Genomic DNA, 144,179 nt, shown 5'->3' with positions numbered 1-144,179 from the left:
CTTCTTTTTTTTTTTTTGTGGGGCAATGGGGGTTAAGTGACTTGCCCAGGGTCACACAGCTAGTAAGTGTTAAGTGTCTGAGGCCGAATTTGAACTCAGATCCTCCTGAATCCAGGGCCAGCGCTTTAACCACTGTGCCATCTAGCTGCCCCTCAGTAACAGTACTTTATAATTTGGAAGACTAAAGCTTAGGTCAGGACACTGTACTGCTCAAGGGTACACATGAAATCAAGACTGGACCCTGGAGCTGGTTATTGAATTTCTGACAATTATTGCTTGTGTACAAGGCCTGATGGATCATTTCTGTATATGATACTGCCCTGAATCCTGTGAGAATGGGAAAAATTCCACTTTAGGTACCTAACATACATTGAGAGATAATATTATTAGGTTTTTCAGACTCTGAGGAGTAGCTGAGCAGCTGCTCTCCCCTGAAAACTGAGCAAAAGGAATTGGACACTCAGAGAAATTTAGCTTAAACCTAAGTCACCCAATGTTCCCAGCAGTGAAGCTTATCAGGTACCAGAAGTGGACAATGCAGGGAGTTCGAAAAGTCTCATTCCTAAACGGTTTTCAGAGTGGAGAAAAGGATAACTCCCCTCAAATTCCCCACTCCCAATCCTGAGTCCTATCCAGACACGATTAATGAAATGCTCAGATGATATCATAAGCCCTCATAACAGGAATGGTGGTACAAGGGAAAAAATGCTGAATTTCCAATAAAAAATTCTAGGTCCAGGGGCAGCTAGGTGGTGCAGTGGATAGAGCACCAGCCCTGGAGTGAGGAGGACCTAGTTCAAATCTGGCCTCAGACACTTAACACTTACTGGCTGTGTGACCCTGGGCAAGACACTTAACCCTAATTGCCTCACCAAAAAAAATAAATAAATAAAGAATTCTAGGTCCGAGTCATAAATTATTTATTCCAATAGCTTCATTTTACAGAGGAGGAAACCAAGACCAAGAGAAGTAAAGGATCATACACAAATGTGGTGTGATGGGATCACAGATTCAGAGGTGCCAAGGACCCTCAAAAACCATCTAGTCCAACCCCCTTGTTTTACAGATGAGAAAACACAGAGAGTTTGAGTGCTTTGTCAAGGCTATGCACATAAGTCCCAGAGGCGGGATATAGCAAGAGGTCCTTTGACTACAAAGACAGCCCCCAAGGTAGGCAATAGCAGAACAGGAATTCAAACACAGGTCATCCAACTCCAGGTCCAGTGCCTAACCCTAAGCCCCTAGAAGTTGGCATGGCTACTCAGCAAACCTGAACATCAACATACATTCGGGAAGCATCTCCTAAGGGCAGAACGCTAGGAAAGTCACCAGTGCGTCACTAGTACAGAGCCAACATCCCTCAGAAGTGGACCCTTCTCAGGTCAGCCCAATGACCTTGGGCAAGACACTGGAACTCCCTGAGCTTTTCTTTCAATTTGTGAAGTGTGAATTTCTTCCCTCAGTGAAGATCAGCAAATCCAGGTCTTTAAGAATTGCCCCCACTTGCCCATGGTCAATTTTTCAGAGGCAGGATTTCAACTCAGGTCTTCCAAACTCCAAGATCACTGTTTCTTTTCCTCATTTATATCAGGGTAAGCTTAAAGCCTTTTGGGACTTTGCTGGCAGCTTACAGCTGCAAAGGGAAGGCTAAGAATGGGGCTAGGCAGGTAGAAGAGACAATTAACAATTCCTATGCCCCACCCCCAGCTTTAACTTTCTCTATATGCCATTCATTTCTTTTTTTTTTTTTTAGTGAGGCAATTGGGGTTAAATGACTTGCCCAGGGTCACACAGCTAGTAAGTGTTAAGTGTCTGAGGCCGGATTTGAACTCAGGTCCTCCTGACTCCAGGGCCAGTGCTTTATCCACTGTGCCACCTAGCTGCCCCTTATGCCATTCATTTCTGTTGGAGATCAGAAGAGGCTGGCAATTGGAAAACTCGCTATCCTTGAACCCCAGCAGCACTTGGGCATTATTGGGTGTATAGTCTTACATGGGTAATGAATGACCTGTTATTGGCTAGCCTTCATCGATTAGAAGTCAGGGGGGCGGGGGCAGCTAGATGGCTCAGTGGATAGAGCACCGGCCCTGGAGTCAGGAGTACCTGAGTTCAAATCCAGCCTCAGACACTTAATACTTAACTAGCTGTGTGACCCTGGGCAAGTCACTTAACCCCAATTGCCTCACTAAAAAAAAAAAAAAAGAAGTCAGGGGGTGTACAGAAGGAGCAATATGAATGAGAGTGAGGTTCCCTGCAGACCTCAAGCCTAATGATCAGGAAGCTGAGTCCAAACATTGGAAAGTCTGGAGCTTTAGGACCCTAGAACCTTAGGAATGTCAAGAGCTTGACAGCAGGGGTCAAGAATTTCATGTTGGAGATAAGAAGTTTCACAGGCAAGACTTTAGGAAATAAGAAAAGTCACTCCAGACTGCTCCACCTCTTCAATAGCGGGCTTCTTCCTCCAACCCTCCCCACCCCAGATGCCTCAGCCCAGCAGCCCAACCTCTTGATTGCAAGTGCTGGCTGGGACTTCCCCTTGTCCCTCTTCCCCAGTTTCCTTGCTCTGTTCTTTCTCTTCTCCCCCACCCCCACCCCCAGCAGCTGTCAAGTTCTTTTTGAATTTTTGAATCACCTGATTAGAATGTAATCTCCTTAAGAGAAAGATAGAGGGTAAGTGACTTGCATAGGGTCACACAGCTAGTAAGTATCTGACTCCAGGTCCAAAGCGCCATCCATTATGTCACCCAGCTACCCATATTCAACTCAAACTCAATATATCAAAAACAGAATTCATAATCTTTTTTCTTACTCCCACTTCTCCTCCGAACTTCCCTATTTCTATCATTCTTCTAGTCACTCAGATTTGAAGCTTAGGAGTCATCCTCAATTCCTTACTCTCACATCTTCTCTTCCCATTTGCTAGGTCTTGTTGATTCTACCTCCTCAATACCTCTCATATCTGTCATCTCTCCACTCATACCACAACCACCCTAGTCTAGGCTCTCATCACTTGTCGTTCAGGATGTTGTCATAACTTCCTAACTGGTTTTCTTGTATCCAATCTCTTCTCTCTCCACTCTGTCCCCTATACCAGTCCCTAAACCTTTTTTGACTATCCACACAGAGCAGTAAAACAACACACACCAATATGTATAAGAGGATACACCATTTAGATGACAGTAAAGTTGAAGGTTGAAAGGGGAAATGACAGTGAACTATCAGGGAAGCCCTTTCAGGTGTGAATCAAGGCATTCCACACCTCAGAAGGGATTCTGAGGCTTCCAGAAAATCAGTTTCGTATGAAAAGGTCATTGGAGACAATGACCTTGCCCTCAGAATACAGACTGCCTAACTACTTTTGTCTCTAGTCATTCGTTTTTCATAAGAAATTTGGGAAAACGTTCTAGGAGATGGTCAACCATAAGTAAGCATAGGGTCCTTTACTGAGGGAAACCAGCTCTGAATCAAGAAGAATAATTAATCAGGAGAAACTATACCTCTCTCACCCTCTGTCAAGGGAAGCAACAAACCTTAAGACTGAGGTCCTGAGAGTACAAATGGAGAGGTTCCTGTCATTCCTAAGCCATTGGGTCTCTCATCTTTCTTGAGATGAGTGTTAGGAACACTAGAGCAATTCCAGATGAAAAGTAAACTGTAACAACCAGCATCTGGGAGATCCACCACCTTCCAGCCTTAGGCTCTGTGGGCTGTTACTATGTTCTTTCAGCTAGGTTGTTAATAGTGTTCTTTTCTAGAGGGAAAGCATTCTAGGAATGTGGAATGGCTTTTGCAAAGGAAGGGTTGTGACTATACCTGAGGGAAAGTAATAAAATTACCAAGGAAAATTAAGTAGATTGGGCTTTCAATAAATGTTGTTTGTCCTGCTCAAAGAGGACCAAAATGACATCAAGATGTTGGGGTAAGTGTACAGTGTGTCTGGCTGTGACTGGTCAGACCTATACAAGCTTAGAAGGCTCTACCGCAGGTCCGGCACAAATAGTCCATGTGAACATTTGGAGTGGAGATGGCTCTAAATCTGAGCATCGCATGTTTCTTTTGAGATACTGCAATTCTGCTTTGCTCATAGAGCACAGCACCTTCTTTGATACGGGCATGCCAAGCTGGATGATCCTGTGCCACTGTCTCCCATATGTCAAAGTTCTTCAGAAAGAACTTAAGAGTGTCCTTGTACCTCTTCTTCTGACTATCATGTGAGCACCTGCCTTGTTTGAGTTCTCTGGGAAATAGTCTTTTAGGCAAGCATACATTTGGCATTCAAACAACGTGGTCAGCCCATTGGAGTTGTGCTCTCTGAACTAGAGTTTGAATGCTTGGCAATTTAGCTCAAGAAAAGCCCTTAGTGTCTTGCCAGGTGATCTTCAGAATCTTCCTAAGACAATTCAAATGGAAGCAATGCAGTTTCCTAGCATGGGGCAGATATAATGTCCAGGTTTCACAGGCATACCACAATGAGGTCAGCACAAAGGCTGGTTTGGCAGCCTAATATCTCTTTGCTCCCACACTTTCCTTTGGAACTTCCCAAACACTGAGCTAGCTCTGGCAATGCATGCATCAGTCTCATCATCTATGTGTACATCCCTGGAAAGCATACTACCAAGGTAAGTGAGCTTATCCACAGCATTGAACATTCTTCCATTTTCTGTAACCAACAGTTCCACATATGGATGGTGCATTGCTGGCTAGTGGAGAACCTCTGTTTTCTTGGTATTCATTGTTAGACAAATATTAGCACCAGCGGCAGAGAATTGATCCATACTTTGTTGTATCTCAGCTTCAGAAGCTGCATTGAGTGTACAATCATCTACGAATAAAAAGTGCTTTGAATCCCAAACAAAAAAGGCCAGTGGAGATATTGGGTCCTGTGAGGAGTCAAACCATTGACCCAGCAACCTGCATGGTCCCACTCAGCAACCTGACCACCCAGCAAAGACTGCATGCTCTATGAGGAGCAAACCCCACCAATCCAGTCACCTGGCTAAGACACTTCTTGTAGCCAATCTAGCCTAGATTTCAAGCAACTTGTCTAGCACCAACAGCTATGTTCCACTCCACAGTGAACTTCATGAGATAGTGGAAATGGAAAGGCAAGCTGGAGATTGGATGACAGGATTGTACAATGTCTCTATCATGTTTTTGCAGTGGGTATAGAAAAAGGAAAGTCTAGTTCAGGCTTTCATGCAACAGCTTTGCTTTTTGGTAAAATAAATATTACCTTTGTACCATCTCCCCTAGCTCTTACCTCCATATGACCTCCACTCTCCATCTTAGATGAGCAGCAGCCTTGACTTCCAAGCAAACATGGTAAGAGCTTTAAAAAAATGAAAGAGGGGTCAGCTAGGTGGTGCAGTGGATAAAGCGCTGGCCCTGGATTCAGGAGGACCTCAGTTCAAATCCAGCCTCAGACACTTAACACTTACTAGCTGTGTGACCCTGGGCAAGTCAATTAACCCCAATTGCCTCACCAAAAAAAAAAAAAGAGAGAAAATAACTTAGATCACCCATAAGAAGATCTTTTGACTTTGAACAGTCCAGATCGGGGTTTTTATTGCCTGATGTTGCAGACAGTGCATATGTTTTTGTTAGGCATATTGTTTGTTGGAAAATGGAGTAGAGAACTCTTGAAAGTCATGGGCCATGAGCATGAAAAGCAGATTGTACTGCAGTCTGCAGAAGCTGAGTGTGAATCCCAGCTCTGCTATCTCCAGCAAGTGGCTTAGGCAAGTCACTGAACCTGTCTGAGCCTCAGTTTTCTCATCTATAAAATGAAGGGTTGGGGCAGCTAGGTGGCGCAGTGGATAGAGCACTGGCCCTGGATTCAGGAAGACCTGAGTTCAAATCCAGCCTCAGACACTTAACACTTACTAGCTGTGTGACCCTGGGCAAGTCACTTAACCCCAATTGCCTCACTAAAAAAAAAAAAAAATGAAGGGTCCCTTCTGGAGGCAGTTAGGTGGCTCGGTGATTTAGAGCACTGGGCCTGGAGTCAAGAAGACCTGAGATCAAATCTGGCTTCAGATATTTCCTAGCTGTGTGACCCTGGGCAAGTCACTTAACCCTGATTGCCTTAATCCACTGGAGAAGGAAATAGCAAACCACTCCAGTTTCTTTGCCAAGAAAAGCCCATGGACAGTATTGGTGTGCTCCATAGGGTCACAAAGAGTCAGATGTGACTGAATGCCTTAACAAGGTCCCTTCTAGCTCCAAACCCTATGATAATCATAGTTTTTGTGTTAGAAGAGTCAGCAGCAGGGCTAGAAGCAGAACTTGTCTCCCGATGCTCAGTCTGTGTTTCTACCACTAACCTGTACTGCCTTCACTCACCCTGGCCAGCCTCAGCCTGGTGGACTTGTCCCTGCAATTACAACCAGGCACAAGATGAGAATCAACTTCTGGATTGAGGTTAAAGATGCTCAGTATGGAGGGATTCAAAATTCCACTAGGATTCCCATCGGGGCCTGTTTAGAAGCAGATTACCCTTTCAGAGTTGCTCCCAAATCTAAGATTCCTATTATCTCCAACTAAGGAATTTACATTAGATTATTTTAGGAAAGACTGAAGTTGGATATCAGGAAGAATTTCCTCAAAATAAAGGTGTCTGGTCATTAAAATGCGTGACCAAGGAATATTTATATTATCAATCACTTTTCTTGAAAATCTTTGGAGACAGATACATAGGATAAGGTGAGAGGGATCCTTGCCAAGGAACAGGAAGATGGATAACATGGTACCTCCCAGGCTTAGGATATAAGAACTTGCTTTATTATCCCACAGTTGAAGGGCAGGAACCATACACTGTGGTGCCGCTGCCTCATTCCTCTAGCCCTTTCTTTGCTCCCATCTCCCCCTCACCTTACTCTCATAGCCTGACATTCACACTCACATTCATTCTCCCCTGGCCCCCCTCCCATCCTCACCCCATATGGCTTTCTTTCCTCTCACAATGCTTTGGAAATACAAAGGCATTTCCTGTCCCTGGGAGAATCTAGGGCTTGGTTCTACTAGCTTCCTCTCCACAGGAGGAAGAGACCCAGGTCTAACTTTGAGACCCAGTTTGGAAGCATTCAAAATGTCTTCTTTGAATATTTAATAAACAGTTAGCTCCTCCTGTGTGCAGAGCATAGTACTAGACATTGGAGGAGAGACAACATTTAAAAAAGAGACTGTAGATTACAGTCTAAAAGGTGGAAAGACACAAACACAGATCAGTATTAATACAATACAATCAAGCAGCACTGTGCAATATACAATATTGCACAATAAATGTATGAAGGAGTTGCAAATCAAGATGTTCTACAAGGTCTGAGTGGAACGAGCAGTACTGTCAGGAGATGGAGGAGGCTTCATCAAAGAATTGGTCTTCAAATTGTGCTTTAAAGGATGGGAAAGAATGCAAGAGGTGAAGAAGGGCAAGGAAGATGTTCTGGGAACAGAAGCAGTATGAGTAAAAGGATGAAGGCAGGAAAGTGTAGATAGGTAGTTCATTTAAGTTTGTAGGGTGTATTTGGTGATGGTGCTGGTGTGTGTAAGAGGAGTGGGGGGAGGGAATGTAATAATACAGTGTATCCCAAAAGTCTTAGTGAAGCTGAAAGCTTTAATAGCAACCCCCACCCTTAAACTTAAGTGATTTTAAGCTATTGAAGCTTTCTTTAAACTGTACTTGGGACAGCCTGAATAAGATACAATTGGAGATTCTGCATGGCACCAGATTCCAGAAGGATTTGAATATCAATATCTGGAATATGAACTTTACTCAGTAAACAAAAGGAATCTACTACTGAACAGTTTTGGACAGAGATATGACATGATGGGGTTTATGCAAAACGGAGATTATTGTGAGACTAGTTAGACAGCTGGATTGGAAGGGGAAGGAAACTGAAGGTGAGAAAACTTTCAGGGAGGCTGATAAGATAGTTTAGGTAGGTGTTAATGAGAGCCCACACCAGGTTGGGAGCAAAGGAAATAAATGAGAGAGGGGCAGATGTGAGAGACTGTTGTTGTTTGTCCTTTGTTCTTAAAGAGAACCAATGACATCAGAAGGGTGATGTCTTTTTTTTTTTTTTTGCTGGGCAATTGGGGTTAAGTGACTAGCCCAGGGTCACACAGCTAGTAAATGTTAAGAGGTCGGATTTGAACTCAGGTACTCCTGAATCCAGGGCTGGTGCTCTATCCACTGCGCCACCTAGCTGCCCCAGAAGGGTGATGTCTTGACTTGCAAGTGAATTGGATTTAAGTGAGGTAGTGCTGTGCAAAGTCATCAGCCTTACTATCTCCTCCAGAGTCATTGGAGTCCAGTGGCAAGGCATATTGTTGAGCTGGAATCATGAGGACTTGGTAACTCAATATGAGAGGCAAGATTAAGGAAAGAGTTAGAGATAATGCCAAAGTTTTGAACATGGGAAACTGTGTAAAATGGTGGTACCATGCCAGAAATAATGACATCTGAACAAGAAGATTAGGGGAAAGGTGAATAAGTTTGGTTTTGGCCATAGTGAATCGGAGGTGCTTGTGGAACAATCAGGTGAAAAGACCCAACTAGATAGACACTTGAAGAAGCAAGTCTGGAGTTCAAAAGAGAGGTCATGGGGGCAGCTAGGTGGCACAGTGGATAGAGCACCGACCCTGGAGTCAGGAGGACCTGAGTTCAAATCTGATCTCAGACACTTGACACTTACTAGTTGTGTGACCCTGGGCAAGTCACTTAACTCCAATTGCCTCACCAAATTTATATATATATATATATATATATATATATATATATATATATATAATACAAAAGAGAGGTCATGGCAGGAGATACATATCTGTGAGTCACCATATAGAGGTGAAAGTCACTGGAATAAATGCCATTGTCAAGGGTGAGTGTGTAAAGATAGGCAAATCTTAGAGCATTTAAGTTATGGGGACAGGAACCAAAAGAGAAACCAGGAAAGGAGACAGTAAGAGAGCTAGAAGAACCAGGAGATTGTTCTGTCTTTGAAACAAAAAGAGGAGAGATGCCAATGGTTGATAGGATCAAATGCCATGGAGGTCAAAGAAGGTGAAGACTGATAAAAGGAAGCTGGATTTAGCAATAAGGTGACCTTAGAAAGAATAGTTAGTTTCAGTACAGTAGTCAGGGTAAGGGGATTGAGGAAAGAATGAATATTGAGGAAGGGAAGGCCTAAGGTATAGACAAGGTTTTCCAAAAGTTTATTAGTGAAAGGGAGGAGAGACGGGATGGTAGTTGAATAATGTAGAAGGATCAAGTTAGAAAAGCTTTTTTTTTTTCCTCAGGGCAATGAGGGTTAAGTGACTTGCCCAGGGTCACACAGCTAGTAAGTGTCAAGCGTCTGAAGTCAGATTTGAACTCAAATCCTCCTGAATCCAGGGCTGGTGCTTTATCCCCTGAGCTACCTAGCTGCTCCAGAAAGGCTTTTTTATAATACTGGGGACACCTGAGAATATTAATAGATGAATGGGAAGGAGCCAGTGGAAAAGGAAGAAGGAGGTACAACAAAAGACAAGAAGTAATACCTCTTTTGTGGTGTGAAAGAGGAAGGAGAGGGCAATGATAATGAAAAGTCTTGAGTAATGGAGGAGAGAACTGAGAAAGCTTACACTTGGATGTATTAAGCTAATACTAAGACATTGACCATTTGTGTGGGGGTGGAGGTGCTAGTTTAATATAAGAGGAGAAAAGGAAATGTTTGGAACAGTCATTGCAGGGAATGAGTCAGGGAGAAGAGAGAGAAGAAAGATTGTCTTATTCAAGACAACAGTGAAGGACTAACTGCAGTCATGTCGTATAAGGTTGTAGAGAGTGAAGTCGAGATTCAATTTTGTGACTTTCTCCATTGAGGAGAGAAATTGGAGTGTGAACATCACTCAGGGTTACAGACCCCCCAGGTCTTGGAAGGCAAAAGGAGAGGTCGGATAGGGAACAAAAAATCAAAGGGTTGTAGCTAGTGAAACAAGAAAATGGCAGACCATGGGGTCAAGGTTAAATAACATGAGTATCTTTTTTCAATGCTTCGCTAAAATGTAGGTCAACAATTGAGAGACTGAGATGATAGTCCTGCTATACATATATACCATGCCTTAGTTTGATCACATCTAGAATACCATATTCAGTTCTGAACAAACCATTTTTGGAAACATATTGACAAGCTCATTCAGAGGAAGGGGATTACAATAGCGAAGGCACTGAAAACTATGCATGGCAGTGATTGGCACATGCAGTACCTGGCACGTGGTAGGTGTTTAATAAATGTTTATTGAATTGCATTGATTTGTTTGAAGGAACTGTGTTTGTTTAACCTGGAGAAGAGATTTAGAGACATCATGATAGTATTTGAAAGGTCGCCATATGGATTAGACTCATTATACTCAGTCCCTGCAAGAAAAACTAGAAGTAACAAGTTAGATTTATAGAGAGGCAGATTGAAACTCTATGTAAGAAAAAAACTTTATAGTGATTAAGGCTGTCTTGAGAGGTTCCCTTACATCTAGCAGGGGCTTGATAGCCACTTTATTTAGATGGTATCCGATGGGATTCCTGTTTGGGTAAGGGTTGAACTAGATGATCCATCTTTGAAAGTCTGTGATGAGGTGGAGAATAGGACCTTGAGACAGATAGGAAAGTTACAGAGCAACTTGGAAGAACACCTGAAGGACAGGAATGAAAGATGATATAAATAAATTGTAAACTTCAACATAAAAAAGGTCATTGAGGGATGGCTGTAAAGGAAAGTTCTGGAAGGAATTTTTGGTGAAAAGTCTGGTCATAACCACTTCCGGCTCTGTGAATCAGGGGAAGTGGGAGGAGTGGTCTTCAGGGAAAAGGCTTGAAAGCAATGTGGGGAAATTATGAGAGTCTGGTTTTAGCTGAAATAAGGTGCATTGATGTAGACTTTCTCTCTCTATGGAACTGGTCAGAGAAATGGATTGAGCCAAACTGAGAGTGTGACTAGAATGGTCTTAGCCATGAACTGAGTACAAAGGAGGATTCCTAGAGGAAAGGATCCAGCACTGAGGCTTTGTTCAAAGTAATGCTTCAGCCTTGGACCCTAAGATAGCTCACTAGGAATCTAGGAATCAGGAGACTGTAATTTGTTTGGATAAAACACTTAAGAGGTCGTAGTTAACCAATCATTTGGATAAGAACATGAAGCTGAAATGAGTATCAATTTAGACTTGCTGAACCCTGGGATCAAGGAATAGTCTCACAAAGGATAACTAGATGAGAAAGAATGAGAAAGTTCAGGGCAAACCTTTCTCCACTATGAGGTGGTACATCAAATATAATCTTGTTTTGTTTTGTGGGCCAATGAGGGTTACGTGACTTACCCAGGGTCACACAGCTATTAAGTGTCAAGTGTCTGAGGTCAGATTTGAACTCAGGTCCTCCTGAATTCAGGGCCAGTGCTTTATCCACTGTGCCACCTAGCTGCCCTCCAAATATGATCTTTATTTAAATATTTATTATGCACCTACTATGTGCCAGGCATGTTGCTGAGGGCTAGAAGATATATGGAAGACCCAATACCTTTGCTGTTTCTGAGATGGCTGCTCCAGCCCTCATACCCAACTCATGGTAAAATGCACCCTCTATCTCATCCTGTATTACTCAAGAGGGTAAATTTCTCCTGTGCCTTCAATTATTTGCATGGAAAGCCTTTTGAGGAAAGAGGAAATTAAAATTTATTAAAAATTAATAAACTTTTTTGTCCTTTCTCACCTTCCCTTTCTCCCACTGGAAGAAAAAAAAGAAAAATGAAACTTTTAACTAATAAGGATAATCAAGCAAAAAAAAATTCCATATTGGCCATGCTTTTAAAAGTGCTTCATTCTGCTTATTGGGTCTATTACCTCTCTGTCAGGAGGAAAGCAAGTTAGTGACTTGCTCCCCCCAACCCCTAAAAAGCACACATTAAATAGTATTCAAACAAAAGATCAAAGAAACAGTAGCTGATTGGTTAACGTATAATAACTTTTCCAAATAAGGCACATAGATAAATGAAAATGTACTTCTCAGGAGACCAGAAACTAACCAGGACTTTCAAATATCCGTGAAATTTTCTGGGGTCGGTATGACCTAGGGTCCCAAGTTAAACATTAAATTAGTTTGATCTCTAAGCAATACATATCCAGTTTCTTGTCATGCAAGGCTAGAATTCGAACAATGAAATAATTAATCATCTTTCTCACAATTCAGTTTACCTAAATTCAGTCATTGATCATTTTATGTACACATGCTTTATCATAGGATCCTCTGGTATGATGGTTGATCAACACACTGATTAGATTTCTTATATCTTTCAAAATTGTTCATTTTTACTATGTTGATGTTATATTATAAATTGTTTTGGTTTTTTCTGGTTCTACTCTCTTCATTCTATATTAGTACATATAGGTCTTCCCAGGTTTCTCTGAAATTCTCTTATAATGTTTTATAGAACAATAGAATTCTATTACATTTATAGAGACAGATAGTTGGCACAGGGGATTGAGCATTGAACCTAGAATCAAAAAGACCTGAGTTAAATTCTGGCCTCAGACACTACCACTGTGACCTTGGGCAAGTCACTTAACCTCTGTCTGCCTCAGTTTCCTTATCTGTAAAATGGGCAATCTAATAGCACCCACTTCTCAGGTTTGTTACTCAAATCAAAAGAGTTAATATTTATATAGCTCTTAGCACAGTACCTAGCACATAGTAGGCTTTCAATAAATGCTTGTTTTCCCTTCTCCCTTCATAGAGCATGATTTTTTCTGATGGGTAATATAAAAAACTATAAAAAGAGCTGCTATATGGGGCAGCTAGATGGTGCAGTGGATAGAGCACCGGCCCTGGATTCAGGAGTACCTGAGTTCAAATCCGGCCTCAGACACTTAACACTTACTAGCTGTGTGACCCTGGGCAAGTCACTTAACCCCAATTGCCTTACTAAAAAAACAAAACAAAACAAAACAAACAAAAAAAAGAGCTGCTATAAACATTTGTGTATATATGGGTCATTTTCCTTTCTTCAATCCCTAAGGCTAGTGGTGGTATCATTGAATAAAAGGACAAGAACAATTGAGTGACCTTGGCGGCATAGGTCCAAATTACTTTCCAGAATGGCTGGACCAGTTCACAACTCCCCAACCAGTACATTAACATGCCTGTTTTTCTCAAAGCCCCAAGTGAAACGTTTTTAATAGGTCCTCAGTCCCCTAGGCTGGGAGTAAATTTTGTAGATGAGGAAAACATCAGAGGGAGAGCTGAAGATTAAGTGGTCAGAGAACCCATGTTCCAGCTTTGTCCAAATCAGGCCTCTGGAATGTGGCTTCCACTCACATCTGCCTCCCATCTGTTTGTTCACATTTGCAACATCTCAGTTTGATGAAGAAGATACCCCAAGGAGGAAGACAGCCAGTGCTGATTGCCAGTGATTCAGTGCTGATTGCCAGCTTGCTGAAAATATTGGTTAGAGTTTCTCAAACTGGCAGTTGAGGGGCAGTCAGAATGGGTGGGAGGAAAAGGAGGGTCATACAAATCAGATCTGTAAAGCTCCAACTGCTGTTTGGGGGTTAAGTTTTAAAGACAATCTTTTTTTTTTTTTTTAAAGCGGGGCAATGAAGGTTAAGTGACTTGCCCAGGGTCACACAGCTAGTACTCATCAAGTGTCTGAAACTGGATTTGAACTCAGCTCCTCCTAAATCCAGGGCCAGTGCTTTATCCCCTGTACCACGTAGCTGCCTCTTAAAGACAGTCTTGGGGGAGTTGTGGGCAGTGATAAAAGGACATTGATAATGCTAGATGTTGTGATAATTGTAGATACTCTTGAGTGAAGGATGGGGATAAAGAAGGATGGAAACGTTTAAAGAAAAAAACAAAAAAACCCCAAAGCCCAACAAAAAATGCATAAATTCACACACTGAGCAAGTTAGCAAAAATATGTATTTTTTTTAAATGGGAAAAGTTAACCACTATTGAGATTTTTTTTCTTTTAATGTTAAGATTTGATAAAATTAAATGGTGAGGGGGCCGCTAGGTGGCACACTGGATAAAGCACAGGCCCTGGATTCAGGAGGACCTGAGTTCAAATCCAACTTCAGACACAACACTTACTAGCTGAGTGACCCTGGGCAAGTCACTTAACCCCCATTGCCCTGAAAAAAAAAGAAATTAAATGGTGAGCTCCTTGAGGGCAGGGACTATTTTTTTGCCTCTTTTTGCATCTTCAGTGCTTAGCATAGTGTCTGGCACATAGTAGGAACATAATAAATGTTTATTGACTGACTGAATAATAAACGACCTGAAACAGTGATTATGAATTTGTTTATTAAAAAAAATTTTTAATGAATTCGTTTATTTTGTTAGCACTTTGTAACACTATATCCAGCTTTCTCACACACAAGCAAGCTCAAATGCCAATCCTGTGCTGTTTGCAGCTCATTTGTATATTTCAAATTTAATGTCAAAATTACTCAAACCATAGAACTTGAGCACTTGGTGGGACCTTGGAGAACATGTGTTCCAATATTATTATCTTACTGTGAGAAGCTGAAGCCCAGAGAAGGGAAGAAGTTCCTTGAATATTGTGCAGAAAATGCATATGATTTCCTCCAGTATCTCCCTGCTCTTTTCTTCCATCTCCTTCCTCCTGGAAACCCATTCCGCTACCCCTGCAGTATTGGGTTGGGCAAGTCCAGTCTGGGAAAACAGTTGGTGCTGTTTTGCTGGGAAGAAGAGCAGCCATTGGGATCTTTGAATCCTGACAGAATCTGAGCACTGGTCATGAGCTCTTGGGGAAAGGGGGGGAAAAGGGGGAAAAGGGGGAGAAAAAGAGGAGAGGGCAGGAGGTCCCAGACCTCTTGGTCTATGATCTGGGCCAGGTCGAGGAAGGAAGTTGGTGAGACATTGTTCCTCCTAATGAATCCTTGTGAAGTTTCATTTCCTGCTCAGTTCTGGGTTTTGACATCAAAAGCTTTTTCTTTCCAGCTGCTCTGCCCCTCCCCACCCCATTACTACTCTTCCCTCCTCTCTCTCTCTCTTTACACTTTGGGGACATTCAGCAGGAGGGAGAAACTGAATGATGCTCCTCCTACTCTATGGGCTACTATAGTTTTTCACCAGGGGGAGGGAGTTGGGAGATCCCACCTACCTCAGTCACAATCCCCTTTGTTTTGAAGCTCCCCTAAGAGTTAGGTTGGTCCTCAGTTTTGCTAGAAAACAGATTTGAGGTGGCCAGAATCTACACCTAACCCTGGGCAGCCTGAGGGGACAGGCAACCCTAGAGGACAATGGAGGGGCAGAGCACCTCAGGGTGGGGACAGACTGGAGTCTGAACTCCTGAATAAGGGAACCTGAGTAAGTGTTTTCACTCTAGGCTAAAGAGTGAGATAAAGTGGATGGTGAGCTGGGTATGGAGTCAGGAAGACCCGAGTTCAAATTTGGCTTCTTAAGCTGTGTGACCCCCTGCAAGTCACTTAACCGTTCTCTGCCTCAGTTTCCCTCAACTGTAAAATGGAGATAATAATAGCATCTACCTTCCAGAATTGTTGTGATGGTCAATTAATAAATATTTTAAGTGCTTAGCACAGTGCCTAGCACATAGTAGGTGCTTTTAAAAATGCTTGTTTGTTTCCTTGTGACTGTCTCAGCCGAGCCAGATCAAGAACCAATGTCTCTTGATTTCCAGTTCAAACTTTTCTTTTTTGGTCTTGACATTAGGTGTGGGGAACTCTCCTAGAAATGCAAACCAGCAAGTGTTCTGCAATTTAGAGTTTTAGAAAATTGCCTGGGGCACCCAGAGAATAAATGGCTTGCCTAGGTCACATAGACATTTTGGGGGTGGGGGGAGCAGGGAAAGGAGCAGGCTTTTAACCCAGGTCTCTCTTTATTCCCTCATTGGCTTTCTCTCCATTACTCTCCACTGCCTCTTTCCATCTGCTTCTTCTCTATAATATCAGTTCCCATCTTTCCCTTGGTGTTTCAACCCCTTCGACATTAGTGCAATCGCTATTAATTACTATTACTACTCATCTATTGCTAGATTAACTAGTAATAAAAACTTCAATACTTTATATTTGTGTTGCTTGTTTCATTTTCATTTTTCTTTTGCATTTATTACCCAGTCTCTGTCTCTCCCCTCCCCTTCTCAGCCTGTCCCTTCTTGGCATTCACCCCATTTCTCACCCTCCTGTGGGTGGAGTCTGTGCACTCCTCTCCATGTACTTGGAAACACCTGCCTCCCCCACTCCTAGGAAAAGACACTGCACCACCTGGGTGGAGAATGAATGAGTCATGGTTTCCTCACGTCCTCCCCAACACTCTTAAGGAAGAATAGTACAACCCTCTAGACAAGTGCAGGGCTGGGAGAGATACGTGCCTCAGAAAAGGACAGGGAGTGGCTTGCACTTGCCGACAGACTCCTCCCAAAGGTGAAGAGACGTGTATAGTACTCTGAGGCAGGAGAAAGGGCTGGAGGCCTCCCTCTAACCTTAGATTTCTTAACCTGAGATCCATGGCATCTTGTGAATACATTTCTGGGTTCTGTGAACTTGAATGGGGCCAGGAATGCATCTTTATTTCAATATAATCATTTTCCTTTGTAATCCTATGTATTTTATTTTTACATTTAAAAGTATATTTTTGAGGAATCCATGACATATACACACAAAAAAGGTTGAGAATCTTTGTTTTAGGGGGCAGCTAGGTGGGGCAGTGGATAAAGCACCAGCCCTGGATTCTGGAGGACCAGAGTTCAAATTTGACCTCAGACACTTGACACTAATTAGCTATGTGACCTTAGGCAAGTCACTTAACCCTCCTTGCCCCACCCAAAAAAACCCCACAACAAACCAGCTAGAGGAAAATCTTTGTTTTAGCTCATGCCTCATAGTCTTACCCCTACTTCTTTTTGTGTGTGTGAGGTGATTGGGGTTAAGTGATTGCCCAAGGTCACACAGCTATTAAGTGTCAAGTGTTTGAGGCCGGATTTGAACTCAGGTCCTCCTGACCACTGTGCCACCTAGCTGCCCAGCTTACCCCTACTTCTAATGATAGAGGAGAGAGGCTCACAGAGGAAGAAACTCATCAGTCCAAGAGCTCAGGTGGTGTGTGGATCCGGAGCTCTGCTTCAGAAGATTGCCTTGACATGACTAATGTAGAAATATATGATTTCACATGTATAATTGATATTATATTGATATGGTCGGAAGTGGGGTACGGGGTTGGGGTAGGAGTTGGGGTTCTTAGGAATTCCTCTTTAAAGAATTACACCCTCTTGCACACAAAAAGTAGTTAGAATAAGGTGGTAGTTTATTTAGGAGCAAGGGAAGGGAAGGGTGGGGGGAGGGAAACCATGAAAGAAATCCTTGGACTTTTCATGGGGAGATTGGCATAAAGCACATGGCTCAGAGGTACCAAATCTCCTCGAACAGGAGACTGGAAGGTACTTTTATAGAGGACTGATGGGGGTGGACCATCTGCCTGTGGAAAGTTCCTTTAGTGAGGGAGGACCATCCCCCACTGGTGGTAGCTGGGGGAATTGGGTGAGGGGTGGAGGACCATCCCCCGCTGGTAGTGACTAAAGGAATTGGGTGAGGGGTGGCTACAGACCTCTCTTCAGGACACAAAGGCCGCAGCCACACCCAAATTTATCTCCCCAGGGTAAGGGAGACCAGAATGAAGGGTAGGAATCTGAAGCTAGCTCAGTCTGATTTGGTTCAGCTTATCTCTCTAGGCTTTATCTGTCCTCTGGTTTAGTTTCTCAAGGAGAAGGTTCCTTGATGTGCCCCAGAGAACTTCTGGGGTGCTCTGCACCCCATGACAATATCACTTGCCTTCTCAGTGAGTAAGAGAGGTTCATTTGGAACTCAATTTAAAAAAAAATTAATATTAAAATAAATTTTTAAAAATTTTAAATAAAAAAATCAAAATGGTTTTGAACTTATCCATCCTCCAGAAGAGGCTGAGCCAGAAGGTTATGATTATACAATATTGTCCCTAGACCTTAAAAACCAGTGTTTCCTAAACACAGGGACTGGGATCACCTTGAGTGGTTGGGGTAGATACACCAACGGGAGCTGGACACAAGGAGGGAAGCCAGGCACAATGACTGGAGCTGGGTACATTTTCTATGGGCTAGAAAGCTCTTGGAGCTGAATACATTGACTGAGCCTGAGTACAGATAGAGAATAGGTGAACAGACGAGCACAGCAACATAACCTTCCCTTCTCCACAACAACTAGATACACAAAAGTTCTTGCCTAGAAAACATATTCCAGGGACATTTCTCACAGGACAATGTGCCATACTATCACGTTCTCTAATTTCGAAATTTGAAAACAATATTAAGTTTCTGCCTCACAAAGCCCCGGAAAGCTGGAGAGAAGTCAGGATGACTTGAAAGACTTGGGCTAACTTTTAGCATCTGGTCCTTTTGGAAAAGAGGTACAAACTGACATTCCAGGGGGGTGTCTCAAACGTCCTCTTCAAGAGAGAGCAATCAGCAAATTAATGAATTTTCAAGTTTTCTCCTTCCTTCCCAAAGATTTCTTTGTTGAACAAAAGCCCTCTATTTGTAAATGAAAGTGTTGATTTGCAGCTTGCCCCTAGGACACCAACCAAAAAGACCACTCAGGAAAAGCAAACATGGGAAATGCAAGTGTCTTCTCATTTTCTAACAAACAGCCTGTAATTCAGCTAACAAGTTTAGGTAAACTAACAAACTGCTCTTATCCTGGTAGCTCTTTGAGGGTCTTCCATTTATTAAGCACTTAATACTTGCCAGGTCCCGCTCTAAGAGCTAGGGTGCTCATAGTCTAATGGGGGAGACAACATGATAACTAATATAAACTCTCAAGGTAGACAAGATAATTTTGAAATAACCAAGGAGGGAAGGCAGTGGCATTAAGGGGAAAGGATCTTATATAGTCATGTATAGTTACTAAGCACAATGTTTTACAACTTAATTTTTTTTTTCAGGGCTTTGGGGGTTAAGTGACTTGCCCTGGGTCACACAGCTAGTAAGTGTCAAGTGTCTGAGGCCGGATTTGAACTCAGGTCCTCCTGAATCCAGAGCCGGTGCTTTATCCACTGCACTACCTAGCTGCCCCTACAGCTTAATTTTTTATATGAGATCTATTTTTTAAAACTTTATGTTGATATTTTATATTTCTTACATCACCATAGTATCCCATGAATCCTCCACCCCTACCCCTACCCTCTACTTCCCAAAAGCCATCACATGAGAAATAGCATTTTTGTTTTTAGAGAAGAAAAAAATTTAAGCACAACTGATTGAAAAAGTCTGAAAACATACAACCAGTAACACGTATGAACCTCTTACTTCCATGAAGGAGTAGGTTGGGCGTGTCTTCTATCTCTTCACTTGAGTCCCATGTGATCTTTATAGTTTTGTTTTGTTTCATTTAATTTTAATTTTTTGGTGTCATTGTGGTTTCCATTTACATTGTTGTAGTTACTGTGTGTAATTGTTATCTTGGCTCTCTCTGCTTACTTCACTCTGCATCAGTTCACATAGATCTTTCCACACTTCTTTGTGTTCCTTACATGCATCATTTCTTACAGCACTGTGATATTCCATTACATCCATGTACCACAATTTGTTTATACATTCCCCAACTGATGGGCATCTGCTTTGTTTCCAATTCTTTGCTATCACAAAAAATGTTGCTATAAATATTTTGGAGTGTTCATTTTTTAAAATAAAATTTTATGGATATCTTTTGTTTTTACATCACTTAAATTTTCCCCTCTATTCTTCCCCTTATCCCCTCACATAGAGCCTAACAAAGTGAGTTTGATTTCTTTTTTTTTGGGGGGGGGGGGCCATGAGGGTTAAGTGACTTGTTCAGGGTCACACAGCAAGTAAGTGTCAAGTGCTTGAGGTCGAATTTGAACTCAGGTCCTCCTGAATCCAGGACCAGCTGCTCCTGTGAGTTTGATTTCTTAAGTTTTTTGTTGTTGTTGTTGTTGTAGGTTCCTATCTACCCCACCCCAAACACACACACATATAAATATACTAATATGCCTTGTGTCCCCAGAGTCTCTACACAGTTAACTCTCTCTTGGGATCCTGAAAAACCAAGTTGATGTGGAGAAACTTCAGAAAGATCTCATGAAACAGAAGGAGCAGAAAAAATGGTAGATAGGCTTCAGTGTTGGCTAACATAATCTTACATATCTAGAGAGAAGAAATATTCTAAATTCTTATTCACATTTAGAGAGAAATACTCCAAATTCTTCTTCTAGAAAGAATCATGAGCTCTAGTCTAGAGAAAGGGACTTAGCAGTCATTGTAGACTGTTGATGACAACCGTTAAATTTGGTTTCATAGGGAAGATTACTGATGATGGCAACACCTATGGTGTTATTTCACATACAAGTCTCCTCATATGAAATAAAGTCATAGAAGCCCAGAGTGGCAGGAAAAGACTTATGGAGTGGGGGAAGAGATGGGGGAGGAGCAGGGCAGTAAATAAATTTTACACTCATCAGAAAAGGCTCAAAGACCTTAAACTCATCAGAGAAGCCCAGAGTGGGATGGATCTTAAAGATCTAAGGCTAATCTATCTAAGGCTAATGTGATTATCTCTTCCTCTACAACACCCCAATGAAATGATCATTCAGCTTCTGCTCAAACACTTCTAGTGATGGAGAACTCTCTACTACCTCCCTGAGCTTTAGTTTTCTTCACCTGTAAAATGGGGATAATAGTACAGATGAAACTGAAGCTCTGAGAAATTGAATGGCTTGCCCATAGTGCCATATTAGTATGAGAGTCAGGAGTCAAATGATTCCAAGACCAGAGCTCTGTCTACTATGCCATGGTGCCTCTTAGTAACCAAGCTTATAAAACTGCTGACCTCAAGAAGTCATACAGGCTGCTATAAACAATTTACAGCTACATGATACTCCATCTCCCACTTGTGGGTCTTTGCACAAGCTGTCCCCATGCCTAGAACACTCTCCCTCCCTACTCCTAGTCCCCACTCCCATTCAAGGCTTATATCGGGTATCATCTCCTTCAGAAAGCCTTTGTGATTCCTCCGGTGTTAGGATTCTTCCTTCCCCATTTCCCCAAGCCCAAATAAAAATCACTTTGAATTTTGTTGTTGTTGTTGTAGTTGTCTTCACTGTTCAGTCCCATCTGACCCTTTGTGACTCCTTTTGGGGTTTTCTTAGCAAAAATACTGGAGTGGTTTTCCATTTCCTTCTCCAGCCTGGTTTTCCTGGCTTCCTTCAAGTCTCAGCTAAAATCCCACCTTCTGCAAGAAGTCTTTCCCATACTTCTTTATTCTTAAGTCATTGCCTCTGTTGATTATCTCCAATTCATCCTGTATCTACCTTCTTAGTAGCTACATATTGGCATATTGTCTTCCCCTATAGAATGTGAGCTCCTAAAGAGAAGGAACTGGGGGCAGCTAGGTGGCACAGTGGATAAAATGATTGTGACAGAATATTATTGTGCCATAAGAAATAACAAACAGGGGGCAGCTAGGTGGTGCAGTGGATAGAGCACCGGCCCTGGAATTCAGGAGGACCTGAGTTCAAATCTGGCTTCAGACACTTGAAACTTACTAGCTGTGTGACCCTGGGCAAGTCACTTAACCCCAATTGCCTCCAATAAATAAATAAACAAATAAAAGAGAAGGGACTGCCTTTTGCCTTTCTTTGTATTCTCAGAGCTTAGCATAGTGCCTGACACTTACTAGATGCTTAATAAATGCCTGTTGTGGGGGCAGCTAGGTGGCCCAGTGGATAAAACACTGGCCTTGGATTCAGGAGGACCTGAGTTCAAATCTGGTCTCAGACACTTGACACTTACTAGCTGTGTGACCCTGGGAAAGTCACTTAACCTCCATTGCCCTGCAAAAAGAAAAGAAAAGAAAAGAAATAAATGCCTGTTGCTTGCTTGCTAGAATGTAAGCTTCTTGTAGGTAAGGAATGTTTCATTTTTGTTTTTGCCTCTCCATCCTGTAGCACAACACCTGGCACACAGTAGTGCTTGTTCAATAAGTAAATGCTTATTTAATAAAAATGTTCATCAAAGTTTTTAAAAAATGAATGTTAATTTTTATATGTAATTTTTACATGTAATTTATCAAAAAATTTAAATATAAAATGCATTCCATACTTCATGTCTTAGAATACCCAAAATAAGACCCCCACCAATATTAATATTAATATTAATAAGAACAAGAAGAATAACTGATATTTATATTGTGTTTTCATGTTTGCAAGGTGCATTACATCCATGATCCCATTTGATCCTCATAACAACCTTGGGTGGTAGGTGTTATAGATATTATTTGCATTTAACAGATGGAGACATTCAGAGTGGAAGAGGAAGAGTCACACAGCTAGTGTCCAAGGTGGGATTTCAACCCATCTTTTCTCAGCATTAAGGCTAGTCTTCTTTCCACTATGTTACATCATCTCAAAGTGACTATAGCCCAGAGTGTTGCCTAATTATTTGCCAGCTGGGTGCCAGTGAGAGGAGAGCAGGGTATCTTGTGCCTCAGATAGGGCTCAGATCCACTGTGAATCACTCTCCCAATTTTGCCACTTATCAAAAGAAGTCCAAGTTTCTTGGAATGAATAAAATTTAGAAAAATTCATGGGTAACAGCCCATTCCACCAACGTCACACTTCCTGACTTCTCAACCTGTCCAACTGCCCTCCTCACAGGGCCCCAGTGAACTCTTTCCCATACTGACTCTCTCTTTTTGGACAAGTGAATAATCTGATGAAATCAGCAGTCAGGCACTCAACACTTATTAAACACCTACTATGCACCAGCCACTGTGCTAAGCACTGGGGATACAGAGAAAGGCAAAAGATAATCCCCTACCTTCAAGAAGTTTACAAGGAGCTCTAATGGGAGAAGACAAGACAGAAAAAGGAAATTAAAAGGCTTCGAGGAGGGAGATAGAAGGGTACCTCGCACAGGGGTTTGATGAAGTCCTACAGCTGAGTAAGAGATGATGAGATGGCTGCCCTGGGGGAGGATCTGGAGGAGAAATAGACTGAATTAAAAGCTTAGGCCCCAAGGCAAGACTCAGAAAAACTGTTCAATCCATCCTCCTTCAGACAGGGCTATGATTTACCTATTCCAGAGCACTGCAGTACTTCCAGGGAACAGATAAAAGAAGAACTACACAGGCACACCTCAGAGACATTGCGGGTTCAGTTCCAGAGCACACAATAAAGTGAATATTGCAAAAAAGCAAGTCACACGAATTGTTTGGTTTCCCAGTGCACATAAAAATTATGTTCCCACTATCTTGTAATCTATTCAGTGTGCAATAGTATCATGTCTAAAAACCCAATATACATACCTTAATTTAAAAATACTTTATTGTAAAAATGCGAATTGTCATTTCAGCCTTTAGCAAGTCATAACCCTTTTGCTAGTGGAGAGTCTTGCCTCACTGTTGATGGCTGCTAACTGAGGGCGGTGGTTGCTGAAGGCTGGGAAGGCTGTGGCAATTTTTAAAAATAAGATGACAATGAAGTTGTCTTCATCCATTGACTCTTCCTTTCACTTACAGGCCATCAGAGCTTTATTAATTGGCCTGATTTCAATATTGTTGAGTCTAAGGGGGGGGGGGCGGCTAGGTGTCGCAGAGGATAGAGCACCGGCCCTGGAGTCAGGAGGACCTGAGTTCAAATCCAGTCTCAGACACTTAACACTTATTAGCTGTGTGACCCTGGGCAAGTCACTTAATCCCAATTGCCTCACTAAAAAATAAATAAATAAATAAATAAATAAATAAATAAATAAATAAAAAAATAATGAAAGGAGTCTAAGGGAATAAATAGGGAGGCCAGAGGGGAGGGAGAGAGATGGGGAAGAGCTAGTTGGCAGTGCAGTCAGAATACATACAACATTTATTGATTGTTCGCCATCCTTTATGGGGGGGGGGGGTTCATGGGACCCTGAAACAATTATAATAGTAACATCAAAGATCACTGATCACAGATTACCATAACAGATATAATAATAACGAAAGAGTTTGAAATAGTCTATGAATTAGCAGACCATAACACATAGACACCACATGGGCACATACTGTTGGAAAAATGGCTTGCTTGATGCAGATTTGCTACAGACCTTCAATATGTAAAAAAATGCAATATCTATGAAGTGTAATAAAGGGAAGAGAAATAAAACAAGGTATGCTTGTAGTGATAATAACTCCCACATTCATAGTGTTCAACAGTTTGCAACATTTATTTTTCTATACAACAATCATGTTGTTATCTCCATTCCTACTTGCTACTTTCCCCGTATGATGATTTCTTTTTTGTTTTTTAGCATTTTTTGGTTTTGATGTTTTTGGTTTTTTGTTTTGCTTTGTTTTGTTTGTGGGGCAATGAGGGTTAAGTGACTTGCCCAGGGTCACACAGCTAGTAAGTGTCAAGTGTCTGAGGCTGCATTTGAACTCAGGTCCTCCTGAATCCAGGGCCAGTGCTTTATCCACTGCGCCACCTAGCTGCCCCCATGATAATTTCTTTTTATATCTCCATGCCTCTTTACACATGCTGTACTCCATGCTTGGAATGCCACCCCCTTGTTAAATCATAGCTTCCTTCCAAGCTCATCTCAAAGTACCACTTCTTACATGGGGCCTTTCCTAATCCCTCCAGCAGTCCCCTTCTACTCCTAAATTGCCTGGTACCTACCTTATATATTTTGCATTTACTTATCTGTATGCATGTTTTTTCTCCCTAGTGGAATGTAACTTCCTTGAGGTCAGGGACTATTTTTAAAATTTTTGTATTTGCAGTGACTAACCTGGCACATAATAATGCTTCATTAATGTTGGTTAATTGATTATGAGAATAACATGGTGATAAAGTGGCAGATGGGGGACTCAAACTCAGTTCCTCCTACTCAAAATCCCTTATAACTGACAAGCACAGTTAAGCAAAATAAACCAAAAAAAAAAAAAAATTGGCCAAGTCTGAAAACGTGTGTCTCATTTGACATTTCTAATGCATCACCTTTCCTCCATCAAGATAAAGCCAGCTTTATCATCAACCCATGGGAGTCATGAGTGACCAGTCACTGCATTGATCGGCCTTCTGAAGTCTTCTGAGTTGTTTTTCTTTACAATGTTGCAGTCACTGTACAAATTATTCTTGTTCGGTTCACTTCCCTCTTTCAGTTTACCCAGGTATTCCCAGGTTTCTAAGAAATCATACCTGTCACTATTTCTTATTGAGCAATAATATTCCATTACACTCATATACCATCATTTGTTCAGCCATCTCTCATGCGACACCTCTTTAATTTCTAGTTTGCTACGATAAAAAAAATGCTATGAGACTTTTTGTAAATATGGCCCTTTCTCTCTTTCTTGATCTCTTGTGAGGTCTAGGCCTAGTAGTTCAATGTCCAGTGTTAAAGGATTTCTATAGTTATAGTTCCAAATTGCTTTCCAGAATGGCTGGACTACTTTACAGTTCCACCAATAGTGTATTAGTGCACCTGTTTTCTCATATCCTCTCTGGCATTTAATGAAATATTATTGTGTTGTTATTCAGTTGTTTCAGCCATGTCTGACTCTGTGACCCCATTTGGAGTTTTCTTGGCAAAGATACTGGAATGGTTTGCTATTTCCTTCTCTGGTTTATTTTACAGATGAGGAAAATGAGGCAAACAGTGTTAAGTGACCTGCCCAAGGTCTGAGTAAGTGCCTGAGGTTTGATTTAAACTCTGGAAAATTAGTCTTTCTGACTCTAGGCCTGGGATTCTATCTGCTGTGCCACTTACCTGCCCCCAAAATATTATTGTCCAATAAGAAATAACAATTATGAGGAATCCAGAAAAATGTGGGATAAGTTGTATGAACTGATACAGAACTGATATATGAATTGATCAGTATGATCTTTATCAACATGAACTGAGAAGTAGGGCCAAAAGAAAAAAATGTGTCTACAAACAGATATATATGTACACACATATACACATGCATGTATATGTGTATGTATTTATAAACTAGAGTGTATTTGTAAAATATATTTTATATGTATATATTTATAACCTAGTGTATATATTTTATATAGACTATATTATAAACATATATTTATATATGTAAAATACATAGACTGGATTCTTTATATATGCATACATATATGGGTATATATACATATAAAAATATACATACACATATATGGAGAGAGGAGGAGGAAGAGGAGGAGCATGAGGAGAAGAAGGAGGAGACTTAGATTATAAATTAAAAGATTACCAAAGGGCAGCTAGGTGGTACAGTAGATAAAGCACCAGCCCTGGATTCAGGAGGACCTGAGTTCAAATATGACCTCAGACATTCGACCCTGGGCAAGCCACTTAACCCTCATTTCCCTGCAAAAATAAAAATAAAAAGCACTAACACGAAATTGAAGTCTTAGCAATGAAAAAAACCATGAAGTTGTTGAAACATCATACCTCTAAAGCTGGGAGGAACCTCAGAAGCTACCTAGTCCAACCCCTTAATTTTACAGATGAAGAAACCGAAGGCCAGAGGGTTTAAGTGACTTACCTAAGCTCACTCAGGGTATGAAAGCATCTCAGGTTGTTTTTAAACCCAGGTCCTTCAATCTAGAGACAGCCCTGAGTGAAACAGACTTGCCATCTTCCAGAGATGAGGCAGTGGACCCCTTGGTCAGAATATCATATACACTGTCAGAGCTTCTGAAGCAGATGTTTTTGCTGAATTGTATTTCTTTGTCATGAGAAATGGTTCAGTCTTGGTGGGTTAGGAAGAGAAATAACTACAATCTAAAGGCACAAGGTTTTTTTTTCTCCTTTTTTTAAAAAGTGAGGCAATTGGGGTTAAGTGACTTGCCCAGGGTCACACAGCTAGTAAGTGTTAAGTGTCTGAGGCTGGATTTGAACTCAGGTACTCCTGACTCCAGGGCCGGTGCTCTATCCACTGTGCCACCTAGCTGCCCAGGCACAAGATTTTAACAAAATCTATCCTTTAAAAAACAAACAAACAGCAAATATAATTGCTAGGCCACTATCAGAGATATTTTCAAGACTCTGGGAAATAGGGAAGGTACCGCTAGACTGGAGGAGGGCCAACGTCCCAGTTTTCAGAGGGTGAGAGAAAGAGATGGAGAGAGAGAGAGAGAGAGAGAGAGAGAGAGAGAGAGAGAGAGAGAGAGAGAGAGAGAGAGAGAGAGAAAGAGAGAGCCTGCAAATTACAGTCTAAGTCCAGCGAACATAACCTTTATTCCTAGGAAAATTCTCTAGTGGATCATTAAAGAGCTCCTGGTGATCATCCTCCCCCCAAAAGCAGGATGATTATAGCATGGCTTGGTCAAGAATTGGTCATGCTGGGCCAATCTTATTTCCTTTTTTGACAGGGATACCAAAATAATAAGTAGATAAGTAAAATATTGCGAATATAGTTTACCTAGAGTTTAGCAAAGGATTTGAGAAGTTGAGATCATAAAAAAGGGAGAAGGACCCACATGTACAAAAATATTTATAGCCGCTCTCTTTGTGACGGCAAGGAATTGGAAATCGAGGGAATGCCCATCAATTGGGGAATGGCTGAACAAGTTGTGGTATATGAATGTAATGGAATTCAGCTGTGCTGTAAGAAACGATGAGCAGGAGGAGTTCAGAGAAACCTGGAAGGACTTGCATGAACTGATGATGAGTGTGAAAGACTTGGCTCTTCTCAGCAATACAATGGCCCAAGATAGTTCCAAAGGACTCATGATGGAAAATGCTCCCCAAATCCAGAAAAAAAAGAACTGTGGCATCTAGATGCAGATTGAACCATACTATTTCTACTTTTTTGGTTTTTTCCCTTTTCTCTGATTCTTCTTTCACAGCATGACTAATGTAGAAATATGTTTAATGTGATTGCACATATATAACCTATATCAGATTGTTTGTTGTCTTGGGGAGGGGGGAGAGAGGGAGAAAAATTTGAAACTAGAATCTTATAAAAACAAATATTAAAAACTATCTCTACATGTAAATAGAAAATAATAAAATACTTTTATGATTAAAAAAAGGATTTGAGAAGTTACCTCATACTATTCTTGTGGAAAAGATGGAGAGAAGTAAACTAGATGATAATATGATTTGATGGATTTGGAATTGGTTGAAACAGATTCAAAGAATATACATTAATGAATCAATACTAAGTTGACTGAAAGTATCTAGTAGAGCATCCCAGGAACCTGTAATTGGACCTATGCTGCTTAATATTTTTGATAAGCATTTGGATAAAGGCAAGGATGGTAGACTCATCAAATTTATAGATACCACAAAAACTGGAAGGACAGCTAACACACTGGGTGACAGTTAAGATCTGAAAAAATTTTGACGAGCTAGAGTGATGGCCTGAATCTAATAAGATGAAATTCAATAGCGCTAAATGTAAAATCAAGGGCACCTAAGCAGCACAGTAGATTGAGTGCCAGCCCTAGAATCAGGAGAACCTGAGTTCGAATATGGCCATAGACATTTACTAGCTGGGTCACCCAGGGCAAGTCCCTTAACCCTATTTGCTTTAGTTTCCTCATCTGTAAAAGGAGCTGGAAAAGGAAATGGCAAATCACTATAGTATCTTTGCCAAGAAAACCCCAAATGGAGTTGTGAAGAGTCAGACATGATTGAAAACAGTCAAAGTTGTGTGATCTTGTGCAAGTCACTCAGTAACTGCTTTGGTTTCCCCATCTGTAAAACAAGAACAGTAATAGCATCTACCTTTGAGTGTCATGAGAATAAAATGAGATATTTGTACTCTGTAAACAATAAGCACTATATGAATGTGAACTATTATTACTATCCTCATTAGATGGAAGATAATCTCAGAAGGGAAGGCACTAACCCTTAGGAGGATCTGGGCAGTTCTCCTAGAGAAGTAGAAATCAGGGTGGCAACTTTTGGGTCTTTTTCCCCAAAGAGATCATGGAAAAGGGAAAAGGACCCACATGTACAAAAATATTTATAGCTGCTCTTTATGTGGTGGCAAGGAATTGGAAGTTGAGGGGATGCCCATCAACTGGGGAATGGCTGGACAAGCTGTGGTGTACGAATGTAATGGAATACTATTGTCCTGTAAGAAACGATGAGCAGGAGGAGTTCAGAGAAACCTGGAAGGACTTGCATGAACTGATGATGAGTGAGATGAACAGAACCAGAAGAACATTGTACACAGTATCATCAACATTGTGTGTTGATCTACTGTGATGGACTAGATTCTTCTCACTAGTGCAATGGTACAGAAGAGTTCCAGGGGACTCATGATAGAAGAGGATCTCCAAATCCAGGAAAAAAAAGAACTGTGATTGAACCATACTATTTCTTTTGGTTTTGGTGCTGTTGTTTTTCTATTTTGAGGTTTTTCCTCATTGCTCTGATTTTTCTCTTATGACATGACTAATGCAGAAATATGTTTAATATTATATATATATGTATATGTGTATGTATGTATATATATGTATATGTGTATGTATATGTGTGTGTGTATATATATATATATATATATATATATCACCTTTATCAGATTACCTGCTGTCTAGGGGAGGGGGGAGGGAGAAAAATCTGAAATTGGAAAGCTTGTATAAATAAAAGTTAACTACTATCTTTACATGTAACTGAAAAAAAAATACTTTATTAAAAAAAAAAAGTCAGGGTGGCAGCTAGGTGGCACAGTGGATAAAGCACCAGCCCTGGATTCAGGAGGACCAGAGGTCAAATCTGGCCTCAGACACTTGACACTTACTAGCTGTGCGACCCTGGGTAAGTCATTTAACCCTCATTGCCGCCCCCCCCCCAAAAAAAAAAAGTAGAAGTTGGGACATCTGAGTCCTAGTTTTGATTCAGCCATTAACTTGCTGTGTGGCCTTGTGCAAGTTGTTGACTCTCTCTTTCTTTCTTTTCTTTTTTTTTCCCAGGTCAATGAGGGTTAAATGATTTGCCCAGGGTCACACAGCTAGTAAGTTTCAAGCGTCTGAGCCAGATTTGAACTCAGGTCCTCCTGAATCCAGGGCCAGTGCTTTATCCACTGTACCACCTAGCTGCCCCCGAGAAGGTTGGATTTGAGCTGAGTCTTGAAGGACCCTCACTAGTATAGGATGAGGGAGGAATGGTTAGACAGCAGTTTGGAAAATACTGCAATCTCAATATGATTCCAGCAGATAATGTGAGCTTGGACACAGCTTCCAAGAGTAAGGAGGCAATAGCCTATCCAGGCCCTGCTTTTCTCAGACCATATCTGAGCCTTGTGTTCAGAGGAGAATATTTAGAAGAAGACAACTAGGAAGGTTAAGGGCCTGGAAGCCATGTCATATTAATGTAATGGGGATTTTGTATGTCTGTGGGGAGTGTCCTTTTACATGTTCTGAGTCCCTCAGATGGTGTCTCTATGTAGAAGACACCAGTGAGAAGATGGTATCTCTCCACATGGAGGATGCTAAAGAGTTGTTTTGTGGGGAATCAAGATGACATGTATGAGAAGTGCATGGGGGCGGGGGGGGGGGGTGGTGCAGCTAGGTAGCACAGTGGATAAAGTACCAGCCCTGAATTCAAGAGGACCTGAATTCAAATCTGGCCTGAGACACTTGACAGTTACTAGCTGTGTGACCCTGGGAAAGTCACTTAACCCTCATTGCCCCACTAACAAAACAAAACAAAACAAAACAAAACAAAACAAAACATGCATTGGGGAGACAGACTGTGGAGCACGAATAGACATTCTGCAACTGGTTTTGGTCCAGCTAGCCACAGGTTGAAGAGGAGGCTCTTTGTTTTGAAAAAGTTGAACAGTTTCAGCTATTTTCTCTGCATCCCATGTCACTAGAGGGTCTCAGGGATGCCTGGGCTCATGGCATCCAATGAAGGGAGTAGAGTATATAGCACTGGCCCTGAGCGTCTCCAAAGGCCAAGAAAGCAAGGCCCAGAAATCAGAGAATCGGAGCCCACTGGGGCCATGTGGTACAGTGGAAGCAGCCCTGGTCTGGAGTCAAAGAACCTCAATTCAAGTCCCAGCTCTGCTGACCTTGGGACCCTTAATTGCTCTGGGCCTCAGATCTTCATCTGTAAAATATAAGGCTTGGACTAGATGACCTCTAAGGTCCCTTCCTGCTCTAAATCCACAACCCTCCACAATAGCAACCTTCTGGCATCCCAGTGACTGCTTCTTAATCTCCTCCAGAGATAGCTATTATTTGTTGTTGTTCAGTCATTTCAATCATGCCCTACTTTTTGTGACCCAATTTGGGGTTTTCTTGGCAGAGATACTGGAATGGTTTTGCCATTTCCTTCTCTAGTTCATTTTACAGATGAGGAAACTGAGGGAAGCAGAGTTAAATGACTTGTCCAGGTTTACTCAGCTAATAAGTGTCTAATGCTGGATTTGAACTCGGGTCTTGCTGACTCCAGGTTCAGCACTCTACCACTACACCACCTACCTGCCCCTCCACAAATAAATTTGTCTTGAAAAGTTTATTTAATGCTACTTGACCAGGTTCGTTTTGTGAAGCTAACCATGGGCACCCATTCTTTATTTTTATTTTTGTTTTAAAATTAAATACTAAAATATAAGGACATTTCCATAGAGAGAGCAGAAAAAAAGAGGACTGTATACAAAAATATGAGTCTCCACTTCATACTGCTTGTATTTTTTAAAATACATAATACATTCCTTGCATTACTTTAATTTTTTGTTTGTTTTTGTGGGGCAATGAGGTTTAAATGACTTGCCCAGGGTCACACAGCTAGTAAGTGTCAAGTGTCTGAGATGGCATTTGAACTCAGATCCTCCTGAATCCAGGGCCAGTGCTTTATCCACTGTGCCACCTAGCTGCACCCCCTGCATTACTTTCAAAATTGTCCTGTTTGTCTGTACTTCCTTCTGAACTTTCTTCTGTTCCTTTCTGTGCATTTTTTGTTTGTTTGATTGTTTTTTTGTTTGTTTGGTGAGGCAATGAGGGTTAAGTGACTTGCCCAGGGTCTCACAGCTAGTAAGTGTCAAGTGTCTGAGGCCAGATTTGAACTCAGGTCCTCCTGAATCCAGGGCCAGTGCTTTATCCACTGTGCTACCTAGCTGCCCCCCGTGCATTTAAAAAAAAAATACTTAAATAGCTCTCTTTTTTCACCCACCTAACTTCTTAATTCTGCCCTCTGGGGTAAAACAAAGGTGGGTGGGAGAGAACCTATTTGTACAAAAATATTTTAGTAGTATTTTATTTTATTTTTTAAAATTACATGTAAAGATATTCAACATTCATTTTTGTAAGATTTTAAGTTCCAATTTTTCGCTCTTCCTCCCTTCCCTCAGCAATGTTAAATATATTTCTCTCAGCATGTTAAATATATTTCCACTTTAGTCATGATGTGAAAGAAGACTCAGAACTAAAGGGGAAAACCACAAGAAAGAAGAAACAAACAAAAAAACCCAACAAAAGTAAAAATAGTATACTTCAATCTACATCAGATTCCATAGTTCTTTTTGGAATTGTCTTGGAGCATTGTATTGCTGAGAAGAGCTAATTCTGTAACAGCTGATCATCACACAATGTTGCTATTATTATGTACAATGTTCTGGTTCTGCTCACTTCACTCAGCATCAGTTCATGTAAGTCTTTCCAGGTTTTTTTGAGATCTGCCTGATCATCATTTCTTTTCTTTTCTTTTTTTTTTTTTAGTGAGGCAATTGGGGTTAAACGACTTGCCCAGGGTCACACAGCTGGTAAGTATTAAATGTCTGAGGCCAGATTTGAACTCAGGTACTCCTGAATCCAGGGCCAGTGCTCTATCCACTGTGCCATCTAGCTGCCCCATCATTTCTTATAGCACAATAGTATTCCATTACATTTATATACCACCACTTGTTCAGCCATTTTCCAATTGATGGGCATCCCCTCAATTTCCAATTCTTTGCCACCACAAAAAGATCTGCTATGTACAAAAATATTTATAGCAGCTCTTTTTGTGGTGGCTAAGAATTGGAAATCAAGGTGATGCCCTTCAATTAGGGAATGGCTGAAGAAGCTGTGGCATACGATTGTGACAGAATATTATTGTGCCATAAGAAATAACAAACAGGGGGCAGCTAGGTGGTGCAGTGGATAGAGTACCGGCCCTGGAATTCAGGAGGACCCGAGTTCAAATTCGGCCTCAGACACTTAACAATTACTAGCTGTGTGACCCTAGGCAAGTCACTTAACTCCAATTGCCTCACCAAAAAAAAAACCCAACCAAAAACAAAGAAATACAAACAGGATGATATCAGGAAAACCTGGAAAAACTTACATGGACTGATGCAAAGTGAAGTGAGCAGAACCAGGAGAACATTGTACACAGTAACAATAATATTGTATGATGAAGAACTGTGAATGACTTAGCTATTCTTAGCAATACAAAGATCCAAGACAATCCAAAGGACTAATGATGAAACATGCTATCCTCATCCCAAGAACTAACTGACATTATCTGAATACAGACCAAAGCATCCTTCCTTCCTTCCTTCCTTTCTTTCTTCCTTCTAATCTTCTTATATAAAATTGCTAATGTAGAAATGTTTTACATGAGTGTACATGTATAACTGATATCAGATTGTTTACCATCTCAGGGAGGGGGCAGGAGAGGAAGGGATAGAATTTAGAACTGAAAACTTTTAAAAAACCCACTCAAATGTTAAAAATTGTTTTAAAATGTAATTGGCAGGGGTGGGGGAATAAAATATCATTTAAAAACTTAACTGGGAAAAAAAATTCTGCCCTCTGGGACTAAAAGGAACAAGTCTAATCTATCTTCTGTGTGACAGTTCTTCAAGTCTTCGAAACAAGGATCAGGGGTTTGCCCATAAGCCCCCCTCCTCAAGGCAGCCAAGGCTCGTGGTCACCAAGTCCTATGACTGTGGCATAGGATTCATAAGCACACCAAATAGGCTATACCAGGATCAGATCCATAGCTCTGACAGCTCAGGGTCCCATACCTGCCAGTAACTGAGGAATAGTTTTATAGATGAAGGTGGGAGCTACCAATCATAACTTTATCTTTAAAGGCTAAAGGCATATTCTAACATGGGCAGCTAGGTGGCACAGTGGCTAGGGAGCCTGGAGTCATTCCTGACTCATCTTCCTGAGTTCAAATCTGGCCTCAGATACTTACTAAGCTGTGTGACCCTGGGCAAGACACTTAGCTCTGGTTCACTTCAATTTCTTCTTCTTCTGTAAAATGAGTTGGAGGATAAAATGGCAAACTACTCCAGTATCTTTGCCAAGAAAATTCCAAATGGTGTCACAAAGAGTCAGACACAACTGAAAAGATTCAACAACAACATACTCTAAAATCCCTAAATTCCTCTAAACCTGGAGAAATCTACCAAGTGCTCCTGGCTATGATAGGCTTCCCTTCATATCTCGCCCACATCTCTGGTCATACTGATCTTTCCTTTCCTGCAGTTTTCATCGTTGTATCTTAATCACCATAGACCCTTATGTGAAGCCCCAAACACCTGTCTCTACCCTGTTGGTGAATTATTCAACTCAGAGGTCTTAGAATGTTCACTGAGAATAATTCCTCAGCTGTGGTTTGTTTGACTGGAGGTCAATAAATCAAGAGGGAAAACCAGAAGAGAAAAAGTTTAATTAGTATCACCTGATGGGCAGTTGCCAGGTGGCTCCCAACTCTGCAGATCAGAGGGTGATCTACACATATATAGGGCTTTACAAAGCTTTAGTGCAGATAGCAAAAGGAACCTTTTAGGTGAGGCTGCTCAAATCCCTTTCCTGATTTGGGAGACTGAGTCATAGGTGCAGAATGTCAGGTGATTTGGAGGGGAGAATGTTTTAACCTTGGTGTGTTCCAAGAACAGATTTTTTTTTCTGATGAGGGTTTCCCTGTTATTACTTTCATGATATCACCTACGTGTAACAGGAAAGTCTAGTTAATCTCATCTCCACAAGGAAGATGGGACTAGGGGTGAGGTGGAATCAGATAGAGTATCTTTATCCAACCCTGGAGGCTACATTTCTTTGACCTCTAAGTTTCCTTTTAAATGTTAAGAGGGGGAGAGAAGATGGTTCCTCTAAACTCACTGAACACAGGTTTTGTCCATTTCTTCCACAGGTCCAAGCATAACTATCTCCTTTGGCTGGAAAATATGGTCAAGTGAGAATGGAATCTGCTGTGACTAACTCACAATGGGGGAAAAACAACTCAATGTGAAGTCATAGGTCATAGTGAGTAACAATAATAACAACAACTGCCTTGACTTTCAGGTTTGCAAAATATTCTCCTCTTAACAACCTTGTGAAACTATGCAATCATGATTATTCCCTATTTTACAAATTAAGAAAATGGAGGCGGGCGGCTAAGTGGCACAGTGGATAAAAGCACCAGCCCTGGATTCAGGAGTACCTGAGTTCAAATCCGGCTTCAGACACTTGACACTTACTAGCTGTGTGACCCTGAGCAAGTCACTTAACCCCCATTGCCCTGCAAAAAATTAAAAAAAAAAATTGAGACTTTGACAGTCGTTTGGCCACCATCATGCAGTAAGTGAGCGGAGAAGTATGATATATAGGGGATAAAGAGCTGGACTTAGAACTAGAAGTTGTTGTTGCTCCATCATTTCACCGGTGTTCAACTCTTCTGTGTCCCCATTTGGAGTTTTCTTGGCAAAGATACTGAAGTGGTTTGTCATTGCCTTCTCCAGCTTACAGATGAGGAAACTGAAGCAAACAGGATTAAGTGATTTGCTCAGGGTCACACAGCTAGAAAGTGTCTGAAGCCAGATTTGAACTCAGGAAGATGAGGCCCAGCGATCTATCCACTCTACCACCTAGCTGCTCCTAAGAACCAGAAGACCTGGGTTCAAGTCCTGATACTGCATACTGTTTGTGTGACTCTGGGCAAATTACTTTACCTCTCAGTTCTTTAGGTCAAAGCTGCTTAAACTATGCGACCCTACACAGGGTTGCATAACTAATGTGGGGGTTGAAAAAATTTTGGCAACAGTAAAAGGCTATGTATACACCTATCTTATATATGTATATACCTGGGGTCATGTAAAAATTTCTTGGGCAAAAAGGGGTTGCTAGTGGAAAAAGTTTAAGAAGCCCTGCTTTGGGTAACTCTCCAAGGTTTGAAAAAAGGTGCCAAATTTCACTGCTAGATGGAGTTCCCTATCCCAGTGAAATCATAGGTCCTCTGTTGCCAAAACAGTAGATGGACATTTAGTAACTGCTTACTAAGTGGCAGGCATAGAGCAGCAAGAGTCCCTGCCCTCAAGGAGTTTACATTCTAATGGGAAAGACAGCACATAAAATCACATCCAGCTCAAAAATTCCCCCAGAAACTTCCTGGTAAAATATGTTTCATTTTTCTCTAGACTAAGTTGGTTCACTGGCTCAAGCTGTAGGTTTCATCCCCAAACATAGTGTGTTCTTTACTTGGGTGGAAAGACTGGTCTTAGAACCAGAAAACCAGGAGGCAAGTCCTAGATTGGCTGCTCATCTGCTGAGCCACTGAGGAAAAGTCACTCAACTTTTAGTATCAATTTCTTCACCTGTAAAATGGAAGAGACAGGGAGAGAGACAGAGAGAGAGAGACAGAGAGACAGGGAGAGATGGGGGGAGGGAGAGAGAGAGAGAGAACGAACAGAGCATGTGCACATCTGTTAATTGCTTATTATGTGTATGTGCTAGGCACTGGAGATACAAAAACCAGAAAACAAGACGGTCCCTACTCTCAAGGGGCTTACATTCTAATAGAGGAAGACAATAAATAAAGGGGAGGTGGAAAGGAAGTGGGACAGGCAAGAGGGTAAGAACCCAGGGACTGGTAGCTGGTATGGGGGCAGGACATGCCTGAGGGTGAGCTGGAAGGAAGTGTAGTGAGTAGCACGTCTGGGTCTTCTCAGGATGTGGTGGTTCCAGATGATTGAGAAGAATATTTCCTAGCTGCATGACTCTCCATAGATCACTCAACCTCTGCAAATCTGTTTCCTAACCTGTAAAAAGAGAATGATACTCTTCCCCTACTGACCTCACTGGACTGTTGTGAAGAAAGTGCTAAAGATACATGAACAGTTATCGTCATTCCCAGCCATTGATTAAACTGTTAATATCAAACCAGCTATTAGAGGCAGCATAGTATGGCAGAAGCAATGTTGGATTTGGATCCAAGGAGCTCTGGGTTCACCCCCTAGCCCTAACAATCATTACCTGTGTAATTATAGGCCAATCACTTAATCTCTCTAAGTCTGTTCTCTTAATGGTATAATAGGGAAACTATCTACACCACAGGATTGTTCCCAGAAAAGTACTTCATACGTCTTAAAGCACCATATAAGATGGAGGTAATATTATAATAAAGATCATAATAGGGGTAGTCAAAGATAAGGAATGGATGGCTTAGTCAGCATTTATTAAGCTGTGTGCCTGGCACAGTGCTAAGCACCAGGGATATCAAAAGTCATTCAATAAATAAACATTAAGTGCCTTCTAGATGCCAAGCACTGTGCTAAAGACTGGGAATACAAAGTGTCATTCACTCAGTCAATAAATGTTTATCAAGTGCCTACTATGTGCCAGGCAAAAAAACCAGTAATTGCTCTCAAAGGGCCTACAGTATGACTGGGAAGACAACATGCAAACAACTAGGTACAAACAATTGATATATAGGAGAAATTGGAGTCTGTTTAGGGGCAGCTAGGTGGCCCAGTGGATAGAGCACCAGCCCTGGAGTCAGGAGGACCTAAGTTCAAATCCGGCCTCAGACATTTGATACTTACTAGCTGTGTGAGCCTGGGCAAGTGACTTAACCCCAATTGCCTCACAAAAAAAAAAAAGTCTGTTTAAATTCTAAACTCTGCCATGATGGCAGAGAAAAGGCAGTAAACACTCAGAGCTCCTGACACAATTACTCTGAATTCTAATGGGGAGTCAATGTGTAAATAACTAGGCTCATAATACAATATATACAGTGTAGATGGAAGGTCATTTTGGAAGGGAAGGTGTTAGCAGCTGGAGGAAGCAATAAAAACCTCCTCATGGAGGAATTTAAGCTGAGCCTTGGAGGAAGCTAGGGAAACTGAGGCAGAGTATTCAGGGCATGGGGGAAAGCCAGTGCAAAGGTATGGAGGGTAGGGTTTGAGGAGCCGTGTGATTGGATCACAGCATGTGTGGAGAAGAGTAAAGTGTAAGATAAAAAAGGGAGAGGGGCAGCTAGGTGGCACAGTGGATAGAGCACCGGCCCTGGAGTCAGGAGTACCTGAGTTGGGGTCGAGCCTCAGACACTTGACACTTACTAGCTGTGTGACCCTGGGCAAGTCGCTTAACCCCAATTGCCTCACCCCCCCCCCCCAAAAAAAGGATAAAAAAGGCAGGAAGGGGCCAGGATATGAAGAGGTCGAAATGCCAAATAAGAGCTATTCGTAATGGATCCCAGAGGCCACTGAAGTACATGAGGGACATGGGGAGAGAAAATGATAGCATGATAAGGCCCATAATTTAAGGAAAAAAAATTGTCGTTTGATTGGAGGATGGACTAGAGTGGGGAGAGAATTATAGCAAGGAGACTAATTAGAAGCTTATTAAAATAGTCCAAATGTGAGGTGACTGGGGTCTGAATCAGGGTGGTGATTATTGTGAAGGTAGAAACAAGATTCGGTGACTAATTGGTTACATAAGGTGGATGAGAGTCAGTAGAGGTTGAGGGTTAGGGCGACTAGGAGGATGGCAGTGCCTGCTACAAAAACAGGGAAGTTAGAAAGAAAACAAGGTTTGGAGGGGGAAAGATAATGAATTCTATTTTGAGCTCAAGATGCCAATAGGGCATCCAGTGTGAGAGCTCCAGAAAGCAATTGTCCATGTGATGACATAGCTTAGGGAAGAGACTAAGGACAGAAATATAGATCTGGGAGTCATCTGCACAGAGATAACAGAACCAACAGGAGCCACTGACGTGACCAAATGAGAGAGTATTGAAGAAAAGGGGAAGAGCCAATAGGATGCACCTTTTCACAGGGAGCAGAACTGTTGATATTTTTACTCAAGAAGGAGGTAGGTCACCTAGCTCTGTGTGCTATCTAACGGTACTGTCTTTGGGCTCCCTATTCCTGCAGACTCAGCAAATAGCACTCCATTATCCTTCCTTTACTTTCTTTTTTTTTTTTTTAATTTTTTAAAAAAAATTTTTAGTGAGGCAATTGGGGTTAAATGATTTGCCCAGGGTCACACAGCTAGTAAGTGTTAAGTGTCTGAGGCTGGATTTGAACTCAGGTACTCCTAATTCCAGGGCTGGTGCTCTATCCACTGTACCACCTAGCTGCCCCTTTCCTTTACTTTCATTAAGTGCTTTATAAAACCTAAAATTCCATATAAATGTGAATTGCTATTATTCTCTGTCCACCTATAGCTTAGAAAGCAGGAGTCAGGGGTAGCTAAGATGGCACAGTGGATAGACCACCAGCCCTGGAGTCAGGAGTACCTGAGTTCAAATCTGGTCTCAGACACTTGACACTTAGTAGCTGTGTGACCCCGGGCAAGTCACTTAACCCCAATTGCCTCACCAAAAAAAAAGAAAGAAAGAGAGAAAGAAAGAAAAAAGAAAGAGAAAGAAAGAAAGAGAGAAAGCAGGAATCAGCTGCTTGAGGTGCAGATGAAGTGACTGAGGAGCTCTAGGGGCAAGAGTTGGTGACTTTCAGCTCACCCAAATAATCGCTCCCTCCCCATTCCCAATCTCTTCTATCCTCAGGACCCTTTTCTCTCTGCCCTTCCCCCCACTCCTGATTCCTCTTAGACCTGGCAGTTTCCTGAAATCTGTGGTCTTGCCAAGACAGATCCTTTGCCTGTCCCTGTACACTATCTGAATATTCCCATCCCTGCACCATTGTCGCTTCCTTTCCCTGGAATGACTTTTCCCCATTTGCCTAACCCATTCTTGAAAACTTGGGTCTACACTTTCACTTCTTTCACTTACTATCTCATTTGATCCTTATGATAACTTTTGGAAGTAGGCTGGGTGTGTATTATCACCAACCCTCTACCCCAACATGGTTTTTCCCCCCTTGAGGCACTGAATGAGTTACCAGATCCCAGACTAGAACTGGGGTCTCTTTCTTAGTCATCACAGCCTCACTCAAAATCTTTCCATAACCCCACACCGTCGTTCTCATCTTTAGGTTGGCAGCTACATGGCTCACTGAATTTGGAGATGGTTGTGGGACTGATTGCCCAGTGTTTTGCAGCAGGGGTTACTTTTTGCAGAACTTCCTGTCACTCAGAGGAAGAATTAGGTGAGATATCATCTGACTTCAAATTCTGAAAGTCTGTCATGCCAAAGTGAGATGAGGCAGCCAGGTAGTATAGTGGATGGAGTGCTGAATGTAGAGTCAGGAAGACCTGAGTTTGAATCCAGCCTAGACATTTAACTAAATGTGTGACCTTGGATGAGTCATTTAATCTCCTTCTGCTTCAGTTTCTTCACCTATAAAAAGGGGGTAACAAAATTACCCACCTTCCAAGGTTGTTGTGAGGGCAAAATGAGATAATATTGGTAAATCTTCTTGCGCTTTAGAGTTGGAAGGCCTGGGGACACTGAGACCCAGAGAGGTAAAACAACTTTCTCCAAGTCACAGAGGCAGTAAGGAACAAAGTTGACTCCCATCCAAGCACTCTATCTATAGCACTATGATGCTGGAGGGTTCATGGATTCAGAGCTCAGCAGGGAGGGAGAATGGCAGAAAAAGAAATAGGTGAAACTCTCCTCCTTGTTGGCTCCCAGGCTGTGGAAGCAGGTGATCAGGGCTTGTATCTTCCAATGAAGGTGAAGGTTAATGGGTTTCCCTTATCATTTGGGCAGCAGCCACAGCAGCATCACGTGGGACTTTTCCAGCCAGACACCAGCCCCCAGCTCTGGCCAGTGGTTTCTGTGCCAACCAGAGGTGCCGTTAAAATGAAACTGCAAACACAGTGCCTGCAGAGCTATGATCTTTGACCCATGGGCAGGCAGGCAGGCAGGCAGGCTGGCTGCCACACTGGGGTGGAGGCTGGGTTAAATGTAAAGTATCTCCTCTGCTCACCAAATGGGGGGCAGGGAGGAAGGGGAAAGGAAATAAGGAGTCAAGAGGAAGAGAGGCAAAGTCACTGGGGATTGGAGAAGGGGCTGCTTCCTACACCACAGGTATGAACGGTCAAGAAATGGGGTGGGGGGCAGCTAGGTGGCACAGTGGATAAAGCACCGGCCCTGGATTCAGGAGGACCTGAGTTCAAATCTGGCCTCAGACACTTGACACTTAACTAGCTGTGTGGCCCTGGGCAAGTCATTTAACCCTCATTGCCCCACCAAAAAAAAAAAAAGCCAAAAAGAAAAAAAGTAAACCCAGAAACTTTATAGGAGGGCGGCTGGGTGGCGCAGTGGATAAAGCACCGGCCCTGGATTCAGGAGTACCTAAGTTCAAATCCGGCCTCAGACACTTGACACTTACTAGCTGTGTGACCCTGGGCAAGTCACTTAGCCCCCATTGCCCCGTTTAAAAAAAAAAAAGAAAGAAAGAAAAGAAAAAAGAAATATGGGGAAATTTCATGGCATCCCCAGAGATATCTCGACACAGCCACTTGTTCTGTTCTCATATAAAAAAGCCCCAGGAATGACCAGATCCGCTAGCCAAGCCCATGATATGATTTTAGAGGGGCTCAAGTTTCTTGCTTCTCAAAAATACCTACTACACCAGCTTGAGATGCCTGAATTTGGCCATGAGAGATCGATTCCTTTGCTAAATTTCTATACCATTAAAAAATGTACAAACACTGAAGGGAAGGAATAGAAGGGCTTGTTATCCATCCTTTAGGATGTATTGCCCTTATCCCCAGGACCTTTTACTCATTTCCTTGGTGCCAATTTTAGTCTCCCTGGTTGGGGGCTGAAGGTGGGGAGGGTGTGGGGGTAATGATGATCTAGAAACTGGGAATTTCTTGCACAAGAGTATCTAAGGTCAGTGACCAGAATGTGGGTTATGAACCTGAAGGGCCAGAGGGACTGGGGATGTCTGGAGTAGGAAGTGGGGTGTAAACTGGGATCAAAACCAAATCTAAGGGGCCTATCCAGGCTGTAGGTGTTAGAGACTAAGGGTATCAGCAGGAGATCGTATTTGATAAAGTCTTTTCAAGCTGCCCTCCGCCATCTTTCTAAGGTTCACACATGATTTTATGCTGGGCCTACACACCTGCACACCTGCATACCTGCCTCACCTCCCTGCTGTTTTGTTTTTGTTTTTGTTTTGGCAAGGCAATGAGGGCTAAGTGACTTGCCCAGGGACACACAGTAAGTGTCAGGTGTCTGAGGCTGGATTTGAACTCAGGTCCTCCTGAATCCAGGGCCGGTGCTCTATCCACTGTGCCACCTAGTTGCCCTCCCTGCCTCTTCTGAGTTCATCTCAGCTGGATAACTCCACCCTGCCCAGGGGAATTCATTGCCCTCCTTAGTGGTCTAAAGGAGACCAAAGGCAGGCTCTTTAATGTGATAGATGGGGAGGAAGTGGGAGAACATGAGGATACTGGGAACCTGGTAAGGTTAGGGAGAAAGGGAGATTGTGAAGGGAGGGTGGGATAGGGGGTGTAGTTGAAAATAAAATTTGCCTGGAAAAAGCATTGTAAGAGCTGGAAGAGATTGTAAAGAAAGTCCCTATTTAAGAATCCAGTTTCTTGTAGGGGAGCAAATTAGCTGCCAGTTTCACTCATGGGAACATACCCATTTAATTTCTTTATCTGGTAACCTCAAAATCAAGCCTCCCCAAACCTGATTCAGGTCCTAAGCCAGGTGATCATCTGGTTGTTTAGCTGACTGAGTTCCCAGGACAAAGATCCACCAAACCCCCATTCCAAATGACCTGTACCCCCTCTACTGCTACTGCCTCCATCACTCCCTCCCTCAACCAGGTATGCTTTTCTAGAGTTTTTTCAAGGAGGAAAAGAGTAATTTAAATTAGGAAATATTACAAGAGCATAAAAAGGTCATCTAAAGAAAAGAACTTTTCCTAGGACACACAGCTCAATCAAGATTTTGCAAATGTCTAGAACCACACCTCGGTGAACAAGCTACCAGAGAATGAGCCTTATCTAAATTCCCCCTCCCCACAAAAGGAAACAAAAGATAAATTTGGCCATTTTGTGGTTCTCCACCAGCTGGACAAGGGGTGGCCCATTCTCATGAGAATGACAATAAAGGAGCCTCTGACACATCACCAACACTGAGCTATTGAGGAGTGATTTTCCTCACAATAATTATTATTATAACTCACATTTGTATAGTGCTTTAAGGACCAGATGATAGACACAGGCATTATTCTCATTTTACAAATAAGAAAACAGGCTTAGCGAGGTTAAGAATCTTACCCTGTGTCACATTGCTAATGTCAAAACTGACACCCAAAGCCAGGTCTCCTGGCTTACAATCTTGTTGCCTCTTCTGTTCCAAACTGAGCTGACCTTTCTCTCTTTCACTCTTTCTTTCTTTTTCTCTTCCTTCCTTCCTTCCATTCTTTCTTTCTTTTAAAATAAGATCATAGATTGAGAGCTAGAAGGAACCTCAGAGATCATTTAATTCTACCTTCTCATTTTTTTAGATATGTAAGCTGAGACCTACACACAAATTAAATTGCTTGCCCAGAGGTTTGCACTTGCTAAAAAGTAGCATGAGTCCATTTCTGCTGATTTAGGGAGAGCTGTTCTTGACTCAAATAAACTTCCCTTTTAACACTGTCAATGACCAGTCTGTGTTCGTAGCTGTACCAACCTCATTTTTGGCGTGGCCCTGACCATCCCAGTGGCAACTAGTCATTTAGGCATTTTGACACCTCCAGATCCCTCTCCGTAGACTTTTTCCTTATCTCAGACTAGAAACAGAATTCTTATTTGTCTGTCCTCTTTCTCTGTCCGGGGAAGCTAGGAGGTGCCGTGGAGATGGTGGGTGAGACCTGGGTCCAAAAGTCCATTGAGATGAATTTAGCCTGTGTGACCTTGGGCAAAATCGTTTAGCTCTGTAAGCTTTAGTCCTCTCTCATCAGGAAAAATAATACTTATCCCATCTTGCAATATTGTTGATGAAAGAGCTTTGTGAGCCTTAAAATATTAGATAAATGTGAGCTGTTGTTATTAGGATGGTAATGATGATAAGGAAGAACATGGCATCATGGAAAGGATACTGGCTTTGGAGTTAAAGGATCTGAATTCAAATCCTGTCTTTGTTACTTGCCATCCATGTGACTTGGGGCAAGTCACTTAGACCCCCTGCTCCTCAGTTCCTCATCTATGAAATAATAGGATTTACTATATGGCTGATGGGTTGGGTTTTTTAGCTCTAAATCTATGATTGCATGATAAGACCTCCTAGATTTCTAGGGTTTCTTCTAGCTGTAAATCTATGAACTAGTGGTGGTGGTGGTGGTGGTGGTAAGGAGAAGAAGCTAGCTGTGGATGGAGCTCTGGGCTTGGAATCAAAAAGATTCATCTTCCTGAATTCAAATCTGACCTTAGACACTTATTAAGTGGTGACCCTGAGCAAGTCATTTAACACTGTCTGCCTTAGTTTCCTCATGTGTCAAATAACCCGGAGAAGGAAATGGCAAACCACTCCAGTACCTTTGTCAAGAAAATCCCAAATGAGGCCGCGAAGAGTCAGGAAAACTACTGAACAACCTTTTCTATCAGTTTGGTCCTGAGCCACAACCCCTGACTGGGTCAAGGCTGGGGTACTTTGCCACTGGGGTCAGGAGATGGGAGAGTGGAAGAGGTGTGGTGTGTGGTCTGTCAGTCATTCTACTTTGCTGTATGGGAAGGTCACAGGGTAAAGGAACTTGCCTGAGGTTAGGATGACTCAGCACATGGTCCAGAGTACCAAAAATTGGGCTTTGGAAAATGAAGTAGATTTCCTGATTCTTGTCCTTGATCCCATCCCACAGCCCTGGGGAGTTTTTTTTTGTGTTTTTTTTCCCCCCTGCACAGGGGGCACAGGAAAGAGATGGGATGGGACCCATCCTCTCAGAGGCATCCCCTCCCACCTGTCCCTGCTACCAGTTTACCTTGTTCTGTGGCTGATGAATCATTAATGACTCCTCTATTAGGGAAGGAAATCTAAGCAAGGAAGAAGGCCTCCTTCCTGGCCTCCTGCTCATCCTCCCTTTCTCTTCAGAATTAAAATTCCTTTCAGGGTTGGGGAGAACTCAACCCCTTCTCTTCCTCAACTCCCTAAATTGCATAAAAATGCTACAGACTCCAGCGTGCTCCAGTAATGTGTTCCTTAGAACATCCTTGGTGTTAAATGAGTGATTGAGGGAAAACTATTACCATCAATTGTATCCAAAAGGATTTATGGAGCACCATCTTATATGGGGTACAGTGTTTGGACAATATACAAAGAAAATGACATTAAGCCAGTCCCTGACTATTAATACTACTCCTATCCATCCTCCCTTCAGGCTCTAGATCTAGGATTCTTTTTTTTTTTTTTTAAGTGAGGCAATTGGGGTTAAGTGACTTGCCCAGGGTCACACAGCTAGTAAGTGTGTGTTAAGTGTCTGAGGCCGGATTTGAACTCAGGTACTCCTGATTCCAGGGCTGGTGCTCTATCCACTGCGCCACCTAGCTGCCCCGATCTAGGATTCTTTTGACGATGTGGCCAGTGGTATGAACTTGATGTCAGGAAGATGAGACCTCTTTCATTTTCAGTTTCCTCATCTGTAAATGATGGGGTGATAATAATAGCACCTACCTCCCAGGGTTAACATGAGATAATAATCATAAAGTGCTTGGCAAACCTTTAAGTGCTATGTAAATGCTAATTATTATTATCTGTTGTTGTTGTTTAGTCATTTCAGTCATGTCCAACTGTTCTAGGAGGTCTAGTCATAAGATCATTGATTTAGAGCTGAAAAAAACAGCCCATCAGTCATCTAGTCTAAGCCTCTCATTTCATAGATGAGGAACTGAGGACTAGAGAGGCTAAGTGACTTGCCCCAAATCACATTGATAGTAACAAAGACAGAATTTGAATCCACATCCTCTAACTCCAAAGCCAGTATCCTTTCCATGATGCCATGTTCTTCGTTATCATCATTACCATTCTAATAACAACAGCTCACATTTATCCAATATTTTAAGGCTCACAAAACACTTTCCTCAAAAATCATTATTTTTACCAATGAGAGAGGACTGAAGCTTGGAGAACTAAATGATTTGCCCAAGGTCACACAGGCTAAATGCATCTCAGTGGACTTTTGGACCCTGGACTCATTCGCCATCTTCTTCATTTTCTTCAGTCCCATCATTGTCATTGTCCTCATCATCATGTTTATCTTTTTCTTCCTCTGTCATCTTTTACTTTTTTTTTTCTTTTCAGGGCAATGAGGGTTAAGTGACTTGCCCAGGGTCACACAGCTAGTAAGTATCAAGTGTCTAAGGCCAGACCTGAACTCAGGTCCTCCTGAATACAGGGCCAGTGCTCTATCCACTGTGCCACCTAGCTGTCCCTCCTCTCCTCTGTCATCTTTTTTTTTTTTTTTTAAGTGAGGCAATTGGGGTTAAGTGACTTGCCCAGGGTCACACAGCTAATTAAGTGTTAAGTGTCTGAGGCTGGATCTGAACTCAGGTCCTCCTGACTCCAGGGCCGGTGCTCTATCCACTGCGCCACCTAGCTGCCCCTCCTCTGTCATCTTTAACAAATACTCATTAGTATTTTCTCAGTCCATACTAGGACCTAGAAGTATATTGAGATTAGACCAGGACTAGGAAGCCTCCTGACACAATTGTGGGTGGTCTCTACTCCTCTTTATCATAACGCCCTCTTTTTCTCTCCTTCCATTCCTACTTCTCCAGTGTGTACATGTGTGTGTGTACATGTGTGTGTGTACGTGGACACAGCCAGGTCCTGATTAGTGTGAATAATGACTCCTTTGAAGTGGCTGCATTCATTTGAGCTCATACTAGTTATGATTATGGTAAAATATGGTAATTAGTTCCAAACCAATTGAAATATGCAGTGTGAATTCAAATAATGAGACTACTTCAGAGGATTCATTATTCACATTCATATGGGGCCTAGGTATAATACGCACATATATTTTATATATATATATATGTATATGTTATGGGGAAATGGGTGGGGGGGTTGGGGAGAGAGGTTTGGGGTCCTCAGGAATTCCTTTTTAAAGAATTACACCCTCTTGCACACAAATCCAATAGAATAAGATAATAGTTTATTTAGGGGCTGGGGAAGGGAAACCAAGAGAGAAATCCTTGGACTTCTCATGGGGAGAAGGCATGGCACAGAGCATGGCTCTGAGATACCAATCTCCCGGAGCAGGAGACAGGCAGATACTTTTATAGAGGACTGATGGGGGTGATCATCTGACTGTGGAAAGTTCCCTTAGTGAGGGAGGACCATCTCCCACTGGTGGTGGCTGGAGGAGTTAGGTGAGGGGTAGCTGTAGATCTCTCAAGCCATCTCTCTCCTCCTCCAGCCACAAAGGCAGCAGCCACACCTAATCTTATCTCCCCAGGGGTGAGGGAGACTGGAATGAAGGGTGGGGGTCCTGGAGCTAGCTCAGTCAGGATCCGGTTCCACTTATCTCTTTAGGTGTGTCTGTCCTTTGGTATAGTTTCTCAAGGAGAAGGTTCTTTGTACCCCAGAGAACTTCTGGGGTGCTAGGCCCTATAACATATACACATACATATATGTGTACATATATATATATATATACATATGTTTTATATATACTTTTACACATACACACCCAGGGTTCTCTGGCACCCTAAGGGGTTGAGAGTCTCTTTTGTTTTTCATTGATTCAAGCCCCAACAGGCTGTTTCCCCCATTTAGAGAAACCTAATAAATAGTAGCCCAGATCCATTTAACCACAAGATCAGAATCCGTTTTACAAAGGGACATTTACTTCATAGATATTTGCATATACAAGTAAGCACACACATATAATATCTATACACACACACACACACACACACATATTGTGTTGTTGGTGGGGGCAGGGACACTGCTTAGCTCCACTCAATAGTTTGCTCACCTCTACTGTGTATAAGTGCAGCTGGTTTTTTTAACCTTGAAGAACTTGCAGGAGCCTGGGGAAAGGACCCACACAGATTCCGCATCTAAAGCCACAAAGACTGCTCAGCTACCTTTAAACACAATGATTGCCCTGAGATACTCTCCCTTACTTATTTTTCCCATGTCGTATATGTTTTGGTAAAAGAATCATTGAATTTTAAAGGAAGGAACCTCAGAGGTCAACTATTCCAAAATCTTTCCCACAAGAAAAACCCTTTTGCCACATTCTTAAAGTCCCTTCTTAATCATTTGCTTCTATATGTAGGAAATATTACATGAATTATACATTATGTGTAATGCGAATCATTATATGAACACTTCTATTCACTTAGGACATTGAGAGGCAGTTCAAACCTTCCATTTTTAAACATTAATTGTTAGAAAATTCGCTCAAGTTCTTTTAAAGGAATAACACATACTCACAAATAAATACATACAAAGCACAGAAGATATCCTCTGGCCTCACTCTTCTCAAAGGAAGATGCCTTAAGAGATTATAAAGCAGGGGCAGCTAGGTGGCTCAGTGGATAGAGCACTGGCCCTGGAGTCAGGAGCATTTGAGTTCAAATCCGGGACTCAGACACTTAACACTTAACTAGCTGTGTGACCCTGGGTAAGTCACTTAACCACAATTGCCTCACTAAAAAACAAAACAAAACAAAAAAACAACAAATAAGAGATTATAAAGCACAGCAAAGAGGAGCTTTTTTTGGCCAATAGGAGAGGGCCCCTCCTCCTCATGTGGCTAGCAGTTCAAAACCAGTTAGAGATTGTCCATGCCTGCTCCAGACTCTTTCCAAAGTCATTTCCATTCCATATCATCTCAACTCTCCCTGAAGAAGGATCCTCTGCTTCTCCTGGAACTGTGCCCCGCCCCCGCCCCCATTACAAAGCTACATAAGAAATAAATGCAAAGTCATTTCTAGGGCCACATGGCTTATTTAGAGAAAGCCCCTAGGAGGATGTGGATTCCATGGATGGATGATTTTAGGTGACATTTTCCTTTAGAGCAGGTGGTTTGCTTTGGCATTGCAGTCCCTCGAGGCATCAGCAGAGGGCATTGTCACTACTACCTGGAGTAAAAGGACTGCATGCCCCACTTCTGAAACTGTTTATCCCTCAAACAGAGAGAATTACTCCTAGTCTACCTATCCCACTCCCTCTCCACAGGGAGTGATTTTAACAAAAGGGAGAGACCCATCAGGGCTTGAGTTTATACACAGCTTTGTAAACTGTAAGTAGTGAGACCAAATAAAGAAGGAAATAAGCATTTGTATATGATAGTCACTATGTGCGCTTGCTTTTTACAAATAATGTTATCTCATTTGATAGGACAAGTATTATTGTCCTCGTTTTTACAGATGAGGAAACAGGATGATGGCTCCCCTAAGGTTATAATTATAAATCAGTGATGGGGCAGCCAGGTGGCGCAGTGGATAGAGCACCGGCCCTGGAGTCAGGAGTACCTGAGTTCAAATCCAGCCTCAGACACTTAACACTTACTAGCTGTGTGACCCTGGGCAAGTCACTTTACCCCAATTGCCTCACTAAAACAAAAACAAAAACAAAACAAATAAGTCAGTGGAGTGGAATCCATGTCTTCTAACTCCACATTCAAAATCTTGAATTTCTTCTGAGGTCAGACCTGTGGGGCTCTATAAATCCCACTTGATCCTGTGAAACTTATCCTAATATCCCTTCAAATGATAATAACAACTGACATTTATATAATGCTTTTAAATTTAGCAAGATGTTCTTACCATTATTTTATTTATTCTCAAGACAACTCTTAGAGTAAGAAATGTTTATTATTCTTATAGTAGCTAGGTGGCCTAGTGGATAGAGTGTTGGGCCTAGAGTCAGGAAGACTCATCTTCATGAGTTCAAATCCCACCTCAGAAGCATCCTAGCTGAGTCACCTTAGGTAAGTCATTTAACTTCTCTCTGCCTCAGTTTCCTTATCTGTAAAATAGGGGTAATAATGCCCACCAGGGTTGTTGTGAGAATCAAATGAGATAATAATTGTAAAGCACTTAGCACAGTGCCTGGCATGCAGTAAGCACCATATAAGTGTTAGCTATTATTATTGTAATTATTATCCCTATTTTGCAGATAAGGAAATTGAGACAGATTAAGTGACTTGCCATGGTCACACAACCAGTGTGTGGGAGGTGGAATTTGAAAGAACTCTAAGCCCAGTCAAATTTCCCATTGACTCTTCTGCTTCCCTCCTAATGAGAAAATCCATCTCATCATTAGAAACCTACTTACTGTGCCAGGTTCTCCTTCTGTCCACTGACATATCCCAAGGTGTTTCACTTGTGTGGGTTCCCATGACAACACAATACACCTATACTCCTTTCTACAGTGATATTCTCCCGGAGGGCAGAGGCTAGGAGAATTGTGGAAGGCTTCTTTGAGTCCATCCAGCCCTGGATCAAATTTCCAAGAAGTCTTGGGTAAGGATTTAGAGTATGGAAGTGAAAAGTATCTAGAAAAGATAAAGTTATTTCTATGACCATACTTCTGACTCTGAACCCTTGGGAGACATCACAGGACACCCTGAAAGAGGCCAAAAGCAGAGGAGACACAAAGCCAGTCGCCTTCCTCTTTCCAAAGGTCCTTGCCCTTGAATCCTGGTGTCCTGGTGTTTTCCCTGACCACTAGGCAACCAACCACCCCTCCTGCAATCTAGCAGCCGGTGCTGCAACCCTATTCTGGCTTCCCAGGAACTCTCCCACCTTGAGCTCTCGTGATGGTACGTACATATCTGGCATTGCTGGTGAGGCCAGAGCCCTGCTCCAGCAGGAAGAAATAACTCATACCTCTGGTTCATAGACTGTTGTTCAGTTGTTTTCAGTTATGTTCAACTCTTTGTGACCCCATTTGGGGTTTTCTTGGCAAAGATACTGGAGTAGTTTGCCATTTCTTCCTCCATCTCATTTTACAAATGAGGAAACTGAGGCAGAGTTAAATGACTTGCCCAGGGTCACACAGCTAGTAAATGTCTGAGGCCAGATTCGACCTCAGGAAGAGGAGTATTCCTGACTCTAGGCCTGGCACTCTATCCACAAATGCTTCTTCCACAACAAAAACAACAACCTTTTAGGGTAGGCATTGAAAATATTATTCTTCTCATTTTATATCTGAGAAAACTGAAAAGTAAGTAGAGGGCCAGGATACAGCCCATGTCACCAGAGGCCAGATCTATCAGGTCCAGTGCTCCTTCCATTAATCCTTCTACTACCAGCTTTGATTGATTATTCGTACTGAAAAGGGATATTTGATAAGATTATCTATTTAAAACTTGAAGGGCCTTAAAGGTCTTCAAATCCCTTTGTCTCATTGTTTAGATGAGGAAGTAGAGAGATAGAGCAGTAAGGGGACTTGCCCAAACAGCCAGGTGGTATTTTAGGTCTTCCTGATTCTATCTAGGTCCAATGTCCTCTGCTCTACACTGCCTCTTTATACCATAAGTTTCTTTTTTTTTTGGCCAGGCAATGAGGATTAAGTGACTTGCCCAGGGTCACATAGCCAGTAAGTGTCAAGTGTCTGAGACGGGATTTGAACCCAGGTCCTCCTGAATCCAGAGCTGGTGCTTTATCCACTGCGCCACCTAGCTGCCCCACCCCATACCATAGGTTTCTTATGTAAAACAAGGACAATGATTTTACTATGGCTTGTGAAATTCGTCTCCTTCCCTTATAATCATATCCCCTATAGCATCTCCCCCTAAGATATTTAAAATTATTAACTTTTTGAGGGCAGAGCAGCAAAGAAAATTGTTGTTCAGTCCTATCTGACTTTTCATTGACCTCATAGGGGGCTTTCTGGGCAAAGATACTAGAGTGGTTTGCCAATTCATTCTCCAGAGGATTAAGGCAAACAGAGAGTAAGTGACCTGCCCAGGGTCAAACAGCTATTAAGTGTCTGAAACTAGATTTGAACACGTCTTTCTGATTCCTGGGCCCAGTGCTCAATTCACAGAGCCACCTATCAGCCTCCAATTTCCAAAGAAAATTAGCACCAAATTATTAGGAACCTGCTCACAACTTAAGGAAAACAAGATCTGGATAGTCAGGGAGGCTGGAAACAATGAAAATGGGTTGATGGCATTAGGAAAATTCATCCAGGGAGAAGGGAAAACTTAGAGATGACATAATGGCCTGGTCTAAAGTGATCGCCCTGTGAGTAGAGGGAAGGGGTTGAATTTGAGAGATATGGAGGTAGAAATGACAAGATTTTTCAACAGAGTAGATATGTGGGGAATGTATCTCAAACCTGGAAGGAGAATGGTATCCTTGGCAGAAATGGGGCTGTCATGAGGAAGAGAGAATAAACTTACTTTACTTGTACCTAGAAGCCAGAACCCAAAACAATGGGGATAAGTTGCAGAGAAAAAGATTAAGGATTGGGACAGCTAGGTGGTACAGTGGATAAAGCACTGGCCCTGGTTTCAGGAAGACCTGAGTTCAAATTCAGTCTCAGACACTAGACACTTACTAGCTGTGTCCTTGGGCAAGTCACTTAGTCCTCATTGTCCCTTCCCCCCCCAAAAAAAAAAGATTAAGGATGAATGTAAGGAAAAACTTTCTAGCAGTTCCCCTTTTGGGGAGGCTTTCAAGTCAGTCCAGATGCTATAGAGGGAATTCCTCCTTAAAAATGAGTAGGATTAATGGATAAAGCACCGGCCCTGGATTCAGGAGAACCTGAGTTCAAATTCGGCCTCAGACACTTGACACTTACTAGCTGTGTGACCCTGGGCAAGTCACTTAATCTTCATTGCCCCACAAAAAAAAAAAATGAGTAGGATTATATGATCTTTGAGAACTGGAAACAATCTTCTCAGTGAGGATGGAGGTACCTCAGTGCTGGACTTGAGGTCAGCAAAACTTGAGTTTGAATCCTGCCTCAAGTATCTGTGTGATCCTGGGCAAGTCATCCCCTCAATTGACCCGTCTAGGTCTCAGTTGCCTCATCTGTGAAATAGGAATAATAACACTGTCTAATTCATATGGTAGTTGTGCTGATCAAATGAGATAATACACATAAAGTGCTTTGCAAACCTTAAAATTCTATATCAGTACTAGCTGTTATTATATGTCATCATCATCTAGGATATTTTTGATTTCCTGTGCCTGGACTTCAATCGGGGTTTGGAAACCAGCTTTGTATAGGATTTTAGGAGGGGGAGAAGGGGAAAGGAGGGTAGTTTCCATCCTATAAACTTCTTTCACAAGTTAAGCTTTTGGTTTCACAACTGGACACTAGATGTCGCTGCTGCTCCCATTTAAAATGGCATCTGGACCAAACCTCTGCATCCCCTAGGACTGAGAATAGAAAGAGAAAAATATTTCATCTTCTTGCAAGTCCTTCTTGGAGTCATGGCTTCTGCCATTCATGTAGTTATCATAGAGTCAGAAACATTTCCAGTTTGACTTCATAACCCCTGTGAATGTCTGACTTGGTGGGGTGGGGGATACATTGGGACAATACCCCAGCATCCTCCAGGGAACACAAGGGAGAAGGGCTGAAAGCCCACCCTGAGTTTGGGACAGGAAAAGGTGATAAAGAAACACATTTCTTGAAAGTTTCTGAAGAACAGTTTTCCTAAAAATGCCTAAGAAAGAACAGATTTGCCCTTCCCCAAGCATACTAGCATCTCCCCATCATGGGCAAAATGTCCTGGGTTTGTGTGATTTGCATCTTCCTTTCTTTTCTTTTCTTTCTTTTTTTTTTTTTGTGGGGCAATTGGGGTGAAGTGACTTGCCAAGGGTCACACAGCTAGTGTTAAGTGTCTGAGGTCACATTTGAACTCAGGTCCTCCTGAATTCAGGGCCAGTGCTCTATCCACTGTGCCACCTAGCTGCCCCTTCCTTTCTTTTTTATCCCTCTTCCCTGCAAAGGTAGGTAATACAACCTACTCTAGCTTTGTCTCAATTTTTTTCAGGTTTTGAAAATCAACATTTGATGCGGTCATCAAGATTTAGAATAAAATATATTTTAAGAATATGACCTACTATAGGGGCAGCTAGGTGGCGCAGTGGATAAAGCACTGGCCCTGGATTCAGGAGTATCTGAGTTCAAATCCTACCTCAGCACTTACTGTGTGACCCTGGGCAAGTCACTTAACTCCCATAGTCCCACCAAAAAAAAAAAAGTGAACTACTACTAGATTAATGCGACGTGAAAAGTAATGTCAATTTTATTTAATTTTTTTGGACATTTATATATATCGGCACTGCTCTCAATATTGTTCATGAAAACTTTGTCATGGAATTAGAACAGACTTTATAACAATGGAAAAAAGAAAAAACTGCACATTATATATAATTATAATAATCAGGCTTGGGCCTAAGGAGGTGAGAAAAAATACCTTCATCCCTTCTTTGTAGAAGTGGGAACATACTTCAGACTTGAATGATATTTTGCTTAGTTTTGCTACACTGCTTTTCCCACCTATTTTTCTTTTTTCATTCTTTGTTATAAGGAATGGCTCCCTGGGTAGGGAAGATAGGAGGGATATATTCTGAGGTGTGCTGGAGCCAGCTCAAACCAGCCCATGAGAGCCAACTGTTAAAACTTCAGTGTGAGCATATAGACCTTAGAAACTGGCCAACACTACACATTAAGGCTTAGTTTTTTGGTCAACTTCTAGATTTAAGAAAGTCTAGAATAATGCAGATTAAAATTAAAGTGTCGAAATTACTTTTTTTTCTTCTGGAAAGCTGGTTGTTAAACATTCGCCAGCACAACCTAAATATATTTTGAAAATGAAAATGATTTTTTAAACAACCAAAAGATATCAGTAATTTTTTAAAAATACAATGCTCAGGGGCAGCTAGGTGGTACAGTGGATAGAGCACTGGCCCTGGATTCAGGAGGAACTGAATTCAAATCCAGCCTCAGACACTTAACACTTACTAGCTGTGTGACCCTGGGCAAGTCACTTAGCCCTAATTGCCTCACTAAAAAAAAAAAAAAACAATGCTCTCTAGGGGTATGTATAGACTACTTCAGGGTGTCAAGGGAGGACTGGCATCTCTGGTGTGAAGGTTTGCTGAGTTCTTTTCAGGGTTGCTTATGCACCTTTCACCTAACTCTTACTTGTGACTCCAAGAAGCATGCATTGGTGGCCATACTCAGGTAAAACTGTCATTACAGACTTGGCTAAACCAGGTTGAAGGTAACTGATGGGCTTCAAATCCGACAGTGAAGCAGGGGGATGTCTACCCCGAGCATGTGAAAGCTTCCCCTGATAGAATGGGGGGATGAAAACAATTTATTCCAACATCCATGAAGGCAGTTGAAGCAAATAGTATGAAGTGCGTAGACTTTGGTCAGACATTGAGGATGTCAAGGTCATACACTGCATCCTGGGCCATCCTGAGTCATCTTGGACTTTGATGACTCTGGAAAAGAGAGTCACGCTGATGACTTTGTGCAGCTTTGCCTCGCTTAAATCCAATTCAAGTCAAGACATCACCCATGATGTCATTGGTCCTCTTGGAAAACAAAGGATGAATAACAGACTATTACACACAGGAGATGCTGAAGACTCAAATGGAATATAAAATTAATTCATATATGTTGTTCCAACTTAATAATTAGGCATGTCATCCATTCTTTGGACTCATTCGTGTTGAATAATCAATAATTATAATAATAAATAAATAATGCAGTTGTCTTTGCTTTTGTCCCCATGTGTACTTCAGTTAAATCTAAGAGAATTAGAAGCAAACAGCCAGTACTCCGGTTATTTAGTGAATACATTGTTAGTTAAGAACCTAATCATACTTTTATTTCAGGAAAAGATGAGGAGGTAGAGAGGCAAAAGAAGGGGATCATTCCATCTTTGTGTTGGCCAGAAAACCCACAATCCCTCTCTCCAGCCATCCTCTGAGTGTTAGACTCAAAATCACTAAGAAAGCTCCTTGTCCTGAAGTGACTCAGCTACAAAATCTCTGCTCTCTATCTCCACATCTGCTTTCTGCTCCCTGTTCTGCTCTTCCTCTTAAGGAGATGTTAAGCTTGTTTTCTCTGAAAGCCCATGAGGGCTGCATTCAGCCCAGTGACATATGGTATCCCACAAAACACATTTTCTTAATCCCTGATCAGGCTGAAGAGATTCTAGGAATCAGTGTAATGAAAAGCTCAATGAGATTGGGGAATGTATATATATTGGGGATTGGCAGGGAGGGATGAGGAAGATTCAGGGGTAGCTGAAGCTTGTTTTAAGCCTAAGGATTTGTAGGTTAGAGACTCAGAGAACCAAAGTTTTGAAATTTAAAAGACTCACCTGGGTGGTCAAACACACATGGACACACATACACACACACACACACACACACACACACACATTTGGGATTGGAAGAAAATCCAACAGCCATCTACTTCAACCACACACCCAGTGCCAGAATCCCTTCTACAATATTTTCTGTCGAGGCCAACCTTCTGTTTTTATAAATTAGGACCGTAAGATCCAGAGGGAGCAGGCTCAAGATACTCACATGAAAACAATCTTACTAGAATTGGAAAAAGGTCTTTATTTTCATCTAATCCAGCCTCCTAGTCAATGCAGAAATCTCACTAAAGATCCAGCCCCTTCGTTAAAAAAAAAAAAATTAGATGATGCAACTGAATGAAGCTCAGAGGGTGCTGGAACATCACCAGTATTAACCTCTATTACCTGTGACAAGGGTGATAGATATCCAGATGTATTGCTAGCCTAGAAAGATTATTGCATGACCCAAAATGCCACCCTCCATATAACTCTAACACTCTAAACATGGTAGTGTGGTTTGCGACTGTTTATACAGTCTGTTTATACAACCATTCACTGTTTTCTATCCCTGTTGTGGTCCATCCAAATGCTTTGTTCACCCATGGCCTCCTCCCTACTCCATATTCTGACTTCCTAAGGTGGATGTGTTTAGGGCTTTGGTTGCCTGTCTAGCCACATACAGTTCAGTGAAACTGCTCAGAAATATCTTAAATATATATTTTCAGTACTTCATTTTGGGTCACTATATTTCAACTCCCCCTCTTTGGCTCCTTCCACCCCAGTTGATGGTGCAGTGGCTAGAGCACTGGGTCTGGATTCAGGAAGACACAAGTTCAACGTTGACTTCTGACACCTATTAGCTATGTGACCTTGGGCAAGTCACTTAACCTCAGTTTCCTCAACTGTAAAACAGGGGCAGCTAGGTGGTACAATAGAGTACTGGCCTTGGAATCTGACTTCAAATCCGACCTCAGACACTAGCTGTGTGACCCTGGGCAAGTCTTAACCCAATTTACCTCAGTTTCTTCAGCAGTAAAATTTGCCGGAGAAGGAAATAACAAAGCACTCCAGGATCTTTGCAAAGATCACTAAGAGTCAGAAACAACAATAAAATGAGCATAATAATAGCACCTAGCTCACAGGGTTGTTGTTGGGAATACATGAGATTATATTTGTAAAAAGTGCTTATCATAGTGCCCGACTCATAGTAGAAGCCTTCTAAGTCCTTTTCCCTTTCCTCCCAGCTCCCCCTTCCTTATCTGAGCTTCATCTCTCTCCAGTTTTGTTCTCCTCCATTTTCCATGACATCTGGCTCAGTAGAAACATGTGTCAGGGAACAAGTATTTTTCCAGTGCTGCGAAACTGATTGCAATCCTGGCCTCCATTCTGACAGGTTCTCCCCACCGGATCCAAGCCCCACTGACAGGGATCTAATCCAATGAAACGGAATACAATTCAACAGACACATGTTAAATTCTTGTGTGTAGGCTCTTGGTTACAAGCAAAGACAAAAGCAAAATATTCACTCCCATCAAGGAGCTGACATCTGTTTTAGACTCAGTGGTGCTTCTTTTCGACTTTCCTATACCTGAGATTGTTCTGAACTTCCTCATGAAGTGCCCAGAGAATCTCATGAGAGCTAGTCTGGAATCAAGGGTCTGCAAAAATGCATCCCCTTGTAAGGAGACTGGGAGCTGCCAGCACCAAGCTGATCTACTCAGCTGAAGCCTTGGGCTCTCTCTTGTACAGCAGGGGGCTGAGAACCTTTGAACAGAGGTACATTCATGAAGTTCTTCATCCCCTTTCCTTAAGGGGCAGAATGGCACAGTGGAAAGTAAGCTGGATTTGGAGTCAGAAGATCCTGTGCCAGTCATTTAAACTGTCTGGGCCTCAGTTTCCTCATCTATAAAATGATGCCTTCTAAGATTGCTTCCAACTCTGTGATCCTGTGAAAATAAGGGTGTAAGGGGGGCAGCCAGGTGGCACAGTGGATAGAGCACCGGCCCTGGAGTCAGGAGGACCTGAGTTCAAATCCAGCCTGAGACACTTAACACTTACTAGCTGTGTGACCCTGGGCAAGTCACTTAACCCCAATTGCCTCACTAAAAAAAAAAAAATAATAAGGGTGTAAGGGCCAGCTCTCAGCCTCACTGTATGGTCTGGAGCTGAGTGCAGCTGATAAGGGGAAGTCACTAAAGTTCTTGAAAGGAAGACAGCAACATCAGAAAGGCCTTCTTAATTTTATTAATTAATTATTAATTTTTTTCCCCCATTATCAGGCATTTCTTTTTCTTCCTCCTACATACCTTTCCTGTAGTATCCCATGGAGGGGGGGGGGGGCGGAATGATTAACAACAAAACCCTTGTAACAAATAGGCATATTTGAGCAAGACAAATTCTCACACTTGTTCAATCATGTCCTACTGTTCATGACCCTGTGAACCATAGTACACTAATGCTTGTCCATGGAGTTTTCTTGCAAAGATGTTGGAATGGTTTGCCATTTCCTTCTTCAGTGGATTAAAGCAAACAGAAGTTGAGTGACTTGCCCAGGGTCACACAGCTGCTAAGTATCTGAGGCCAGATTTGAACTCAGCTCTTCCTGCCTCTGGGCCCAGTGCTCTATCCATTGAGCTAACTAGCTGCCATTTCCAAAATGTGTCTCATTCTGCATCTCATGTCCATCATCTCTCTTTCTGAAGTGGGTAGTATATGCATCTGCTTTGTGATTCCTCTGGAATCTTCGTTGGTCACTGAACTGATCGGAGTTCTTAAATGATCTGGTTCTTAAATCTTTATTTGCCTTTTGAAGGAGTTGGCACATGAATTAATCCTTAAAGAGAGCCAGAAATTCCAAGAAGTGGAGGGCCATAAGGTTTGAGAACATTCCAGGTTAGGTGATAGCCTAGACAAAGGTGCAGTAAATTATGCAGGTGTTATTATTCCCATTTTGCAGATGAGGAAATTGAGATCCAGAGAAGTGACTTACCCAGGGTCTAACAGCTAGGAATCAAACCCAAGTCTTCTAACTCTTAAAACTAAACCCTCAGGGCAGTTAGGGGGTACAGTGGATAAAGCACCAGCCCTGGATTCAGGAGAACCTGAGTTCAAATCCAGCCTCAGACACGTGACACTTATTAGCTGTGTGACCCTGGGCAAAGTCACTTAACCCTAATTGCCCCCCCCAACACACACACACACACACACACACACACACACACACACACACACACACACACACCCCAAACGATCTTTCCACTCTATTTCACCTAGAATGGTAAGCCTATCCTCCCAACTTTTACCTTTCAATCCTGAGAGGCTGAATGATTTTGCTGAAAACAGATGTCAAGGTTCTGTTCCTACAATTATGTGTACTTATAAAGCTTGTAAAGATAGATATCCTTTGGATGCCACCCATCCTCCTCTGTCTGCCTTTCTTGTTTCACCTGCTCACCCCTAGTCCTGGCCCCCACCTGTGCTGTTCCTTGTCAGAAAACTTGAAACAGTGAGTGGGGCCCCCTCAGGGGTCTACGTACAATCCACACAGCTGGCTGGAGGGACTGGCTGCTTAGAGAGGGAGGAGAACAGAGGCAGGAGGCACAGTGGGCATGGCTGGGAGAATGCCAATTGATCAGAGGCCGGGGCACTGACCTTGCCAACATCAGAGGCCACCTCAGGGGTGGTGTCTCTGTGTCAAGAGGTGAAGCTGATCAGCCTGTTAATATCAAATGGATCTCCCTGGCCCCAGGGCTAAACAGACTGGGGCTGATTTCATCATTGCCTCCTCCCACCAGCTACTGACCTGGATTTTTCTCCCTGTCCAGGGGGGTTTAACCTCTTTGTGTAGCCCAGGTCCCTTCAGGAGTCTGGTGTACCCTATAATGTTTTTGTTTTTTTTGTTTGTTTTTTTAAGTGAGGCACTTGGGGTTAAGTGACTTGCCCAGGGTCACACAGCTAGTAAGTGTTAAAGTGTCTGAGGTCAGATTTGAACTCAGGTACTCCTGACTCCAGGGCCGGTGCTCTATCCACTGCACCACCTAGCTGTCCCCTATAATGTTTTAAAATAATTGAAAGAAACGCTAAATTTCAGAGTTGAGTTTAGTGGAAATAAAGACCCCCTCTCCCATCCAGGGTCACAGACCCCTTGAAATTTACACATGGAGCACAGGTTAAGAAGTTCTATTGTCGGGTCCTTATAAGATTGGAGACACCTCTGAAATAGAAACTCATAAAAAAAAATGGGGAGAAAGGAGAAAGAGGGGAAAGGAAGGACTATTATTTATACCTAATGCCCCAATTTGGAGCAACAGAAGGGAAGAGAGGGAGGGGGGAGGATAAGCAGAATCCTTACCAAGCTCCCATTACAAGGTTGTATCAACATCAGGTATATCAGTGGCAGAGGTTAACCAGAGAAGCAGTAACTCCTCCAGGGCTGCTCCTCCCTCACCATCTCCTAGGACATCCACATAGAAATTTTTAAAAAATATATTCAACCTTTAAAATTTTGAGTTCTACATGCTCTCCTACCCTTCCATCCCTTCCCCATCCATTGAGAAGGCAAGCAGTAAAATACCCATTACCCATTTAATAAATGCTTATTGATTGACTTTCATGAATAGAGTACTGGAATTGTAATCAGGATGGCCTGGGTTCAAATCTTACCTCAGATATTTACTAGCTGTGTGACCCTGGGCAGGTTATGCAACCTCTCTCTACCTCAGTTCCCTCATCTACAAAATGGGGATCATATTGTTATGGGTCTGGGTATCTCATCTGAAGTTCTGTGAGGTAAATCAAAAGAACCTTCTTGAGAAACTAAACCAAAGGATAGACACACCTAAAGAAGACTGAGCTAGCTCCAGGACCCCCCCCCCCTTCATTTCAGTCTCCCCCACCCCTTGTGGAGATAAGAGATAAGATTATGTGTGGCAGCTGCCTTTGTGGCTGGAGATGGCTTGAGAGATCCAGAGCCATCCCTCACCCAACTTCTCCCAGCCACCACCAGTGGGGGATGGTCCTCCCCCAGTAAGGGAACTTTCCACAGTCAGATGATCACCCCCATCAGTCCTCTATAAAAGGATTTCCCTGTCTCCTGCTTGAGGAGATAGGTATCTCAGAGCTATGCCTCTGTGCCATGCCTTCTCCCCATGAGAAGTCCAAGGATTTCTCTCTTGGTTTTCTTTCCCTAGCATCTAAATAAGTTATTATTTTATTCTAATTGGATTTGTGTGCAAGAGGGTGTAATTCTTTCAAAAGGACATCCTAAGAATCCTATCCCAAACCCCTACCCATTTCCCCATAACATTATCATTACCTACCTCATAGAATTGTTGAATCAAATTGTCATGGGGTGCAGAGCACCCCAGAAGTTCTCTGGGGCACATCAAGGAAATTTCTCCTTGAGAAACTAAATCAGAGGACAGATAACGCCTAGAGATAAGCGGAACCAAATCAGACTGAGCTAGCTTCAGATTCCCACCCTTCATTCTGGTCTCCCTTACCCTGGGGAGATAAATTTGGGTGTGGCTGCAGCCTTAGTGTCCCGAAGAGGGATCCCTAGCCACCCCTCACCCAATTCTTATAGTCACTACCAGTGGGGGATGGTCCTCCCACAGTCAAATGGTGACCCCTCCCCCCACCAGTCTTCTATAAAAGTACCTGCCATTCTCCTGTTCGAGGAGATTGGTACCTCTGAGCCATGTGCTTTGTGCCTATCTCCCCATGAGAAGTCCAAGGATTTCTGTCATGGTTTCCCTCCCCCGCCCCTTCCCTTCCCTTGCTCCTAAATAAACTACCACCTTATTCTAACTACTTTTGTGTGCAAGAGGATGTAATTCTTTAAAGAGGAATTCCTAAGAACCCCAACCCCTAACCAAACCTGTACCCCATTTTCCCCATTACAAAATCATGTATGTAAGATACTTTGCAGCCCATATGATGCCATGTAAATCTTAATTATCATTATTAATGAAATTAATTTCAGGCAAGACAAAGAAGGATTTTTGGAGGGGGATCTTCTCGTTGCCCCTGAAATCAGAGACTTGCCTAAGCCTGCCTTAAAGTGAACCCTTGTTAGCCATTAAGAGCGCCAGGAGGGGGCAGCTAGGTGGCGCAGTGGATAGAGCACCAGCCCTGGAGTCAGGAGGACCTGAGTTCAAATCCAACCTCAGACACTTGACACTTACTAGCTGTGTGACCTGGACAAGTCACTTAACCCTAAGTGCCTCACCAAAAATAATAATAATAAAATTATCACCCACATATCCCTTGGCACTGTAGCAGTGTCCATAGGGATCTGATCTAGGGAAGTTTCCTCTCTGATGGGCTGCCCCAGTGGCACCACAAACCAAACATATCCAGAACTGAGCTCATCAGTATAGAATGATAGAGACAGCACCAGACTTGGAATAAGAAGAACCTAGATTCACCTTTTGGCTCAACCACTTGCTAGCTACATCACCTTGGGCAAGTCACTTCTGTTGGTTTTTTTTTTCGGGGCAATGGAGGTTAAGTGACTTGCCCAAGGTCACACAGCTAGTAAGTGTCAAGTGTCTGAGGCCGGATTTGAACTCAGTAACTCCTGAATCCAGGGCCAGTGCTTTATCCACTGCACCACCTAGCCTCCCCGGAAAGTCACTTCTGAGCCTCAATATCATCATCCTGAAAATGGGAGTGTCAACTGTTATTATTCCCCCAAAGCCAGCTTTGTCTCCATCTTCCCTTACTTCTGTCACTCCAGTCTTCCTGGTTCCAAAACCTTGGAGTCTTCCTTGATTCCTTCATCTCCCCCAACCCTCAGTTTCACCAGGTTCTGCCTGTTCTTCCTTACTGTTATGGGCCCAGGGCACCCCAGATGTCCTCTGGGGCACATCAAAGAACCTTCTCCTTGAGAAACTAAACCAGAGGACAGACACACCTAGAAAGATAAGAGGAACCAGATTGGACTGAGCTAGCTCCTTGACGACCCTCACCCTTCATTCTAGTCTCCCTCAACCCTGGGGTGATAAGATTAGGTGTGGCTGCTTCCTTTGTGTCCTGAGATGGCTTGAGAGATCAGCAGCCACCCCTCACCCAATTCCCCCAGCCACCACCGTGGGGGATGGTCCTCCCTCACTAAAGGAACTTTCCAGTCAGATGGTCACCCCCATCAGTCCTGTATAAAAGTACCTGCCAGTCTCCTGCTCAAGGAGATTGGTATCTTAGAGCCACTCTCTCTGTGCCATGCCTTTCTCCCCATGAGAAGTCTAAGGACTTGGTTTCCCTTCCCTTCTGTTTCCCTTCCTCAGCCCCGAAATAAACTCTTCTAACTGCTTTTGTGTGCAAGAAAGTGTAATTCTTTAAAGAGGAATTCCTAAGGACTCCAAACTCCTACCCCTTACCCCATTTTCCCCATGACATTACCTAATGTATCTTCATTTTCCTTCCTGTTGCTTCCACCATTCTAGCTCAGGGCCTTGTTACTTCATGGATGGATAATTGCAAGAATCTCCTCCCAACCCATCCCACACATTGCTATTAAATTAATCTTCCTAAAACAGCTTCTTACACCCAACATAAATCTTTTGTCCTTCATTCAAATGCCTGCTGGTAACGCCCCGTTTCCTAAAGAATAGAGTCTTAGCTAGCACCCAAGGCTCTTCATGATCTCTCCTAGTTAACTCTCAATCAATCCATGAATGAGCAATTATGTACTGGGCATTGTCCCAGGTCCTGGGTTGAAAAGTACAGAATGAAACCATCCCTACTGGCAATGAGTTGGTATTTCTTTTTTTGGCAGGGCAATGGGGGTTAAGTGACTTGCTCAGGGTCACACAGCTAGTAAGTGTTAAGTGTCTGAGGCCGGATTTGAACTCAGACCCTCCTGAATCCAGGGCCGGTGCTTTATCCACTGCGCCACCTAGCTGCCCCCATAAGTTGGTATTTTAATGGGGGAGATGACAAGTACATATGTAAGTATGTATACCATAAATATAAAAGTAACAAATCCAAGGATCATAGTCATTTTGGTGGGAGGGCTTTAACAGCTGGGGAAGTCAGAAAAAGCTGTATGCAGATGATAGTGCTTGAGCCTAAAGGAAGACAAGGATTCTATTAGGTGGAAGTGAGGAGGAAGTGCTTTCCAGGTCAGGGGATGGCCACTGCAAAACATATAAATGGGAGATGGAATGTTGTATATGAGGAACAGAAAGGAGAGCAGTTTAGCTGGATTGTAGAGTTCAGGAGGAAGAATAATGTCTAGTTAGACTGGAAGGATAGATTGGATCTAGGTTATATGAAAGGTTTTTTAGTTTGTTTGTGGGTTTGTTTTTTTTTTGTTTTTTTTTTTTGTTTTTTTTGCAGGGCAATGAGGGTTAAATGACTTGCCCAGGGTCACACAGCTAGTAAGTGTCAGGTGTCTGAAGTCAAATTTGAACTCAAGTCTTCCTGAATCCAGGGCCAGAGCTTTATCCATTGCTCCACCTATATGAAGGGGTTTTTTTTAAGTGTTTAAGTAAAATCAATTCCCCTACACAAACTTTCCCAACTGGTCGGGTAAGTCTACTTGTGTACAGGATACATTAAAACGTATACCTGTCTCTGTGATTTTGCTCATATTTTTGACTCTATCTGGACTGTCAGGAAGGCTTCAAGAAGCATTTGGTATTTCTTATAATGGGCATAGAAGTCTCTGAGAAAATGTTGATGGTTTTAATATTTCTCTGAGCACAGTTCTTGAGTTTTTTGATCTAAGGACCTTTTTGTATTATTGAGTTCTGTCTTGGGGAGGGGAGAGGGAAAGGAGGAAGGGAGAAAGATTTGGAACTCAAAATCTTATAAAAACAAATGTTGAGGCAGCTAGGTGGTGCAGTAGATAGAGCACCAGCCCTGGAGTCAGGAGGACCTAAGTTTAAATCCAATCTCAGACACTTGACACTAGCTGTGTGACCCTGGGCAAGTCACTTAACCCCATTGCCTCACCAAAAAAAATTAAAAAAAAATAAAAAAGAATGTTGAAAACTATCTTTACATGTAACTTGAAAAAATACTAAGATTGAAAAAAATTAATGAGGACTCCTGAGAGCTTATCCTTATGTGGGTCATATCTTTCTTTTTTATTTTATTTTATTTTTTGGTGAGGCAATTGGGGTTAAGTGACTTTCCCAAGGTCACACAGCTAGTAAGTGTCAAGTGTCTGAGGTGGAATTTGAACTCAGGTCCTCCTGACTCCAGGGCCAGTGCTTTATCCACTGTGCCACCTACCTGCCTGGGTTATATCTTTTGATGTTTACCAGATTAGAAATGAAAACTAATCAATTTTTAAAATATTCATTTATTAATCCATTTAATAATAACAATAAGAAACTATTATACATTAACATTTTCATGAAAAAAGCAATTTTCCAAAATAAAAAAATTAGTGAGAAAATTGTATTGTTTTATATATTTTGCAGATCTTTTTAATGTTTGCCTTAACAGAAGACAGTTGAGTCTTCATATCTGCTTTTACATTCATTCTCTTGTGATATACTATTTTGGTTGACATAAACAAGAAAATCTGGCCTCACACAGATGTGTAATTGGAAAAGGGAAGATATTATAATAGGCAAACAGTGTCTCAGAATTATTATGAAAACAATTTTGACCTCATGGACCCCCTGAATGGGACTCACAGAGGTCCAAGGCCCATCCTTTGAGAACTACTGCTCTCAGAGATCAAATATGAAATGATGCATTTGTATCAATAATGCAGTTTTTTAGTACTACCCTAGGCAGATGCTGTCTTTTATTGTTACTCCTCTTGCTCTTTCTCCCAAGATGGATCAGAAACTTTTGGAGGCTGGAGTCAGTCCTTCAATAAGCATTTTGCAGTAGATAGAGTACTGGGCCTGGAGTCGGAAAGACTCATCTTCCTGAGTTCAAATCCAGGCTCATACACTGACTAGCTGTATGTCCCTGGGCAAGTCACTTAACCCTGTTTACCTCAGTTTTCTCATCTGTAAAAGGGGGCTGGAGAAGGAAATGGCAAACCACTTGAGTATCTTTGCCAAGAAAACCCTAAATGGGGTTACAAAGAGTTGGACACGACTGAAAAATGACTGAACTATAACCAAAAAAGTACTTACTATGTTTCAGACGCTGTGCTAAGTGCTGGTGATATAAAAAGAGGCAAAAGATAGTCCCTGCCCTCAAGGAGCTCACAATTGAATAAGGGAGGCAAAAAGCAAACAAATAAGTTCAAATGAGCTACATACAGGATAAATAGGAAAAGGGAAGGCACCAGAACTAAGAGGGGAAGGCTTTCTATATAGCAAATGGAATTTTAGTTGGGAGGTGAAGGAAGCCAGTGGGTAGAGATGAGGAGACAGAACATTCCATACATAGGGGATAGCCAGAGAAAATGCCTGGAGCTGTAAGATAGAGCGCCTTGTTGGTAAAATGGCAAGGAAGACAGTGTCACTGGATTGAACAGTACATGACTGAATCTTCTAGCTCTTTGCAACCCCAGGGCCCCAGCCAGGGACCTTATCCATAGCAGGCCATTTCTTTTTCTTTCTTTCTTTCTTTTTTTTTTTAGTGAGGCAATTGGGGTTAAGTGACTTGCCCAGGGTCACACAGCTAGTAAGTGTTAAGTGTCTGAGGCCAGATTTGAACACAGGTGCTCCTGACTCCAGGGCTGTTGATTTATCCACTGAGCCACCTAGCTGCCCCTAGGCCATTTCTTTTTTTTTGTTGTTGTTGTTGTTTTGTTTTTGCAAGGCAATGAAGGTTAAGTGACTTGCCCAGGGTCACACAGCTAGTAGGTGTCAAGTGTCTGAGGCTAGAATTGAACTCAGGTGCTCCTGAATCCAGGGCTGTTGATTTATCCACTGAGCCACCTAGCTGTCCCCCATAGCAGGCCATTTCTACCTGACTCCACCTCACCTCTCCAGCCAAACTAGAATACACTCTATTCCACTAAGTTGGAAAGAGACTTCAGATAGTCTGTTCTATCCCCCTCATTTTGTGGAAAAAAGAAACTGAGGCCCAAAGACAGAATTTGAACCCAGGTCCTATTACTACAGAGCTAGTGCTCTTTCCACACAGTCACCCTACCCATTGTCAGACTTTTGCTTCTGTTGCCCTACCCTGATGCTTGGAATAGATTCTCCCTTCCCCACACTGACCCCAGCTTATTGAAAACCCTCCCTTCCTTTAAGGACCAATTGAGATGACAACACACAAAGCCTTCACTGAACCCCACCAACCCATCCAGGTCAAAGTGATTTCTTCTTCCTTTCAATTTCTCCCAGCATTCTCTCCTTGTCAAATTCTACCTTATAATACATTCATTTGTGTGCATGCTTTCCCACTAAACCACAATAAACTCCTTGAGGGCAGCTATGTCATCTATCCTTTGTGAATCTCCTTGAGGGCAGGAATAGAAATTCTGGTTTTGTCTTTGTAACCCCATCACCTGATATAGGAGCCTTGCACTTGATAAATGCTTAAATCAAAGTTTGTCAAAGCTACTTGAATTGGATTGGCACAAAATCTATATATTCTGTGGTTGCTACTCCTGATGACTCATGAAGATGACTTAACACCTACCAAACAGCATGTCTAAGAGGGCAAAAGCACATAGGGCAAATTGAGCATGTGAATGCTGAGGAAGATAGAAGCAAGGGAGCGGTCAGTGTCAGAAGGAGAATTTATTGAGCTCCTACTATGCGCTTGGCTAGCATTGTGCTAAGCTCTGGGGATACAAAGGAAGGCAAAAAAACCCAGCCCCTACTCTTCTCAAGGAGGCACACTTCTAATTCAAAAAACAAGTGCCAAGGGGCAGCTAAGTGGTGCAGTGGATAAAGCACTGGCCCTGGATTCAGGAGGACCTGAGTTCAAATCCGACCTCAGACACTTGACACTTACTAGCTGTGTGACCCTGGGCAAGTCACTTAACCCTCATTGCCCCACCCAAAAAAAACAAAACAAAAACCAACACATGCCAGTGACCCTGACCTCTTGAGTGTTTCACAAATAAGACACTCCATTTCTTGACTCTGGGCATTCTTTCTGGCTGTCCCCCATACCTGGAATGCTCTCCCTTCTCAGCTCCAATTACAGTTATCCCTTTTGCATCATGGGGGTTGGGGGTACAGTGCCCCCCAAGATCTGGAAAGACCACATAAAATTTTTCAGTCCTCCTCTTATACCGGAGAAGTCTGATTTTTTTCTTTTTCTTTTATGGGGTGTTTGTAATGTAGGAGGCAAAAAGGGGTTAACAGAAAAAAAACCCTAAGACCCAAGCTCTAATTTAGATAAGAGCTCTAATAGGGATTCAGAACCCAGTTAATGGATAACTTCTTCATTAATATAAATCAAGGCCTAGGTTTTCATGTACCCACATAAATCAGCACCCATAACAAGAACATAAAGAGGCAGGTCAAAAAGATAATAACAATGATATACTGACAGGCTATAGAAAATAAAACCAGAAATAAATGAAAAATGAAGATATTTTTAAACTAGCCATGGGAATCAGAAAATGACATGAGCAGAAAAGGCCAAATTTGTCCCCAGTTTCACCTTATGATGCGTAAACCCCCAAAACACACCTCCATGGAAAAAGGCACCCACCTCACAGCTTGTCTTAGGACCCCAGGAACTCCAAATTAGGATAGGCTCTCCCCTGGACCTCTCTAAGATGGAGATTTTTATAATGAGACTGATAATCAATTTATCATACTATAAATATAACTATCTTTTCTTTCCCTATTCCAGAGACACTTTTCCACTTTTATGGTTCTCTCCCTGTGTTCACTCACAGTATTGCAATAAAACTTGGGAAACTGAGTCACTGAGTCTTGTAATTTTGGGGGGATGACTCATGACCAATTTGACCCAAAATCCAGCCCATATCATTTGCGGTGCCTTATTGTAAAGTTTGGGTTAAGTATTTGGTCAAAGGCCCAGTGTCATCTGCTGGGCTTTGCCTGTCCTCTGTGGATTCTGCAAAACTCCCATTTAATTTGTTATGCTGACCTGTGATATATCTAAACCTCGATGGGGAAAGAAGGGATGTGGAAAGGATAACTGTACTGACTTCCCTAGCTTCCCCCTTTTTTTTTTAAAGGCAACCAGGGTTATGTCATGGGGTGCAGAGCACCCCAGAAGTTCTCTGGGGCACATCAAGGAAGCTTCTCCTTGAGAAACTAAACCAGAGGACAGATAAGCTGAACCAAATCGAACTGAGCTAGTTTGGGATTCCTACCCTTCATTCTGGTCTCCCTTACCCTGGGGAGATAAATTTGGGTGTGGCTGCAGCTACCCCTCACCCAATTCCTCTAGTCACTAACTGTGGGGGATGGTCCTCCACTCCTCACCCAATTCCCCCAGCTACCACCAGTGGGGGATGGTCCTCCCTCACTAAAGGAACTTTTCACAGGCAGATGGTCCACCCCCATCAGTCCTCTATAAAAGTACCTTCCAGTCTCCTGTTCGAGGAGATTTGGTACCTCTGAGCTATGTGCTTTATGCCAATCTCCCCATGAAAAGTCCAAGGATTTCTTTCATGGTTTCCCTCCCCCCACCCTTCCCTTCCCTTGCTCCTAAATAAACTACCACCTTATTCTAACTACTTTTGTGTGCAAGAGGGTGTAATTCTTTAAAGAGGAATTCCTAAGAACCCCAACCCCACCCCTGATCTAACCTGTACTCCACTTCCCCCCATATCAGTTAAATGACTTACCCAGAGTCACACAGCTAGTGTCTGAGGCTAGATTTGCACTCAGGTCTTCCTGATTCCAGGGCTGGTGCTCTAGCCACTGAGCTGTAAACTGCCTCTGCCCCTTTAAATCCCAACTATAGTCCAATTTTTTACTGAAAGCCTTTCCCAACCCCTTTCAATTCTAGTGCCTCCCCTCTATTAATTATTTCCTATTTATCCTCTATATTACTTGCTCTGTATATATGTCTGCACGTTGTCTTCTCTATTAGGTTATAAGTTCAGGGACTGCCTTTTGCTTCTTTTTGTACCCCTAGTACTTAGTACAATGTCTGGCACATAGTAGGTGCTTAATTAATATTCGTCTAATTAATTAATGTTTCCACTAGTCCAAAGCCCTGTGTCAAGCACTGGAGGGTACAAAGACAAGACTATAATACTTGTAATTTAAGGAAGGACAGAGCACTGGGGGGAGGAAGAGAGGGAAATCCAGGAGAACTTCAGGGAGGAGGTAATATCTGAGCTGAGTTTAGGGAAAAGCTAGTAGTCCAATTTGGCTAGAACACAAGAGTTCTAGGATGTGTTAACCTGGAAAGTAATGAAAATCAATATAGAAGAAATAAGGTCTTTATTTATTTTCATTTTTTTGAGGTGATTGAGGGTTGTGACTTATTCAGGGTCACACAGCTAGTAAGTGTCAAGTGTCTAAGGCTGGAATTGAACCTAGGTACTCCTGAATCCAGGGCTGGTGCTTTATCCACCCTTCCACCTAGCTGCCCCCTGAAATAAGATCTTTTCACTGGGCAGAGGAGCTATTAACTCTGGGTATCAAAAAGCAAGAATACTAGGAATACCCAAGGATGGGAACTGAGAATAGGGTTTATATGGGGAAACAGAACAAAGGGAACTATAAAATTTCTCTTGAGTTAAGTATAGAAGCTACTTAACTCCAAAAAGAAAGTACTTAATGCAAATAGATTCTTTTACATAATAATGTAAAGTCTGGGAAGTAAAGTGGGGAATCTTTGGGAGGGGCTAGGTTGTTTTTTTTTGTGGGGGGGGGAATCCATAAATCAATCTCGAGTCTGGAATTGATTGGTTAGCACCAGGCCATTCATTGGCCTGGGAAGGGGGAGTAGGTAGGGATCAGTCAGTTCTTAGTAAATGTTGTGGTTATGAGAAGTAGTCATTTAAAAGATTAGATTGTGAGTTCCTTGAGAGCCAGGACTATCTTTTGCCTCTTGACTTATAGTAGGTGCTTAATAAATGTTTATTGACTGACTAACTGAAAGAGGGGAAGGCTATCTCTCTTTGTAGATCACCCAATATTGTTGGAGCAATTTGTGACCTGGATTGGGGAGAGTTAGCTCCGCCAAAGAATTGGAGGCTCATAATGAATCTTGTAAAATAAAAAGAGATTTATTACAAGAGAGGAATATATGGCTGAATTAGCCCACTGGAGTAAGAGAAGACCTGGGCTTTTGCATGTTTACAAAACAAAGGAAGGGGAGGGAATTACAATGCAAGAATAAATTAAAAACTGGGGCCAAATAACTAAGGGACCTTTGATAACTTATCAGTGTACGGGGGCCATACTTTAGTCCTGAGGTGGGAGACAGAGCTGCTTTTACCTTAGGAAAGTTTTAAGGATTCTTGGGGGGGTTGGGATCCTTTGGATTTCTTGGGGTCCCACTATGATATGACACCAAAGTTAGTTCCCTAATAAAGGTATTTTGATAATGATGAAAAATAGAATAAAAGACCTAACAAGTCATTCTTTCTGCTGAAGGTCAGTCTTTGTACCTCTTCCCCTCATCATTTTCCAGCCTCTTCCCTCCTCACTTTTTCCAGCTTATGATGCCTTGCCTAATGGCAAAGCCCCTGTGAGACAGCTCATTGGAGTAGGTTGAGCACTACATTTGGATTCAGGGTTTAAATCCTGGATCATGCTACACTCATGGCTGTGGTCAAATTGCTTAATTTCCTTGGCCTCAGTTTCCATATATGTAAAAGGAAGGGGTAAGATTCACTGACTTCTGAACTCCCCTCTAGTTCTCAATTTATTGTGGTTGTGCCAATTTAGTTGGTGACAGGGAGCTAATTCCTTGACAAACTGAAGGAGGGAATTTCTATGGGACTACACTGGTTTGTATGATTAAGAAGCCATCTTCCAAATGATTGTTCAAATCCTTCTTTCATCTCTTCCCATCTCCTTTGTTAAGGGCTAAAATTCTAGCTAAACTGTCTAAAATATCTAATGAGTGGTCGCCAATATATTATAAGCTTTAGCAAGAGTTAGACTTTTAAGCATTTATTAAGGAGAATAAGAATTTGATAAAGAGAGAGAAAGGCCTACATTCATCTTTCTATTAAAGGGAGAGCAGGTTTCTAGCTCCGCTCTCCACCAGAGTCCCCAGGAAAGAGCGTGTGACCTGAGCGCCAGTCTCTTCCTTCCTCCTCCCACTAGCCCGCGTCACTTCCTGACGCCCAAGAAAAGACTCCTGGTCTTGCCCTCAAAGACCTTCGCTTCATGGGCGGAACTCTTCTACAGTAAGTCTCCAGCAGGTGGCGTCATTCCAATCGTTACACCTTGAAGAAGTTACCAAAAAGAGGGAGAAGAGGTCATGGCCAAGTCCCTTCTCTTAGCTAAGTTTCCTTCCTTTCCCCCTCTTTGTAGTGTGGGAGCTGATAGAGAAGCTTTGTGTTATGGGCCCAGGCTACCCCTATAGAAATTCTAATGAAAAATGATTATATTTTGAACCTAGCCATGGGAATCAGAAAGAGACATGCACAGAAAAGGCCAAATTTATCCCTGGATTCACCTTATGACGTGTAAACCCCAAAAACACACCTCCAAAGGTACCTGCCTCCGGGGTTGGCTTAGGACCCCCAGGAACTCCAAATTAGGATAAGCCCTCCCTTGTAACACCCCTAGATGGAGAATATTATAATGAGTAGGACAAGCCCTCCCTTGTACCTAAAGTGGGGATTATTATAATGAGACTGATAATCAATTTATCTCTACTATAAATATAGCTGTCTTTTCTTTCACTATTCTAGAGATACCTTTCCACTAGTCTGGTTCTCTCCCTGTGGTCGCCCACAGTATTGAAATAAAACTTGGGAAACTGAGTCTTGTAATTCTTTTGGGACTACTCATAATCAATTTGACCCTAAATTCTAGCCTACATCATGGAGAGATCAGGGAACCTTCTCCTTGAAACACCAGAAGATTTCCCGGGAAATCAAAGAACCTTCTCCTTGAGAAACTAAACCAAAGGACAGACACACCTAAAGAGATCTGGACTGAGCTAGCTCCAGGACCACCACCCTTCATTCCAGTCTCCCTCACCCCTGGGGAGATAAGATTAGGTGTGGCTGCTGCCTTTGTGGCAGGAGGAGGAGAGAGAAGGCTTGAGATCCCCAGCCAGCGAACCCTCACCCAACTCCTCCAGCTACCACCAGTGGGGGATGGTCCTCCACAGTCAGATGATCACCCCCATCAGTCCTCTACAAAAGTATCTGCCTGTCTCCTACTGGAGGAGATAGGTATCTCGGAGCCACCCTTCTCCCCATGAGAAGTCCAAGGATTTCTCTCTTGGTTTCCCTTTCCTAGCCCCTAAATAAACTATTATTTTATTCTGATTGGATTCGTGTGCAAGAGGGTGTAATTCTTTGAAGAGGAATTCCTAAGGACCCTTACCCTTACCCCTATCCCAAACCCCCACTCTATTTCCCCATAACTTTTGCCTGGAGAGAAACTGTTTGCCTCAATCCAGTTGGATTAGCCCAGACCAATGATGGTGAGGTTTCTAGAACTGGCAGGGGTCAGAATGACCAAAATTTTGCTCTGTCTAGCAGCCAGCATTTTTGTTCTAGGGAAGCTGATCAGATGAATGTGAATGTCAAGGACAACCTTGAAGGAGAAAGAAGTGACAAAGAGGCAGCAGGTGAGGGTCTTGATGAGTTCCTTAAGTTTGTTTTTGTACTGGAGTTTTTATTTCATCCATTGAGAGAATTCCTACCAATGCAGTCTTCCATCTGATCTGCCATTTATAGTTTTAGAAAATGACTGGGAGCACCAAAAGTTTTTGACTTGGCCAGGGTCATACAGCCAATACATTTCCAATGCAGGATTTGAACCTAGGTCTTCCTGACTCCGAGACTAGCTCTCTCTTTTTAAATTTTTTTTTTGGGGGGGAGAGTAGGAATGACAGTTTATATAATATTTAAAAATGCATTTTCTAAATTCTTTTAATTAATAAAAGTTATTCCTCCCATGAAAAGTGAAAAACATAAAAAATTGATGTTTTAGCCATTTCAGTCATGTCTCACACTTTGTGACCCCATCTGGGGTTTTCTTGGCAAAGATACTGGAGTGGTTTGCCATTTCCTTCTCTAATTGTAACAAATATGCACAAGCAAAGCAATGTCCAAAAATGCACCTCTCATTCTACATGTTGAGTCCATCCCTCCTCTGTCAGGAAGTGGAAAGCCTGTCTCATGTGGAATGGCACTTGGTCATTGCACTGACCTGCATCCTTTCATCTTTCATAGTTGTTTGTCTTTAATGACATTGTTGATATCTAGATTGTCCTCGAGGTTCTGCTCCATTTGCTTTATGTGATTTCATCCAAGTCTTCCCAGTTTTCTCTGAAACTATCCTCTTCATGTCTTGTAACACAATAGAATCCATTACATCTCTGATCCATCCTTTGTTCAGCTATTCCCTAGTAGTCACCTCCTTATGTTCCAGTTCTTTGCCACCACAAAAAAGACCAGCTCTCTACCCATTCAGCCACACTGCCTCTCAACAGGGAAGGAGTAAGGGTAGTAATTGTTCCCATTTTTCAAGTGAGACACAAAGAGGTTAACTGGCTTTCTCAAGGCCACATAGCTCATAGGTAATAGGAGGCAGGACTTCAGCCGTGGTCTTCTAACACCAAGTCCACTGCTTCCCCCCCACACACCTGGACCATACTTATGGTCATGCAATAGAAATTCAATAAGGACTTATTGATTTCCCATCCTTTGTAATGGGATATAGCCAGTTCAATAGATTGGCCTAATCTCCTACACCGGAGTTGTGGGTGTGTTTGTTTGGTTGGTGACAGAGAGAGCCTTAGCAGGAAGATGATCCCAGCTAATGAGGTCACCTGAGGGATGCCTCCTATTGCCTGTTTACCTGCTTAGACTAGGACCCTGGGGACTTGGGGAGGGCACTCAGTTGTGCTTACTGAGCAATTCAATTGAGAATGACCTTTCCTTAGACTTGCCTAGGAATTGTTTGACTCCTGCAGAAACACATACTGGCCCCAGGTGTCCTGGTGATAAGAATGAGAGTTAAGCTAGTATCACTGACCCAGGAAGTTATCTAAGGACACCCCTCCTTTTCCCCCTGGGGAGAGAATATGTGTGTGGGAGGTGAGATCACACAGAGCCGAAATCTAAGTGAGGGTTGGGGTGGGGGCTGGCAAGGTTTGCAGGGAACTAACAAACTTTCCTGCCATGGAATTAAATCCCAACTTGAACAATCTTTGACTCTAGGAGCCCCCCTGGTAGTTTTCAGGATAAGGGTTCTTTTGGCACAAGGAAGGCTTTGAGTAAGTGGGTGAGGGTTGGAATATCTCAGTATCCTCTTGTCTCCTCAAATTTTCCAAGGACACTGTATCTGGATTTCTCCTTTCTCTATCTTATGTTATACCTGTTAGTACATATTCATGTTCTTATTCCTATAGTTAATTTCTTAGCAGTTCTTGGAATCTACCAGCCCAGCATAGCAGGGGAAACTAGTTAGGGCAGCCACAGTTTTCTCCAAAATAGAAGAAGCAGGGCTGTGATAACAGCCAAAAGCAAAGTCAGCCAGGGCACAGCTAGAATGTGATGGTCAAACCCCAAGAGTCCAGGAACTGGAGAGGAGCCATCATTGAGCACCAGACAAACATAATGAAAGGGAGCTATATTTCTAATATATATTTATATATAAATATATTTATATATTTTTAAACACTGTTGATTTGTTTTTTTGGTGAGGCAATTGGGGTTAAGTGACTTGCCCAGAGTCACACAGCTAGTAAGTGTTAAGTGTCTGAGGCTGGATTTGAACTCAGGTCCTCTTGACTCCAGGGCTGGTGCTCTATCCACTGTGCCACCTAGCTGCCCCTAAATATATTTATATTTCAGTATTTGACTGAATCTCTTGTACTCTCCTTTTGAACAAGATGGGGGAAATGAAAATGAATGATCATCTATTCAGGGGGGTTTGGGGCAGCTAGGTGATGCAGTGGATAAAGCATTGGCCCTAGAGTCAGGAGAACCTGAGTTCATATCTCACCTCAGACACTAGCTGTGTGACCCTGAGCAAGTCACTTAACCCCAATTGTCTTAAACATCTGGGGCCATCTCCAGTCATCCAGATATATATCTTGCCACTGGACCTAGATGGCTCTGGAAGAGAGAGTGAGGTTGATGACCTTGCACAGCCCTCCCTCACTTAAATCCAATTCAGCGCAAGTCATGCCATCACCTCCTGATGTCATGGTCTTCTTCAAAACAGAAGGACAAACAATAAAACAACAAACAAACAAACTCAGGGGGGTTATAATTGGTAGAATGACTGGCCCCAAGAAGATTAATGTATGGTTTGATATCAACCTGAAAAGGGTCTCTAGATTAGGCCCTGTTCTGTTCAATATTTTTATGAGTAATTTGTAATTTTTAAAGTAATATTGCATTTTTAACAATTTAATGAAAAACAATTTAAATTTTTTTTTAAATTTTGAGTTCCAAATTCTATTACTTCTCATTCTCTAAGACAGCAAGCAATTTTATGTCGGTTATACATGTGGAGTCTTGTAAATTGTCATTAGTCATGCTGTGAAAGAAAACAAACAAAAACCACACACACAAAGTAGAAAATAGTATGCTTCAATCTGCATTCAGACTCCATCATTTCTTCCTCTGGAGGTGGATAGCATTTTTCACCATATTGTTGTTCTTCAGTTGTTTCAGTCCTGTCCAACTCTTTGTGACTCCATTTGGGGTCTTCTTTGCAGATACTGACAAACACAATTTACTGAGAACTGACTGACTTCTTTTAGTTTTATTTCTTCAGACCAATGAATTGCCTGGGGCTGACCATATTTTGTCAAATTACAGCCTCTGATTACTTTGTAGATCTCCTAAAGATAATCTCATTACTCTCCTCTTATTATGTAAAAGAGTTTAATAGGTGAAACAAAAGGCAATCCCAAAGGCAACCTTTTCACATGCTATTGTTGTTGCTATTGTTTGTACCATATTGTATTCTTTAGATACTCCTAGCATCTGCCATGACAGTGATGCAGTGTATAGAACATTGACCTTGGAATCAGAAGGACCTGAGTTCAAATCTGACCTCAGACACTTCACATTTACTAGCTGTGTGACCCTGGGCAAGTAACTTAAACCCACCACCACCACCACCATTTCCTGAAACATCCAGGGCCATCTCCTTTCGTCCTGATGTACATCTTGCCACAGTTGGCTCTGGAAAAGAGTGAGGCTGGTGACTTTGCACAGCCTTCCCTTGCTTAAATCCAAATCATTGCAAGTCATGACATCACCTCCAGATGTTGTGGTCCTCTTTGAGAACTAAGGAGAAGCAACAACAATCACCAGTTACAATTCCTGCCCCGTTTAAAGACCTTAATTTTGTTATATTGAATGTTTTAATAATTTTCAGGTTGACAAAACCAAAATGATTTGTCATTTCCTTTTGTCATGGGGCCCAGAGTACCCTGGGGTACATCAAGGAATCTTCTCCTTGAGAAACTAAACCAGAGGACAGATATGCCTAGAGAGATAAGCGGAACCAGATCAGACTGAGCTAGCTTCAGGACCTCCACCCTTCATTCTGATTTTCCTTACTCCTGGGGAGATAACTTTGGGTGTGGCTGCAGCCTTTGTGTTCTGAGGAGATGGCTTGAGAGATTGGCAGCCACCCCTCACCCAATTCCTCTAGCCACCACCAGTGGGGGATGGTCCTCCCTCACTAAAGGAACTTTCCACAGGCAGATGGTCACTCCCATCAGTCCCCTATAAAAGTACCTACCAGCTTCCTGCTGGAGGAGATTGTTACCTCAGAGTCACTTGCTTTGTGCCTTTCTATCTCTCTTGGTTTCCTTTCCCTTCCCCTTCCCCTCCCTTGCCCCTAAATAAACTGCCATCTTATTCTAACTGCTTTTGTGTGCAAGAGGGTTTAATTCTTTAAAGAGGAATTCCTAAGAACCCCAACCCCTAACCCAAACCCTGTACCCCATTTCCCCATAACACTTTTCTAGCTCATTTTTACAGATGAGGAAACTGAGACAAATAGGGTTAAATGACTTACCCAGGGTCACACAATTAGTAAGTGTCTGAGCCTGGACTTGAACTCATGAAGATGAGTCTCTGTGACTCCAGGTCTGGTGCTCTATCCACTTTGCCACCTAGCTGCTCATTTTCCATCATAAATCATTTGAAATTGTCTTGGGTCTTTGAATTGCTGAGAATAGCTAAGTTATTCACAGTTGATCATAATACAATATTGTTATTGTTACAAAGCTCTCCTGTTTCTGCTCACTTGACTTTGCATTAGTTCATGTAAACCTTGCTAAGTTTTTCTGAAAGCATCCTGAGAAACTTATTTTTAAATTTATAAGATCATAGATTTAGACCTAGAAGGGACCTCAGAGTCCATTGAATTTAACTAACTCATTTTATAGATGAGGAAACTAAAACTGAGAAAGCTTAAATGATTTCTTTATGGTCACACAGCTAGTCTGAGCAAAATTTGAACTCGAGTCTTTTATGCCAAGATGGGGCTCTATCACTGTACCACCCAACTGCCTCCTAAGACTCATTCATATATGTGGTATGCCATTAAACGTTTGGCGATACAAAGCTGGAAGGGATCATTAATATGTTAGATATCAGGATCAAAAATGATTTCCACAGGCTGTAATGGTGGGTTGAATGGAAAAATGGAAAAATAAAAAGTGATAAATATATAAAGTGCTTTACTTAGGCTCAAATTCCAAATCTATGAGGTGAGGATGGTAACTGTGAGGAAAACAACTCCTGCTCAATAATTCTCTGGAACTCAGTGGTGGTGATGTGTCAAAGGATCATTTATTGTCATTCTCGAGAGAATGGGCAACCCAGTGTGCAGCTGGTGGGCACAAAGAATGGGGGCTCACAGGCCCCCTTTTAAACCCTAGTCCCTAATGCAAATGGACCCTTTCCTTTTTCATCACTGGTCCAATTAATCAAGGGATACAATCTACTTGCAAAAACTAGCTAACCAGAATGCTGTGTTCCTGACCCTAATTTCCATAATTATTCTTTCGGTTCTTAGCCATTGGGGTAGGTGATAAAGGGACAATTCTTCAATCCTCCCTTATATGGAAATAGCTCAGGAGCGGACCTAATTGAGAAAAGCTTAGGGCTTCCCTGAACCATGTGATTTTGTTTGCCAGAGTGGGAGGAGACCTTTTTCCTCAAACAGGTTGGGAGGAGTGGAATTTGAATAGTGGCTATTATATTCTTATTGAGAGGAGACCATTCCCCACTTCCTCACAGTAATTAATGAAACTGTCAGCCTTGGGTGACTGGAATAGTCCCACTTGTACACTTAAGGAGCAGAAATTGGAGGAACGTCAGCCACCAGCTGATACGGGAAATATTTTCTCTGATTGGGAGAGAGATCATCCCCTGACACATTCCAGCTTTTGTTGATTCTGCCATAGATCATAGGTTTAGATCTGGAAGGACTTTAGGTGTCATCTAGCTTAAGTCCCTCATTCTACTGCTTAGGAAACCCAGACCCAGAAAAACCAAGTCTTGCCCTGTTCGAGGAGTTTATGATGAGCACTTTCACTTGCCTGCACTAGGACATAAAAAGGTCCCAGGGAAGAACTCTAATGCTCCTCAGAGATGACAGTGTGATCTTCCTACAGGTTAGGCTGCATAGGATGGACTCCCTCATCTCAAGTTCTGTTGCTACGGTTGTTAATTCTGCTGTGAAGAGCTGTAACTCAAGCTAGAAAGGAGAATTCCTTGGACTCATTCTGGGGTACATAGAGAAAGTTTTGAGTCCCGTATGGATTGCCAGAGGATACCTACAAGTTGAGAATCTATGTGACTTGGTGGCTACTATAATTCCCTTGGAGATTGCTTTAATGTTCTTTGAATATTTATTTCCCTACAAATAAAACTTTGCTATGATATATCATGGATTAAGTGATTCCAAATCCAAAGACTTGCTGCTAGTATAACTATTGCATTAACATTTTTGTCAATGACTTTTTGTTAACTAGCATTCAATGAACATTTAGTAAGCACCTACTCTGTACAGAGTACCATGTTAGATTAATGGAGATACAAAGTTTAGAGTAAGATTAGTTCCAATCCTTGATGGAGTCTGCAGTCTGGAAAGGGCATAAGACTTGAGAGGCAGTGTGGAGTAGTAGATAGGAACCTGGCCTTGAAACCTGGAAGACTTCATTTCTTCTTCTTTTTTAAAATAATATTTTATTTTCCTCCAATTACATGCTAAAACAATTTTAAAAACATTTTTAAAATTTTAAGTTCCAAATTTTACCTCTCCTACCTCCCTGAGGTGGAAAGCAATCTGATATAGTTTACACATGTGCAATCATGTAAAACATTTCCATATTACTCATTTTGTACAAGAATACTCAAATAAGAAAAAGAATTTTTGTTTGTTTTGTTTTGTTTTTAGCAACAAACATTTATTTATTTTATTTTTTTCAGTTACATGTAAGGGTAGTTTTCAACATTCATTTTCATAAGATTTAGAGTTCCAAATTTTTCTCCTTCCCTCCCTCCCTTTCCTCCCCCCTCCACAAGATCACAATCAGGTTATATATGTACAATCCACAAGTGTTCTTTTTATCAGTTCTTTCTATGGGGGTTGTGAGGGCTTCCTCATTAGTTCCTTGAGATTGTCTTGGATCATTGCATTGCTGAGAGTAGTTAAGTCATTCACAATTGCTCATTGAACAATACTGCTGTCACTATGCACAAGGTCCTGCCAGTTCTGTTCACTTCACGATACATCAATGTCCATTAGTCTTTCCAGGTTTTTTGGGGATCATCCTGTTTGTCATTTCCTATAGCACAAGACCATTCCACTACAATCATATAGCACAGGTTTTTCCATCATTCCTCAATTGATGGACATTCCCTTGATTCTCAATTCTTAGCCTCTACCAAGAGTTGCTATAAATATTTTTTGTACAATTTTTCCCCTTTTCTCTTTTTCATGATTACTATTGTTAACTGTTTCCCTTCCATCCTATTCCCTTCCCCATGATATTTATTCTATTATCCATGTTCTTTCATCCTATCACTCTTCAAAAGGGATTTGCTTCTGTCTGTCCCCTCCCCCACTCTGCCCTTCCTTCTTTTGCCCCTCTCTCTTTATCCCCTTCCCCTCCTATTTTCCTGCAGGGTTAGAGAGATTATTCCACCCAATTGAGTGTGTACATTATTCCCTCCTTGAGCCAATTCTAATGAGATTGAGGTCTTTGAGCCAATTCTGATGAGTGTTAGACTCATTTACTGCCCATCTTAAACAGATTACTCCACCCAGTTGAGTGTGTCTGTTAGTCTCTCCTTGAGGCAGCTCTGATGAGTTTAAGGTCTTTGAGCCTTTTCTGATGAGTGTAAAATTCATTTACTGCCCTGCTCCTCTCCCATTTCTTCCCCCACTCCATAAGCCTTTTCCTGTTTCTTTCATGTAGGATTTCACCTCTGCCCTTCCCCCTCCCCCAGTACATTGCCTTAACCCCTCAATTTAACCCTAAAGATGTCATCACCTAGCTAGGTGACACAGTGGACAAAGCATCACCCTTAGACCCAGGGGGATCCCAGCCAAAATCCAGCCTCAGACACGACAGTCATGTACGACTCCAGGCATGTCCCCTAGCTCCAATTTTTTGTGGTTCTCTAGGGTCTTGTATTTGAAAGTCAGATTTTCCATTCATTTCAGGTCTTTTCATCACAAATATCTGAAAGTCTTCTTTTTCATTAAAGTGCCATTTTTTCCGCTGAAAGATTATGCTGAGTTTTGCCCTCTGGAATATCATATTCCATGCCCTCTGTTCCTTTAATGTAGAAGCTGCTAGATCTTGTGTTGTCCTTACTGGGGCTCCACAGTACTTGAATTCTTTCTTTTTGGCAGCTTGAAATATTTTGTCCTTGACCTGAAAGTTCTGGAATTTGGCTATAATATTCCTAAGGAGTCTTCCTTTTGGGATCTCTTTCTGGAGAAAAGAAAGTGGAAAATAGCATGCTTCAGTTTGTATTCAGACTATCAATTCTTTCTCTGGAGGTGGATAGTATGCTTCATCATTAGTCCTTTGAGATTGTCTTGGATGATTGTATTTCTGAGAATAGCTATCATTCACAATTCTTCCATTGTACAATATTGCCATTGCTGTGTATGACATTCTCCAGGTTCTGCTCATTTCACTTTGCATCAGTTCATGTAAGTCTTTCCAGGTTTTCCTGATATCATCCTGCTTGTTATTGCTCATGGCACAATAATATTCTGTCACAATCATATACTACAGCTTGTTCAACCATTCCCTAACTGATGGGCATCCTCTCAATTTCTAATTCTTAGCTACCACAAAAAGAGCTGCTGTAAATATTTTTGTACAAATAGGTCCTTCCCCCCACCTTTTTTTGGGATGTCTTTGGGATATAGACCTAGAAGTGGGATCAAAGGTTATGCACAGTTTTAAAGCCCTTTGGGCATAGTGAAAGACTTCATTTTTTCAAATACCTCTTCTGAAACATACTGGCTATATAACCTTGGGCAAGTATCTTCCCCTTTCAGTGCTCTATGCACATCTCCAAGTCTTGCAGAGAAGGTATTTCTCTTCATTGGTAGAGGACCTTCCCTCAACTTGAGAGTTCCTTATATCAATAAAACCACAAGCTTATAAGTTAAGTCCCTATCCCAAAGTGAAGGACTTACTTTGATATTTCCATTTCTATGTGATCTCATTGATTTAAGGTGTTCTCCAATAATGAAGATGAAAATCCATCTATGCCTCCCTACCCTGTCTGACTCTCATTCATTTCTCCCATAAACACATAAAAATGGGGGGGGGTCCATTTAATATGCTATGAGCCTTCACCACGTTTTCCTTATGTCCCATCGATGCCAGTCAAGGATGCAGGCTGACCATTGATTATTCTTTACTCTTGCTACTTTACTGACCCATCTTTTTTTTTTTTTTTTTTTTTTTTTGGTGAGGCAGTTGGGGTTAAGTGACTTGCCCAGGGTCACACAGCTAGTAAGTGTCAAGTGTCTGAGGCCGGATTTGAACTCAGGTCCTCCTGACTCCAGGGCTGGCGCTCTATCCACTGCACCACCTAGCTGCCCCTGGGCCATCATTTTTAGCAGTCACATGTCTACAGTGACATCCTTCACTCATTTCTTCTGTACACATCATAGTCTGAATGGTAGGCAGATTATTTATTACTTCTTTGTGATGGTTAGGACAGATTCTTTCGAGCCATTATCTTTCTCATTTAGAAAGCTCTGTGACATTCCAGGACTTGATACAATTAGCACAATGTCATCTGAAAACAGAAACATCTGGAGTATAAGTGCATTAGTGAGTTGCAAAATAATCTACTTGCAGAAGGAAGTCGGAAATAAGTTCTCTAAAAAATTGTACTAATGAGGAGAGGGGGTGGTTTCTGAGGTTTATGGAATATTCCATTTAGATAGCATATTTTAAATGACTTGCAATCATTAAAATGAAAGATAAATGTAAGATATGATGGCAAGATAAAGGAGAGAGAATAGGTCTTCAGGCAGGGAATGGGTATGGGAGGGAATGTTAGTTTGAAAAAAATGAGAATGATTGAAGTTCAGGAATTTTCCATTAGCTAATAAGTGTGAAAAGCATGGACAATTTTGCCATATAGTGCAAATTAATAGATGATAATTTACTTATAAAACTTGCAGATGACAGGGAGGGGAGGGATAGATAATTCTTATGGTCCTGCTTCTTACTGGAACTGGATCAGGGACAGAAGGACAAGGTCTAGGACTCAGTTTAACCCCCTCCTATTCCTGAACAGGAAGGAAGAGATAACTGGTAAAATTTTGGAGCAGATGGAGGTCAGTACCTGGAGCTAAGTGAGTCAGATTATTGGCTTATAACACTGGTATCCTAAAAACACTGAGCACTTTGACTTTGGAGGACCTCATTGCTTTTTCCAGGTTCAATGTGACTTTTTTCCATGAATCAGTTTTTTGTTTTTTTGTGGGTTTTTGGGTTGTTTGTTTTTTATTTTTTTGAGGAAAGTGGGGTTAAGTGACTTGCCCAGGGTCACGCAGCTAGTAAGTGTTAAGTGTCTGAGGCCGGATTTGAACTCAGGTCCTCCTGACTCCAGGGCCGGTGCTCTATCCATCCATGAATCAGTTTTGCAGATCATGGCTCAAACACCCACTAATGTATGATTCATTATAGATTATGCAAGAGCCACAAGTCTAATAGTAAAAATATTTCATTAAGATCTACAAGCAATGGAGCCATTACATACAGCAGAAGCAGCATCAGGGACGGAGCTACACGGCCAAGACGTGTGACATCACGGAGGGTCAGATTGCCGAGTTCAAGGAGGCCTTCCAGCTGTTTGTCCGCATGGGGGATGAAAAGATCTTATACAGCCAGTGTGGGGACATGATGCGGGCCCTGGGCCAGAACCCCACCAATGCTGAGGTGCTCAAGGTTTTAGGGAATCCCAAGAGTGATGAGATGAATGTGAAGGTGCTGGACTTTGAACACTTTCTGCCAATGCTGCAGACCGTAGCAAAGAATAAGGACCAGGGCACATATGAAGACTATGTAGGGGGGCTTCAGGAAGGGAGCTGCACTCTGGGTGAGAAGATGACAGATGAAGAAGTGGAAGTGTTGGTGGCAGGGCATGAGGACAGCGATGGTTGTATCAGCTATGAAGAGCTAGTCCGGATGGTGCTGAATGGCTGAGAACAAAAGTCCCCTTCCCACAAAGAATCCCCTAACTTTCTCTGTGAAAATGATCCTCTTGCCCCTGAAGCAACCAACTATACATTGTCAGGGTTACCAACATCCTTCCTTCCCATCCCTACCAGATGTCCTCTTTGGCCTACCTGCTCTCTGTTTTCACCAAATAAACTTGCTAACTGCTCCTTAAAAAAAAAAAAAATTAAAAGCAGTGGCAATAAACAAGGGAGACCCAAGAAATAAAACACACACACACACACACATACTCTGAGGGAGTACATAGGGAAAAAAGTTGTATTATCTGCTAGTCTTCTGCCATGGAAGTTGGGCTAGCTGGTGCTAAGATCCTGTCCTATTCAGATTAGGCTTATTTTTTGTTAAAACCATCCTCAAGGAGGCAGCTGGGTGGCGCACTGGACAAAGCACCAGCTCTGGATTCAGGAGGACCTGAGTTCAAATTCGGCCTCAGACCCTTGACACTTACTAGCTGTGTGACCCTGGGCAAATCACTTAACCCCCATTGCCCCACAAAAAAAACAAAAAAACCCCCAAAACCATGCTCAAGATTTGATTGGCTTAGGGGACTAAGTTTTGTATAGTCACCAAAGGGCTTAAAAGAGGTGTGCCCATTTAGAGATAGGGCCCTTCAGACTTGGTAGAGGTCCATAGCTCTGCAAATCACTACACCCTACCTTGCTGTGTAAAGACATTTCTATATGCAGGTTGAGGGGGCTGCATCAACCTGAGCTAAAAGTTGTACCTTTGCTGAGCATCCTTTCTATCCTGTAGCTAAGTAAACCATTTGTTGATTAGATGATGTGTTTTTTAAAAATAATTACTATTGGGGCAGCTAGGGGGGGGGCAGTGGATAGAGCACCAGCCTTGGATTCAGGAGGACCTGAGTTCAAATCCGGCCTCAGACACTTAACACTAGCTGTGTGACCCTGGGCAAGTCACTTAACCCCAATTGCCTCACAAAATAAATAAATAAACAAACAAACAAACAAACAAACAAAATAATTACTATTGCTATAGATACCAGTTTGGGGTAAGCATGTATTAATTTATTAATGTAAAACCAGTAAAGGATTGACCACGAGTCTCCCTAACTTGTCATGGTCTCAGGTTGCATGGCAGGAAAAGCAGGGAGATAGACAGCACATGGTCTCAAGGAGACACAAAAGAATTCACAAAACCTATGCTGTCCCAAAAGAGAGAGCTAAGAGTGTCTCCAAAACCCAAAAAGCTCCGATGCTGTTTTCCGGTTTTTATCCTCTTTTGATAGAGGCAGGTCATTATACATTGATCGAAGCTAATTGGTTAACATTATTCAATTCCATTGATTGACATGATTTAAAGGTTGTCCACATAAAAATGAACTCTACAGATGACATCAGAGAAAGTATGCAAAAGACTCTCACTGAAGTTGCTCAAGGTAGAGTCCATTATTTAGGTGTGGTTTGATCCCATCTGTCCTAGACAAAAGTTTCTATCTCAATTTCTTTTGTTCTTTTGTTCCCTTAAGTTTGTCCCAGATCAAGGAGTTCTCCAGTTCTGGACTTTCTGGAGTGTGGGAAGAGAGGAGAAAGGAAAGGACTGAGAAACTGGTTTCTGAATCCCCCAAAGAAATCTATTATTAATAATTATTTTCTTACAACGACCTATATGGATATCTTATTTTGTTCCAACTCTGAACCTGCAGCCTATAAAATTTGGTATGAAACCTTATGGTAAGGGCCCTTTTGGTGCTATTTGGAGAGCTCTTTCAATGGCAAGTGAAGTTGAATAATGATGTTGAATAAGAGAAAACAACTGAATCTAGTTATTCACTATTCATTCTCCACAGTGAACTATAAAAGTATTATCAAACTCAAATACAAATAGATCCCTGAGGCCATATATTGAGTTAGAAGACCACAAATTAACATTATCTGTGTTGTCTTGCATTTTTCTTTTTTTTGTTAACATTTCCCAATTGCATTTTTTTTTAGTGAGGTAATTGGGGTTAAGTGACTTGCCCAGGGTCACACAGCTAGTAAGTGCTCAGGTACTCCTGACTCCAGGGCTGGTGCTCTATCCACTGTGCCACCTAGCTGCATTTTAACTTGTCTCAGGGGTACTTGGGAGTTTTGTGGAACAGTTTGTAGCTTTCAAGTCACAAGTTGGACACCTCTGAACTAGAAAATGCACGGGACTGAATTCTCATTGGGAAACTAAAGAATAAATCATGTTCTATCATTTCAGTCATTTTTGACTCTTTATGAGCCCATTTGGGGTTTTCTTGGCAAAACTTAGAAAAAGTGGTATAGAACCTTATTGAAGAAAATAACTCCTTGAAAATTAGAATTAGCTAAATGGAAGCTGATGGATCCATGAAACTTCACGAGATAATAAAACAAAGTTAAAAGTCTGAGAAATGGAAGAAAATGTGAAATAAGTCATAGGAAAAACAACTGACCTAAAAAAACAGATCAAGGAGAGATAATTTAAGAATTGATGGACTGTTTTGGGGGGGGGGTGGGGGGGGCAATGAGGGTTAAGTGACTTGCCCAGCTAGTAAGTGTCAAGGGTCTGAGGCCAGATTTGAACCCAGGTCCTCCCGAATCCAGGGCCAGTGCTTATCCACTTTGCCACCTAGCTGCTCCATCAATGAACTTTTTGAAAACTGTGAACAAAAAAGAATCTAGGCATCATATTTCAAGAAATTCAAAAAGAAAACTGCCCAGTTATAGGTAAATATAGATAGATATAGATACATACACAGGTATATTTATGTATATATACTTAAACACACATACATATATATACATATACACATACATACAGGTATATTTATGTATATATACTTAAACACACATACATACATATATACGTATACACATACATACAGGTATATTTATGTATATATAAACACACATACATACATATATATGTGTATATGTGTGTGTGTGTGTGTGTGTATACACACACACAGAGACCTGTACATACCTATATTTTGATATGTGTGCTTATACCCATGCCTATTCCCTTTTGGGGGTTATTTTCTCCTCAGTCTGTATGACTTCATTCTCTGTCAAATATACAGACATATTAGATATATTATAGATCTAGATCATAGATAAATATCTATATAGATAGATATCTCTAAAATACAACTATATATCATGTATATTTTACATAAATCTATAAATATCTTGTTCATGCAATATACATCACTTGGTGGACCTCATAGAATTAATTACCTGTGTAACATAGGACAAATTATTTAACCTCCTTGAACCTTGATTTCCTCATCTATCAAATGAGGGAGGTAGAATAGTTAGCCTGTATGGCCTCTCCAAGTCCTAAGTCTTAAAACCTCTAAAAAAAAGCTTAAACCCTCTTTCTTAGTTCTCTTTTTGTTTGTTTGATATTCAGTGGACTCTGGGTATATTTGTGGTGAGTAGAAAGAAGAGCTGTTTTGTTTTTCTTCAGCTAAAAACTGCATGTGATCTTAGCTTGCACTAGGAGAAACATCATGTCCAGAATAAAAAGATGATGTTCGGGGTGGCTAGGTGGCGCAATGGATAGAGCACCGGCCCTGGAGTCAGGAGGACCTCAGTTCAAATCCGGCCTCAGACACTTAACACTTACTAGCTGTGTGACCCTGGGCAAGTCACTTAACCCCAATTGCCTCACTAAAAAAAAAAAAAAAAAAAAAAAAAAAAAAAAGATGATGTTCAGAGCAGCTAGGTGGCACAGTGGATAAAGCACTGGCTCTGGATTCAGGAGGACCTGAGTTCAAATCTGCCCTCAGACCCTTGACACTTACTAGCTGTGTGACCCTGGGTAAGTCACTAAACCCTCATTGCCCCCCACCCCCACATCCCCCCAAAAGATGTTCTACTTGACTCAAAGGGTCATAAAACTCCAGTCCAACCCCATCATATTATAGATGAAGTTGTTCTGCCCTGGTCAGATCAGATTTGGAGCATCATGTTCAGCTTTGGCCAGACCATTTTAGAGAGAGCACAAAGAAGTAGGAGATTAACTAAAGTGAAGAGCCTCAAGTGCATGCCCTAGGAGGATAGTCTGAAGGCACTCGGGAGGTTTAGCTTGGAGAAACAGGGTTTAGGAGGGATGTGACAGTTGTCTTCAAGTATTTAAAAGGTTATAATACACAAAAGAGACTAGATTTGTCTTTCTTGGTCCTAGAAAGCCAGATTAGGAGCAATGGGTAAAGGGGTAAAGAGGCAGACTTAGTCCTGAGGCAAAGAAAAACTTCCCAACATTTAGCTGTCACCGACATAGATCTGGGGACTTTTGTTACAAGTCCCACTTGTGTGGATCCTCCAGAGTAAAGTTACATTTTCCTTCAGGGATATAGGGATACCCCCAAGGGTTTATGAGATTATCTCAATCTCTTAATTCAAGCCCCTATTCCAGTGTGTTCTCCTAATATCAAATGCTAATTATTTCTTCAATATAATCTAACCAGTTCCATTTAACATCTCCTCAATCTATTGATACAATTGATTAGTATTCCAGTATCATTTAACCAATTAAAATCAATTAGCTCTTCCAAAGGGATGTATACAGAGAAGATACAGAAAGAAGTACAAAATATCTCTCCTCTCTGTACCCTTCTTCAACACTAAGGCTCACATTTTCCCCTACACTACCTCTGCTTGCGGGGGGGGGGGGTGTAAAAATTAAAGCAGTTTCCGTAAAGTATTGGCCCCCACCAAGTTCACTTTTTTTTTTTAAAGTAGGTTTTGTTTTCAGTTTGGGTTTTTTTGTGGGGCTATGAGGGTTAAGTGACTTGCCCAGGGTCACACAGCTAGTAAGTGTTAAGTGTCTGAGGCTGGATTTGAACTCAGGTCCTTCTGAATCCAGGACCAGTGCTTTATCCACCACCTAGCTGCTCCGCCAAGTTCACTTCTGAATGTGATATGACCAAAGGACAAGTTGTTCCATTTTAGCTGCCTTTGTTGCACTGCTATCAATCAATAAACACGTATTAAGCTCCAACAATTCAGCAGGCACCGTACTAAGTGCTGGGCATATAAAAAAAGGTCAAAGATAGTTCTTACCTTCAAGGATCTTACAATCTAAATCATAAGAAAAATCTAAATCTAATCGACCCACGGCCATGTTGGGTCAAGCAGGTGACTCAAGATTTTACTCCTCTCTGGGTTTGGCTGCTTCAAACTCTAGTGTGGATCTTCTGGCCCTTCAATATTCTTGACATTCAAAGCTCCCAAGATCAAAGTGTAGGCCTTTCCATCTCTCTTACATCTTCACTTTAGGCAGGAACAAATAGGCTGGCCCCAAGATGCCCCTGGACAATAGCAACAGTAGGGTCATATATGTAGTCATGGCTTCATGTTGACCAAGTGGAAGAGGAAGTAGTAAGGAGGTCTACTGGAATGGTTATTGCCCCTTTACTCAAAAATCTTCTGAAGAGGAATGGGCTATTTAAGGAGGTATTAGTTGCTACCTCCCTGGAGGTCTCCAAGCAGAAACTGAATGACCATTTGTCAAGGATATTTGAGGGGAGATTTTTGTTGAGGTAAGGGTTAGAATAGATGACTCCTACCTCTGATATTCTGTGATTCCTGATAATGAGCAATTTTTTTTTTTTTACCGAGGAAAGGAAATATTAGGTTGGTTTTTTTTTAATTTTTTTTTTTTTAGTGAGGCAATTGGGGCTAAGTGACTTGCCCAGGGTCACACAGCTAGTAAGTGTCAAGTGTCTGAGGCCAGATTTGAACTCAGGTGCTCCTGAATCCAGGGCACGTGCTTGATCCACTGCGCCACCTAGCTGCCCCAATATTAGGATTTTGAGGAAGAAATATGAGGAGTCCATGTGAGTGGGGTCTATGTAGATATGGACACCCAGGTAGGGTCATATAATTATAAATTCAGAGGGGAAAGGGACCTTGGAAATACCTTCGTTTTACAGATTCAAACAAACAAATAAAAAACCTAACAGGTTAAGTGATTTGCCTATATTTGTGCAATAAGTAAGACAGAACTAGAATTGAGCCCTGGTCTTTTGTCTCCAAATGGTTTAGCAACCTCAGGCCAAGTGAATGTTGCTTTGTTTCAAATAGCTTTTCTTAAAATCTTCTCTTCCTCCCAAATGATTTAGGAAAAGGCAGTCCATAAAGATGCTTCTATCCTTTCTGCAATGCTGACATCTGGCTAAGGGCTGTTCTCTCCCTTCATCTCCCTCCCTTAGTTGTCCCTCCCTCTCTATCATAATGTTTTAAATCTTCCCCTCCTCCCCCTTCTCCCTCTCTCCCTTCTTCTCACTCTCTAACTTCACGTAACCAATTTATTCATCAAGCACCATCTGTGCAGTGGTTTTGGGCTCCATTTGTGTCTCTGCAATGGATTCATCGTAGAATATTTAACCACAGATCAGCGATTTTCATTGATGCCTACTGGGGAGTGAAAAACCCAACTTCCTCTCCCAGTACAAATTCTCACTCAGTTAGGGTAATCACAAAGCCCCCTGCAGGCAAATGAATCAAAAATAAATTTGCCATCAATGCAGATATTAAACCCTCACTGAACAACTGTTCAGAGAAGGCTGGGCAGAAAAGCAGGGAGTATCTAAGACTTTTTTCCTGAAGGGTCCACAGAAAAGTTGGAGACTGAGAAAGATGAGAGAGTTGAGATTTGTGTTGCTTTCTGGAACTCTGCCCCTAGACTACTGGCATCAATCAGTTCCATTTTTTAGGAATATGGGGGTCAGTTGAGTCAATCAATCAATAGAGGAACTTAATTGTTTCTATGCCCATTTCCATTATACTCCCAGTAAGAATCATAGTCAGGGGGGCAGCTAGGTGGAGCAGTGGATAATGCACTGGCCTTGGATTCAGGAGGACCAGAGTTCAAATCTAGCCTCAGACACTTGACACTAGCTGTGTGACCCTGGGCAAGTCACTTAACCCTCATTGCCCTGCCAAAAAAAAAAAAAAAAGAATCATAGTCAGAGTCCCACTCTACCTTGGAGTGAAAACTTTCTTTCTAGTAGCTTAAAACACTTTCCCAATATGATCTTATTTGTACTTATAATATCTGTGAAGGCAAAGAGGGTAGTCACACTGAGGAATGGAAGGAACTGAGAAGCTCACAGGACCAAAAGCCTTTCGCACCATAAAGGCTAGAGTTGGGGGACAAAGAAGGGCCCAAACTTTGTTAGAATATTTGATTGTTTTCCCTGGTGTCCCTGGAGCCATAATGGTAATCCCTCTATAGCATCATGTCAATATCCTTGGCACTACTGCCTCAGAAAGGGGTGTGTGTGTGTGTGTGTGTGTGTGTGTGTGTGTGTGTGGTTGGTTGGTGGGGGAATCCTGTTCAGTGTTCCTGACTGGATCCCTAAGAGGGACTGGACCCTTCCAAAGGCCTTAACCCTGTCTAGGAGCTGGGGTCAGGATGTGTAGGGGAAGGCACTCTGGTTTGGGATTGCCCTCCAGAATGGAGAGCCCTCCTCATCCCCCATGATCCAAAGACAGTCTGCAGAGTTCAATCCACTCCCACAAATATTATTAAGCAATCTACTATGTGCAGGGCCAGGTGCTCAGATAGAAAGCAAGAAGAAAACAATCTCTGCTCTCAAGGGGATTACCAGGGGATGCAACATCTCAGCAAACTGATTTTCCTAAATGGCAATTCTGTCCTTATCACTTCCCAGCTCAACAGACACCATTGACTGCTTCCTTTTCACCTCCAAGATCGACTATAAACTACTCTGTTTGGTAGCTAAAGCTTTCACCACCTGGATCTACCCTACTCTTCCAGTTTTACCGTGGATCACTCCCTTCTATCCAGACTTCATATCCACCCACAGTGACCCGCTCACTGTTCTTCATAGATGATGTTCCATTGCCCTCGCCTTTCTACTGGCTCTCCTTCATGGCTGCAATGCATTCTCTCCTTGTCTCTGTCTCTCAGAATCCCTAGTTTCCTTTAAAGCTCAGTTTAAGCCTTACCTTAGGCCTCTCCTGACCCCTCGGCTCTAGTGTCTAGAGCCTCTCCTTTCAAATTACATTATACCTAATATATGTGTGTGCATGTAGATATAGATACATATATTAGATAGGTACATGTATGCATATACTTATATGAGAGATATAATAGCATAGGGGATAGAAAGCTGGCATAGAAACCAGAAAGATCTGGGTTCAAATTCTGCCTCCAATACACATTAGTTTGTGTGACCCTGGATAGGTCACTTAAACTCTCCTAGCTCTAGGTTAATTCTCTAAGACTCCAATTTGCAGAGAAGACATCTAGTTCTGTAATGATAGGGGGAGTTTCCTCAGCTAGGAGCTCCTATTATCAATGAGATCAAAAGTTCAGTCTTTATCCTTATCCTTATATGCCTATATATGTACATATTGTCTCCCTTAATTTAGATTGTAAGCTCCTGCAGGGCAGGAACAATTTTTTTTTTTAGTGAGGCAATTGGGGTTAAGTGACTTGCCCAGGGTCACACAGCTAGTAAGTGTTAAGTGTCTGAGGCCAGACCCCAACTCAGGTACTCCTGACTCCAGGGCTGGTGCTCCATCCACTGTGCCACATGGCTGCCCCTGCAGGAACTATTTTTACCTTTGACTTTATTTCTCCAGTGTTTAGCATAGTGGCTGGTGAACAGCAGGCATTTAATTCATGTTCCCTAATTTATTGGCTTCTAGCCCTTGTTATATATACTCCATCCCTTGTACTGAGTTTTTTTTTCCCTTTTAAACCATAGTCTAGAATCAATAGTGCCTAGTACTTAGTGCTTATTACATACTACCCGGTGTCTATTATAAAATAAGTTTATAAGCAACTGAATGACAGAAGAACAGCAAGAAACAAGTAGGCCCATGATGAAGGATGGCGGAGAAATGCCGAGTGTAGCTTTTACCTTTTCCACTGGGGGTAGAGGCTAAGGTAGGAAGAGGCCTCAGTTGGCATATAACATTCTTATTTGGACTCCTGGAGCCAAACCTCTCCTCTCATTATTGGCTAACATTATGTTATCATCCAAAGCATGTAGACCAGGGAGCTGATTGCTCTTTTACTTTTTGGTTATTCAGCTGCTAAGGACTCATCTGGCTGAGAAGTATTTTTGGCTCTTGCTGATGTATTGTCTTTTTTTTTTTTTTTTTTTTTTTTAGGCAATGGGGGTTAAGTGACTTGCCCAGGGTCACACAGCTAGTAAGTGTCAAGTGTCTGAGGCCGGATTTGAACTCAGGTACTCCTGAATCCAGGGCCGGTGCTTTAACCACTGCGCCATCTAGCTGCCCCCTGATGTATTGTCTTTTAAGAGTTCATAATTTGGGGCAGCAAGGTAATGCAGTGGATAGAGTACCGCTGGCCCTGGAGTCAGGAGGACCTGAGTTTAAATCTTGCTTCAGACACTTGCTAGCTGTGTGACTCTGAGCAAGTCACTTAATCCTGATTATCACCCCCCCCCCCAAAAAAAAAAAAAAGAATTCATAATTCATTTCACAAGAGTCAGTTCTGTCCCCCTTCCACCCTCCCTCCTGCCTTTTTTAGATTGTAAACTCCCTGAAGCCAGGAATCAATTCTATTAGTGTCTATTGAATATTTATTATATTCCCAGTTCTATGACCAGTATTGTAGCAGATATAAAGAAGTAAAAGATTCAGCCGCTGCCCTCAAGGAGATTACAATTTAGTTAGGGAATATATCCTGGTTACCAAAGGTATAGTGCATTGGGAAGCAGGAGGCTTGGGTTTTAGTACCCACAATTGCTGTGTGATTTGGGAATTCAGATAAGGGGGAGATCACCATGGGCAGGAATCCAAAAAGGCTTTAGCAAAGGAGGAAGGACCTTGTGCTTTCTCTGAAAAATGGATTGGGTTTAGAGAGGTAGGAGGTGGGAGAGGAGGCAGAGCCATGTTGAGGAACAGGGTATACACAGTGACACTGGTGAAAACATGTCATCCAACCACACACGTCTCTCAGGTGTGAGGAAGAAGTATGTGCAGCAGAGCATGCCAGATCCGAGTTCCAGTCCTGACTCTGCCGCTTACTATCTATGTGAAGAAGTTAATTCCCCTCTGGGACTCACTTTTCTCACTGTAAAACCAAGGGGTTAGATTAGATGATCTCTAAAGAATCCTCCAGCTTTAAATCGGTGACCATGTGATTAGGATACCTTTCACAAAACCACAAATTCTGAACAGGACCTGAGAGATCATCTAGTGCAGCCCCCTCAATTTACAGATGGAGAAATGGGGGCACCAAGAGGTCATAGGTTCATGCATTCATCAATCTATAGCTAGAAGAAAGCTCAAAGGTTTTTGGTCCAATCCCCTCATTTTACAGATGAAGCTCAGGGAGGTGATTTAGCCAAGGTGACTACTAGAAGGTGTCAGAGTAAGAATTCAAATCCAGAACTTCTGATTCTTCTTGTTCTAGTAAAACTGTTTGTTGGGAACATTTGGATAGTGTTTGTTGACCGATTATTATTTTCTCTCAGAGGGAGCAAGTGGAGACATCTGACCTTTTTGTTGTTGTTTCAGTTGCATATGAATCTTTGTGATCTCTTTTGGGGTTTTCTTGGCAAAGATACTGGAGTGTTTTGCTATTTTCCTCATCTCACAGATGAGGAAACTGAGGCAAACAGGGTGGAGTGACTTGTCCAGGGTCACACAGTTAACATCTAAGGCCAGATTTGAACTGATAAAGGTGAGGATTCCTCACTCCAGGTCTGGCATTCTATTCACTGCCCCACCAAGCTGCTCCCTCTGGTCACCATCAAATAAGGAGAAATATTTGAGGCTTGGAAATGATGGATTTGGTTAGGAGCCCGAAGGAGGTATTGTCAGTGTGAACCTTGCTATAAGCCTCACCTTCATATTGCATCTTTACTGGGTGGGGGAGTTCAGTGTGAATGACTTAAATGGTGATTGAGGCCAGAAGGAACTAAAGAACGCAATCCTGACATAGGCTTAAGAATCCTCAGGTGCAGACCCTATTCTTTGTAGCTAGGTGGCACAGAGGGTAGAGTTTGGGGCCTGGAATTATGAAGACTCATCTCCCTGAGTTCAAATCCAGCCTTAGACACTTACTAGCTGTGTGACCCTGGGCAAGTCACTTAACCTTGCTTGTCTCAGTTTCCTCATAATGTAAAATGAGCTGGAGAGAAGGAAATGGCAAAGCACTCCAGTAACTTTGCCATGAAAACCACAAATGGGGTCATAAATGATGTGGGCTAGAATTTGGGGTCAAAATGATTGTCCCAAAAGAATTATAAGACTCAGTGACTCAGTTTCCCAAGTTTTATTGCAATACTGTGGGTGACCACAGGGAGAGAACCAGAATATTGGAAAGGTATCTCTCGAAGAGTGAAAGAAAAGACAGTTATATTTATAGTATAGATAAATTGATTATCAGTCTCATTATAATCATCTCCACCTTGGGGAGGCATAAGGGAGGGCCTGTCCTACTCATTATAATATCTTCCACCTAGGGGTGTTTCAAGGGAGGGCTTATCCTAATTTGGAGTTCCTAGGGTCCTAAGCCAACCCCCAAAGCGGGTACCTTTTTCAGTGGAGGTGTGTTTTGGGGGTTTATACATCATAAGGTGAATCTGGGGACAAATTTGGCCTTTTCTGTGCATGTTTCTTTCTGATTCCCATGGCTAGTTTCAAAGTATAAAAATTTTTCTTTAGAATTTCTATAGCCTTGTCTTTTCCTTTATTGTTATTTTGACCTGACCCATTTTGGTCCGTTATGGATGCTGATCACTGTGGGTACAAGAACCTAGCATTTTGACTTGTAAGTTATCCATTAACTGGGATCTAACTCCCTTTTGGAGCTAATATATGAATTAGAGCTTGGATCTTAGGTTTTTCTATTATCCCTTTTTTGCCTCCTACATCAATAAAGAGTTGGATACAATTGAAACTACTGAACAACAACAAACAGCACTCTGAGGGGACAACAGTTGTCCCATCAGTAGGGGTTGCCTCAAGACTGCCCAGCCGCCCTGCCCTACTTGTTTTTTGCTCTGTCTCAGGTCTTCTCAGGCCCCTGCCTCAGTTAGCCTCATTTCTCCCCATCCCCCTGGATTAGACTTCTCAAAGCTAAAGAGGCTTAGGTGAGTCTCCATGGCAACTGAGCATCACGAACTGGGATGTGGCCAGCAGTTCATCAGGGAGAAACTGTGAGTCAAACCTCCCAGGACTCTTCTGGAGAAAAAGAACCAGACAATCAGACAGACAGACCAAGCAACACGGCCACAGCCCTGCTGCCTGGGATTCTCTCCTACCTAGCCCATTGTTCCCCTTCACGAGGAGGGAGAGAGACAGAAAGGGAGAGGAAGCAGCAGGCAGCAGGAACAAGGAGGAAAGGAAGAAGCTTAGTTAAAAGATTAATTAGGAAGCTACACTCTGCCTTGTAAGCTCACTCACTCTTCCTTCCCCTATCATGGCTTCACAATACCTTCTTGCCTTTTTTTGAAAGGATCCAGACAATCCCTTCTTCACAACTCGAAACAAAAAGTGCTCTACCCTCTCTGCCTAGCAGGTGCCAGCTATTGCAGCTAACTTCAGAAACTCAGGTAAGAAGTCTGCCCACTTAGACATCTGTGCCCAGAGAAACGCTTTGGGCAACCAGCAGAATTAGGATAGAGGGGGGACAGAAGTTAGCATCTCATTTAGTCCAGCTCTGGGGAAGGCTTCAGGGATCAGACAATTTCTTAGTCACCTTCCTCTCCTCTAGACAGGGGTGCTTCCTGGGTGGTATGGTTGATAAGAGCTGGGAGAAAGCAATTCAGTTGGAGAGACCTATTAAAATACTTCTCTAAATTCAGGCTGGGTATGTGGTCCAGGTAAATTTTAGAGAAAATGTTCACTTTGATTAATTTCAGAGATATGCTGGAACAAGCTTGCATAGACTCTCTAGAGCAGAATGTTAAATTTTCAGGGTGAGCATTTCTACCTCAGAAATTGGCAAATGCTAATCAAGGGCTTGACTTGTTGTTTTGTTGAATATATTAATGATGCAGATTAAATTTAAAAGTGTGTCTGTTAGACATTTTTTTTTCAAAGAGCCAATTGTTAAACACTTACCATGATACCACCAATTTAATTCAAGTTCTTGATTGGGAGCCCTGAATCATGTGTCACTGAAATTGTGTCAACTCAGATTTTTATCATTCAGGTACAGCAAAGCCAGATTGATGGTTATCCAATATCCTTGATTGTCCTTTTGCCTTTGCTATCCCAGAGATGGGCTAGACACAGGAGAAGAGGTGGTTAAGAATCATAGTGGATAGAGTACTGGGCTTGGAGTCAGAAAGACCTAAATTGAAATCCTGCCTCAGACATTTACTAGCTGTGGGACCCTGGGGAAGTCACTCTCTCAGTCTCAGTTTCCTCGTTTGTAAATCGAGGTGGTTAGACTTTGATGGTCTGCTGAGGTCCCTTTCAACTTTAAAACTATGATCCTATGAAAAGAGACTCACATCAGTTCTTGGGAGCAGCTCAGATCAAAGTTTGTGGATGAAGGGTGAAGCAAAGAGATATAAGTTGAGATATTTGGATTTTCCATGGTGTTCTCGGCCATTTCCCCAGGACCATAAAGCCACAGCATGATTACTTTATATTGGCATTGAAGGCAGAGGTGCTTTGAGAAGAATTGAGCCCATGCTGGTATTTGGGATCCAAATGAAGAGTCAAAGTGGTTTGGGAAGTCTCAGCTGTAACTCTAGGTCATGGAGAAAGCTTGTCTGTATTTCAAAAGGTTCCTAGTGAGACATGCCCTCTAATGCAAAACAATAAGCATTTTTTCAAATACCTACTATGTTGAAGACACTTTACTTACTGTTAAGACTACAGAGACCAAAAAAAAAAAATAAGGCCCCTTTCTTCAAGAAGCTTATTCTATCCCCTCCAAGATTATATTTTGTGGTAGCCAGTCCAGCCACCCTAGCCCTGGTTACACTATTGCTATTGCTAGCAGTAAATGAAGACTGTCTGCAATGAATCACTTCAAGTCTTTTGGCTTAGTGATCAATTTTTCTGTGACTCTTTTTCTTTCCTATAGTAAGGGAAAAGATAACACCCCCCCCAACCCCCCAAACCTCCTTCCCAGCCCTTTTGATGAGTGGTTACTTCCTTCATGCAAAAATATCTATGAGTTTTGGTGACAACAGAACATGACCAGGCCAGGTAGATCAGGTCCTTTTTAGTGACTATTGGAAAGGTCTTTTCTCAGCCTACCTTCCTACGTTAAAAAAAATTAAAAAGTAAAAGCTCACTTGTGAAGTTAACCAGGTCCATGAATCAGTCCCACACTTTTTACTAAATGCAGAACCCTGTCCTGGGGGATAAAGAGTTATACAGGAGTAGAAAGAAACATTAGGAATTCCATTATGGAATTCCCATATAATGGAAGAGATAATAATAATAATAATGGTAATAATAATTCACATTTGGATGGCCTTTCAAGGTTACTAAACACTTTTTTTCATGACAACCTTAGGAGGTAGGTAGTCTAAGTAGTATTATCTTCATTTTACAGAAAAGAAAACTGAGGCACTGAGAAAGGAAATGAGTTCCCTATAGTACTAGAATTGGTATTAGAGTTGAATCCAAATCCAGGACTCTTTCTAGATCATATCTGGCTTCCAATGCTTTGACATAGTTGTTATTGAATAAGTGTCTGTTGAAGTCTAGCTCTCTTGCTTGGAAGTTGGTATTAATAAAGGAGAAGGAAGGATTGATTCTTATGTGATCTAGTCATATTCACGAAAAGAAGAAGGTTATTTACATCCCTGGTCCAGGCTACTAGCCAGCTCTTGTTCCCAAGTTCTTGAGTTCTTGCTCCCAAGGAGACAAGGCCATGGCTGTGGATAACTGTATGATCCATATCCAAGACCAGGTGAACAACTCAATGGGTGTGCCTTGTTGGAAATGTCCAGAGCACCCCTCTTCATGCGCAAAGGAGAAAACTTTGCTATTATTGTCATTGTTGTGATTTCCCTTGTTCCCTGCCCTGACTTTTAATAACCACGTAACCGAAGAGAAATGAAAACACTAAAATTCCACCTTGCCCTTGGGGCACATAGCTGATTTTTCTAACCTACCTAATGAGCCACAGCTGGTAGCATGGTCTCTTGGGTTTCATGGAGTGAAGGAGCCATTCTTCTCCTCAGAGATATTTAAAAATAAGCAGAAAAGAAGGTACAGTCTGTGAGGGAGGGGACAGGTGATGGAAAATGAAGCATCGACAGGAGCAAACAGGGAATGGAAGGGAAGACAGAAGGGAGTAGGGAATAGAAAGAGAGAAGAGGAGAGGAGAGGAAAGGTGTGATATAGAGGAAAGATTTTTGGATCTGGAACCAGGGGACCTTGGTTTGAATCTTGATTATGCCACTTCTTAAGTGCATGCCTGGGCAAGTGGCTTATTTTTCCTGCACCTCAGACACCTTCTCCTCATAGCGGAGCTTTCCTTTATTTATTTATTTATTTATTTATTATTATATTTTTTGTGTGTGTGAGGCAATTGGGGTTAAGTGACTTGCCCAGGGTCAAACAGCTAGTAAGTGTTAAGTGTCTGAGGCCGGATTTGAACTCAGGTCCTCCTGACTCCAGGGCCGGTGCTCTTTCTACTGTGCCATCTAGCTGCCCTGGAGCTTTCCTACAGTAACTCCCCAGCAGATGGCGTCACTCCAATCGTTACAAGAAACAATCTCAGTGATTTTTCTCCCCACTATTCCCGCCTAATCTATCCATTTGCTAGGAAAACTGCCAAGAAATCAAATGAACTTCCTCCTCAATCATGGAAGCCCAGGGCCTCCATGACTTTTTTTTTGGAGGGGTGTGGGTGTGGGGACAATGAGGGTTAAGTGACTTGCCCAGGGCCACACAGCTAGTAGGTGTCAAGTGTCTGAGGTCGGATTTGAACTCAGGTCCTCCTGAATCCAGGGCTGGGGCTTTATCCACTGTGCCACCTAGCTGCCCCGACTCCATGACTTTTGAAAGCAGATGAGGAGACCTAAGGAGCACGAGGCAGCAAAGGGTAGAGGACAGACTCATTGACCTTGCAGGCAATTACCACCCCTATACCAGGCAGCTAGGCAGCACAGTGGCTACAATTATGGACCTGGAGTCCGGAAGCCCTAAATTCAAATTCTACCTTAAGCACTTAGTCAGTGTATGACTCTGGACAAACCATTTAGTCTCTGTCTGCCTCAGTTTCCTCAAGTGTAAAATGGGCTTAATAATAGCCTCTACCTCACAGGATTGTTATGAGGATCAAATGAGATAATATATGTAAAACTCTTAGCATGATGCTTGGCACATAGTAGGTGCTTAATAAATGCTCCCCGCTCCCCCCCCAACACACACACACAAAAATCACTCAAAGGCAGGAAATATAATGGGCACAGAAGAGTTGTGTGGTTTACCTTTGGTGCTGATATTTTTCACTTTATAAAGGGAAAAAACTTACAGTGACAAAACTGCTTCTTCATATTTATACTATATCTTAGAAACTTCTCCCCTTCTGGTGAAGGCAGCACCATCCTTTGAATCACGCAGATTCTCAACCTCAGAATCATCTTCAGCTCCTAAATTATCCTCTTCTCACCCCCATATCCTATCCATTGCCAAGTCTTTCATTTCTTCCCCCACTCCCCCATCATTGCTCTGATATCACCCCTTCTCTCCACAAACACAATCACCACTCTAATTCAAACTGTCACCTTCTCTTACTTGGCCCAGTGCAGTAGCCCACCTAATTGATCTCTCTGGTGACAATCTTTTCTTCCTCCCATAATCCTTCACCCAATTGCTAACCTGATATTCCTAAATCACCTATCTGATGATGTCACTAAATTTCAGTCACTTCTCATTGCCCCTAGCGCAAATACAAACTCTAACCCACCTTTTCAGGTTGATTCTAAATCCCTCCCTTTCATGCATCTTATGGTCCAGACAAGCCAGCTGCACTGTTCCTCACACAAGATATTTCACACCCCTCTGTACTCTTTTGCACAAGGCTCTCTCATCTCTGGAACTTACTCCTTATCACTTCCTCTTAGAGCAAGCAAATTCAAATAGAAATGCTAGCCCCTAAAAAGTACAAAAGGATGCTTGCAGGCTGCATATTGGCTTAGAAAATCACATGTTAGTGTTATCTATGTTTTATTGTGTTTTTATTTATTTTGTCAAATATTTCCCAATGACATTTTTTTTTTGGCGGGGCAATGGGGGTCAAGTGACTTGCTCAGGGTCACACAGCTAGTAAGTGTCAAGTGTCCAAGGCCAGATTTGAACCCGGGCACTCCAGAATCCAAGGCCGGTGCTTTATCCACTGCGCCACCTAGCTGCCCCTCCCAATGACATTTTAATCTGGTTCAGACACAATACTAGAGTGGTTTGCCATTTCTTTCTTCAGTTTATTTCACAGATGAGGAGACTGAGGCAAACAAGGTTACACAACTAGTGAGTATTTGATGCCTGCTCTGAACTCATGAAGATGAATCTTCCTGACTCCAGGTTGGGCTATCTATCCATTGATATAAGTTATTTTTTTGTTATTGTTTTCAATTTCCACTTACTTCAAGGCTCTGGAAAATCCAATGACAATAGTTACAGGAACTGGAACATTTGTTTCCCCGGGGAAACTAAGCCTCTCACTTCTCTGGAGTCTTCCCTGCCTGCCAGCTGTCTTTCTCTCCCCTCACCTCATCTTCCCTCCTGTCCTCTTAAGAACATAATCAGACCAGCCCTGAGCCTCTCAGGGCAAACTGAGAATTAGAGACAGAAATAGCCACAACAGGAACCCTGCCTTTATCTATCAAGATCCTCAGACCCTGGAGGGAGAGGTCAGGCGAGGGACAGGGATGACTATAAAACATCTGGAGCCTCCCTTAACCCCACCCCAGGTAAAAGCTCAGCCTTCCATGGGGGTCAGTCATACTGTGCCCAGGGAGCAAATGTGCAATGGTCAAAGTGCTGGATCTGGAGGCAGAGGGCACTGGTTCAAAGCCCAGAGTTGCCACCTACCACCTCCATGATCTTGGGAAAAATGCTCACCTCTTAGGGCCTGTGCCTTCCTTTATTAAGTGAAAGTGGTATATCTATATCTAATTATATCTATGTGTGTGCATGTAATTATGTATATAAGACACATAGCACACACCATATATATTCTATACACTCATGTATTCTATATTACACATATACATATATGCATATATACACACATGTGTGTATATGGGAAGGACCAGATATCACACACACACACACACACACACACACACACACACACACACATATATATCCCAACTCTAAATCTATGATTGAAAATGATCTTACAAGTGGTTGTAACAAACCATGTTTCTGATCTAACTTTGCCAAGGAAAGTCAACTCTACCAGCTCCTTCTAATTTGATGCAATTCTTCTTTTTTTTGGGGGGGGGGGCAATGAAGGTTAAGTGACTTGCCCAAGGTCACACAGCTAGTAAATGTCAACTGTCTAAGGCTGGATTTGAACCCAGGTCCTCCTGAATCCAGGGCCAGTGCTTTATCCACTGTGCCACCTACCTGCCCCCTTCTAATTTGATTTAAAAAAATGTCTCTCTTAAGTAGACCAGGTATGCTAAGGGGGAAGGGCACCTAGCATCCATCTCCAGGGACCAGCTCAACCTTGTTAGGGACTATGGTCATTATAGGACAATCCCCTTCCAAATAGGAATTGTAGGGTTGGTTAAGTCTTTGTTGTTCCCCCACCTATCTTTTCTATAACCTTCCCTCTTTTTTAAGGAGCCCGCTATTAGCCACTAGCAAGAGCTTAATATATTTTTGTTGATAGAGCTCCTCTTGTTCTGAAGAAAATAACTCCTACACTAATTTACACTGAGGTGTCAATGACTCAGTAATTTTCCTTACCCATCTGAGTTACCATATTTGGCAAAAAAAAAAAAAAGGACAAGCAATGGCTGCTACCTGCCTTTTTTTTTTTTTGGTAGGCAATGGGAGTTAAGTGACTAGCCCAGGGTCACACAGCTAGCAAGTGTCAAGTGTCTGAGGCCAGATTTGAACTCAGGTACTCCTGAATCCAGGGCCGGTGTTCTATCCACTGCACCACCTAGCTGCCCCTCCTTTGCATATTCTTAATCTCTCATTGACTATCTTTTTTTTCCTCTTTCTTTCCCTCCCTTCTTTTACATCAATATCTCTAGCCTATTACTCTTCCCACCACCTCTTCCTACCCTAATTCCACAACCCCAAACAAAAGCCTTTAGTTGTAAACAATTTAGTTTTAGATAATTGTCTGGAGGTCCTGAAAGGGTAATAGATTATTACCCAGCTAGGGGTGATCTTTAGAGGTATCAGAGATAGCCCTTGAATTCTGACCTTTGGGACTATGGGGAAGGTCAACCATCAACACCACACCCATTCCATACCCATCACAAATAAGAGAAAACATCATTGAAATAAGTATGAAAGTCAATGGGGAACTGAGATTCAATTTACCAGGCAAGTTTTTTAAAGCAAATTTTAAGAACTTTGGGAAAACAGATTCCACTATCTTCCCCAGTGTCTAAAATTCACTCATATAGCTCATTTATTTTCACATCTTATCCAATTTCATTCTTTCATGTGCTGCTGTTCTGTGTGTATATACTCATTCATTTAATATGCACCAAAAAAGGTTCTCTGAGGGTGGTAAAAGCCCCTTTCCTCTCATTATCCTCATTGTAGATACTGAAGTGTTTTTATAAACTAACCTTCCAGAAGCTTGAATCCTATAATTTATCTTCCTACAATCTTATCCTTTCCAGGTTAACAGAATTCCATCATCTCATAACCTAATATGTTTGTGGGTGAAAAAAGCAACAACAAACCCTTAACTCTCCCTAAATGTTATATAGATTAAGAGTAACTCGGGGCAGCTAGGTGGCACAGTGTATAGAGCACCGGCCCTGGAGTCAGGAGGAACTGAGTTCAAATCTGGCCTCAGACACTTGACACTTACTAGCTGTATGACCCTGGGCAAGTCACTTAACCCCAATTGCCTCACCAAAAAAACAAACAAAAACACACACATACACAAAAAGCAACTTGTCTGGTTGCTGTGAAAGTAATCAAAATGTAATTGTCATTTAGATTTACTGTTCACATTTGGTGATGATGCAGGGGGTGGGTACTTTTTAGAGAAGATGAGAGGACAGAGATGTAGCCTACTAGGAAGAGTGATGAATCTTGAGTCAGAGGCCCTGGTTTTGAATTCCAGCTCTCCCCTCTTGGGGAACTCATTTCATATTTCTGAGTTTCCTTTGTCTTGTTTGTAAAATGAGCAGGCTTGACTAGGTTAAGCCTCCAAGATCTCTTCGGGCTTGAAATCTGTGACACTATGTGAAGAGAAAAGAGAGAGAGGCTGGTTCTTTGTTTTTGTTTTTTTAAAAAATGAAGTTCAGGATTCATGAGGAAGCTGGGAAACAGACAAATAGAGATTGAGTGAGGGAGCTCATGGAAATCTCACTTGGATATTTGTTTGAAGTTATATGTTGGAGGTGGAAAAGCTAGTTCAGAGAGCTGTTCCTGACTAGGTGGCATCGGGGGTTCAAACTCTGGACAAATCACTTAACCTCTCTGAGTTTCACTTTTCTTATTTGAAAAATTAAGGCATTGCAGATTAGATGAAGTCTAAGGAATTCTAATTCTTACCTATATATGTTTTGGGGTCCATGATGTCCCAAAGCTTCAAAAATCTGTGGTTTCATCTATGTAGTTATTCCTTCCACAAGTGCTGATTACAATCCTTCAAGAAAGCAGCTAGGTGGCGCAGTGGATAAAGCACTAACCTCAGATTCAGGAGGATCTGAGTTCAAATATGACCTCAGACACTTGACACTTGCTAGCAGTGTAACCCTGGGCAAGTCACTTAACCTATTGCCCCATCAAAAGAACAACAACAAAAAAAGAATGTAGCATATAGCCTTTGTGAATTGTTGCAGTCAAAAAATTTATCACCTGGTATTCAATCTGTTGATAAGCTTCTCCAGACTTAACTAGGGTTGGTCTTAGTAATAGAAACATAAAGTTCATTTATTTATTTATTTATTTTGGTGAGGCAATTGGGGTTAAGTGACTTGCCCAGGGTCACACAGCTAGTGAGTGTCAAGTGTCTGAAGCTGCATTTGAACTCAGGTACTCCTGATTCCAGGGCTGATGCTCTATCTACTGCACCACCTAGCTGCCCCAAAACATAAAGTTTATCACCAGGATTTCACTGGAAACTTTTCTAACTCAGTAAAACCTGATAGATCTTTTAATCCACTGATAGAGCCTTTGAGGACCCAGGATCATATAACACAAGCAAAGTGGATGGGGACTTTAGTGGAAATGATGTTGACATATTTCAACAAAGGCAGTTTTGCACACTAAACAACTGATTTAACATTAAGTGTGCTATGTAGGGTCTGATGAGATGGAGCTACCTTAAGAGAAATGAACAGGAAAGGCTATAAACTCAGATCTTTGGAAAATACCTGCCCCTTCAGTGGTGGCTGATAAGAGCTCTCTAAAGTGGTTCAAAGGCTAGAGCCTCACATCTGATGAACTTCCCTATTTAGTTCTTTTTTTGGGGGGGTGGGGGGCAATGAGGGTTAAGTGACTTGCCCAGGGTCACATAGCTAGTAAGTGTCAAGCGTCTGAGGCCGCATTTGAACTCAGGTCCTCCTGAATCCAGGGCCAGTGCTTTATCTACTGTGACACCTAGCTGCCTGCCACCCCCCCCCCCCATTTAGTTCTGAACTTCACTGCTAATTCTTCTGAAGAATTCTTCTGAAGAATTCTTCTGAAGAATTCATGCCTGTACTTCCTAGTTCACCTCTATCTGCCATCTGGGAAGCTCTGTTACCATAGAGCCTGAAAATAAACATGTTTACAAACCCCACCTGCCCAAAAGTGTATCACCCAGGGTGATAGAAGCAAAGATGCTGCTGTCACCCAGGGTGATGGAAGCAAAGATGCTGCTGCTCTATTGTGTATCAGAAAAGGCTTTCTCCTGGAACTTAATGACTTAGTCCACTCTTTAGTGGCTGTGCTCCCTGTGGGTGCTCTATAGATACACAGTATGTGAAGCCAGCAGGCCCTTTGCATGGGAAGGATCATGAGTAGGAAGAACAAAGCAGATTTCTGTATCTTGGGTGATATTGCATTTCTGATGCCAATCTCTATAGCCAATTAAGGGACCCTGTCTTTTCAGTGCAAGCCCTTCAGGAATGAGTCATAAGATGTCCCTAAACTTCCATTGTAGTTGACAGGAAGAAGGCAGAGAATATCTGTGAATCCTCCAAGGAATGGCCCCTATAGACCAGTTCACCCATGTTATACATCCCTCCTAAAAAGAATTTTAAAAGGAGGGAAAGGGACAGCTAGGTGGCACAGTGGATAAAGCACTGGCCTTGGATTCAGGAGGAACTGAGTTCAAATCTGGCCTCAGACACTTGATATGTTACTAGCTGTGTGACCCTGGGCAAGTGACTTAACCCTCATTGCCCCACAAAAACAAATAAATAAAGGGACTGCAAAAAAAAGGGGGGGGGGAACCTTTTGAGCAAAATGAGCTCAATGGGGGAGGGGGGGAGTCTGACATTTGTAGTGTTCCACAACCATAGTCTCCCACATCTGCACATAAAAAACGGTGCTGTCTTCTCCTATCTCTTTGTTCAGGACAAACTCGGTCCATATAATTTCCTGGCTTCCATTTCAGTTGTATTGTTGTTGTTCTTTTCATTTACATTGTTTTGGCCGCTGGTTATTGTCTCTCTAGATAAGGGGTATTTATCCTTTTTGGTGTCATAGACAGACCCCTTTGGAAATCCAGTAAAACCTATGAACTTCTCAGAATGATGTTTTTGTTTTGTTTTGTGTTTTTTATTGGTGGGGCAATGGGGGTTAAGTGATTTGCTCAGGGTCACACAGCTAGTATCAAGTGTCTGAGCCTGGATTTGAACTCAGGTCCTCCTGAATCCAGGGCTGGTGCTTTATCCACTGCACCACCTAGTTGCCCCCCAGAATGATGTTTAAAATGCATAAAACATAAATGCATAGGCTTCCTCCAAAAGAAATATATTAAAATACAGTTATCAAAATATTTATAAAACAAGTTCCCATGTGACCCTGGGCAAGTAACTTAACCCTCATTGCCCTGCCCCCCCTCCCCCGAAAAAAGTTCCCTGACCCCAAATTAAGGACCACTGCTCTAGATAATAGGCATCTATAGCTTTCTTCTTACAACTTCTAGCAATTAATGAGTTCTTATTATGCACCTACTATGTGCTCAGTCTTTCACATTTTCCTGTTTCGTTGTTAAAAGTCCATCATCCTAGGGGTAGCTAGGTGTTGCAGTGGATAAAGCATTGGCCTTGGATTCAAGAGGACCTGAGTTCAAATCCAACCTCATACACTTGACACTTACAAGCTGTGTGACCCTGGGCAAGTCACTTAACCCTCATTGTCCTGCCCAAAAAAAGTCCATCATCCTGCTGCTAATTTGAAACTCAATGTGACATAAGCTGGTATTGGGCTCATTATTCACTGTTTCAGGAGGCTAGCACAATTATTTTGTTTTGTGTTTTTTGCAAATCATAATGTGCTATATAAATGTAAGCGGTAATAATTGTTATTATTAATCAGTACTTATAGGGCCCATGATTTCATTAATGTGGATACTCCTTCCACGAATGCAGTTTGCAGTTCCTCTTTCCCTTAGCAGATGGTCTAATGGTCCTCGCACTGAATTGATTTTGTCATTTGTAATACTTGAGTGTGTATGAGAAAGGTAGGAGGCATAGAGATCATGCTTTTATTCTTACAACTTTAGCTCCTTCCCCATCAAAAGATGAGTAAGTCTGGCTCACAGGTAAACATGATAAGGAGGAGACTGATCAGTAAGCCATGACTCTCCAGGAACTGCATAAAGATTCCTGTTTTACATTAAAACTAAACTCTTGGATAAAATACACAGGAAAGAAAAGGAGGAAATTCAGAAGGGAACCCTGACAACCAGGGAAAATTGAGAAGCTAGAAAAGCCAGGAGGAAGAGATGTGGAGGGAGAGATGTTCCAAGCATCAGGAACAGCCAGTGAAAACATGGAGTCAGGGAGCTGGAGAGACATGTGAAAGGAGCAGCAAGGATTGCAAAGTACAGGACGAATATAAGGTATAAGAAGGCTGGAAAGGTAGGAAGGGCCCAGGTTATGGAGTGTTTTATAAGCCCAAAAGAGGATTTTACATTTGACCTTGGAGGCAAGGGAGAGTCACTGGATTTGATCCTGGAGGCAAGAGGGGTGATGTGGTCAGACTTGCACTTGAGGAAAATGAGTCTGGCAGCTGAATAGAGCATGGACAGGAGTGGGGAGGCCCACGGCAAAGAGCCCAACCAGCGGCAGTTGCAGTAGTTCAGACGTAAGGCGATGAGGGCCTGCACCAGAGTGGTGGCAGAGTCAGAGGGGAGAAATGACAAGACTTGGCAACTGATTAGATATTGGAGGTGAGAAAGTGATGAGTTGGAGGATGTTAACTAGGTTGGAGTTAGGAAGTTTAGCTTCCAGTTCTAATACCACCTCTGTGACCATAGGCAAGTCTCTTAATATCTTTGAGACTCATTTTCTTCATCTGTAAGATGGGTATAGTAATACTCACACCGAGCAGGATGCTCTCATAAAAACCTGGAAAGACTCACACGAGCTGATGCAAAGCAAAATGTGCTATATACAGAGTAACAGCAGGATTGTGACATGATCAGCTGTGAATGACTTTGCTATTCTCAGCAATACAATGATCCAAGATAACTCTGAAGGACTTATGATGAAAAATGTGATCCATTTCCAGAGAAAGAACTGGTGGTGTGGGGCATCTAGATGGTGCAGTGGATAAAGCACTGACCTTGGATTCAGGAGGACCTGAGTTCAAATTTGACCTCAGACACTTGACACTACTAGCTGTGTGACTGTGGGCAAGTCACTTAACCCTCATTGCTCCACCAAAAAAAAAAAATAATAATAATAATATACTGCCTACCTGGCAGGGGTGTTATAAACCAAAAAGCACTATATAAATGTAAACTACTGTTTTTGTTACATAAGAACGCACTCTCCTAAGGAATAGGCATGAGACATTCTCTTTGGCTTTCAGACTGAACCATCCAATTCTCATGGGGATGGGAATTTGGGATTCCCATACCATCAAATCGCATTAGTCCACTGAGGCAATGACCACTTTTTTTTTTTTTTTTTTAGTGAGGCAATTGGGGTTAAGTGACTTGCCCAGGGTCACAAAGCTAGTAAGTGTTAAGTGTCTGAGGCAGGATTTGAACTCAGGTCCTCCTGACTCCAAGGCTGGTGCTCTATCCACTGTGCCACCCAAAGACCACTTTTAAGGACTCTCTTGTATAGAGTCTCTCCTGCTCTGAATTCTGCCTGAAGAGGAGGGTAGCAGACTACCAAATCACCAGCAATACTCCGCCTGGAGCCCATGTTAACTACTCAGTGAATAATAACATCCCCTCCTTTCCCCTGTGGAATTTCCTCCATATATTCTTCCCTAAAGTCAATACTTAGATACAGCAACTCCTTTCCTACATTGTAGCATGTTAAGATTATTCCATGATCCTGAATTCTGCCAATAAAAGCTATTTTTAAAGCAAAAACAACCATTCCTAAACTATTCCTAATACTGTTTAGTCAGTTTACCTGTCAGTACCAAATAGGAACACCCCCTTTTACATAGAGGCCTGTTTCTTTTTCCTACGCAGGCAATACCTTGGGTAAGGCATATTGGCTCAGTTTTCCGACTGAAGTTCTGTCTAGATATGAGACTGAATCAACTATGTTCCCATGATTCAGACAACTTACCACATGGCCTTTAAGACAGCTGAAATTCCCATATCCAAAATAATTGGACACAGTGGGGTCATCTTGGCTGTCTTAGCAATTTCATCTGTCATGCAGGGATCGATGCAAATTTACCAGAAAATGGCCATGGGTCTGAACGTGTGCCCTAAGGAAGGATGATTCGTTGGTGTCATTATTGTTGCTTTTTAATTTTTTTTTTGGCAAAGACTAATTCCTTTCTACTTCATTCATTGTCAGAGGATCCTCTGGCTTCCTTCTAATCCTATTACTTTCCTGTTGGTGGAGCAGAAAGATGGAATTGAATTCCCTAAGACCAGGCAGTACTGACAGCCAGAAATATCTTGTTTGGTTCCCTGAGGGAGATGGGCAAGTTGGGCAAAGGTAAATCACCATGGTATAAACTATTCCTGCAAGTGTGATGGTTATGGATTGCAGGAATAGTCACCAGAGCTGTGGGGATTAATTAATCAATAAAGTTTTCTCCAACAAGGAGTTATCCAGGAGCAGAGGAGAGAGTCACAGAATAATCTAGGAGCTGGTAGATCATCTAATATGATCCATGCCTAAATAGGAATCCTTACAATATCTTTGACAAGTGGTCACCCAAAAAAACAAAACCGAAACCAAAAATGGGCAGCTAGATGGTGCAGTGGGTAAAGCACCAACCCTGGATTCAGGAGGACCTGAGTTCAAATCCAGCCTCAGACATTTGACACTTACTAGCTGTGCTACCCTGGGCAAGTCACTTAACCCTCATTGCCCCACAAAAAAAAAAAAAAAAAGACAGTGGTCATCCAACCTCTACTTGACCATAGCATTTAGAGCTAGAAGGGACCTTAATTTTAACCTAACTTCCTTTTTTTAAAAAATGAGTAAGCCTAGAGTGGTTTCATAATCATAATCATATCTAGCATTTATATGAATTTGCAAAGTGTTTTACATACATTATCTGATTCGATCCTCACATCAATCCTTTGAGATACTATTATCCTCATTTTACAGATGAGGAAACTGAGTCTGAGAAGTTGAATAACTTGTTTAGGATCACACAACTAGTCAATGGCCAAGACAGGATTCTCCTGTCTTCCTGTCTCCAGATCTGGTACTATAGCACCTAGTCGCTATGGTACCAAGCAAGCAAGCAAACAGCTTGCTGATAATAGTAATTCCCAGGTTTTCTGATCCAATTCCAGCACCCTTCCCACTATATCATACTATCTCTTGTTATAGTTGACATGTAACATCCAAAAGCTAGAGAGTCTCTGGCCCTCTCAGCTTTCAGCCCAATGCTCTGTCTTCAAGGTATACTCTCAAAAAAATTCATGAGAATGTTATTGTCCTAAATAGGGGAAAAATTAAATCCCCTTTTTTATTATTTACAAGTGTAGTTTATCCTTTGATTCCAGGGCTGTCAAATTGCCTTTCCTTCCATACCTAGCCTGTTTGTTCTCATCTCTGATGACCTTAAGAAAAAAAAGTCCAGGGCCCTCTGTTAGCAATTAGCCTTCCCATGAACTTCACTGAAAACAATAGCTGCAATTAGTACCAGGTAGGGGAGAAAGGAAGCAGGACAAGGGAGTAGGCAGCTCACTGGTCTTTTCAAAGCCCAGAGGCTAGTTTCCCCTAGCACATGCCTGGCATAGTCTAGGGGAGGGAGGTTGTAGAGTGAGTAGGGTGCTAAGGGATCTTGGGAAAACAGGCAAGAATATTTTTCCTTGCCAGGAAATAGGGATCTTTCTGTGTCCTCTGGCACACACCTTGTTTTTGAAAGAGAGTGTTTCCTTTGGGGAATCATAACTTTCCTGCCTACCGTCATGAGGTGCCTTCTCAAGGAATTACTAGTGTTCTTTCTGTGGGGTTGGATAGGCCGGCTAGAGGACATCGGATTGGAAATGTGTGAGTGGCAGATGGAGAAATAGAGCTCAGGAGAGAGATTAGGACCAAAGATTCAAAGGCTTGTAGATTTAGAACTGAAAGGGGCCTGTGGAAGACAGTCTAATTCAATCTTATTTTATAGATAAGAAAACCAAGGCCCAGGGAGATCAAGTGATTTGTCAAAGGTCACATGGGTATTCAGTGTCAGAGGAAGATCTGAATTCAGGTCTTCTGAATATAAAGCCAAAGTTCTTTCTACTGTAATGTACCATTTGAATAGTGAACCCAGAGCAAATTCCCCCAAGTCTCTGGTGTAGTGAGCTGGGGATAAGAACATGATAGAGACTGCCAGCCCCTCTCATGTCTTCCCATAGTGTTTTCCTTTATCAACTGAAAGCAGAGTTGGCCTCTTCCATCTTCTCTCTTGAAGGTGGAAGCCAAAAGTGTCGGAAAAGACTTGATGCTTGAAGATCTCTCTGGGAGTGAAGCTCTCACATTCTCACCAACTCAGACCGGCCCCTCATGCTGGGGGGGGGGGGCTGATGACATTGATCTCTACTAATGAGGAGGGTCCCACACCAATAAGCTTTGAGGCTGAGATTACATAAATAAATATACACCTATTATGGTATTATGGCATGTAATAATAATAACAACTAGTATTTGTATGGCGCTTTGAAATTTGCAAAACACTTTACAAATATCTCATTTTATCCTCAAAACATCTCTGAGAGCTGGTGTTATTATCACCCCCATTTTACTGATGGAGGCAGTTTCCTAAAGTCGCACAACTAGGAAATGTCTGAGGTCACATTTGAACTTAGGTCTCCCTGACTCCAAGTCCAGTTGTCTTTCCATCCAAGTTAGGCACCATCTAGCTGCCCACCTTTACGTACTCAAATTATTTAACATATAGAAGTGTATAATCAAAAAAGTTAGGGCAGCAGTGCCCTAACCAACTATGTACCACCACAGATTGGCACAATGCTGGCTGAGGATCTCATTATGAGACCATCTTCTGACTTGTATGCCTTTCTATTCCTTGTCCTCGTCCCTAGCAACACAGAGGTCATGTCCCTGGTTCCGTGGTTCCGGTGGAGTGAGACCCCTCACAAACTGACTCCCAGAAGTCCAGCTGAGATGGTGCTTGAGACTCTGATGATGGAACTGGCTTGGCAGATAAAGGAAGCTGAGAAACAGCATCGAGAAAGGGAGAATGAATACCGGAAGATTCGTACTGGGGTTGACTATAGCTGGCTGGCAAGTGCACCCAGGAATGCCTATGACCTTAGCCCTGGGGAGAGGCTTCAGTTGGAGGATGCCTGCACCAAAATCCACCCTTCTTATTGTGGGCCCATGATCCTCAGGTAAGGATATTGTCAGAACTAACTGTGAATAGGGGGCAGCTAGGTAGCTCAGTGGATAGAGCATCAGCCCTGGAGTCAGGAGGACCTGAGTTCAAATCCGGCCTCAGACACTTGACATGTACTTGCTGTGTGACCCTGGGCAAGTCATTTAACCCCAATTGGCTTACCAAGAAAAAAAAAAAAGAACTGACTATGAATAAGTAGACAGCTGCAGTTCATAGGAGCAAAGCTTTAGGGTTAGGAGGGACCTTAAAAGACATCCAGTACAGCTTTCTCATTATACACATACAGAGTTTAAGAGCCCAGGGGCATATAGGGAATAAGTGGCACAGATGGGACTTGAACCCAGGCCCCTGACTCAATTCAGAACTCTTTCCACCGTATTACAGAGTTTATGGATTATAATTTGAGAAATGCAGTAGCCCTCTCCCCATCTCATTAAAAAAAAATTTCCCTCATAGAGGTTGAAAAAGAGGAAACTGCATAGTAATAAAGGAGGACTTCTCTGGTTTACCAGGTGTAAGCAGCAAGGATCCATTTACATGATTGTAAATGGTTTGGAGAAAGCATAGAGAAAGGAAGAATGAGCTCAGGATGATTAACACTGGTATGGACCATAACTAGCTGTCAAGTCCACCTAGAAATGTCTGTGACCTTAGCTGAATACGTGCACACTGGCATGGTTTGGCAGCAATCTGTTTGAAAATGGTTATGGACAAGATAAGGCTCACCTATCAGAGGTTAGGGTCCAAGGGCAAAGTCCAGGATGTCGGGGAGGGGAATGAGCAGGATGGCCATTGTGGTAGGGGGTGTGGCTTGGCAATGGCCAGAAAGGAAGGCCTCAAAATAAATATGGGCCCATAGAAAAAGTGCTAGATATGTTTCGGTATAAAGCCAAGTGCAAAAGGTCACACTAAAGGAGGCCTTATCCATAATATGCAGCCTTAGGAACAGTTATTTTTAATCGTTCCTTGAAGTCATGGCCCCTATGTGTTGCTGTGACAACGAGCTAGTGAAATTTGGGGGCCTCATTAGGAAAAAAAGTTACTGTATTTTCCTTGGGAGGGAAGCTCAGGCCTGGTTCCAGATAGGGAAACCGTGAGAATGGCTCCATTGTTATGAAATGGTCCAATCCAGTTACTCTGATGGCTCAGCACAAACTTGTGCAGCCCCTGGGTACCTATCTGCACCAAACAGATTCACCAACTTTGACCCTTCTTCTTCTTCTTTTTGTTTGTTTGTTTGTGGGGTTTTTTTTGGTGGGGCAATGAGAGTTAAGAGACTTGCCCAGGGTCACACAGTTAGTAAGTGTCAAGTGTCTGAGACCAGATTTGAACTCAGGTCCTCCTGAATCCAGGGTCAGTGCTTTATCCACTTCGCCACCTAGCTTCCCTGACCCTTATTTCTTGATGTTCTTCTTTTGAAGAGGGCCAGTGACATCACAGGGAAATGTCTTGACTTACTCATGACCCTTACTCTCTATCATGCTAGAAACACCACTCCAAAGGTACAAACCAAGAGCAAACTTCCATATTGTCTTTCTGAAGAGAGTCTTCAGAGTGGTCCATGTTACCCAGAGGCAGACAGATAATAGATCATCCCATATGCCATGGGGCACATAATGGGCACTTCAGAATTCCTCAGTTGGTGTCTGCTGCTGGCCCTATAGGCTACCTGCTATCATAAAAGGACAGGTGCAAGGGTCCCAGGACATCTTACCTCAGACAGCCTGCTTGTCTTCCCACAATTACAAATGAGGGGACTACAGGCAGCAGAAGCAAGCAAACCCAGGCCAAGAAGTGGCTATTTCCCCATAGTTGGTGGCTAGCAAAGGATTTTCTTTGATCAAAACAAGACCCATTGGGGTGTGGAGTTTGGGGAAGAAGTTATTAGAACAATCCCCCCTCCCCCCCAGAAGATACTTATTCCACCTTTCTACAAAATCCTGGTGAATCGGGGGCAGCTAGGTGGCACAGTGGATAGGCACCAGCCCTGGAGTCAGGAGGACCTGAGTTCAAATCCGGCCTCAGACACTTAACACTTTACTAGCTGTGTGACCTTGGGGCAAGTCACTTAACCCCAATTGCCTCACTCCCCCCCCCCCCAAAAAAAATCCTGGTGAATCCATACCTAGAAAAAACAGGTGCCATTCTTTGTCATTGGAACCAAAACAAAGACACAAGAGTTGGAACATGTCCAGAAAAGGCCAAAGGGCAGAAGGTCTCGTGCCGCCTGAACACAGTACTGTTATTTTTTCAAACTGAGAGCAGATATGCTTGAGGTTTACGGAATCATGAAGGGTATGGAGAAAGGGAACAAGGATTTATCTCTCAAATTCTGTTATTGTAGAACCAGGGACAATTCTTTGTAGCTTGAGAGCTAAGTTTAGAACATGTTAAAGGATAACCTAGTACAAATTGGATAGTAAATCCCTTCTTTCTTTGTCCCCAGTAGAATATTATAAGCACCTACAATGGGCAGAATGTAGCAGGTTGTGTTTTGGCCTCACAACCAGGTAGATAGGGTGTTTAAGTACTTCCTCTGACTGACCTCCTCTGATCTTGGGCAAGTCATTTAACTATCGGGGCCTCAGGCAACTCTCAACAACAGCTTGCTTTGGTAGGAGTTTTCACACTGGGAGATTGATTCCCTAAACCAATCAAATAACTTGTCTAGTACAGCTAGGTGGTGGAGAAGAGTGTTTAGTTTGAAGTCAGGAATACCTGAGTCTGAAACCTGCCTCAACACTAGCTTTGTGACCTATAAGTCATTTAACCTGCCAGCCTCAGTTTCCCCATCTGTAAAATGGGGGAAATATTAGCACACATTCACAGGTGACTGTTAAGATCAAATGAGATAACAGGTAAAGTGCTTTAGCACTACATAGGTATAGTATCTATTTTTATTAGTACCAAAAAAATGTGTAAAGCAGGATACTAGGTGAAAAAGACCATGGTTTTTGGTTATGATAGGGAAAAGAAGACAAATATCACATCAAGCATATAATTGTGTAGGGAGAGATAAGACATGCACCCATAAGAATGAAACACAAATTAGACTATAATAAGTTCATTAGAGTATAAAACGCTTTGAGATTCAGGTGAGGCTAGAGATCACTCTAAGTGGGGAATGAGGAATAGCTAATTTGAGCTGAGCCTTGAAACATGGGTATTTAAGCAGAAGAGAAAAGTATAAGCAAAAGTATGGAGGCGGAGGATAGCACAGAAAAGAGTCCTGTTTGATTGGAGTATAGAGTATGTGATGGGTAGCAGTTTGAGATAAGGCTGAAAAGGTAGGTTGGTGATAGAATGTGAAAGGCTCTAAATGCCAGATGAAGTGGTTTGGACTTTTTTTTTTTGGTAGGTAGTGAGGAGCTACTACTACATAGACAGTGAGCATTCTTTTTTTTTGGTGAGGCAATTGGAGTTAAGTGACTTGCCAGGGTCACACAACTAGTAAGTGGTTAAGTGTCTGAGGCCAGATTTGAACCCAGGTACTCCTGACTCCAGGGCCGGTGCTCTATCCACTGCGCCACCTAGCTGCCCCTGACAGTGAGCATTCTTAAGCAGTATAGTCATGACCCCACAGTGTAGAACAGGTTGAAAAATAATCAAAAAAGACTCAGTTGAATTTATACTTGTCCTATCTCTTATAAGTTCCCTAATAGGGGCAGCTAGGGTGGCGCAGTGATGGAGCACCAGCCCTGGAGTCAGGAGTACCTGGGTTCAAATCTGGCCTCAGACACTTAACACTTACTAGCTGTGTGACCCTGGGCAAGTCTCTAACCCCAATTGCCTCACTAAAAAAAAAAAAAATTTAATTAAAAAAAAAAAGTTCCCTAATAAAAACTGGTATGTCTAGGAATGTCCCTAAACTTTCAGGTTAATGTTAAGAAGATGGCCTCTCTTCTCAGAAACTAAACTGTCCTTTAGTGCCTCTGTCCAAGACAACTTCTGGGCTAAGTGTACCTTAACTTTGACCTTGAAATCTAAAGTTCTTAAATTAAGTATATGTAAACTCCTCACTATTTCAGACCTTCCTTTGGGCTAATGTATTATATTTCCAGATGGTGCCTAATAAGACAATTTAATTCTTCAGGCGTACCAGCTATAAGCCATGGGTATTTTTTTTTTTTTTTGGTGAGTCAATTGGGGTTAAGTGACTTGCCCAGCATCACACAGCTAGTGAGTGTCAAGTGTCTGATTTCAGATTTGAACTCAGGTCCTCCTGAATCCAGGGCTGGTGCTCTATCCACTGTACCACCTAGCTGCCCTGGTTCACTTATTATAGTAAGAGAAATCAGAAAATGGGTTGGTTCTTGTCTCATCTCAGGAAGTGAATCACAATAATTTACATTTACATATAGCACTTGACAGTTATAATGCATTTATGTATAGTTGTCCATTTGGTTTGATCCTTAAAACAACCCTGTGAGGGAGGCAAGACAGACACTATCACCCCTTTTTGTATACAGAGTGTTCTAAAAGTCTTAATGTAGTTTAAAACTATTTAAAATTTGCCCTAAGACTTTTGAGATAAGCTGTATGTGAAAAAGCTGAGGTATGGAAAGTGTCATCACTTTGCCCAAGGTCATACAGCTAGTAAGTGATGGTTGAGACTCCAACCCAGGTCATAGATCTAGATCTGAGAGGAATTTTATAAGCTGCCTGACCCAAACCCTTCTTTTAAAATAAATGTCGGGGGCAGCTAGATGGCGCAGTGGATAGAGCACCGGCCCTGGAGTCAGGAGTACCTGGGTTCAAATCCGGCCTCAGACACTTAACACTTACTAGCTGTGTGACTCTGGGCAAGTCACTTAACCCCAATTGCCTCACAAAAATACAAATAAATAAAATAAATTTAAAGAACCTGAATAAAATAAAATTTAAAAAAAAAATAAATAAAATAAATGTCGGGGCGGCTAGGTGGCGCAGTGGATAGAGCACTGGCCTTGGATTCAGGAGTTCCTGAGTTCAAATCCGACCTCAGACACTTGACACTTACTGGCTGTGTGACCCTGGGCAAGTCACTTAACCCCCATTGCCCCGCAAAAATAAAATAAAAATAAATAAATAAATAAAAATAAATGTCTTCAATTAATACCCACGTATTTTCTCTCCACCCCCCTTCCTTCCTTCGTCTCTGCAACCCCCCCCCCATTTTAAAAATGAGAAAATTGAGGTCCAGGGAAAATTAAGTGACTTTCCCAAGACCCCACAGATAGTAAGTGGCAGAGGCGAGGCATGAACCCGATGCTCTGACCCCAGAACCAGTGTTCTGCTGTGCAGTATGCCTGCTCCCTTGACCCCACCCCCACCCCCCAACTCCCAGTGGTCCTTTTAATAATAAGTAGTCATCCAATCTTCAGTTGGAGTCCTCCAGTGAGGGGGAATCCATTATCTTTCAAGGCATCACATTTCATCAATTATTAACAAGTGTTTCCTTACATCAAAGTAAAATCTGCCTCTGCAGTTTCCATCCCTGTTCCTAGTTCTGCCGTTTAGGCTGAGAAATCTAACTCTCCTTTGTATGACACCCTTTCACTGTGCTATGATTCATGCAAGCACACACACACACACACACACACACAGCCTTCAATAGGTGAAACGGGAATAGGAGTATTCCTTGATGGAGGGGTCAAAGACTGAAGGAAGAAGCAAGGGATTAAATTTAGGCAAGAAAAATGCACAAAGTTGAGCCTTACACAATATGCCCTGCTCTCTCCCTCTTGTCCTCCTCTCTTTCTAGGTTCCGGAAGCTCATTGCTGAGTATGAGCCAGAAGTCCATGAGGTATCCCAACTCTTACCGCTCAGTCCTACAGGAAGTGCTGGAGAAGAGGAAGGAAGAGGAGCTGTCAGGAAGCTGACCAAGCAGTGGAACACTCGGTCCCGGGGCACCCTCTCCTGACCACCTTTAGGACCCGTGCCCGGCATCTTCCCTTTTGCCAGCGACATTCGAACCATCTCAGAGGATGTGGAGCGGGATGTCCATCCACCCGAGGGGTCTGGATTATGCCTGAATTTCCAGATACACAAGGACCAGTAACTGAGAAAAAAGGAGCTGGATTCCTAGGAATGACTTATTAGCCAGGTTTCAACCACAAGTGCCACCTTTTTTTCTCCTACTCACCTCTTTTACCTATCCTACTTTTACAAGCTCTCCCTGCCCCTTTTCTGAGACCCTGAGCCACTCAGAGGAGTGAGGAACCAATGAATATACAAATGATGGAATTGTGACCTTATTTACACAGGCCTAAACATGCCACCCATTCAGCTGTTAGAAGGTAGGAAGTAGAATGATGTTTTCAGGCATTGTAGCCAGGATTAGGATTGGCCAGCATAACCCCAGATGGGACCCCAGAGGGCCAGGACCATGGAATAGTGTCCAGGACTTCAGGTCACTCTTATTCTAGCCTCCCCTAGGTTTAAAAAAAAAAGGTCAAATAGAGGAGCCCCCCCCTCCACCCCTTCCCTCAAAATTCATTACAAACAAAGGTATTGGGTAGACAAATATGCCCATTCCCTATCCCTGTCTCTAAGAGAAAGGGGATTACTTTGCCTTCCTGCTGAGACCTCTACCACCTGAGTTATCTTAGGGTTAATTATTTCTCCATTCCCTTTGTTGGTTTTTGTGGTTGAGTGGTGCCTGTTCATTTCTATTCTTTGGGTTTTTTCTTTTCTTTTATTTTTTTAAACTGAACAAATCATAGTTGGTTGGAACCTAAGGGTAAGTTAGCTAGTCCAAAGCCCTCATTGTATAGATGAGGGCAATAAGCTGTTCTCCATGGGCCATTTGGCAATCCCCCAGTTCCTGAGCCCTTAAGCTGTGGGCTATGACAGAGCAGAGCCCAAAGGCCATTTTCCCTGCACATCTATCACCCAAGTTATCCCCTAACAGGACATTGAAGTACCCACGGTCTTTCTGGAGCAGGTCTCCTAAAATCCTACTCGTAGACTGACAACATGCAGGGACAGAATGATGGCACATAAATAAACCAGTTCTCAGAAGACCCTCCCAATAAAGCTTTGCCCATTGGAAAAGCAGGGCAAGGGACCATAAAGATCATCTAGTTGAAATCTCCCCTCTGGCCACCCCACCCCTTAAATTTAAAAAAGTATTTTATTTATTTTTCTTTTTTTGTTTGTTTTTGTTTTTTGGGGGGCAATGAGGGTTAAGTGACTTGCCCAGGGTAGCACAGCTAGTAGTGTCAAGTGTCTGAGGGCTGGATTTGAACTCAGCCCTCCTGAATCCAGGGCCCGGTGCTTATATCCACTGCACCACCTAGTTGCTCCAGCATTATTTTTTTTTAAACCCACAATCACTCCCCAATAAATTCCATCACATCCCCAACCTCATAACAGGACTCACATAAAGCAAAGCTGTCTATGAGAATGACCAGGACTGAGCCTTTCAAACTGACTGAGAATAAGAACGATCTGCATCTAGAGACAAAGCTTCACCTCTCTACACCAGGAAGGAGACATGTTCCAGCATCATTCAACAGAATCATCCATCCATCATTTGATCTAAATTCCATTGTCTTTTAATGTTGCTTTCATTTATATCTTTGTAATAATTATGCATGTTGTTTTCCTGGTCTTTTTTGTTGTTGTTCTGCACCAATTCATACAAGTCTTGCCTGTTCTATGAATTCCTAATCTTTTTCATTCCTGCAATTTCATCAGTTTACAAAGAACTCCAAGAGAGAAAAGTCCCTTCACTAATGCAGATTGGTAATTCATCTGTAACTGAGAATCTTAGAGAATTACCAGGAGTTCTTAAAAGTTAAGAATCTTGTCTGCAGTCACACAGCCCATAAATATCAAGAGCAGAACTTGAACCACATCCTTATGACTCCAAGACTAGTTTCTGTATGACCTTCCACTATATCCTACAGTCTCTCTTTCCTTACTGTACAACAATAATGCACTACATTCACATACCACAGTTTGTTCAGACATTCCTTAAACAAACTCACTTGGTTCCAGCTTTTTACACTTACAAGAAGTGCTACTATACATATTGTAGACCTTTCTGTCATTAACACCCTTGGCATATATGACCACATAGGACTCCCTGGGGATGATCTGGTTAGCAACTTTTCTCATATAATCCCATTATTTTCCATAATATGCAAGTCTAATTTTACAGGGTAAAGAATTTAAGGCCCAGAGAGAAGTGACTTTATCAAGGTCACACAAACAGGAAGTAAAGATCCAGGATTTTTTTTTTTTTATTCCAAAGTCAGTGTTCTTTTCATCATCCCACACAGACTTTCTATGTGATCTGGCAACTAGGTGGCACAATGGATAAAGTGCCAGAACTGAAGTCAGGAAGGCTCATCTTCCTGAGTTCAAATCCAGCAAGGGGGGGGGGGTGCAGCTAGGTGGCGCAGTGGAAGAAGCACTGGCCCTGGATTCAGGAGTACCTGAGTTCAAATCTGGCCTCAGACACTTTACACTTACCAGCTGTGTGACCTTGGGCAAGTCACTTAACCCCCATTGCCCCCCCACCCAAAACAAAACAAAACAAACAAACAAAACCAACCAAATCCAGCCTCAGACACTAACTGGCTATGTGACCCTGGGCAAGTCATTTAATACTGTTTGCCTTGGTTTCCTCATCTGTAAAATTAGCTTGAGAAGGAAATGGCAAGCCATGCCAGGATCTTTGTAAAGAAAACTCAAAATGAGTTCACAAATAGTCAGAAACAACACAACAACAACAACAAATGATCTGTAGGTGGATTATCCACTTTGGGGATGATCAATAGCAAAATCTTCAATCTAAGGCAAGCTCTCAGCACAATCTAAATCTGTCCCTTTCCACTTGTCTGTGATTGGTCAGAAAATGCAAATTAATCATCAGTTTGAGCAAAGACACTATAGGAAAAGTTAATCTAGAATTGGGGAGGGAGTCATAGATAATGCATACCAAAGCCAAATGGAAATGGTTTGGGGGTTATCCTGTTCAATAGTACAGATAATTGAGAATCCAGTTTAGTTGCCTACCTGGTTCTGATCTACTGATTAATTCTTTCCCTTTGCTTACATAGCCATAGGGCTGGGACGTATTGTATCTGTCTGATTTTCTGACCTTCCTTCTAGCTACTTCAGAGCTATATTTTCACCTTAGGGAAATGATTTCAGAAATGTATCCATAAATCAATCTTGTAGCAAGTTTGGGCAGGGAGGATGACATTACCAGTACAGAAATGAATTCTTTCAAAGCCCAGAAACTTCATGAGAACTCCATGGAGTTCTAATGGAAAGCAGAAAGTTCTATGGAAGCAGACAGCCGAGGGAACATTTCCCTAAGTGTAGTCAGTCACACAATAGCATTAAAACGGAACTGGCTTTTGTCAGGATTCAGTGAGGAAAATCACAAGTGACACTTTTCATGTTTTATATCCTCAAGTGAGAGATGATAGAGGTTTTAGTGATAGATGGGAAGAATATGTGTTCAAAATGTAGCTGAAATAATTAGAAGATTTAGAGATAAATATTTAACAACGGTTCTCCAAGCAGGGAGAAGCAGTGTAACCCTCACAAACCTTTAAGTGTAATCTGAATTATTGACATTTTCTCTATCAATCAATTGATAAACATTTAATAAGCATCAACCATGTTCCAGATACTGTGCTAAGTGTTGCAAGTACAAAAAGAGGCAAAAAACAGTCCCCTGCCTTCAAGGAATTTACAATCTAATGGAGGAGGTAACATGTAAACATACACACACACACACACACACATATATCAAGCTATATATAAGATAAATAGGAAAAGCAGGAAAGCACTAGAATTAAGAGAGGCTAGGAAAACTTTCCTGTAGAAGGCAGGATTTAGTAGAGACTGAAAGACAAGCCAATGAGGGCAGTAGTTGGAACAGAGGAGAGTATTCTAGGCATCAGGACAATTGGAGAAAATGCATGTAGCCAAGAGATGGAGTGTCTTGTTCCTGGAACAGCCAGAAATCCAGTGGCACTGGATCAAAGAATATGTACTGGGTACTAGGGTGTAAAACTGGAAAGGGAAGAGGGGAGCTAGGTTATCAAGGGCTTTGAATGCCAAAGAGAGCATTTTGTATTTGCTTCGAGAGGCAATAGAAAGCCATTGGGGGGTTACGGAACTACTTTATTGTACCTGTGTTTTAGTGGCTGAATGGGGAATGGATTCGAGCGGGAAGAGACTTGAGGCAGGCTGACCAGGCATGAGGTGATGAGCGCCTGCACTAGAATGGTGGCAGTGTCAGAGGAGAGAAGGGGGCATATTTGAAAAAATGACAGCAAGCCTTGGCAACAGCTTGGATATGAGGCATAAGAGACAGTAAAGAATCCAGGATGACTCCTAGCTTGTGAGCCTGAGGGACAGGGTTGCTCTCTGCATGAATAGGGAAGGTAGAAGGGGGAGAGGTTTTAGGGGAAAAGATAACGAATTCTTTTGGACATAATTAAGCTTAAGCTTAAGTATCACTGGACTACCGGTTCAAGATGTCTGCAAGCAGTTAGGAGATTGGAGTTTGGAAGTCAACAGAGAGATTGGAGCACTTTCTTTATCAGTCTAGAATATTCGGTAGAACCATAAATCAAGCCCTGACTTGTAGCATTTGCTGAATTCCAAGCATAAATGCTCCTGTTGAAAAATTACAAATCAATTTGATATAAGTTCTAACACCAGTGTCTCTGTATGTTTATTTACACATTTAGTTTTTTTGGTTTTGGTGAGACAATGAGGGTTAAGTGGACTATGCCCAGGGTCCACACAGCTAGTAAGTTATAAGTGTCTAAGGTTGATTGAACTCAGGACCTCCTGAATCCAGGGGCCAGTGCTTTATCCACATCACCCACCTAGCTGCTCCTCTGTATATTTAAAAAACAGAAGGGGATTGAAAACAGTTGTGCTCCACTCTAATTGAACACAGCCCCATAAACTCTGTACTTTACATGCATTTCTCAAAATCTTTTTCAATTTTTTTAAAAAATCAAGCTCTATACTTGGTGTTAGGGATAAAAAGACATAAATGAAAATCCCTCCTGTGAAGAACTTACATTCTTTGAGGGGAGACAACATATAATCAGTTTTCAGGCATGTCCGAGACTTCCTGACCCCAGATACTGGAGTGGTGCGCCATTTCCTTTTCCAGTGCATTTTTTTCCTGATAAAAGTATTTTATTTTTTTCCAGTTACATGTAAAAATAGTTCTCAACATATTGATTACTACAAGCTTTCCAATTTCAGATTTTTCTCCCTCCTCCTCCCCTAGACAGCAGGCAATCTGCTATAGGTTATATATATACATAATAGCATTAAGCGTATTTCTGAGGGGCAGCTAGGTGGCACAGTGGATAGAGCACTGGCCCTGGATTCAGGAGGACCTGAATTCAAATCCAGTCACAGACACTTGACACTTACTAGCTGTGTGACCCTGGGCAAGTCACTTAACCCCAATTGCCTCACCAAACCAAACAAAACAACAACAACAACAACAACAACAAAAACCGTATTTCTGCATTAGTCATATTATAAGAGAAGAATCAGAGCAAAAAGGAAAAACCTCAAAATAGAAAAACAACAGCACCAAAAGCAAAAGGAGTAGTATGGTTCAATCAGCATCTGTACTCCACAGTTTTTTTTTTTTTCCCCTGGATTTGGAGATCTTCTTCCATCATGAGTCCCCTGGAACTCTCCTGTACCAATGCATTGGTGAGAAGAATCTAGTCCATCACAGTAGATCCACACACAATGTTGATGACACTGTGTACAATGTTCTTCTGGTTCAGCTTATCTCACTCATCATCAGTTCATTCAAGTCCTTCCAGGTTTCTCTGAACTCCTCCTGCTCATTGTTTCTTACAGCTCAATAGAATTCCATTACATTTATATACCACAACTTGTTCAGCCATTCCCCAATTGATGGGCATCCCCTCAACTTCCAATTCCTTGCCACCACAAAAAGAGCAGCTATAAATATTTTTGTACATGTGGGTCCTTTTCCCTTTTTTTCCAGAGCATTTTACAGATGAGGAAACTGAAACAAAGAGGGTTAAGTGATTTGTCCAGTGTCACACAGCTAGTGAGTTCCTGAGGTCGGATTTGAACTCAGGAAGATGTCAGCCTGATTCCAGGCCCAGCATTTTAAACACTATACCATCTAGCTGTCCATATATATATGTAGGCCTATAACAAATAAATATAAGATAATTTAAGAGGGTCACTAATATCTGGGGGGAGATCACGTAGGAGGTGTCATTGGAGCTGAGCTGTGTCTAAGAGGCGAAGGTGAGGAGTAAAGGCATTCCAAGCATGGTGGACAGCCTGTGCAAAAGATGATGGGAGATGAGTGTGCCATATGGGAGAAATAGCAAGGAATAGCAAGACCATCTATTAAACAGATACAAAAGGGGATGATTCTTTGTGCTACAAAAAGTCTCACTATACATTCTCTTTTAGGTTCTTTAGTACATTCAAAATAGAAGTAGATTTAGATACCTTTCCAGAAACTACCTTTTAAAGAGTGAGGCAGAAAAGAAAAAATAAATAAAAGTGAAGCAGATGTGTAGAGAATCTGAGAATCTCTAAACCAGAATAGGTCAGCTGGAATTTTTATATTCTGCCCCTACCCAGGGCAATCTGCCAACATGTATTGCCACCAAGCATCCAGCATCCCATACTAACAGTGACAACGACCTTTAAGTCAGAGGGGACAACCTTATGCTCTAAGACCTTCAAAGGAAAAGAGTCCACAATGTCTCTTGTGAGCAGCCAAGGCAAAGAGCATCTGTCTGCCCAAGAAGAGTCAAAATTTATCAGTGTCATTAACTATGGAGCCACAATTGTTACTGTATTTTCCCCCTTGAGAGTATCTTGCTATATACCGGTTCTGACTTGGCTTGGCTAGAGCGCCCTCATGTGTTCCTGCATTGTTATGTCATTTAGCCCTTTCAAAGGACATAGTAGCACTTTTAATCCCAGCACCTGCTCAGTTCACAACATCATTTGAAACTACTTTGTGGTTGCTCATGGGCCACTATGGCCTAGGAAATTAATGGTGAATCCTGGAGATTGTTTGGTGCACCGGAACAAGTCCTGGATTGACAGTTAGCAGTCATGAGGTTGATTATGGCTCAGTACTGGTGTGAATTTGGGCAAGTCACAAATCCTTTCTAGACTTCAATTTCTTTATCTGTGTAACAAGAGGAATGGATTACATGGCTTCTGAGGGTCCTTTCCACTCTTTTTTTTTTTTTGGTGGGGCAATGAGGGTTAAGTAACTTGCCCAGGGTCACACAGCTAGTTAAGTGTCAAGTGTCTGAGGTTGGATTTGAACTCGGGTCCTCCTCAATCCAGAACTGGTGCTTTATTGACTGTGCCACCTAGCTGCCCCCCCTTCCACTCATTATTTGATTTTTAAATTGTTTTTTTTCTTTCCACTCATTATTATTATTTGGGGGGGGTGGGTTTGAAGCAATTGGGGTTAAGTGACTTGACACTTACTAAAGTGTCAAGTGTCTGAGGCCGGATTTGAACTCAGGTTCTTTCCATTCTTTAAATCCATGATCATGATGTCTTTTTTTTTTTTTGGCGGGGCAATTGGGGTTTAAGTGACTTGCCCAGGGTCACACCAGCTAATAAGTGTTAAGTGTCTGAGGCTGGAATTTGAACTCAGGTCCTCCTGAATCCAGGGGTCGGTGCTCTATCCACTGTGCCACCTAGCTGCCCCGATCATGATGTCTTTTTAACAAATTTTGTTTTAAACTTTTATTTCTTACAAAGGGAGAAATCAAACATACATTTAACCTAATTTAGTTGCAAATTCCTTAGCTTATGCCTTTTCCCAGCTTGGCAATATGGGCCGCTGACTATGGACACCAGAACATTGCCACCCCGACGTGATGACGGAATTCATCATATCTGTCATAATTGGTTTTGATGGCTTCTACCAGCTTAGCCAGGGCTCCCTTATCTTCAGGGTTAACCTGTGTGAAGGCAATGCCTGTGTGCAAGTCTTTCTGTGAACTAAGAAACCCAGCCTGGCTTTACCTTTAATAATACATTAAGGACCTCCCATTTTTCGGCACAAGGCAGGAAGACCACTAGTTCAATAGGGGCCACATCATGTGCAATCACTACCAACTCTGCCTTCTTGTTCTCTACCAGGGTAGTAACAGTATTAATACCTGCCCTGGGGATATCTCCTTTGCCAGCAGCTTTTTGTTCAACTGGAGCCAGCAGCCTTTGCTCCTTCTCTTGCTTTGTCTCAGGTCTGTTCTTGTGAGCCAATTTAAGCAGCTGAGTAGCTGTCTGACGATCCAAAGCCTGGGTAAGCTGGTTAATTGCTGGTAGTACTTTCAAACACTTATAAAGGATAGATCTTTGACGCTGCCGTCTGATGTATCGAGGCCATTTGCGAAATCGAGTAAGGTCCCTTTTGGGCTGGAGGTCCTGACCAATGCCAAAGTTCTTGGGCCACTTCTCTCTCTCTCTCTCTCTCTCTCTCTCTCTTTTTTTTTTTTTTTGATGGGACAATGGGGGTTAAGTAACTTGCCCAGGGTCACAAAGCTAGTAAGTGTCAAGTGTCTGAGACCGGATTTGAACTCAGGTACTCCTGAATCCAGGGCCAGTGCTTTATCCACTGCACCACTTAGCTGCCCCCTCTTCTCAAACAGAGGATTAACTACTTTCTTGGCCTCCTGTTTCTTTACAATAGCAGGGGCTGGAGCTACCTTCTTCCCTTTTGGCATCTTGTCTTACCTGATACACTACTACTGTGATGCTAATTAATTCCCTCATATCCCATTCCTAGTAGACACAGGAAGGGAAGAAGGGAGCAAAGTTTTTGTGTTTTTTTTTAATAAAAGTATTTTATTATTTTCCAGTTACACGTAGAAATAATTTTCAACATTTGTTTATATAAGATTTCCAATTTCAAAATTTTCTCCCTCCCTCCCTTACCTGCCCCCTTCCCCTAGACAGCAGGTAATCTGATATAGATTATATATACATAATAACATTAAACATATTTCTGCATTAGTCATGTTATAAGAAAAGAATCAGCAAAAAGGAAAAAACTCAAAACAGAAAACCAACAGCACCCAAAACAAAAGAAATAGTATGGTCCAATCAGCATCCATATTCCACAGTTCTTTTTTTTTTTTTCCTGGATTTGGAGAGCCTTTTCCATCATGAGTCTTTTGGAACTTTCTTGTACTATTGGATTGGTGAGAAGAATCTAGTCTATCACAGTTGATCAACACATAATGTGGATGATACTGTGTATAATGTTCTTCTGGTTCTGCTCATCTCACTCATCATCAGTTCATGCAAGTCCTTCCAGGTTTCTCTGAACTCCTCCTGCTCATCATTTCTTATAGCACAATAGAATTCCACTACATTCATATACCACAACTTGTTCAGCCATTCCCCAATTGATGGGCATCGCTTCAATTTCCAATTCCTTGCCACCACAAAAAGGGCAGCTATAAATATTTTTGTACATGTGGGTCCTTTACCCTTTTTTATGATCTCTTTGGGAAAAAGACCCCAAAGTGGTATTGTTGAGTCAAAGGGTATGCACAGCTTTATCCCTTTGGGCATAATTCCAAATTGTTCTCCAGAATGGTTGGATCAGCTCCACCAACAATGCATTAGTGTTCCAATTTTTCCACAGCTTCTAGGAGGGAGCAAAGTTTTATTAAGCACCTCCTATGTGCCAAGAACTATGCTAAGCCTTTCATAAGTATTATCTCATTTGGTCCTAATAATAACCCTTGAAGGTAGGCACTATGATTATCCCCATTTTATAGGTGAGGAAACTGATATGTTTTTGTTATTGTCTTTGGCTTTTAGTAGAAAGCTTTTTATTGGACACAGAGCAGGCTAGTCAGATACAATTTAGATGATTCTTATTAGTGTTAACACTGAGAATAAACAACTTCTCATTGTTTCTCCCCTCCTACTACTCCCTATTATAATAAATTCTCAGCTATCTGCTATTTTGTTCAGTTATGTCCAAGTCTTTGTGACCCCAGCTGGGGTAATTCTTGGCAAAGATATTGGAGTGGTTCTCCATGTTCTTCTTGAGGTCATTTTACAGGTAAGGAAACTAAGGCAAATAAGTGACTTTCCCAGGGTCACACAGCTAGTAAATGTCTGGGGTCACATTTGAACTCAGGAAGATGAGTCTTCCTGACTCCAGACCAGGTACCCTATCTGCTTTGCCACCTAGCTGCCTTATGTGCTATTAGAAGAATTTTTCATCCTAGGTGTCTTCCTTTCTCCCCCTCAGAAGCTTTTCCATTCACAAAACTGTGGTCAGAGTTTGCTCTGCAAAACAAAACATAAAACTCAAACAGTGTACTCCAAAGCCAAATAGGAATTAATTCTGAACTATGCAAAAATTTATGGCCCTCTAGATATGGGACCAAGAGGTGAAGGCTGGCATCCACCTGGACAGCCACTAGCTGCGTGTCTTTGGCCAAGTCACTTCATATTCCTGAGGCTGTTCACTCATCTGTAAGACAGAGATAATAATACTTGTGTATGCTTATTTCACTTGATTGGTTTATGGGCACATGGGTGTCTGGGATGTCTGGGGCCAATTGTGGGCTATGAAGCCCACCCACCCCAGTCAGCAAAGGACCTCTATCTATGGTCATTCCCACCGTAAAATCTACATCCACGGCCTAGTCCATGAGGTATTGGACAGACACTATTGTATTCTATTTTATAGGTGGAGGGCTATATTCAGTGTTGAAGACAGCATTTCAGAAGGTACGGAAGTAAACTGAGCTGAACTGTTTGATGGGTGGGGGATTTGGAATCATGGTTGAAAGAACTAGAGATATTTAGCCAGCAAAAGACAAGAATTTAGGAGGGACATTATCATTGTTTTCAACTATGTGAAGCCCTGTATTGTGGAGGAGGGATTCAATTTGTTCTGCTTGGCCCTGGAGGGGAGAGCTGGGATGAATGGGTGGAAGTTACAGAGAAGCGTATTTCAACTTAAAGCCATGAAAAACTTCTTTATAATTAGAGCTGTCCAAATGTGGAATGGGCTGTCCTAGAACTGGACAGGACCTCAGTCTTAGGAAGTAATGGGTTCCTTTTCACTGTAGGTATTCAAAAAGTGGTTGAATGGTCACTTGTTGGCCACCTTGTAGAGGGATCCATGCTTCATAGGACTGCAGGTTTAAAGTTGGAAGATACTTCCTGGTAGGGGTTTGGACTAATTTAGGCCTGAGATTCTGATTCTGTTTAGAATCCTAAATTCAGCAGGACCTGAGTTCAAATCCAGCCCGAGACACTTGACACTAGCTGTGTGACCCTGGGCAAGTCACTTAACCCTCAATGCCCCCTCCCCCCCCAAAAAAAATCCTATTACAGAGCAAAATCAAGTTTTGGCCCTGGGCACTAATAGTGGGGAAAAGGGATCCTGCCTTCTCCCAGGTGAGGTTGAGCACTTTTCTGTTTCTTCTCTATAATAACCACTGACCCCACACCCTGTCTCATAGACCATGGCTACCACTCAAGTGGTAGGGTTACTTTGATATGGGCCAGAGCTAGGCCTCTCTGGAGAACAGCTTGCCTTCTCCCAATGGGACTCCTCTCATTATAGTACTATTCTTTATGCTCCAAATCTCCTCTTTCTCAAGTGAATTTGTTGATTGTACCATTTCAGTCACATATAGTTAGTTCTCTACCAGTAGTAAAGGGAAGGTCATTCTCTCATTTGTTCTCATGAAAATCCTTTGAGGTAAGTACAGTAGGATAGGATCATCCAATTTTAGAGCTGGAAGAGACTTAGGCATTTTCTAGTGTCACCCATCCCTCAGATGAAGAAACTGAGGCCTGGAGTGATCAAATCCCTTGCCTAAAGTCATAAGTAATTCAATCCAACTTCTTCTAACACCAGATTTAGTCCTCTGCCCACTACACAGCAGTACACTACTCTCCGAAGCCCACACAGTGCTGCACAGGAGGGCCTCAGTGTTATGTAAGGAGTAGTGTTTGCAGCATCCAAAACACGCAACCCTTAATACCTCCATAAAAGCTCTTTCTGCATTCTAAAGAGGTTTCCCTAAAGAGGTACTGCCTGGACCCTTGATCTCCTCAAACGGAGTTCCCAGAGCCTCCGTGCCTCACCTTATCTATCCCTTTGATGTTAGTGACCATTTAATCCCCAGCAGAAATCAAAACATCCACCCCTCTTCTCATAGCAGGGCAGAGGGAAAGGGAAACACAGACAACTTCCTTTTCTTCTCCTTTTCTATATTGCTCAGATGTCATTTCTTTCTTCCTCTGGTTCAGATGTCATTTTCAGTTGTTATGGTCCCAATGAAACTGGATGCCAACCAATAAAACTGAAAATCCAAATGGCTTTGTTTGTTGATTTGAGCTGTGGCAGACTACTGATGAATTATGTACACAGGATCATTGCCTGCTGACAGATGTCCTGAGTCCCCATTTCCCCAAATGACAAGAGGGTTAAGAAAGGGCATGTATAATCTTGGCAGCTGAGGAAGATGCTGCAGCCCAGACTTGGTAGATAGATGTCACCTCCTGAGCAGTACCGGCTCCTGATCCAGTAAATGGGGAAAGTAAATGGGGGGGGGGGGAGGGATGAAGAAAGACATTCAATCAACAAACCGTTTGGGCACCTATCAGAGCTCAGCACTAGGAACTGAGGGAAATTTATAGTCTCATTGGGAATGCAAAAAAGTAGACTGTCTCTTGTGCCTCCCACATACCTTCTGGAACCCCCTCTAACCTAATTACCAGGGGTAAGGATTGAGTTTATCTGCCACAAACTGGTCTTGATCCCACAGTTTTCTCCCTTCCCTCTTCACCATCCCAAAGAACAGGGAGTAGGAGACTCATAGTTTAGTTCTAATCCTATCAATTTATTATGTGACATTCATTAGGTCAACTGAGCTCTCTGGGCCTTATTTCTCACATTAATATTTTTTTGGCGGGGTGAGGCAATTGGGGTTAAGTGACTTGCCCAGGGTCACACAGTTAATAAGTGTTAAGTGTCTGAGGCTGGATTTGAACTCAGGTCTTCCTGACTCCAGGGCTGGTGCTCTATCCACTGAGCCCCCTAGCTACCCCTTTTAGTACCAAATTTTTTCACAATGATATTTTTTGGGCCTTATTTCTTATCTGTAAAATAGGAGAGATGGTCTAAAAGGACCTCTAAAGTATCTACCAGCTGAAATGATCTCCACATGTCCATATGTTAATATGTGGCAGGCTCTGTGATTTCATCAGAATAGGGAACTTCCTCCCTCCCTCCCTCCATTCATCAATCAATCCACAAGCTAGGCACAGTGCTAGGCCTTAGGATAGAAAGACAATGCAGACATTTAATATTTACTATGAAGTCTTAAAGAGTTGCCTGAGGCACATAGGGGTTAAGTGATTTGCACAAGACCACAGAGCTGCTAAGTGTAGGACAGATTTAAACCTACTTGACTCCAAGCCCCCAACACTCTATCCAGTAAACCATGTGCTTCTGTATAAATAAATGTCTATGGAGTAAATAAATGATGGCTTAGCATAACTCAATCCCTGAAAGGTCCTTGCTCTCTTGCTTTAGACCTAGACAATGAGTTTGCTGTTTCAGTGTTCTCCCTGCCCACCACCTAAAAACAAAAACAAAAGTTAATGCTCTTCCCCATCCCCATCACAAGTTGACATTTCTCTCCTTTTAAAACCTGGCAGGATGTTGTTGCTCGGCCATTTTTCAGTCATGTCAGAGTCTTCATGACCCCATTTGGGATTTTCTTGGCAAAGATACTGGACTGGTTTGCCATTTTCTTCTCCAGCTCATTTTACAAATGAAGAAACTGAGGCAAACAGGATTAAGTGACTTGCTCAGTGAGTGTCTGAGGTCAGTTTTGAACTCAGGGAGATGAGTCTTCCTGACTCCAGGCCTGGAACTAGATTTGAACTCAGATCTTTCTGATTCTAAGCCCGGTGTTCTATCCACTGCTATATCACTCCCCCAGATGTTGTACACATATTGAATAGAATCTATCCATGTCAGGGCAGCTAGGTGGCACAGTGGATAAAGCACCAGCCCTGGATTTAGGAGGACCCGAGTTCAAATCTGGTCTCAGACACTTGGCACTTGCTAGCTGTTTGACCCTGGGCAAGTCACTTAACCCTTGTTGCCCTGCCCCCGCCCCCAGCCAAAAAAAAAAAAATCTATCCATGTCCTCTAGGGGCATGCAGTCTTTTATTATTATTGTCATGGGTGACAGCAGCATCAGCAGCAATTATATATGGCACTCAAAGGTTTAGAAATGGCTTTCCCTGTGCACTGGGGACTGACATGTGCCTAGAGCACCTCTGACCTGCTCTGCCCACGTGATGGCCAAAGATGCTTCCTTAATCTGGGAGAGTCTAGGTGCTACACAATTAGAGTGCTTTGGAGAGACCATGAAGCATGCATAGATATTCTGTAACTGGTTCCAGCTGGCTAACTGTGGTTAAGGAGGAGCTGTTTTTAGTTGGTTTTGTGGCCAGAAGGGGAGGGTCCTTCAAGGAGTCTCTGAAGGCCTCCCTCTTTCCTTGGTTAGACTGATAGGCTGATAGCACCAGACAAGAGACAGTTTCTGTAAGGGGAGAAGCATTCTTTCCTCTGAGGCTGACATATGCCCTATAAAAATAGGTCTTGGTTTTTTGCCTTGCTATCAAGGAGATTAACTAGGAGGAGGTTCTGACCTGATGAGTTTTAAAAGGTCAGGAGAGTAAACTTCCTGGAGTCTAAGAATTTAAGTCCATTCCAGGTTTTGCGGCCAGTCCAGTATTAATACACAGAGGAACTCTGAGTGATCTTCGGGAATAATATAGCTGTGATGAGGCCTCATTTGTGGTCATGCTACATCTTGATGTAAAATTGGTGGGACCAATAACATGCAGAAACAACGTTAAGTCTGAATCCATTTTCCCCTAGAGATCAAGGTGGAAGAGGGGAAGCGTATGCTCTTGAAATACTGGGGCTGGGGGGGTAGAGAGAAATGTTTGGACTTTTGTTCTTGCTATATCTTTGAAGTAAATGTCCCTAAAAGCTATCTGAGAGTATGTGGCAAAATGGAACTGGCACTAGTCCCTGGTGGCTAATAGTGGGGGGAAATGCAACCAGGCGGGGCTTGAGCTGATGGCATTAGAGATGCACCAAATCCCTCAGGGTACCCCTGGAACCCAGAGTGGGAGATGCTGCTGCCTAACTCTGGGCTAGGGAGCTCAGAGCACACCTGTTATATCAGCAACAACCCTGTGGGGTAGGTAATGAAAATGTTATTCTCCTGATTTTATAGATGAAAAAACTAGCTCAGAGAGCCTACATTATTTGCTCTTCATGGTCACATAGCTAGTAAGCTTAAGATAGACAAAAAGTAGAATGAAAAGCTCAAATTGTTCTTGTTGTTGCCTTTTACAATCAAGTCCTGACTGCCAAGCAAGGGGTGACTTTAGCTTGTTCCAATTCGGTGTTTTGCTTCCTTACTTCCTGGCATGGATCTTTATGCTGGTTCTTCCTTACATGATAAGCACTTACAAACATTTGTGGAATTAATTAAATAATGAATATGTACACTCAGAAGATCACTTTTCTGAGGACTGACTGAGTAGGTATATAGAAGGGATTGCATGCCCAATTTTGAAGGGAACATTTTTGTATTTCTGTCCTTTGTATAGTCTATATTTCTATATTCTTTACCAGTAAGCATCCTTTTGTGAGAACAAATCGATACTAATTAGTTAAGTGATATTGTGGGGAGCATACTGTATGAAGATTTGTGTTTGATAGTATTAGAGATCCCCAACCCCTCAGAGTTACTGCTAAAATCCTTACAAGAGAAGTAGTCATTATGCTCTTAGGGACTGAACCTGCTAGTCTGAATGAGTGGGAAAAGTGAACTTCAGAGCCTGTATTGTAAATACACAGATACATACATACATGCATTACATTACATTCCGGCAAGTGTCACAGTTTACCCAAGTAAAGCTTTAATCAAAAATCAATAAACTTGACCAAAGAGTATTCACATGGTTAATATTTAAAGCCTGAAGTCATGGCTGAATTGAAAGACGCAATGCTCTTTCAAAAATAGCATCATGCTTTCGTCCATGTGTTGGTTACAATTGTTTTTCTTTTTTTTAAAAATCATTGTTATGAGGAAAGTCTTGCTGGCGTGGATGGAAGGCTATATTCCAAAATGACGCTGATGGAAAAATGAAAGGCAACAATGAGAACAAATAAATAATAAAATAGTGTTGTACTTTCTCCTCAAGCAAAAGAAAACAAAAAGGGGGCTGTGATATTTTAATTAGCTCCAAAATGCCACCATAATGTGCTTTGAATTGATTTTAATTTTTGATTTCTAGATTACATTATGCTCCCTGGAAGAGACCATGGGGCGTCATTCTGTAATGATGCATTTTAATTTTCTGACAAAAAGATAAATGTTCTTTTGTAACCAAAGATGTTTTTATTGCTTGAATAAATTTTAAAATAGAAAAAGTGTGTCCTCTGCTGGTATATTTGAAAATTTCACCACTTCTAACAAAAGAAATACTTTTCCTTGATACATACAACTGGAAGTCTAAGATATGGGGTGTGTGGGAGGAAAAGATCAACTATAAATTTACACTATATTGGCTTAATTTTCATTTCTGTTCTGTATTTTCATTTGACAAGGATTTTTTTTTTTAGCTAAAGAAACACATAAGGAATTTGAGTCATTAGAAACAATCTAGAGAATAGAAAGCAATGTTCAATTGATTGCCATGATATATTGCCTCAATGTCAATGGATCATGAACAAAAATTCCAAAGTTGAAAAAAGGAAATAGATATTCTCTTATCATCACTTCTTACAGATCTAATAGAAATTCCTTATAATGTCAGATTTTCATGTGTGACCAGGTATGATCTGAATAAGCGTTCCTCCAAATGCTAAGAGTCTAGGAATAGGATGCTTAGCCCAAAAGAACAAGTGGAAGCACAAATGCTAAGTTAGAGATGTCCCAAGTCTTGGCAACTACTTTTTTGCTTTCTCATTTCAGGATATAGTATGAATCTTTTTTTTTTTTTTCCATTTCCAAATTCTCTTCCTCTCTCTCCAACTCCTCTCTTCCCCCACCCAGTGTGAACATCTTCATAGTTTCAGAACCTTTTTTGTTACTGAGATGTACACACAGGAAAACTACTGCAATTGACAATTTTTGTGCTCTAAGGGAAAACAATATATTGAGTAAGTGAGGGTTCTGTTCCCTGTCTCTTTAGGTGAAAAACAAGACTTATCAAGATGTTTGTGATTTGAGTTGCATTTATTTTTATTTTCCTTGGTAGTTATTGCATCTAAACTTTAAAAATCAGTTTACAAAGTAATATTAATGAAAATAATGTCTTCTTCCCAATATCAAAGTTTATTTTAGGGTCTACAGTATGTCTTAATTTAATTTTTGTTTTTTTTGCAGGACAATGGGGGTTAAGTGACTCTCCCAGGGTCACACAGCTAGTAAGTGTCAAGTGTCTGAGGCCGGATTTGAACTCAGGTCCTCCTGAATCCAGGGCCGGTGCTTTATCTATTACACCACCTAGGGGGCAGCTAGATAAAGCACCGGCCCTGGATTCAGGAGGACCTGAGTTCAAATCCGGCCTCAGACACTTGACACTTACTAGCTGTGTGACCCTGGGAGAGTCACTTAACCCTCATTGCCCCACCAAAAAGAAGAAGAAGAAGAAGAAGAAGAAGAAGAAGAAGAAGAAGAAGAAGAAGAAGAAGAAGACATAGAGCATAGTAGAAAGAACAGTGAAGCTGTGGTCCAGAGACTTGAGTATAAATCCTGATTCTGACTCTTATTAGCTGTGTGGCCCCAGGGCAAGTCACTGGATTTTGCTAAGCCCCAGTTTTCTCATCTATAAAATGAGGATAACAATAATTGCATTACCTAAATTACTTAACCAAAATAAACCTTAAATTATTATGTAAATATCATTTTAAAACCACACAAATATATTTTGAAAAACTATATAAATGTCATTTAAAAAATTAACAAATTTTTTACTTCCTGTAATAGAATGTAAGCTCCTTGAAGGCAACAAATATGTTTTTACCTTTCTTAATGTCCATAGCATTTGGCACAGTGCCTAGTCCATAATTGGCACTTAATAAATGCTTGTTGTCTGCACCACCCAACTAACAATAGAGTTGGTTCATCAGAATTTCAAGAGGTATTATTAATGTCTTATAAATAAAGGAGGGGGGGCAGCTAGTTGGTGCAGTGGATAAAGCACTGGCCTTGAATTCAGGAGGACCTGAGTTCAAATCCGGCCTCAGACACTTGACACTTACTAGCTGTGACCCTGGGCAAGTGACTTAACCCTCACTGCCCTGCAAAAGCAAATAAATAAATAAACAAACAAGCGAATAAGGGAATAAACAAATGAATGAATGAATGAATGAATGAATGAATGAATGAATGAATGAATGGTGGGGGCAGCTAGGTGGTGCAATGGATAAAGCACTGGCCCTGGATTCAGGAGTACCTGAGTTCAAATTTGGCCTCAGACACTAGACACTTAATAGCTGTGTGACCCTGGGGAAGTCACTTAACCCTCATTGCCCCACCAAAATGAAAAAAGAAAAGAAAAGAAAGTGGGGACCCTTTTTTTTTTTTGATGGAATAGCCTAGAGAAAAGAATGTTGACTGATTTCATGTTTTCTTTTCATCTATTATGAACTGGATCAATGAATGTATCACACTTCTAATGATACACACTAATTTTTTAAAAATTGAAACTGCATAAGGCACTCAATGACTTTATTTCAGAAAATCTCTTTCCTGTGTCAGAAAAGAGTGCATGCTACAGAATAATTACATGATATAAAGGTACAGAAAAGTCATCTCACCCATGTGACCCATTCTGATTAAGCAGTGATCATAATGGAGGACCTCAGCTTCTGACTTTTCAGACTTTACCAACATGCTCCAGCTGTCATCTCTTCCTAGAAATTTTCGCAGCACCTATAGCCTTCCACTCCTGTAACCCCTTCTCCTATTGGTGAGTTTCTCCCAGAACTTTCATTTTGTGGAAAGTCCCTATGGCACAGTGGATAGAGGGCCTGGTCTAGCATCAGGAAGACTCACTTTCCTGAGTTCAAATGCAGTTTCAGATACTTACTAGCTGTGTGATCCTGGGCAAGTCACTTCACCCTGTTTATCTCAGTTTCCTTATCTGTAAAATGAGCTGGAGAAGGAAATGGCAAATCACTCCAGCATCTCTGCCAAGAACACCCCAAATACGGTCACAGAGAGTCAGATATGATACAATAACAACAATCACCCGACTAGACATTCTTCTCCTAGTTCTGTGTCTGGCTCTCTGGACTTCACTCACCACCATGACCCTGAGCAGTGAGCCATGCCAAATCTGCTTTTCTGTTCCCTTTTATGTGTTTTCTTCCTCATTAGAATGTAAGCCCTTTGAAAGTATGAACTGTTTTTCTTTTAACCCAATGCCTGGAATGTAGTAAGCACTTATTAAATGCTTGTTGACTGACTGGCTGAAGGAGATCCATCAAGTCCTAAGAATAACAAGTTTTAAGAATGAATAATAATAATTTTTGTTTGTTTGTTTGGTGAGGCAATTGGGGTTAAGTGACTTGCCCAGGGTCACACAGTTAGTAAGTGTCAAGTGTCTGAGGCTGGATTTGAACTTAGGTCCTCCTGAGTCCAGGGCCAGTGCTCTATCCACTGCGCCACCTAGCTGCCTCAATAATAATTTTAAAAATCTTATATAGTGAAAGATGAAATTAGGTGTAGCTAACTTCAGATACTAAGCTAGGTCATTCACTCATCTAGGAAAAATAGGGATTTATTCAGGATGAATAGAAGGACTCCAGTGAACTCCTAATGCCTCAATGTAGCATGGAAAGAACCATGAATTCTTGACAAATTTGATAATGGAATCTAAGCTCCATTAGAACCTGTGAAGCTGGAAAGGTCTGATAACAGACTGTACATTTGTTATCCAACAACCAGGTTAGCTAAGTTCCCAGTGGCTTATCACCAGATTGGTTTCAGGGCAATGAATTAATCAATCAATCAATTCATCCATCTAGCTATATTATTATTATTATTATTGTTATTATTGTTATTTTAACCACAGAAACTCTCAAATACCAACTACTAAGTTATAGAGAAGTCACAGACTATATCAGAAGAGGGAGGACACATTCCTGAAGTATTGAAATGAGACTAAAAAGGAACACCCAGCAGAAACAATTATACTAAAATTTACATACTGGTAAATCTTGGGCACTTATCCTGAAGGTTATGTTACTTACTCAGGAATTTCTAATTTCTATCTTCAAAGTGCTTCAAATAAGTCAATCCAAAATGCACAAATTAGTGAGTATTTGGAATTTTTTTTTTTTGGTGAGGCAATTGGGGTTAAGTGACTTGCCCAGGGTCACACAGCTAGTAAGTAACAAGTGTCTGAGGCCAGATTTGAACTCAGGTCCTCCTGAATCCTAGGCCAGTGCTCTATCCACTGTGCCACCTAGCTGCCCTGTACTTGGAACTTAAGATAAGAAAAAGACACTTTCAGATATAGCCATTATGACAATTTGTTGTGCTTGACTGTACATAATTTTTTTTTAATTGGGGGAGGAGGTAGAAGGAATAAGGAAAATAAAAATAGGCTTAACCAAAAAAGAAAATGAAGAGAATCATTGAAACTTTTTTTTTCCATGCACAGAAAAGAAGGCCAAAAAGAATCACAGACAAGCAGGAAAATGCTGAACTTTTTTTTTTTTTTGGCGGGGCAATGGGGGTTAAGTGACTTGCCCAGGGTCACACAGCTAGCAAGTGTCAAGTGTCTGAGGCCGGATTTGAACTCAGATCCTCCTGAATCCAGGGCCGGTGCTTTATCCACTGTGCCACCTACCTGCCCCCTTGAAAATGTTGAACTTTTAAAAAATTGGTTTTTGTTAATGTTTTGGATTTTTAAAATCAGCATAATTTCCCCCAATATTCTTCCTCCCAGAGAGCTATCTTATATAACAAATAAAAGTTTGGGGGATTTTTTCCACCCCAAGGGTTCTTTTATTGCTATTTTTGGGTTGATCATATCAGGAGCCCTGTGGGTTTAAAGTATTTCCTCCGCCATCTTGGCTCCGCCCCCCCCTTTTTTTTAAAGGAAGAAAATAAGAGGAAAAACTCTGAAAATATGTATGACATTTAACACTTATGAACTTTCTATCTCTGCAAAGGAGTATATTGAGAATATCTTTTTATATATTTTCTTCTCTGCCTTTTTTTTTTTTGCAGGGCAATGAGGGTTAAGTGACTTGCCCAGGGTCACACAGCTAGTAAGTGTCAAGTGTCTAAGGCTGGATTTGAACTCAGGTCCTCCTGAATCCAGGGCCAGTGTTCTATCCACTATGGCACCTAGCTGCCCCTATATATTTCCTTTTAAGTCATGTTTGTTCTTTATACTTTTACAACATTCACTTTTGATTTGTGTCTGTATGTCCTTTCTGTCTACATTGTGGTACATTGAGTGTTACTTCACTATGTATCAGATAGTGTAAATCTTTCCATGCTCCTCTGCATTCATATTAGTCATTTCCTACAGCACAGTAATATTCCATTACATTAATGTACCACAATTTATTCAACCATTCCCCATCCGATAGGCATCTACTTTATTTCCAATTCTTTGCTATCACAAAAAGTGCTGCTATAGATATTTTGTTCTATAAGGGAACTTTTTTCTTATCATTGTCCTTCTTGGGGTATAAGCCCAGTAATGGAATCTCTGAACCAAAGAGTATGGACATCTTAGTAACTTTATTCACATAATTTCAAATGACTTTCCAAAATGGAAGCAATGATTTATAGAACCACCAATCATTGCTTCCATTTTGGAAAGTCATTGTGCCTGCCTGCCCACAAGGCCTCAAAAATCAATTGTTTCTGTCTTTGGTCATTTTTGCCAATTTTCAGGGTATGAGGTAAAACCTCTGGGCTGTTTTAATTTGCATTTCTCTTATTATTGGTGATTTGAAGCATTCTTTCATATAGTTGTAAATAGTTTGCAATTCTTCTGAGAACTGTTTGTTTATATCCTTTGACTACTTATCTATGGCGAATCTATTTGTTAATGTGTGTTTGTAGTGATATGATTAAAAAAAATTTTTTTTTTTGGTGAGGCAATTGGGGTTAAGCAACTTGCCCAGGGTCACACAGCTAGTAAGTGTCAAGTGTCTGAGGCTGGATTTGAACTCAGGTCCTCCTGAATCCAGGGCCAGTGCTTTATCCACTGCGCCACCTAGCTGCCCCCAGGGATATGATTTTTTAACCTGAGGACTGCTTTGCTGTATCTCATAAATTTTCGTATGCTGTTTCATCATTTTCTTTCACATAATTATTATTCCTATGAATCAAGATTTTGCTCTTAATACCAATGCTTTTTAGCTGAATAGGATCCCAAATAATATGCTCACCAGCTTGCTTGTCCCACTCATTTAGATTTTCATTATTAAGACTCCATTTTGTTAGAAACGCAGCTAATCACTCAAATAGTTTTGCACAGACCTAGTGTTGCAGCTCAAATGTTAACAGCTCAAGTGTTGCTAGCAGGTCACTGCTCAAAGAATCTAAGCAGGCAGCAGTCAGTGGGGAAGATGGGCACTCATCAGAGTGCCAGAGAGTGCACTGATGTGAGGTCCCTCACCTCTGTTTATACCCTTTAGGGGTCCCTCTGAACCAATCACATTACAGTTTCTATTTACATACAGCAATACAAAAACAACCAATCACAGCATATAGTACCAACCTTCCATATATGGTAACTGTAAGGACCAATCAGATTGTAGCAGTCAGTCAAATCAGACTGCCCTGTTAACATCCAATCAGATTGCAGCACTAGGCCTTAACCTTATTCTGAGTAAGAATGTCCCTATTCTTCACTAGAACAGTGCTGTGTTAACATATATAACCATACATAACTTGTCAAAAACAAAACTTAAGTTGGGGTTTGAACATCGGGGTCACGTGGGGATCACCTTGGGTGCCTCAAGGTGAACTCCAAGCTTAGCTTGGCTCCCACAAAACACAGGTCTCATTCCAGGCCCTGCTCAGGCCTAAGGCCTAAGAGCCTCAGCTCCTCAGAGTCTCATGTGCCAGGTGGCCCCCTGCTGGGAGGTTTGGGTAACAAAATAGTAGGACCTGAAACCAGACTCACTCTCTGCCTTTAGGGCTCTGAGAAGAGTCCAGATATAGTCTTTTCTCTCAATTTGGTTCTGTTTTTTGTTTGGGCTCTCTGAACTTACTACTATTATTTTTTATTTTATTGTGTTATGATCTGTAAAGTTGCTGGCAGTAATCCCTTTTCCCTTCCCAGAGACTAAAGTGCTAGTGGTGGGAAGAAAAATATTTTAAAGGAAAAGTAAGCCCTATATATCAGGGGAGTAAGTTTATATATTTGTGATTCTACCTTTTGAAGTAAATATTCCTTTGCAAAAGCTAATCTATTGTTAGTGGCTAAATGGAACTGAGGTACAAAGGACCCCTCTATAATTGGGGGAGCACTGTCATTGCAGAATAGAACCATTTGCAAGAAGCTTAGATACCCTCCAATCCCTAGAGAACTGGGGTACCAGAGAACTCTGGGGGGAGAGGTGAAATAGAATATATCTGGCCTCCCAAGCAGTGATAGCCAGGATAGTCAGTGTTACGGATAAAGCAAGTTCTCTGAGTGACAGTAAAGACCCAAAGGTTTCAGTGGACAGTAACACATGAGCTAATAGCATTTAGCACAGTTCCTGGCACACAGTATGCTCTTAATAAATGTATATTGACTGATTGACAAATGCATTGTCCTAGCTCTGAATG

At 41.9% G+C, this 144,179-nt stretch overlaps 2 protein-coding genes and 1 pseudogene across 2 annotated transcripts; 2 read left to right on the top strand and 1 right to left on the bottom strand.

Moving 5' to 3' along the window:
* Positions 1-35,124: 35,124 nt before the first annotated feature.
* Positions 35,125-121,364, top strand: RD3 (RD3 regulator of GUCY2D). The gene is given in 6 exon segments (XM_043963192.1): positions 35,125-35,239; positions 97,615-97,711; positions 113,962-114,270; positions 120,019-120,073; positions 120,075-120,120; positions 120,123-121,364. Coding segments are annotated over 4 exon segments (591 nt in total). The 5' UTR covers positions 35,125-35,239; positions 97,615-97,711; positions 113,962-113,974; the 3' UTR covers positions 120,317-121,364.
* Positions 84,264-85,140, top strand: LOC122754675 (myosin light polypeptide 6-like). Its single transcript, XM_044003166.1, has 2 exons — positions 84,264-84,269; positions 84,667-85,140. Exons 1-2 carry the CDS (start codon positions 84,264-84,266, stop codon positions 85,138-85,140), a joined length of 480 nt encoding a protein of 159 aa, XP_043859101.1.
* A 6,698-nt stretch (positions 121,365-128,062) lies between the features above and the next one.
* Positions 128,063-129,864, bottom strand: LOC122725391 (annotated as a pseudogene).
* Between the last annotated feature and the right edge of the window lie 14,315 nt (positions 129,865-144,179).

This window comes from Dromiciops gliroides, chromosome 4 (assembly GCF_019393635.1).
Source record: "Dromiciops gliroides isolate mDroGli1 chromosome 4, mDroGli1.pri, whole genome shotgun sequence".
Lineage (NCBI taxonomy): Eukaryota > Metazoa > Chordata > Mammalia > Microbiotheria > Microbiotheriidae > Dromiciops > Dromiciops gliroides.
This window is presented reverse-complemented; position numbering and strand designations above follow the sequence as displayed.